General features: G+C 49.2%; 5 protein-coding genes across 11 annotated transcripts; 1 reads left to right on the top strand and 4 right to left on the bottom strand.

Annotated features, from left to right (window-relative positions):
* Positions 1-32,418: 32,418 nt before the first annotated feature.
* lsm6 (LSM6 homolog, U6 small nuclear RNA and mRNA degradation associated) lies at positions 32,419-33,658 on the bottom strand. Of its 2 annotated transcripts, none has more exons than XM_018735771.2 (4): positions 33,525-33,658; positions 33,114-33,256; positions 32,772-32,885; positions 32,419-32,646 (listed from the first exon to the last, which is right to left on the bottom strand). In XM_018735771.2, the coding sequence occupies exons 2-4, from the start codon at positions 33,205-33,207 to the stop codon at positions 32,612-32,614; spliced, it is 243 nt and encodes an 80-aa protein (XP_018591287.1). In that variant the 5' UTR covers positions 33,208-33,256; positions 33,525-33,658; the 3' UTR covers positions 32,419-32,611. The 2 variants fall into 2 exon arrangements, with proteins under 2 accessions (XP_018591287.1, XP_018591285.1); XM_018735769.2 differs by having other exon boundaries at positions 33,114-33,208; positions 33,525-33,651.
* Positions 33,659-47,092: 13,434 nt separating this feature from the next.
* On the top strand, positions 47,093-89,270 carry znf827 (zinc finger protein 827). Of its 4 annotated transcripts, XM_029259094.1 has the most exons (15): positions 47,093-47,413; positions 58,615-59,769; positions 62,422-62,594; positions 62,841-63,270; positions 69,571-69,813; positions 74,327-74,572; positions 75,966-76,020; positions 76,240-76,340; positions 78,561-78,698; positions 79,408-79,579; positions 80,288-80,454; positions 82,914-83,123; positions 83,275-83,452; positions 86,236-86,286; positions 86,555-86,752. In XM_029259094.1, exons 1-14 carry the CDS (start codon positions 47,371-47,373, stop codon positions 86,282-86,284), a joined length of 3,360 nt encoding a protein of 1,119 aa, XP_029114927.1. In that variant the 5' UTR covers positions 47,093-47,370; the 3' UTR covers positions 86,285-86,286; positions 86,555-86,752. The 4 variants fall into 4 exon arrangements, 3 of the variants coding, with proteins under 3 accessions (XP_029114927.1, XP_029114925.1, XP_029114926.1); XR_003798266.1 differs by lacking the exon at positions 86,236-86,286 and having other exon boundaries at positions 83,275-83,550; positions 86,555-86,630; XM_029259092.1 differs by lacking the exon at positions 86,236-86,286 and having other exon boundaries at positions 86,555-89,270.
* Positions 89,271-96,603: 7,333 nt separating this feature from the next.
* On the bottom strand, positions 96,604-101,171 carry mmaa (metabolism of cobalamin associated A). The gene is made up of 6 exons (XM_018735686.2): positions 100,225-101,171; positions 99,657-99,779; positions 99,330-99,500; positions 99,133-99,218; positions 98,507-98,656; positions 96,604-97,822 (listed from the first exon to the last, which is right to left on the bottom strand). The coding sequence occupies exons 1-6, from the start codon at positions 100,586-100,588 to the stop codon at positions 97,535-97,537; spliced, it is 1,182 nt and encodes a 393-aa protein (XP_018591202.2). The 5' UTR covers positions 100,589-101,171; the 3' UTR covers positions 96,604-97,534.
* Positions 101,172-102,134: 963 nt separating this feature from the next.
* On the bottom strand, positions 102,135-114,710 carry smad1 (SMAD family member 1). 3 transcript variants are annotated; one of them, XM_029258962.1, is made up of 8 exons: positions 114,589-114,710; positions 113,923-113,992; positions 108,580-109,155; positions 106,290-106,553; positions 106,059-106,175; positions 104,180-104,401; positions 103,596-103,852; positions 102,135-103,351 (listed from the first exon to the last, which is right to left on the bottom strand). In XM_029258962.1, exons 3-8 carry the CDS (start codon positions 108,977-108,979, stop codon positions 103,208-103,210), a joined length of 1,404 nt encoding a protein of 467 aa, XP_029114795.1. In that variant the 5' UTR covers positions 108,980-109,155; positions 113,923-113,992; positions 114,589-114,710; the 3' UTR covers positions 102,135-103,207. The 3 variants fall into 3 exon arrangements, with proteins under 3 accessions (XP_029114795.1, XP_018591513.1, XP_018591514.1); XM_018735997.2 differs by lacking the exon at positions 113,923-113,992; XM_018735998.2 differs by lacking the exons at positions 113,923-113,992; positions 114,589-114,710 and adding an exon at positions 109,241-109,319.
* Positions 114,711-123,261: 8,551 nt separating this feature from the next.
* On the bottom strand, positions 123,262-129,777 carry abce1 (ATP-binding cassette, sub-family E (OABP), member 1). Its single transcript, XM_018735608.2, has 18 exons — positions 129,571-129,777; positions 128,901-129,065; positions 128,678-128,763; positions 128,455-128,552; positions 127,547-127,664; positions 127,208-127,345; positions 126,990-127,059; positions 126,695-126,791; positions 126,456-126,545; positions 126,115-126,236; positions 125,528-125,749; positions 125,340-125,399; positions 125,106-125,164; positions 124,908-125,018; positions 124,595-124,737; positions 124,219-124,341; positions 123,721-123,832; positions 123,262-123,554 (listed from the first exon to the last, which is right to left on the bottom strand). Exons 2-18 carry the CDS (start codon positions 129,001-129,003, stop codon positions 123,507-123,509), a joined length of 1,800 nt encoding a protein of 599 aa, XP_018591124.1. The 5' UTR covers positions 129,004-129,065; positions 129,571-129,777; the 3' UTR covers positions 123,262-123,506.
* Between the last annotated feature and the right edge of the window lie 11,603 nt (positions 129,778-141,380).

The following is a 141,380-nucleotide window of genomic DNA, read 5'->3' as shown; positions in this document are numbered from 1 at the left end:
GTAACTCTAAGCGCGGTGTTGCCAACCTCTTCTTCCAGTGCTACAGGAGGAGATGATTCTCCTTTCCTTCCTACGTGCTCTTCATAGGTAACGTTCAGTGTGAGCGTCAGTCGATTTGCTCTCTAAAGCCTTCGTCTCATCCCTACCCACGACCGTCTCTGCACTCCAGCCGCACCGCTTCAGCGTTACTCGTATTGCGGTGACCGTGCGGCGAACACGGCCTATGACGCTCTCGCGATGGGGCCGCGGTGCGAATCCCGCGTCCGTCCCGCATCCGCTCGCCGCGTCCGCCCTTCCTGCTCCATCGCTTTCGCATTTTGGCCAACGGCCGTTCGCATCGGTCCCTCGTCTTAGTCACATTACGCTTTCCGGTCCTCGTGCTTTCCTCAATACTTCCCGAACGTGGAAAAAGGAAAGGTCCGTACGATGATTAAATAAAAATATGTGTCGAGCAACATTAGAGCAATATTCTCTTTAGTAGAGAGATGGTTATTTTATCTCCTTTGAGTTTTTTTTTTCACCGTACCTTTTGAAATCTCTCCCAAGGCCAAAAGACTGCTTTTACATATATTACCTTTTGATTAATAGTGCTATATTCATTATTCTGCCCTTGTCCTAATTAAAAAACACAAAGCTAATGATATACGGTAGTGATTATATTTGCCCAGTAGCCATTATACCACATCTGGTTTACTCTGCTCCTCAGTAAATACCTGCCTACGTACCTTCCGAGCGCAGAGTGCGGTGAGTTAGGCGTTACTGCTTTTTACTTCCACATAATGAGCACCAGGCTCTACCTTGGGGATGGATGGTGGGACGTTCGTGCTCCGTAGCCTTAGGGTTTCATACGTAGGAACCGGAGTTGTGTGTGTGTGTGTGATTCGGGTGCGGAGCGGTCTGGTTCGCCGGGTCTCTCGGTAACAGCGAACAGTGTATCGGTGCGTGTGCGGGGGGGTGCGGCTGGTTTCGTGCTCAAAAAAGGACCCGAAACAACACCCAACCGGCGTTACGCAGGGAGCACGAGGCCCGCGGGTCTGTTCTGCGGTTTGGCTGCCTGATCCCAAGCAGACGGCCTGAGAGACGTGTGCATTTCACCAAACATCTCCAGGGCAGGGAGACGTTAATGACGGACCGGGACAGGTAGAGGGGAGCTGACAGGTACAGAGGGGTTTCGTTACTGTGCCCCACCGTCCCTTTCACCGGCTTCTGCTTTTCCTTAAAACTCATTCTTTTAAATGACCAACGGGTCTGTTTCCTCAGCAACAGAACCGACTTCATCACTTTGCGTGTGCGTGCGAGAGGGCGCACGTAACATGGAGAGAGAAATCGAGAGGAAGGAGGAAAACACCTTTTCCGATCCTCGCTGCGAACACGTTGAGCGAATCATTTCGACTCTCTGTTTGTTCGACCGAAACCGCGAACCGTTGAATTTTCCCGTGGTCTTTGGGGTTAAACTTTCTCCTTCGGCAGTGGGAATATCGGACGCTTATTTGATGCCTTTTTTCGCGCGTATTGCAAAACTGAACCCGCGCTGAGCTAATCTGACGTCCAGCTTTCTTCCTCCAGGTGATGGAGGCCACATGACGCGGGAGGGGCGGCAACGCGAGCGAAGACTCCGCAGTCCATGGCGGTCTTCCCGGAGGTGCGGGGAGGCTCCTGGATCCCATGCGCCGAGGACCCTTCCGGAACCGCAAGGCAGGCGTGCGTCTTCCCGAAGCCTCCCAAGAGTGCCGGCTCGGAGCTCCCCGCGGTCCAGGATCGCGGGGGCGGAGTCACGCGCTCTATGTTGTCTGCCTCAACATCACGTTCGCAGACTCTGCCTACTTAACGTCGGGATCGGCGACATGACAGATAGAAGGAGCCGCGACTGCTGCGATTGACGCCTTCCCCATCCTTACGCCATGTCTTCTCCTTTCTGGACAGCTGATTGATTTTGACAGCCTATATTGGGTATTTCATATGAAAGAGAATTTTGTGATTAAATGTTAATGAGCTGGAATTTCTCTCAGTGCTTTTATTACAGGCCGCCAGTTTTGAACATTTTTCAAAGTAACACACCCAAATCCACTGTTTGCGATGAATTAATAATACAGGCTTGTCACTGAAGTATCATGCATTCTTTAATCAGCGCGGTTGAAACAGAAGCTTCTTGAAAGGTATTTTTTTCTGCGATCAGAACAATTATAGCTTATGGGGTACCCAAAAGAGGATCGTTGCGTTTATTTCTGACCCCCTGCCCTTTTTCTTCTTGGCTTCTTATTGATGGTACAATTAAATTGTAATCTGAGGATGAGAACCGCCGGTCGGGGTCACGTAGGGAACTTCGGCCAAAGGCTTTGCGAGCTACAAAAGAAGTGCATCGAGGCTTTGCTCCGTGCTCCGAGAGCTGTAACCTACTTGTAAAATAAATATTGGCAGCTCCTTACCCTTGTGTCACTGGAAGCCGGCTTGGAATTTGTTTCTCGCCCAAAGAAGTTGCGTTGCGAGTCATGCTTTGTTGACTTTTCCTTTCACGCATGACTTCTGGCTCGGGTGACCGGTTGTTCCGATGCCCCTGAGGAGAGGAGTGAAGACGGGGAGAGATTGGAATGTGGTGTCGGAATTGCGTGGCCATCAGCTTAAACTCAGCCCTCTTACAACATAAGCGAGTCTCCATCACCCCATGGGCAGCACTTCACTCCAGTGCGACTATGTTTGGAGGTACAGAACATGTATAGACTGGTAGTGGTCAGAGCTACTGGCTTTGGCCCAAAGGTCACAGGTTTAAATCCCACCTCCAGCTGTAGTACCCTTGAGCAAGGTACTTACCCTAAATTGCTCCAGCAAAATTACTCAAGTGTATAAAGATGGAGATAAAGTCTCAGCTAAATGTATGATACGAAGGGAGCAGATCATCATTTTGTTTCCGCAGAAGAAACGGGGTCCGCATGTGACGGCAACGTGATGCAGGAGCGGCCGTCTTCAGACATGCAGACCAAACGGAAGTTTCCAGGGACGCGAGGACCGGGACTCGAAGGGCGGTGTACCGCAAGGTACCAGCGGCATGTTCTCGACGTGTCGTTAAAAAAAAGACAGAGGGACATTGTTCTAACATATTTCTACCTTGGCTATGAGCGAACGAGAAGAAACCCATAACTTTGTTGAAGGGTCGGAATTTTGCCGAGAAGAATCTTTTAATTAGTTTTCATCAAATAAGTGATTCTTTTTCCAAAATATTGCCTGAAGGCAATTAAATGGGCAAGGTGTAACGTACCTGAGAATTAATAAATTAAGAGAAAATGTAACCTGGAGCAACGATACATTTATAAACCTGTTATTACTCTGACATAAATGTTCGGCCTTTAGTCTAAAAGAGCTCCCCATATTTTTAAGGTCTGTGTATATTATATTATATTATATTACATTATATTATATTACATTATAGTATATTATATTATATTATCAGTGAAGGAATACATGCATACATACCTACCTAAAATGTATGCAATCCAGTCATTTATCTCGTGTTAATCCCTTATGTGAATTATGTTAATTCCTTAAATATTTTATATTTATAAACATTTCATGAACTTTGTGGATACTGTTACATTACCATAGATACCTCAGAACCAAATTCATTAGATGACCTACTGATTATGACAATAATGTAGTTCATAAAATAAATAATGGATTCTTTGCAAGACCAGCTTTTGGGGCTGAGCGATGATCTCAGCATGTCCTGAGCGTGTTGTTCAGCCTGTTGTTCACCTGGTGCACGGATGAAGACATCTTCAGTCAGACCAGATGTACTCGCTGACTTTGGGGGCCTAATTATTTTTTTAACCTCAGGTTTCTGGAGTTGCACTTCTGCAGCGGGATCAGTTGGAATTGAAACTTTGAACGATACAATCTGTGCTAGATCCTGTTCGCTTTCCTCCCTGCTCCTGTCTGAAAGCTTGCAAATGCCTTTGTCTTCAGGTTAACAGAAAGACTAGATATAGGGCGGCTGAATTATTTAAGCTCCCACAACACATGCACTTTTGCTTTTCAAGCATGACTTATAATTTAATTAGAAACTTCTGGTGCATTGCTGCCTATTTAAATATTAAAATCTTCCGCTGATCACTTTCGATTAGCCACCCCTGTGAAATTCCTTAAGATGTCACCGGGTTTTTTTTTTTTTTTTTCCCTCCCTCTCAATCCATGCCCCTGAACTCGTGCTCAAAATTGTTTGTCGATGCGGAGCGTTCCCCGGTAATTACATTCATCCATTAGGATCAACGGAGGAGCCAAACTTCGGGGAGGTCTAATGGGGACGTCTGGGTGACGGCGAGCGCAAAGCATCTGGCGCGACGGCTGCCCGACCGGGGGCTGGATCACAATGCGTCCTCGTTTCGGCCGCCCGCTGGATGTTGTATCCAAATCGCTTCGGTCCTCCGGCTGCCGGAGCGAGGTGGGCTCTCCCAGGGGCCTGCCCGCCCACACTACCTCCACCGAATCCATTTCAAGTTTAGGGCACAACGACACCACAACACACTGGTCTCACTTGCTCGGGTTTTGTGACACGCCGACACGTCGTCGGTCTGGGAAGTGGGGAGGCACGAGGCGGCCGAGAGTGGATTTCGGAAGTTTCATTAAGAAACAAAATCGGGGGGGGGTTGCACTCTGTCATCCCACGTGCTACACTTTTGTGTGCGAATAGTTGTATTTGACATAAAAAAGGAATATTGGTAGCTCAAGTGGATGAGTTTGACGGTGAGGCGAACACATTTTTATTTTTCATTATTTCGTTATTGATAATAATACGATAACATAACAATATTGGTTAAGTGCCATCAACTCGGGTTCAAGTCATGGTGACTTGATGAATTAAAGATCTAAAAAGAAATCGGTTTTGTGCTAGTTTGGCGAGCTCTTCCACCGTCGACCCCATCGCTGCTGTCAACGTATCGAGCCGCCTCGTTGCGGGTCTTCCTCTTCTCCTTGTTCCTTCAATCTTTCCGGTCCTGACGTCCTTCTCTAATGATCGTTCTCTTCTAATCACATGGCCAAAGTATGATCGGCGCAATTTCGTTTTCCTAGCTTTGAGCGGCATGGTCACCTTTACCTCCTCTACGGTCAACTCGTTTCTTCCTCTAGTCATCCATGAAACCCACAGTATCCTTCTCCAACACCAAAGTTCGAACGAATCTATCTTCTTTCTGTCTTGTTTCCGCACCGTCCAGCTTTCGCACCCGTATTTTACTATTGGGAATGGAAGTGCCTGAACAAGCCTAACCTTGGTCTGGATCGTTATGTCAACAACAATATTATAATAGTTCATATATTGTAATGGTGCCATTTTCCAGTGTGTCATTTGGTGTCGTCTATGTTTCCTGGTTCTTTCCCCTACTCTACGCCGTGTTCACGTGTGCAAGTGAATAATCGGATCCTTTCCCGGGTAGCAGGTTGTTCGGCGCCGCTTGGTCGGCCGCGAGACATCACTACTTAATCACCAGTGGCAAAGATGTAATAGGGATCCCTCGCTATCCCATCACCATCTTGCGCCAGGGCTAATTAGACGCCAACATCTGCTTTAATCTTGCCCCACCCTGGAGTTATTCTTTGTCATATGAGCTCAGCCCTTCGCATTTAGAGTCCCGCGGACACTCTATCAGGTGGAGGACTGTGGAGGGACAGCGGGTCAGAGTGAGGTCTCACTCAGAGGGCTTCATTGGTGCCTCAGCAGCAACTGCAGACCCTCGGTGTCTCTCCGGCATCCAGGTGGGGTGAAACAGACTGTCGCAGAAGGCCTCGGCGAGCCCAGAAAGCTCAAACGCTCTTAAACACACCTCGAGAAGACGTCTCAGCATGGCACAAAGCAAGCTCTTGTGACATTTCGAGTCGTGTTTATGACATTCGCCGGGAGCGGCGTGAAGGGAGTTCGGCCGAAGTATCCTGTCAGTTTTTTTGGTAAATAAGGATGTTATTTGGAAGAACCCGTGGGAAGCGTTTTAACGTACACTGCCTTCATCGAGCAGGGTGGCGTGTGAGATGAGCGCCACTTGCTGTCGCTGAAAAGTGTCCAAATACAAAGCAGTCAAACTTCCATCCACCGAGATCAAAAATCATTAGTCTGGGGCCTGACTTTTGTAAAACTATTGTGCGGTGTTGGTTTAACTTGGGATGAAGAGAGCTGTTTATTTAATGAAGATGCGTACTGTCTACGGCATTCTGTTTGAGGAAGGGGTTTTGAGCTGGCGCCAATGAAGGATTAATACGGGCCTATTCATGTAAAATGCAAATACATCTACAAATTACATGATACATAACGGGCCCTTTCAACTGAAACAGCCCTTTTCTTCATCTGCTCCTTCTGCGTGCAGGATCGTGGGGGTGGGGCGTTCGCTTGAACCCGGGGAGAAGGCCTTGTTTGTCATAACACCATGTGAGTTGGGGGCCACAGCAGAGAGCCGCGCAACTCCTCTTCGGGGGGAGGGGGGGGGCATGTGTACCGCGGGTCCGGCCCCTTCTCGCTCAGCCCTTTTCATCTACACCCGCCCCGTCGCTATCAGGATCATTTGTTCTCATCAGACAAACCAAATGGGGAGACTGCCTCTCTGTGCAGAGAAGCATTAGCGTGCCAGCTGAAGCTCTTTGTAGCCATATGCTAATCTGCTTCGAGGAGAAAGGCAGGGATCAACACACTGCTTGTGTGTGTGTGTGTGTGTGTGTGTGTGTGTGTGTGTGTGTGTGTGTGTGTGTGGGACATTTTCTTCAAGGCATCGCTAGTCAGTAAATACAATTACAGGGAGTCCTTGACTGACACGGCTTCGTTCCAATGACCCCGTCACAAGTGCACTTCATCGTAACATGAAAATCCCTTTATCTTCTGGGATTGTTGTACTGTGTTCTACTCTGTTGTACTGTCGGGACAGCTGGTAGTCTAGTGGTTGGAGCTGCTGCCTTTCGACCTAGAGGTTGCATGTTTAAATCCTACCTCCAGCTGTAGTACCCTTGAGTAAGGTACTTAGCCTAAATTGCTCCGGTAAAATTACCCAGCTCTATAAACGGTAAATAATTGTAAATACCTTAACATTGTGAGTCGCTTGGGAGAAAAGTATCGGCTAGATGAGAATTGTATTATAGGATCTATACATGTGTAGTAACACATGAGTACTATGTATAAGAGGGCTTTCTTAATTTTTTTTACTAATTTCACACTTTATTCATGTTAAAATAATACAAATATAGAGCAATGATATATTTCACTGCTGTACTATCATTTTCACTTACACTTCTAAATCTCCTTTCTTCTGCTTTTTCTTTTCAACACTCACTAAAAGTACATTGAATGAAATTACAAAGTGGCTTACAAGTTTTGTAAAAAAAAAAAAAAGAGAAAAAGAAAATATTGCAACGGCTGCCAGACACTCAAACAGTAACTGAGATTCGAACGATAACCAGCTGATGCTGTTGCACCAACAGCAGATGGAGCGGCCGTCCTTAAACGTCATGAGCAAACGGCAGAACTTAAAAATAATGTCTGGGGCGGCTGTCAAGCCCCCTTGTCCAGCAGTGCGCCCTGATTTGGAAGTGTCTTCTCAGCCAGGAAAGTGCTGTTATTGCCCTTCCCGTTAGCACACCGTGTTCCGCCCAGCTCTTCATGTCACCTGCTTTCCCACGATTTCCTCCTCAGTGTAGAGATCTTCAGTCCTTTATATTGATGCCTGATGCCTTGTTCCAGAGAGAAGAGAGCTTTCGTACCGCCCGACTGGCACCTGTTTTGTCTCGTGCTGCCCGGAAGTCCTTCTGGTCACGTGACTCCATCTGCTGTTCTCCTGGTTTTTCTCAAAGCTCACCGAGCAGGTGAAGACACCACATTTCGAGAATTTAGCACGGCATTCCAACAAAACTGCTCTTTGTTATCCGTTCTCCAATGGGGTCGCAGCTGAAGGCATCGCCAAGAAGTTTTACCCAAGACGGAGTGTCGCTGACAACAGGTTTAGTTGGAGACCATCATTTGTGGTCTTCATTTGCCCAGTCTGACTGTAATTAATATTTGAAGAGACCTGACGAGAACTGAGGATAAGTTAAAAGGGATTAAACACATTTAAGAGCGAAAGCATGTCGGGATACTTGAGTGGACCATCAGATTTCCTTCACGATGAATACCAAGGCTGGCCCGGTAAATTATTAACTCCGTGTTACATTTGAAGAATGCCCACGAAGCGAGGGCATTTTAAGAAGATAATGTTTCACTATCAGACTATTTCATTCAGTCTTTATATAACACATCTGCACAAGCATGAAATTGGTTTCGTGGCTTAGAACGAAATGATGACCCCTTTTCGTCATCTATGGAAATCATGACAGTGACTGGACCAGTCATCTTCTCCCGACCGACCAATGGCTTTAAGGGGGTTGTGCATTTTTCATGTGACCGCGGAACACGAGTAGCCCGTCGGTCCCATTTAAGTGGCAGGATCGAGGGAGGTGCCTACTGAAATATTCATTGCATATCGCAACATTTGGCACTCATGTTAATTAAGATGGCGCACACATAGCAGACGAACTTGTGTTTTCAACCCATCAGGAAAACGAACAAAAGGAGCGGGAATCGGCCGTGATGCGTGCTTGGCAGCTGTAGGAAACAATAGTTCCGAATAAATTATAAACAGCCTCGGTAATTACCAAAGTCATCACACGTGAGATTAATAATGTATCGCCATCACCATCTATTTGTGCTTTAAGATAAGATAAGATAAGATAAGATACATTGTTGTCACTGTATACAATACAATGAAATTCCACATGGCAACCCTCAGAAAAACAGCAGAAGAAAGAATACTTGATACAAATTGACATTTCATACAATTTATTGTCTTCCAGTGTTGAATTTGTTGGTTTGTCTGTCTGTCTGTCTGAAAGTCTTGAAGAGAAGTTGGTTATATCCCTGGATTCTTTGAGATGCCCGAAGTGACCATTCGGAGCACTGAGAGAAAGTGGCCTATTAGGTATGTAGTCCTTATTTAATGCTGATTAACCTTTTTGTTAAAGTATCTGGAGCAAAGAGCCCATTAAATATTTACATATGCGCTAAGCAGCATTAAAACTGAAGACAGATGCAATTTTACTAACCTGTAAAAATATACTGTACAAACCCCACTTTGAAAACGCAAAAACCTTTTCTCAGCACATTAGCTTTTCCCAGCGCATACTAATTCATGGCATTTTTTAAGCAGCTGCATTTATTAACTTTATTTTTCGTATTTTCTTATCCATATAACGAGCAAATTTTGGTTAAGCCTAGGTGAAATCCTTGCAACAAGAGTTCTTTGCCAGAAGGAGAAAAATATGTTAAGTATAAAGTGACTTATCGTAATGTACGGTGATATTGTGGTTGGCTGCAAACATGGTAATTCTTTGAAAGTGCGAAGATCTTTCTGTTGTACCCACATTCGATAAGAAACTAAAAAAATAAGCATTGACACCAACGGAATGGTCGGTCTCCTTTCATGACATTAGGAGTTTCAGTTTGCATCTTCACTTTAAGGACTTTCAACTTGTTTGGAATTTATAACACGCTTTAAGTATGAATTTATAGGTCTGTTATTTCTTTCCGCAGTGAGCTATTGAATAAAAAAACAATATTGCTTCTGTATTTCACTGCTTTTGCTCTGCATTCTGTGCTCAGTGATACATTTGTGGTCCACTGCATGCAGCAGTAAAAATTCGTTTGTATGTTCAACACCAATTAAGCAGTTTCACTTTAATTTGAGCGTTCCGAATGATTTTTTTTTTTTTTTATTATTAGTACGTATTTACTTCATTTAGTGCTGTATTTATTTACGCTCGGGTATCCTGAGGGTCGTGAACTGCCAGACCAGTTTGGTTCTGGTGTCACGGCGCGCATTTTAGCGTCCTGCCGTTCGCGATCCGCCCCGGGAATCGTGGGCACGCAGTCAGGGGTTTAAATGTTAATAGTGCGATGCTGTAATTTCTGTGTAATCTCCGGTTGCGCGGCGTTTCCCTGCCTCATGCAGAACGCTCCCAAGCCCGCTGAACGGAAGGCCAACCTGCGTGGGGTTCGCTGCCGAGAAGGAGCCGCGCACATCGATGTTTGATTCGTCCAGCAAAAGAGGGGGGTGGGGGGCGCAGAGCCAACGCTGTCAGCAGCCCAACGGAGGCAGCGCCTGGCATCCACAATCTAGCTCGGGCCCATCACGAGAATTTAGAGGAAGCCAGGCTGATGACAAGTATTTCACTTAATTTCATCATGGCTCGCTAATGAGGACTGAGCGCACCGATCATGTTGGTGCTCCGCAGCTGGGTCTAGGGTTCCAGGGACTTTGGGGGGGGGGGTTTGGGGAGGGCGAGCGCTCTGGGGTTTGGAGCTTGTTTCCCTATCGCAACGCAGGCAGCTGACTCCACGTGCCCCTCTGATGGGACCGGAAGAGGTACCACGCTGAGCATTCTGCCCCCAGCCGTCGTTCACTTAGCAGGTGCTGGCCAGGGCTCCTGCTTTGCATGCTGGGTAAATCTAAAGCAATGTGAAGTATTGGTATCGGTGTTACCTCGCATGGTATCACTAAGAGTTCTAACAATATCATATGCACTTTTTATTACTCATTCATTCACTCCTAACCCTACAGACCTATAGATGTCACAACCACGCCCGCACCTCAACTGACAGCACCTTACAATCACCAAGCACCTGACTCTCCCTTTAAAAGACCCTCCTCAGCTCCCATACCTTTGCGGAATCTCGTCTGAGACAACCGTCCTATTGCGCCATGTCCTGTTCTCCTCCGTCTCTTGTTTCCTGTCTCCATTCTCCGGTTTTCGACCCTTCCCTTCGTCCCCTGACCGCGTCCTTGGACCCTCGCTCCCACTCCATCCGCCGATCGACCGACCCTTCGCCTGTCCCCGACAACGAGAATTCGCCTGACCCCTCAGTACCAGACAAACGATCCTGCGCTTGGGTCCAACTGTCCCGGATTCCTCAGTTCCGCATGAAAATAGAGGCTACATGTTTTTGCCTCGATTGCAGTACTCTGTGCAATCCTATTATATACCATCTTTCATTCTGTCAATTTGTAAATTGTATTTATTGTTATTGCAGGTTTCATTGCAGTAAGAACAAGGATTCGTAGCAAAGCACCTGGTATTATTTTCAAAAGATTCGTGTCCTTTTTCCCTCTCCGTGTCATTGCTTCGAGGAGTAGGATTTCCGTAATAATCTCCACCACCTTAGATCCGCAACGTTTGTTCCTGAAGATTTAGCTCAACTTGTAAAAGAGCGTCGGCAATAATTCGCATTAAAAATGTTATTGTGGATACTTTTGATTCACCCTCAAAATTATTGTAGTTATAATTTTTACCTAAAGACGTACAATACATTTAGCAAAATTAATGTTTTTCCATGGGTTCCTACTCGTTCGGTGACGGATCCTTCATCGATTTGGGTTGTTATGTCCCCATAACTTATACACTCTTTTGTCTCACCGAAACAATTTCACCACGTTTTTCCCCTGCCTGAAAGTTCCGCGTGACAAATAGGAGCGTCGTGAACCACACAGTGGCACACGGGACTCGCTAATATGTCTTTGCTCGCAAAGGCGAAGACCCATCACTTTGGCCCTGCCCTTTTGCACCAACCTAATAGTGGTCCTAATATGTTCTTAAGCAAAATTTGATTCATGGCCTTCATTAGTTCTGGTGCCAGTGTGCGTCTCCCTCTTTCACTGAGTTTTAATGACTGCCCGAAGACGAGGTGGCACCGTTGACCCTTCATCACAGGGCCAGTCATTGAGGACGACACTGAGCTATTGTCGGGGGCGGGGCAGGCAGCCAAGGGGCGCTGAGGTTCGGCCCAGCTGGCAACTCGTCATAATCCAACTCCCAAGAGTTTGTTAAGCCACGGACTTGGAGCCCCTGGGGGGCTGCAGGGCCGACAGGCAGCTAATTTAATAGACACCCCTCCCCATCCTCCTGTCCTCCCCCAGCCCTCATTAATATCCAACGAGCCCACATGGTAACAGACTCTCGACTCCTCCCTGGATCGGCTCATCCTGAGTAATGGCCTCCGTGCTCACGGGTAAATAAATCACAGCCCCTGGTCCGGAATTACATTTGTTTACAAGTGGCGTCGGCTTCCGAGAGTCATGGGACGAGGCGCGTAGCGTTGTGTCGCATCGCGTGTCGTTGTCTCCGAGGCGCAGCCCCTTCGATTGTTTAAATAATTGAGCGGGCGATGTGATCGCACTCAGTTCTGTGCTGCAGCACCAGCAGCCCCCTCTTCCCGCTGTCCTACAAGTCCAGGTGATGACCGCCACATGTTTCCCATCCACTGCAAGCCTTCCAAGCCACGGCCGGTGGTCGCCGTCCCAACCAGGGGCAGATTAGATGTAATCCCCTGCAATTTCAGTGCTGGTCTTAGCCCCCCCGAGCACAGCGATGGGTCCGGTCCTGAGCTTGACTTCCCATTTGCCAGGGATCGAAAGGTTAGGCTGAGACAACGAGGTGGTGCTGATGGGGAGCCGGGGGAGGACGGTGGTGTTATGAGAAGCAGTGCGAGCGCGTGCTAGCCTGGCGTCCCCCTTGACTCTGACCAGGACGGGCATTTCGGCAGGGAGAGGTACCTCGCTTTCCTGAGCGAATCCTCCATTTGCGGGACGGATCCCGTATCCCACAATTCCCAGGGCTCTATGTGTCCAGCAGAGGCCCTAAGGCAAATCCAAGGAAGCATTTTAGAGCGAGGTGCTTTACTCTAAATACCTCAATGAATATGTATCTATCTTGGGTGTAAGATGTGTAAATTGGCTTGAGTACATCATTCATAAATAAAAGCAGTATTTAGATTTGATTTCATTGTTTTTGTTTCAGAGGGGACTGCTGTCTCCTCCCTGCGGGGGACACATTAATGAAATAAACATCATAAGCAATGATATTCAGCCGCGATGGACAGGCATCCCGTTCAGGATGCACCCGACTAGCCAAGGGCCCTGTGCTCCCAGGATAGGCCCCACACCACCGTGAAGGTGACAAGCATTTAAATACGCTGAGCGAATGGTATTCAGTTGCTTATTGTATTTTAACTCTTACCTTTATTTATTTAGCTGACACCTGTCCCTAAAGCCACTTTAGATGTTAAGTCACGTACCATTACTTACCCATTTATGCAGCTGGGGAATTTTTGGTAGAGCAGTTCAGGCTACTTTGCTCAAGGCTACTAGACAGGGGGTGGGATTTGAACCGACAACCGTTAGATCCAAATGCAGCATCTCTAACAACTACGCCACCTGCTGGAGGTCACCTTTCGGCGCTGATCTGCAGCAGCTCCGCACTCCATTGTTTGCGAGCGTCCTCCAGAGCCGGGCAGTACGGCCGTTTCATGCGACTCCCCAGAGACGTTGCCTGCAGAAGGGGCCATCAGCGCGGTAATGAAAACTGCTTCACCTGGGGCTCCAGCGCACGACCGGGGGCCACGAGTGCGGCGGGGTTCATTTGTAAACGGGCGCCACCTTCGTGTCGCACGCCGACCTCTTTCCCCTGCCTTTAAAGCACGATCACCGTTGCACCCCGTACTCCTTCCTGACCGCAGAGCCACCGCCCCCGTGTCCCACGTACAAAGCGGCGGCACCTCCGGCCAGCGTTAATGAATTACTTCTACACAAGCGGCACCTATGTAAATGTTACTCCTCCAGATGTTGCCGCTGAAAAGATCTATGCCTTCTAGCCCCGAGTTCTGCAATTTAAATAACCATTTAGATAAACCTTTGTACCTTTTTGCCTACAGGGCCGTCAGGTTTGTACGTCGCTAAATCAATAAAGACCAGCGTTGCCCGCGTTAATGAATTTTAGCTGCGATTTTTAATGAAGCCCCAATTTGCATTTAAAAGCAACAAGGGATATGAGGAGGCTGTGCTCTGCCCATTTTTTATTTATTATTTACATTCGGAGGGGGAGCGGTTCGGTTTGCTGGAACTTTCGTCCGTCGCGCAGGACGCGGGAAGGTACGAGGCGGCGCCGGAGTGAAGGGATCGACGCCGAGGGAAGCCGCGCAACCCGGGAACCTCGGTCACCAGGCTGGAGGGAGGATCGGCGGTGGATGCCAGGCGGGGGTCGCTACTTGGGCTTCCTAAGAGCGCTGCCCTGTGCTGCTCGGTATGCGGCACAGGGCAGAGAGCGTACAAGACTCAGCTCGAGGCCTTCCAGGATGTAGAGTGTTGCAGTTTGCTGTCTGGCAGTGAAAATACAGCGAGTCCCTCCTGAGCCTAGCCTTTGCTGTATAGGGTATCGATCCACCATCAGTAATTGCTTGTCCAGCGCAGGGTCTTGTGGTCCAGAGTCTATCCTAGAAGCGTAGGGCACAAGAGGCCGGCAAGCCATCGGATGGCAGTCATACACACACCGCGGGAAACGTAGAATCACCGGTTCACCTGAAACACGGACGCGAGCGCAGACAACTCGCAAACTCCACAGAGACCCAGGGGGCTCGAACCCACTTCGGAACGGTGAAGCACCGGAGCTACTTGCTCCGTCGCTGTGTCTCGCTTAATTCATTTGTCGCATTAATACGGGAACGAGGAAACAGACCGACGTGGAAATTCTCGGATATGTTTTCTAGAATTCTGTGCCGTCTCGTGACTCTTTCTGCATGCTTGACTCCCTTCCCTGTGCATACGACGAATAACACTGAAACGCCGGAGACCCTCGCAAGGCCTCCTTTGCGCAATTTTCCGCTCTTTTGCTGGTATTTCAGGAAATGATTTTCTGGAGTAATGTTGGGGAGTTGAAGTGTTATTTCAAACATAAGCTGCTTTCGGCTGTAAAGGAGCAAGCAGGTTTCTTACAAACATAAGTCCGAAGACAACTGTTCAGGTTCCGCATAGTGTGTGAATGACAGAGAGAGTGTGTGTGTTCCACTGATGTATGGATGAGTGACCCAGTGTAAGTAGTGCATCTAGCAGTGTAAATCACCGCGGTGAATAAGGTGTGTGGGATCATAACATCACATAAAGTTCATTGGAAGTCGCTTTGGAGAAAAAAAAAAGCATCGGCACAGTAAATAAAAGTAAATGTAAGTAAAAACGGGGACGAAAACTAGACGTACGGCTGATTGCCGAGACTAAAAAGAGCAAAAAACTTAACCTCTCGCTGTTTCTCCCTAAAAGCTGACAGTCACGTGGCTCTGACTAATTACAGGTGAGCGGCGTGAGGCGAGGTGAGGCGCGTGTACCGCGGTGTAGCGCGGTGCAGCGCGGTGCAGCGCTGCGGTGGGATTTTAACAAGCATCCGCGTTCCCTACGAGCTGGAATTGTCAGCTGCAGGGGGAAGGCAGCGTAGCCTCCAGCAATACTAAACCGCACACCCGAGAAAAACACTTGTTTACTTTGTTTGAACTACAGAGCCTCGCCCCGGGGACACGGCTGACTTGAAGTTTCGCGTCATTCCTCCTCGATCCGCGCGACAAAGTGACGGATGAATAACGATGTCACTCTCTCGTTGTCACTTCTCAAATTATTCATCGGGTCCGCCGCACTTTTTTGAGCTCGCGGTAAATTGGAGGCGACACGCAAACTGCATTATCCGTTTTTATCAACGGGGCGCTCATCTGTCTTCAATTAGTGAGCAGCCGAGGGACCGAGGGTTTGGTGCCGCTGGAAGGCCGGAGACGACAGCCTCGCGTCGACCGACTTGGAGACGAGGAGACAAAGTTAGCCGGAGGAGGCCTGGCGGCGAAGGCCGGAGCAGAGAGACGGCAACCGCGTCCCTCCGTCGACGGACGTCCCGAAGTGCCCCGGCGCCGCACCGACGCACCGTCCTTCAGCTGCCACGGAAGTCATTCGGATCAGGACCGAGAGCAGATTTTAACTCCTACAATTAATTAAGGGCTTTCGGCACAAATCAGCCATGTTTTTTGTACTTTGATTTTTTTAAGCTTTTGAATTAAAACACAATTTTTGTGTTTTACCGTTTTCGTGGAAAAATATAAAATTTCATATACTTTCTATAAGACACACACACACACATTTTCTGAACCGCTTGTCCCATATGGGGTCACGGGGAACCGGAGCCTAACCCAGCAACACAGGGCGTAAGGCCGGAGGGGGAGGGGACACACCCAGGACGGGATGCCAGTCCGTCGCAAGGCACCCCAAGTGGGACTCGAACCCCAGATCCACCAGAGAGCAGAACCTGGTCCAACCCACTGCGCCACCGCGCCCCCACTTTCTATAATATAAAATATAATTTAATATACTTTATAAATTTTATCGTTTTTGAATATACAGCGCTTCGTTATTTATTAGCAGACAACTGATGTGAGAAATTAACTTTATTATAGTGAGCTGTGTACTTGAGAAGAGGTCTGAGTTAGAGCTCAGTCTTATCATTGCACCCTTCATTTGCATATTGCTCTGTGTGGGGTGCGACCATCTAGTTGGAACAGTTTTCCACCGTGTTCAGGACACAGCACCGGCCGTGGGAAGGTTGGTTAGGTTTCTCGCTGAAAAGCAACACATGATTTATTGATTGGTGTAAATACAAGCGCCATTTCCGCCGTAATCGTTCAGAGTCCTTTTTTGATCCCTTGGATTATTACAGTGCAATTAAGCAGATTAAGGGCTCTCCGGGTTTGCCAGGTAATACAGCGCAGCCTTATTATCACAGACACCTATGACACATGTGCACGGGTCCCACGCTCACTCAGTCACAGCGTGGCCTCTGATTCCAGCGTTGCATCGCATCCCACTTTACTCTTGCGGGGATGTCAGTGACTCGGTGTGCCTTCGTGTGTGTGTGTGTGTGTGTGTGTGTGTGTGTGTGTGTGTGTAATTCACACTTCCTAACTTGGCATTCAAAGCATTTTGCCTCCATCCAGACTGCTGCGGGGAATTTGCTGTGGGTTGGACCTGCTCCGTGTGCAGTTTTTCATGGCTTTCTTTCTTTCTTTCCTCCTCTTGCTCTCCACGCTAATGAACAATTCCTGGACGTTGCTCTCTTCTCCCTGCGTAGACTACTATTAAAATAGATGCGGCGATAGCGGTGCGGTATCTCCAGAGGAACCTCCGGGCCAGAGGTATCAATAGGTGCGTGTTCCCGGTGTAGAAGAGGACCGCAGAGCCCCAGAGGCGTCCCCACGTGAGGCTGTGAGTGCAAAAGACATGGAAAAACATGCTGTTTGCAGGTTTGTCAAAGTTGTAATCAAGTCTTCTGAGCGTGGTAACAAATATATACCCTGGCTCCTCGAATTACAAACATTTCAATTACACACTTTTAAAGATTCAGGCATTTTCCAAATTATTTATGTACTTTTAATTGTATCCGCTGTCTTCCCTCCCAGATGTTTCTGTTGTGGAGCAAAAGGAACCTGCCTTTCCACGTCCAGCCAGTAGTTGGCGCTAAAACGCACTAAACGCACTAAACGCACTAAAACACACTAACGCAGAAGAGGTACACGGGACCGCCTTCATTTAGCTCAGCTCCAAGTTTGCGGAGAAAAGGTGTTTTTCTTTTTATTCCTTTCAAGTAGTTTTCATTTTAATGTAGCCGGATGGCATGGCGGTGTGACGGGTTTGGCCAGTGCCCACTGTGTGGGGGGTGTGGGGTTCGAGCCCTGCTTGGAGTGCCTTTCAACAGACCGGCGTCCCCTCCCCCTTTGGCCTTGTGCCCTGCGTTACCGGGTAAGGCTCCGGCTCACCGCAACCCCTGCTTGGGACAAGTGGTTGTAGACATATTGTGTGTGTTTAATGTTATTTGGGGTTATTTCATGAAATGAAGTAAGTCTCACTGAGTATTTTTTTAACCCAAACAGCAAATAAATGAAGGGACATCTATATTGTTGAGCTTTCATTGTTTGTGTCTTAGTCATAAAAGTGACTTCAGAGTTACAAACAAATTGAGTTATGAACAGACTTCCGGTCCAGATTGTGTTCCTAAGCTGAGAAGGACACGTTCACTAACGTACGGCAGGTGAACGAACGAGGTGCGCGCACAGGTGTGAAAGGTGTATGAAAACAGCGTAGGTCTGAGAAGTCTCGAGAGCGAAAACGCGTGCTTGATTTACAAGAGCAGTTTTATAAAAGATGAGAGCACAACATGTCAGGATCGTTCGCCGAAGCGCAGACGAGGTGTTTACTTTACGGCTCCCAAAGTGCAGCTTTCTCGTGACGGAGGCTAAATTGTAAGTGTTCATGACTGCGATGCAAACAGGGCCAATATGAAAGGAGCGCAAAATGTGCGCGGGAGACTCGAGGTGTCGGTACGCGTCCGTTTCACCGCTCTCGCGCAGTCGGGCCACCGTGGGGGGAGGTTCAGCTGAGCTGAGCCGCACCGTTACGAGACGAGCGAAATATGAGGAGCGGATTAGAGCTGCGGGCACTGACAGGTTATGGGCCACCCCACGTACTCTACACGCGCTCCCTTTACGAAGGGCGAAACCGCAGCTCAAAGTAGCGTCGAGGTGGTCCGCCTCATGGTTTTGCGTTCCGGGCCCGGCACCGAGGGCACGGGCGGGGGCTCGGTGGAGAGGTGGACCGCCGTAGATCCCGCTCGCAGACGTCATTTGGAAGCGCTCCTCCTGCCGCACGCGGCGGCGTCACATCGTGCCGAGCGCTTCTTGACGAACGTGCCGAGGCGCCGCGGCCGGCCGCGCATCAAGAGACGTCCCCGGCGCTCCGGCACCGGGTAGCGGCGCGCGCCCGAAAAGCGCTCCTCGTCTGCTCTCGCCGCGTGCGTGTCGGCGGAGAGGCCTTTGCCAGAAATTGCTTTAGTCAGAGGGAGAAAACCCATTTACAATATGTGCTTTAGAACATCTCTCAGACAATGCATCGCAGATTAGAGGCATTTTTGATTAATCTTTCATAAACATTTTCTAGTGCCGTGGCTCCGGGTCCTTGCAGATGTGTGCACAGCGCCTGTTCAGATGTCATCTCGCCGAGTGGCGCCGGGTCCTCGCGAAGAAAATGACACGGATTCAGCCGAGTGGCGCATTAAAATTTATCGGCGAGTCGCATCGCTGCCATGATAGCGGCGCGAAACTTTCCTTTGAAATGCGCGTCACTTGTCCTCAGCTATTTTTCTCTGACACAGGAAATCTCTCGTCTGTCCTCATCAATTCTTCACCGCAATTTGACGTGTGTTTAATTCATCTGCATAACCTTTCTTTTCTTTAGTTTGAGCGCAGTTTTCCTTCCTCGGCTTGTCTTTCACATACAGTTTAAAATTAATGCCAGGGAAAAATATATAAATATATCGAAAGTTGGTGTGATGTTGCTGTACGTTATTCTCTTTGAACAGCGATTTTGTTCGAACTTTAAGCGCGCGCCCAAGTAAGGGGCGCCGAGGCCCGGCCACGCCGCCGGGTTCGAAAACACCGCCGGCTGTCACGTAACCGCGTCGCTCGCCGGGCCCTCCGTCTTCTCGGACCATCGCCACGTGCGGCAGCACGGTAAAGTACCGCAGTTGTCAAGTACCTGCGTTGGGGGAACCGGCAAACGGGGCATCCTCCTACGTTTACGCTGAATATATTCCCAATATCAGTTTTCACAGGCTGAGCTTTGAAATTAAAATAATAACATTTTAAAGCGTAGATTATTTCGCCTTGAATAAAGTCAGTGACGGGCAGTGCTGCCTGCGCAAACCCACTGTGTCGGTTTCCCCAATTTCCCCATTGTGTTTTTTACGCTACTGTAAAATTAAGAAAAGTGACGATCATTTGTAATTAATGTAATTAATGCATTGGAACATTTACACTGAAATTAATAACTCGTGAGCAAGTCTGCCATTTTTAACTCATTGGAGGTGTTGGCGTTTCAAGTGGGGGCTGCAGTTCATAAATTTCAACACAGATCTGCATATTTGTACCCCAGTTAACAGTTAACATGATGTTCTGTTACATTTTTGCTGCTGAGAATAATGTTTTCCTCAACATACATATAAAGTGTTTTGAACGACCAGTTAAGAGGATGTTTTCTAGGAGCCAAAACATACTTCTTCCCCCATAATAAAGAGAGAGAATTCTTATTTAATCATATGTACCCTAGTTTTTTTATGATTTTATCTTCAAACACTCAAACATTCTATTGTCCATTTTTCTGGAAAAAAAAAAAAAAATCGTGCCGGGAATGAATGCAAATATAGCATAAAAAATTAAATGTTGATCTTGTTCTATTTATATTCAAGGTACGCTTCAGCCCTTACAAGCTCTGCTGTCACAGTAAATGAGAAGAATCTGCCTGTTTACACAATATGGGCCTGTAAATGAGACCTGGTCCCAGCGGAGACCCCGTGTATAAATATAAATAATAAATAAATATTAGATAAATAATTCTTCTTGCTGAATTATTTATTCGTTTCAGAATTCACTTATGCAAAGGCCGATGAGCGGGAGCGAGGATAACGCCGCAGCGTAGGTGTCTGTGCTGCGGCCCGTTCGCTGGGACCGGGATGAGGGATCCGGGTCGGAGCGTCGGGGTCACGCGAGGTCGGATGGGCCCTCGGAAGCGGCCCCTGATCGGAGGGGGCCCCTCGTCGCACCGTGTGTTCGGGGGCGGAACGGGGGGTTGCGGCGACGCGGGACCCCGTGCGGGACCCGCGTAGGTTACGGCGTTCGAGCGGAAAGCCTCCCGCGGTCCCAGGACACTGGCTGACGGAGTGCCCCCCGACTCCGACTGCGCTTTGTGTTATTACGTTTGAAAAGCCATTCGGTGGCCTGCCTTTCCACGCAACTTCTTTAATGGGCTCCAACGTGCTGCGCGGAGGCCGCTTGCATGCGCTGAAGCCCGGGAATGCTGTATGGGCTGCCACGTGGCTCCCCGCCGGAAAAGTGCTGATTCTCACCTGTGAAATGGGAAGGCATTACGCACAGGGGCGCCGCACTCTAACGGCACGGGCCAGACTGTCTCTAATAACGTCATTTACAACTCAGTGCATCAAAGCAGGTTAATGTGTTTTTGCCTGGAGGGCTTCGGATACCTTAACAGAAAAAGCCTTTTTAGCCGGGCCTCCATTAAGCACGAGCACCACATCCTATTAGCAGGGGGTAGGGCTACTCTCTGGGCCGCAGGGAGGGGGGGATAAAGGATTGTAATTGTTCTTTATTAGCCGAAAAAAGGCCGCAGCCATGTTTTAAATGCTCCTGGGTGACGCCCGGGTCGGGAGGTCGGCGCATTACTAAAGGTCACGGTCGACAGCGCGGAGGTGGCCGCGTGCGGCGCTCGACCGCGGCGCTCACGGCCATTAACACGGTACGTCTCGCGACGCCCGCGTTCTCACTGGGTGCTGAGCAGTTAGACAGGCTGTGCTGAAATCGGTATCATTTATTATTATTGATTCGTTCCGATAACGCTTGTCTCCAAAGTGGCTCACGGTGGCGAGCGACTTACTGAGATTTAATCGTTCACAGAGCTGCGTGATTTTCACTGCAGCAGTTCAGGGTGAATACCTTGTTTAAGGGTATTGCAGCAGGAGGTGGGATTCGAACTCTAGTCCCCTGATTGCAGGGCGATGCCACTAACCACTGCGCCACCTGCTGCAGAAATCAGAAACCGCAGCGAGTGAAATTCCCATCAAGTGTGTGTAACCGGATGGGGGTGTAGTGGCACAGCGGGTTTGGCTGGACTCTTTGGTGGGTCTGGGGTTCGAGTCCCGCTTGGGGTGCCTCGTGACGGACTGGCATCCCGTCCTGGGCGTGTCCCTCCAGCCTCGTGCCATGTTGGCCGGTTAGGCTCCGGTTTGCCGCGACCCCGCTCAGGACTAGAGGTTTCGGGCTGCGTGTGTGCGTGTAACCGGTGCCGAGGACTAAACACCTGGCCTGCAGGTTTGGGGAGGAGGGGCTGTACTCCAAATTACAGGGCGGTTTCCTAGGGGTCTACCCCCAACTCTACTGTTATACCACTTCTCAGAGGTTTATTGCCAGAAGCGTGAGATGTGCGAGCGTAAGAAATCCGACTGAGAGTTGTGTGCGGAACAGATACGAAAGGTTCGCAGTTCGGTTCGGTTCCGTTCACACCGCCAGCCACCGTAAGCGGGGACTGCTCTCAGCCTCAGCCCGTCCCGCCGTGGCAGCGAAACGGCACACAGAGGAACACGGTGGGGACCGCATTGTCGCGCCTGTCAGACGTTCGCAGCGGCGTTCCCTGAAGACCGGAGCGTTCCGGAGGACGGGAAGGAAGGGACGCACGGAGGGTTTACCGCTGGGGTTCTCCATGGCTGACGTTGCAACATGACCAGCGGAGCAGCTCACCTGTTTCCAGCTCCTCTACCAAACACGCTTTTCCCAAGTGTCCCGAGAGAGAAAACCCTGCGCCGTCCCCAACGTCCTCCGCACAACCGCTTACTCATTCACAAAACCCCGCACGAGGACGCGGGCACGCGTGACACGGGCTCCCCGCAGCAGCAACGCCACTTTCCCCTCGTTTCCCTTCTCCCTTCTTTCAAAACTTCTTCTTTCCCTCTGTTTAAACGAGGTGTAAGCACTTTATTCCCGCCGGCAGCCGGACTTGCATCACTGGCTCTTTCAGCTCTTGCGTCGAACTCACACTTTGTGTTTGCACTTCAGCGTGTGTGTGTGTGTGTTTACGCCCCGTGCGCTTCAGAATTCCTTAGCGTGGAAAAGTCGTGAATCTTTCATACGTTTAATTTTGTGTTTAAAGGGTTCGTGGGCCTTCGACGCCGTCGCGCAGCACTTTAATTATTGCTGCTCGCAGCCCCGCACGGCACCGCTAATGGAAAAGAGTCCCTTTTTATTTATGCATTTCCCCAAATGAAGAATGTGGCACGCCGAGGTCCAATATGTGTTGGTCCCCTCGATGTTAATGTATTATTTTAGCCTCGAGTCGCGCACGATGTCGAGCTCTCCATAATGCATCAAACAGCCAGGTGCTTTCGAAAGCTACGGGCCTCTCTTTCTCGGCACCTTAAAAGTTGCTGAAAAGTGCGGCCAGATGCTCGAAAATTAATGCGCGTCACGTGGCAGATGTGTGGTTTTTGAAGCTCGGGACAAAAGCACGGTGATGAAGAGTGGCGTCTCGAACGATTTGCGTTACTTGATGTTGTACTGAACCTCCACGCAGCACTGATTTCCCGCTGCAAAAGCAACAGTAAAAGTGAAAATGCGTTCCTTTCCACTCATTTCCAAAGCACTGAATGTAATGTCCATAGTGTGGCTGGTAAGTAGCTTCTGGAGCCATATTTACATGTTTACCACCATATTTACCATGGGGTGGTCGCTGCTGCTCTCACCTGCTGTGCAAGCCTGACCCCCAGTGGACGAGTGCGGAACTGCACTGCGCTCCCTGCAGCTCTCAGGTCCCCAACTGCTCTGCTCTGCCTTGTTCCAAACTACAGGTATCACCTCTTTACGCCATGCTGGTTCCTAAGATTGCCCCACATATAGAAATATTTAGCGCTCTTTTTTCCCCACTTAATGCTCTTTCAAACTTGGAAATTTTCAAATGCAAATTTCGAAACTGCTGCAGAAACTTTTTGAAAGTAAACACCAACCAGCTGGCATTTTCACACTCACTGCGCCTGTCCATCTCTTCCAACAGGCAAACTGTTTTTTTCTCATTTTATTTTATTTATATGGCCATTCTGTTCCTACCCTGGGATGGCTCAGTGTCTCATCCAGCATGACCCCTGGCTAGCCAGTTCCCAGTGTTTCTGGAATAGTCTCCGGACCACTGCGACCCTGAGCTCGACAAGTGGTTGAGGTAAGTGGGTGAGCATCTATTGTAGCCTGAAGTTAAAGTAAAAGTCAGGTTATTTCTCAATATATTAAAGCTTTATCTGAGACCTCTACAGAACCTGACCAGTTAAATCAAGGGACGTCTCTGTTACTTTTGCCGAGTAGATAGTGAGCGAGTGAATCAGTGGTCCAATTATTCTTTTGCCACTATTTTTATTTCACTCACACACAAACGCACAGACTCTACAACTGCCGGAGCCTAACCTGGCAACACAGGGCGCAGGGTTGGAGGGGGAGGGGACACACCCAGGATGGGATGCCAGTCCATCACAAGGCACCCCAAGTGGGACTCTAACCCCAGACCTGCCACACAGTGGGCCCTGGCCAAACTCGCTGCGCCACCGCACCCCCCCTAATAATAATAATAATAATAATAATAATAATAATAATAATGTCGAAGAAATTATTTGCTGGAAAGGTTCTACATCTCTACTGTGCTTGGTACCTTTTCCCTGTAGGGGGTCAAGATGGCGTAACAGTTTCTGCAGTGCAAAGACCCTTTTTGGATGCTCTTTATGAAGCACTGCAGCTTCACTATCTTCCACCTGTGCGTAAAGGGCCGTCTCAGCGTCCGTGTGCGTTGGCCTCTGGATATGTGTGCGCTGAGCGCGCACCGGCTGTAAGAACACTGGTGTAGATGTTAACTCTTTCCCTCCGGCAAGCCACCCTCTCAGAGTCTCAGTTCCCGTCCTTGGCGCCCGTAACGCTGCATGTCGGCATTCGCTGAGGCTCTGTGGGGGAGGCTCCTGTCGCCGACCTTCGTGAGGGTCACACGTACCCGTCTCTCCCCTGGAGATGGGAGGCACCACTAGGGGGCGGCACCGAGGGCCTCGCGACAAGCGAGCGCCACCCGTCCTCGCCTTCCTGCTCCGCAGAGGACTCGCGGAGCACCGTCGGACCCCTGAAAGCAGGCCAGGCCGTCCGGGCAGCGCAGCGGAGAAATGCCCCCGGTACCCACGAGGGGGCGCCGGGACGAGCGTCATTCAGGAAGAGCGGCGCTGCCAAAGCGCTTGGCCTTGATCGCGCATCGAGAGAGGCATGATTTATTTTTGGAGCCTGAACTATATGGCAGATGTAAGATGAACTTAGGGGGCCAACTCCAGTGACACAAAAAGCATTGTCCTGATTTAACGGCCGCAAAGTTTCACTCTAAATTCCGAAAGCAAATGCCACTTAATCGGGGCGCGCTTCCTTTCAGCGCAGACGATTCAATTAATGTCAGGGAGATAAATTATGAAGATAGCTTGTTTCCCCGCGAAGCAGACACAACATATTCCATCACGCGTCGTGCGGCGACAGTAAAACTGTCAGTCGGTCGGGGGGGGAGCAGATAAATGGCGAGAGCCTCTTTTGATGAGTCATCATCGGCGAGGCCAGAAGGCGTTTTCGGTCGTGATTCACGGCTCTTATTTAGGCTCCCCGAGCGGCGCGGACGCGCTCTGCTGCCGACATCCACGCGGGAGCGGAAGGTGTGGGTAGGAAGAGGACAGCCTGTGGTGGCGCAGCCTCGGGAAAAGGAATGCGTGACACTCGTGTTCACTGGGAGCCCAAGGGGGCTGCGACCCGCTCAGTCGACCCCCAGATGCTGGGGTCCTTCAGGCCTCGCCCCATCTCTCCTACCCACGCTTCTTGAACTACTACCGTTCTCCATCAGACTTCTCCCACCCTCCATCCCCAAATAAAATTATGGAATATTATACACATGGTCTGAAACCACTTGTCCCAAGCGGGGTTGCGGGGAGCCGGAGCCTAACCCGGCAACATAGGGCGTAAGGCTGGAGGGGACACACCCAGGACGGGACGCCAGTCCATCACAAGGCACCCCAAGCGGGACTCGAACCCCAGACCCACTGGAGAGCAGGACCCGGTCCAACCCCCTGCGCTACTGCACTCCCCGATATGTAATATTATTATTTATTCATTTAGACAAAGCGTCTTCACAGTGTTAGGTTCGTACACTAAAGAGCTTATTGTGATCTATCTATTTATAGAGCAGGGTCATTTTTACAGGAGCGATCCAGGCTAAGGGCCTTGATCAAGAGAACTGTAGCAGGAGCAGGGATTTGAACCCAGATCCTTTGAGCGGCAACAGCTCTAGCTATTGCGCCACCTGCTGGCAAACTGTCTCCTCCTTCCTGAGCCCATTTTGTAGGTCCGTCGGTGTCGGTGCCCATCCCGCCCGCGGGCACCTGGGCCAAACGGTGGGGGCAGCTCTGAGAATTCTGGGGCACACAGGTGGAAAAAGGAGCGATTCCACACGCGAATCATTTTAATCATTTTAAACGCTTTGTCTCTTAAACGGATCTGTAGGCGACAGCTTTGATTTCTGCTGTCAGCCACTGCTGTTCCCTCCTGGGTCCATGTGCTGGGCTCACTGGAGACGCTGTGAGGAGTCAGCACCAGGATGATGTTTAGGCAAAACAAACCATATTTACTCTGTAAATATTACGCTGCAGCTGCATCACTGATTACAAGTGGACCATATCTATTTGGAAAAGTCTTTCATTGGAACGAAAAAAATAACGGTAATGAGTTTTTTTTGTTTCTTCGACGAGGACGCTCGATTCCATTCGAGCCGTTTCGTTAGCGAGTTTAAGCTGCATTTCCCACAAATAATTTATTTAAAATCATTGTCTCACCCAGGTCCCCGTAAATTTTTTATTTCGGCTCAGCTTCAAACGGCGGCGCTGTGCTGCAAAGGCCCCGGTTTGGGGTGTGGGAATTGCTGCCGGGCGAGGCTGACGGGGAGCGCTGCTCTCCAGACGCTGCGCGTTTTGTACATTATGGCACAGAAAACAAGCGAATCCAGGTCAATTAGGTGGGGGGGCGGAGCTCTATCACGCAGGGAGCCGTACCGAGGCGCGTGAGCGGAGGGCGTCCTGCCTTCGGGATCGTGGGCCACGGGGGGTGCGTAGGGCCAACGGGGCTGGATCCGGTGCGCGGCCCTCGATCCCCGGCGCGGCTCGCTGCGCCGTCCTCATTTGGCGTGAGGGTTCTGAAAGCGCCGGAACGAGGACCGCAGATATGGGTCCAGACCCTGGGAGCGCTTTCTTATCGACAACAACCGCAATAATGCGAGAAGGGCAGCGCTGTGACACAGCGGGTACTGCTGGTGCCTCACACATCCTGGGCTGTGGATTAGGATGTGGGTTCGAATCTGGCTCGGCGTGTGTAAAGTTTGCACGTTCTCCCGCGTCCGTGTGAGGTTCCCCTGGGTGCTCTGGTTTCCACCGATAGTTCAAAGACGTGTGTCGGACGGATGGGTGACTCCAAATTGCACTGTGTGTGTATGTGATTGCTCTGTGATGGGCTGGTGTCCCTTCTGGGGTGTCCCCTATGCTTCCAGGGTAGGTTCTATACCACCCCGTCCCTGCACTAAACAAGCTGTTATTTATGATGGATGGAAACGTGAGAAATAATCAGTTCCCACGTGAGTGGTCCGACCACCTTCTTCCTTGAAGAGTGAAGGTACGAGAGATGTCTTCACAGCGGAGCTCATGGACCGAATGGCCTTCCCTCGGTTTTTCATCATCGTGCCGCCGAGCAGGACGACAGCGGGTGAGGAGTCGGGACGCTGGTGAAGGCCGTCGCTGCTAGCGTTCCGCTGAGTGGACATGAGCGCGAGGGAGGAACACACTAGACCTGAGTGAGGCGCACAGTAAGAACTCTCAATGAGTGTACATTTCTAATAATGCAGGCTCTCCTCCTCCCCCTCCTCCTTTCATGTGATAATAATAATAATAATAATAATAATATGAGCACTTTGTAAAATGAAAAATGTGCTGGATATTTTTTAAGGACCTTAATTTTAAGTGCTTCCGTTTACGAGCGTACCCAACTGACATCCACATGGATTCTTCATCAAAGTTCAGCCCCTGTTTAGCGGACAGGCGCAGAGTCCACGGTTGTTGGTGACCGAGCGCGGTCCGGTCTCTGACCGCACCAACCCCTCCCCCACCTCCTGCCCTCTGCCCCCAATAGCTTCTTTGAGGAAGGTCAGGGGTTACATTCCTGGCCAGGGCTGACCGTACGTGTGGCTATTTTAAGAACTTCAGGACAGCTGACCGGCGACCCTTTAGGCCTGACAATCCTTGTGCGATGCAGACCCGCTGCCTCCTGTTAAACATCCCCGCCGGGACCTCATTTACAGCGTTTCAGGCACGGATGTCCATAAATGTTGACACTCGTCATCAAACCCGGAAGCCCTCGGGGGCCGAACGTTTATGCGCCGCACACACGGAGCCTCACGCGCTCGTAAGACACGAGTTACAAGTAGGGGTTTAAAATGGTCCTCTGCGTAACCCTCGGATGGGCTCATTACGAAGAGCTTCCTTCTCCACCGAGGACGAGTTCTATAGATATTCTGGGACGTTCGGAGCCGTCCGTCAGCATCGAGCCTTCCGTGCTCTTTGGGAGGAAAATGTGAAGTTCTTACTGATAAAACAGGAGAGAAAACGGGGAATTGGCGTCCGCCCACGGCCTGCTCCTTCGGCGGGGATGTGACCCCAGGTCACCTTTTCTCGAGTCGCAATAAACCCGGAGGAAGGAGAGCGAGCGAGCGAGCGAGCGAGGCCCAGGAGGCCACGTAGGCTTCCCGCAGACTCGCATCGCTCATTATCTGCATACGGAAGCGACGAGGCCATCGGCACAATGCCGGTCTTTGCAGGGCCCTCGAAGGCGCACGGCATGCTGGGAAGCCTTCCCTTCGCAGCAGAGCGAAAGCGTTCGGCGTGTTATTGTAATAGGACACGTCACGGAGCCGCGGCTCAGCCCCGGATTCCCCTCTCTGCTCACGCATCACGTTTTAAGGACTCCTCTGGGTACCGAGGCCCTTGCGGACTCCCTAGAAAGAAGCGAGAACCCCGCGAGACTTCGCACGACCATCTGTGGATTACGGGCTGCGCACTCAGGTGCCGCTGGTGTCCTTAAGGTTGAGATACGGGACGTCCTACAGCTTAAACTCATCCCAGACATTTATCAAGTCTGCATTTACACTTACTCATTTAACACAAATACACTTCCTTTATTGCCATATATTTTCAACAGTTTTGGAAAATATCCTTCAGTGCCATGACACGCAAGTGGAAGTTCCATTCTTCTTAGTCACACCCTTGCACTACGGGATGTTTTGCTAGAATATCAACTTATATAAACTTCATTAAGGGGACAGTTGGTAGCGTAGTAGTTAGCGCTGCTGACTTTGGAACCAAAAGGTCGAGGGTTTGATTCCCACCTCTGGCTATGTAGTACCCTTGAGCAAGGTACTTACCCTAAATTGCTCCAGTAAAATCACCCGCCTGTATAAATGGGTAAAGAACTGTTGGTAGACTAACATTGTAAGTCACATTGGAGAACAGCATCAGATGAATGAAAAAAGGAAGTAAGGCAGAAAGTGGTGCTTCATGTCAGCGGCAGACCGAACATGAACTGGTTCCTGTAACCATAGAAAAATGACTCTTCCAGCAGTGGCAGTTCTACAACCCAACAGCTGGTGGAGCTGCAAGCCTTTCCTGTTACAGTAAGCCTCATGAATGATTTCAAACATTTGGATTTTATCAAAATGCAGATAGAGCTGCTAAATAAAAAAAAGGATTGCGCCTAAAGGCCAGACACTTGGGTTCTTTCGCTGCATTCTACAGGAAGCTTCTAGAAAACACAAACCCGCACAGGAGTGGGATCAAAATCGATGGTTTGGCAGGCGCTATTCCTGCCCTGGTAAAGTCTACATTCGTTAAAAATATTTATTAGCCCCAAATAACTGCTGATATGGCATTTCCCCGAACATGAAGAAGGCTGCAGTTTAAATGGCACAGCTACGGTACCCCCCCAACCCCCCCCCCCAAGGAAGCGGCTCGGCCGACAGCGCTCAAGGGCTTGCGTTTCAGTCACTCGGACGTGAAGCCTTAACTTGACCACAGTGCGGCAAAACCAGCAGAGAGAACGTGCAGCGGCACCGACATGCTGCCAGCGAGTAAATATTTGCCTCCGCTAACCTCGCTGTAAACCTGCCGTAATGATTTCCTCTGCAAGCGTGGCGAACGCGGCCGCCCCCATTAGAGCAGGGCTCCTCGGAGCTTGATCAATAGCGCGTCCTTCGTCCTGGAGTTCGGCGTGACCTTGGAGCCTCCGGCTGCCGTGCAGGCCAGGGAGCCCGAGGAGGATGGAGGCGTCACAAATCTCCCTTTAAACCCACGCCGCACAGCAAGCAGCTCATTAAGGAGAACAAGACATTTATTTACCGCGCTCTCATCGCGGCCTGATTAACCACCTCTGTACTGCGATGATTTTGTAAACGACGACTCCAGCTGGGGCGCCACAGCAGCGCGGCGCTCTCCGGCCTCCCTCGTATCTGCTGGAGGGAGCGGTGACGGGGGGGAGTTGGGGGGGGGGGTCCTGAAGGACAGCGTTACCCTCCTCCATGCCTTCGCTTTCCTTACCTACATCGAAGACAAAGCGGCGTGTTCGAGCAGTGCGACTTCTCTCAAGATCACACTCGGCGGCATCGTGCGGAACAGAAAGGGAACACGCTGCTGGCAACTCGCGGTGGAGCAGATGTCAGCGTGTGCCCAAAGCAAGGCGGGATGGTTTCTCTCCCACAGCCCCCATTCACCACCGAATATCACATATCCAAGGCCAGAGGCACCTTAAGGGAGACCAATAAACAATTCATGTGCACATCTGAGAACTTAGCACAATTCAAAGGGCTACCGTGAACACGGTCAAAAATGAACGGTCACAGCGTTAACGCGCTGAGGCCAAGGCATCCGTGCACAACCCCTTTTCACTTGAGTCACGAGCCTGACACTTTCAGTCAGTGTTAAGCTACCTACAGTTATACAGCTGGGTAACTTTACCTGAGTAATTTAGGGTAGGTACCTTGCTTGTAAAACTTCTATTATTTACTTTATTATTTTAATAAATTCGGACTGCATTACAGTCGCACTCAATTTAAAATCATTGAAAAGTGTATGTCTCCTAAAACTCGTATTCGGCCCGATTTTGAGCTATTTGTCCCATTAAATATGTAACATTTGTCACAGCACTTTCGACTTTATTATTTCAAGTTGTATCTCTCTGGTAACACGATACCTTTTCTTACTTTTTCAAGGGAATCACCGGCAAGCATGAACACTGCAAGCAGTAAAGACCGTGGAAACAACTGGAATCAGGTGGTACCACACTTCTACTCTGTTGGCTGTACTTTTACTGCCACCTGTTATCTCAGGAGGTGAATGGAAGTTGTGTTCACCCTTCTACACACAAAAAATTCAGAAAACAGGTAAGTGAACAAAATGGTATTTTCTGGGACACTATGCACTGTACATCTTTGAAAAAATGTAACTTAATCATTCATAACTTCAATGAATAATGACTAAAAATACTTCTGAACTGCAAACTAAGTCATAAAGTATTTCTCAAATGCCTATTAGAAAGTAAAAATAGAAAACAGTCCCACATGGAGTTTTTAAATATTTTCTGGTCAAGTTTGTGAGCTTAATATGATACTTTAAAATTATCTTAAAAAAATAATGTATTCAACTGCAAGTAAAACTAAAACTTACTAGTCCTACATACTTTCATCATTCTTTGGTCATATAATAAGCTGCTAAAATTTCATTGGTTAGAAAGCAACTTGATTCTTGTCTGGATCGTCCAATAGCTTGAAACGGTGCAGAGCTCTTCTGATTGGTGTGGCTCAATGCTTGTTAGAGCTGTAGTGTAGTGGCCCTCCTCCTCCTCCTCTCACCACCTCCCTGTACAGTAGAACTAATGGAATGTACTGTATACAGATGTCATTTTGACAAATTCACTATGTGAAGAGCTAAAAATGTTAAAGCCTTGGCCCCTTTGTCACAAAAACAAGTCTTACATGGAAAAAGGATTCAAACAAACCAGACTTCTATAATCAAGAACCTTCATGGTTTTACATCTCATCATGATTGTGCAGCAGGCACGTTCAAGTTACAAATGCAAAAACCTACTCAAATTATGCAACAAGGGTATATGTCATTTTTTCTCCCCTTTCCATAGAGAGTTGAACATTTAAAACACTTATCAAAATGTTAGTATTTTTAAAACATTTAATATGATTCATTTACAAGATAATGGAAATAAAAACAGCTCTTTACATTTGTCTTTAGTGTAATGGTCATGGGGCAAAATGTGATAGTTACCGGCTACACTGATTGCATGTGGGTTCAACTCCTGTTCAATCTATGTGGAGACTGCATGTTCTCCCAGTGTGTTGGTGGGGTTTCCTCTGAGTGCTCTGCCCCCTCAAAACACACACACTCAAAAGTGGCGTTTCAGGGGAACTGGTAACCGAATTACCAAACACTCTGCAAGTAGTTGTGCACAATCATACTTGTCCTGCAATTTAAGTGGCATAATGGCAGGGAGTTTCTTGTATCTACCATTGTAAGTTGCCTTGGATGAAGGTGTCAAATACCTAGATCCCCAATATAACTATCAGATGTTAGCCATCTGCTAAATGAATAAATGTAACAAAGCAGATTGAAATGCCAGACTAGCAGGTGACTCAAAATGAGTCCTGTAATAATATGAAGGGGGGTTTATGTACTAGTGTGACAGTTCTTGATCACACAAAGATTAGACAGAACTGGGAGACATTCAAAGCAATTGTGTTAGATATAGAAGTGTTTAAGGCCTCCTAGTAAAGCTGTAAGGAGTGAAAGTCTGGACAATCTTTTTTTTTAAATGAAAAGGCAAGCCAGTAACTCAGAAGCATCCATGATATCAGGTATTACAGAACAAAAACTATTTATTGGATTATTCCAGTGAATACAAAATCAAAAATGTCTTCTGAAACTCACAACAGTCAACACTATAGAAAAAAATAAAAATAATCCACAGGTTCTAAAAAAAAGTTCAGCTTCATCACATCTTCCTTTTCTGGGTGCTTATGTACAACACTAGGGAAAAGGGAGGGAAAGGTTAGCACTCACTGAATTACACTTTAAAAACATTAAGAAGAAAGTTTTACTTTTTCTGGCTGCATGGTTCTAACATGTCTGCATTGTACAATTTCATCACCTACCATTGTTGCCCCGGAGGAAGGCATCCCCATACTTGTTCTTGAGCTGGCCGTTGACGTACTCCTCCGTCTGCTCCACGGCAATGTTCATGTAGCCGTCCAAGCAGGCCAGGACTCCTGTCAAAGACAAGCACAAAGTCGCCATGAGACCCTGAGGCTCCACCCAGAGGAGCTCAGGTCTTGGGCCCTAAATAAAATATGACTTACCACCACCAGTTAAAGAAAAAAAAAAAAAAAAAAAAAAAAAAAAAATAGAAAACGTACTATTCCAAACTAAAGATATTATCTGGCCATTCCCCCCACTCATGTTCCTGTAAAACCATTAACTTGTGAGAAGTTCCTCACCTCTGTAATCCACCCCCGAGTTCAGTTTCACCACCACTGGCCTCCCAATTATCTGCTTCAAGAAGTCACTCGGAGTTTGCTTTCGGAGACTCATTCTGTGCGATTGCAGCCGAAAACAGAAATTAAGCCAAGAAGATGCAGCACTGAAAAATATAAATGCAACTTAACGCGCACGGCATGCAGAGTATTTTTTTTCTACCCAAAAGATGAGCAAAAAAAAAAAAAAAAAAACCAAACAAACAACCCGGACCGCCTGAGCACTTAGGCTAGGCCTAGCTAATTGCTAAGTCCTGCGCCAGAGAACATCTTCGTGCAATCAGAACGATTTAAAATTAGGGTGGTAAAACTTAATGTCTACGTTTCATGCGGTACTTAAGTTATGATTTTAACTATGCGCACTGATTATCTTACCTTACAGTTGGTAACACCGCGCACTACCCTCCTTACAACCTAAAACGACGCGCTGTTAGAATCCCCGGTTTATATTGTTCTATTGCCTACGGTACGAACTGAGGGACAAACAGTACGACCAACAAATGACAGTTCAAACCAGAATGCAGAAAACGGAGTATGGAAAACACCAGTGGACAAACAGTGCGGGTGCCTGCGCACGACATTTTGATCCTGAATACGGAGAACGGAGTACGGCACGTACCGAGGGACAAGAGTCAGTACGCGTTGTCGATAAAAATATTGTCGCTAGTAATTGTTTATGCATGTTAATAAAAAGTGTAACCCTAAAATGTTTTAAATTGCTTACTTAGATACCATAAAGGTAAAAGTTTGTATATATGTGTACACACACACACAAATTGCTTAAAGAGTGATAAATAGGCTAAAAATAGTAAGTAAAAAAACAAATGGAAGAACTGCTTGCTTATGTTATAGATTCTAGGATAGAGCTAGTAGAAGGAATGTGAGTTTCTGCAGTGAAACTGAAATGACAAAGTTCTGTGAACTTGTGCAACTCAGTTTGCCAGTTTCAGCCTCCTAAACAAAACTTCACTGCCATACTCTGGGTCAGTATTTACCAGACAGAAGGAAACTAAGCTTCAAAGTGATCACACAAATTGTCTGCAATCAGTGCAAACTGCTGAATTTGTCATGACTAAAGCCTTATGTCAAGTTTTTTTATAAAAAAAAAAAAAAACCCCCCCCAACAGAAAAAGTCAAGATAATGACAACTGCGATCGATGAGGTGAATTCATCTGCAGTGCATGTTTAGTCACGCACTCCCATCAAAAATTTTCCATTTCTTTTTCTCCGTTTCTACTGGTCTGTGACTACTTTCTGCTCAACTTATCACCTGAAATAGTTCAACTATCATACCCTGACACCCACAGTCTGCCATATTAGTTTGAAATGATTCATCTCCTGAAGAATACCCTACCCAGCTCATAAACTATGACAGAAAGTAGTTATAAAAGCCTACATCTTCCTTTTTGCCAACAGAAAATTTGCATTGTTTGTCAGGTTGCTGACATATGTTCAGCTTAAATTTTTTTTTTGTTGTTTACCTTTGCTAAATACAGTCAAAAGGAACAAGTGAGGCATTTCAACAGAAACCAGACTACCTTGCTCTGATGTCTGCAAACGATCCCAGAAATAGCCAGAGGGTAAAGTTAGACAATACAGAAGTGAAATGAACTTCAGCAAAGAGGGGGACAATGGGTCAAGACAGAACGAAGAGGAAGTGGCGATTGTCTGCTACCCATCTCCGGGAGAAAAGCATATTTACCCAGGATGCCGAGTGGTTAGAGAGAGGCTCACCATCCAGACAATGCACTTGTTAGCAGGGCTTAGGGAGTCCTGCTGAGGCCAGAGGTTAATTTGTTATCTGCAGCAGGGTTAAATTAAGGTCATCGTTACAAGTCCTTAAGTTATAAACGGGAGTGATCATGAGTCATGCACACATAGGCCAGGGCTGATAAATATTCAATGAGTGTCTGTTTGCTCACCACTTCTGTTGTTGAGATGAATGATGGGGGGGGGGGGAAAGACTGGCTGCGCTGGGTTTAATCAAAAAGCACCCTGTTTCAACAAGGTGTGATTCTGAACCCACACAAAATATACACTGACCTTGGACTATTTTGATATATGGCACTAGAAATAAAAACTGAGGTGCAACATAGTAGTCCAGGCATGGTGGAGTCATTGGAAGGATGTCTGTTGGGTGGACAATCTAAATGAAACCTTTGTTGTTGATGTGGATCCCATTAGCTTATTGAGTTGTATTAAATCATATTAACCAACTGGGGGGCAGTGGACTGATTGTTTTGGTTGATACAGTTACTGAAAACCCAGTTCCTTTTTTAAAGCAAGGTCAGGCTAATGATTACTGGTATATATTGAGAGACTTTTTTTTTTTATTTCCTGCCATAATGCTGCAGCTGTCAACTGGTAGCTTGCATATTTGAGTTTGAATTGTGTGTGAAGGCTTGAAGATGGTGCTACAGGTGTATCAGGTGGTGAGTTCAGCCATCAAATTGTCCATGATGGCCAGGTGTTGTGTGTACTACGCAGAAGATCCACAGTTCATTGCTCAGCATTTGCTTCTACTGGTTGCAAGCCACACATTCAGCTTTTCAGCTTGTTAAGTGTGAGCGAACTAAACTACCACTGTGGAAAACACAACTTTACAGCCTTTACCACCATTGTGTCGGTTGCCGGTAGAAAAGGGGCAAATTGCTATTCCTTTTCATTCAATTCACCCACAAGCCAAACAAGTGTGACCCACTTGTTGGATCTACGGTTGGAACAGCTGTATTTTTAGGTTCTGGGTTCTTGCTGTCTGACAAAATGTTTGATACAGCCACATGGACTGCTGTGAAGGTAAGTCCAGCTGGTAAGACATAAAGAGAAACACAGGCAGTTTGGCTGAGTGTTTGCAGCACCCTGAATGAAAGGAAAGGACCAGACGCCAAAGCGTCCTGCCGACCTATTTGGCACGGCTGCCAGAGACAGGCAGCTCTGCTGGACTCAGCAGTGCAAACCCATTCCTGACCTTTGACATCCCGAGGGGTAGAAAAAGATAGAGCGAGTACGGCGTTGTGGGAGGAGTGGGTGGGGAGCCAGGGGCCAGTCCTCCGTGGACGCTGACAGGCCACGCGAAAGGGGCAGACGAGCAGAGTCTAGACGGTGCTGACCTCTGGAGGCAAGGCTTTTTCTTCAGGTCAAACTCTATATGGAGGGGATAATGGAAAACCTCGAGGGAGTGTTAAAATGAAAAACAGATTGCCTTCTGGCTCGTACTTTCCCCCCTAATCCCTGACTGTATACAAGTAATAGGTTGGAAGTGATCGGGACCGATGCCCGGATCAAAGGGAAAAAACACCTCTGAACCTCAAGGCTCTCTGACACTCAGATCCCGAGCCTGTGTTTTGCTGAGGAACCTTTTTTCAGATACCGGTTTATCCCCAGTTCAGAGAGACAACCCAGCCTGTCAATAGGTTTCTTCCCACACAAAGATGTATAAAAAAAAATGCCTTCGCTGAACTTATTAAACTTTATCTGGCCGTACTGGTCTCCCGCAGCAGGGCTATTTTCAGCCTGGTCTCACACAGTAGCCTATAGCTCAAGGAAACTGAATTTCAAAATGGTGGTTTTTAGTTTAAAAGCCTACAGTGAAATAGCTGAGGAAGACTGCCTTACCGCATGAGTAAACAGAATGTCAGAAGCAAGTTGCATAATTGTTGGTGCAATTATGAAATATGTACTATTAAAAATGAAATCATCTATTTGAAAAATCCATCGGGGGTAAAAAAAAAAAAAAGGGCAAAAAAAATTCTTGAAAGAAATTTGACATGTGCAAGGCATGCATACAGTATTTATTGGCCATAATTTGAACATTAACGTGTGGAGTTGTTAATCGAGAAGCAGCAGCCAAGACGCTCCATCCCAAGCAGAGCCTGCCTCCAGTCTCTTTTGTTTTATGTAAAAAAAAAAAAAAAAAAGGCAACACAACCCAACTTTGTGTTTTCTTAGACTGGAAGGTAAAGAATGTGCGTAACAATTTTTTTTTTGCTGCTCCCATAATCTCAGTACAAACAGCTCAGTTTCAACGGGTTGTGTGACACAGGTGCTGAAATTACATAGGGGATATGATCTAAAATGGCCGCCCTCCAATAAAAGGCTGTGTGAAATTACAGGGTTCCTCGTTCCGTTGGGTTTGTCTGCACCGTCCCAGCCGAAGTGCTAGGAGACCGACTTGTGCTTTGTTAGGCGAACAGGAGCACTCAAACGGGCCTATAAATATGCATTGCGACATTTCGAACAAAGCCTCTCATCTTGCTTTCATGATGAGCTCTGCCAGCCTCCTATAACATATTGCCATACTGTCACATCTTGTGCTTCGCACACAATGATGCTGCTCATCAACTTTGCGCATCGCTCGGAAAAAAGCAGGGGGTACATGCAGTTCGATTCCGTGCTCCGATACAAGCGCGTGTAAGAGAGCCATCACAGGAGGGTGACGCTGGCACGGCGGCATCCAAGTTGCGGCGCTTCTTTGCTTTACGGTGCGTAAACGTCCACGGGTTTCAGCGTCATAATGAGTTTTGTCTGACGTTCCAGGTGCAGAGATTCAACACTTAGTAGCAAAGCAGGAGCAGTCGTTGCCATTAGCATTAGTGAGGTCTACGGTGCATTTTAAAGAGTCCCAACCCGGGGGAGACAGCTGGCCACGCTGACATTTCTGCGTTCTCCATCGGCTCGCGGTTGCACTTCAAAACGCGGCGGACTTTTCTCTTACGGGGCGCTCTGGTCAGTCAGGAGCTGTGCCTCTCAAATCCCACACTGCGCGTCTTTATTGAGCCGCCCTCACCGCTCCAGGCCAGCAGTCAAATCCCACTTTCCTGGGTGTGTGACTTATTGCGTTTACAGTAAGGCTCCGCAAAGAGATGCAAATGCTGCAAACAACAAAGCAGTCTCAAAGCTTCCATATTAGCATGGGTCTCTCTTTGTGGTACTGAACAGTCAAATTTGGTGTATACTGAAAATGTTAATTATATGGATGGATGTCTGCAAAAATGATTCCGTCATGTAATAAAATATATTACATTAAACGCCCCTATCATTTTGCAAGAGTACATTGTTGCAAAAAATAAATCCCCTCGGCAGACCAGCGCGACAATAAATCTGCCTGGCTCCTTTTTCAATTTGTTTCAGTGTAATGTCAGTTGGCATGCACCCAGATACCAGCTCATACTCAGCCACTTCACATGAAGTTCCATTCCAAGGCTTCGAACTGGCATGGGAAGCTGTGGATTCTGCTAAAAATTCTACACCTTGCAGTTCTGTTGCATTGCAACGCTTTTGCAGACCAATTCTTTTAAACTCTAGTAAAGGACTGCATTCCTGATTCCTTTACATCTCTTTGCAAGCCATTTATTTTGACCCCTAATTAATTCTATGGCCCACAAAGACGGAGACAATTTACAGATGGTTTGAGAAAACATATGACATGCACCAGTGCTGGCTTTCTTCAAAGAAACATGCTAAATGTCTGAAAGGCCCCAGGGCTATCCAACATCAAGTCCATCATGATAGCCCAGTACAAGAATCAGGCTGCCTGGCACAGATTTGTCCAGGCAGAAGACAGTCCTTACAGTACCCTGAGTGGGAGGGAACAGGCATTGGTGTGAAGATGCCACACCGTTGAAACAGACTTCATTGCCGCTGCTGTCGTGGCTCGTTCTATTTAAAAGTTCAGACTGATTGGAACCATTTCTTTCCAAATGACTCATTAGTGAATCATTAATATGCCCACTGTTTAATATGCACTCCAACACTGCTTAGGGAGGTCTATGCAAATGATTAGCATGGCAAGTGTTTACAATAAATAAGCCTGTCGTCTTTTCTCTGGACTTCAGGACCAGCTCGGGACATTATGTTTTTGAAGATGATATTGCCTTGTATACATCAGAAGGCCTGCAGTACTGCTGCAGGTTTATTAACATAATATTTTAAAGCAACAGCTTCATGGCTTCATTGGTTCTGCTTGATGCTCAACATTACATAGTATAGTACTAGACATTAACAACACACTTTGTTTCATTGCTTTAAATAAGGTAAAATTACCTTATAAATTATACCTTTAAATTAAAATTTAAGTTAAGGAAATAAAACATACCTTTACTTAAACTTTTACCTTTAAGTCTTCCAAGAAAACTGCTAAATAGGTACAAAAAAATATTAATCCACTAAAGTCTTAATGAACATGTCAAAATAATCTGAAACATAGTGAAAGAATGTTTAAATTGTTTCAGGCTGATTAGCATTTGTTTGTCATGCCAGAGCTCCCAATTATTTATGCATGCCAAGACTGTTGCTTAGTTAGCCTACTTTATTACATCATGGTTTCAAGCGAATTAGGTCATAAATACATTTATGATGATGTCATTTTACAAGCATTAAAAATAATTTGTAACAGGCTCAAAGGTTTTCCAAATTACAAATAATACAAATTGGATTTTAATTCAAATTAATTAAGAAAAAGAATGATTATTTAATATTTACATGTGAAAAAAAATAATAAAGGGATGGTGTATGCTAATATTGCTATTATACCATGACATTATTGTAATATTATGATTCCAGAATATGAATGCACACCATATGTGTGTGCTAGGGTTTCCTAAAATGAAGTCAGTACTGAGATGAATGAATGGGTGATGTTTAAAACATTTCATCACGTAGAATATGAATGAACCCATCTTTGAATATGTTACAAGAGGATATATTTCATGAAGTCCTTACCATAAAGATTTTCTCATGTAGCGGATTGTCTCCTGGGCTCTTCTGATGGCTCTCAGAAAGGGATGATCAGTTGAGTGGGACAAACTGAGACCTGTCGAGACACTGAAGAAACAGCGTACAATAGGAAGCTAAAATAACACATGTACCTCTAAGATCACAGCGGATATAAATGCTTCCCTACAATTCCCTTAGGGAAGGAGCTTCCTCTGAAGGTATGCCTATTTTGGCATAAATTTCCTAATAAATGATCAGTGATATGGTGGAATTTTAATGGCAAAGTCTAAGACAGTAAATCTAGTCTGCAGCATCTCAAAAATTAAAATTTGAGATTTGTTAAAATATACGGTATATGTTTTTTGATTTCCTTAAAGACTACAGGAACCAATGTTTGGAAATTAGAAACACTACAATTAGATGGTTGTGTCACAGAGCACATCAATGTTTAATACGTATGTTTGTCACAACCACACAAACAATTACTCGTTTGGAGCTGATAAGTGAAATTCGGCAGAGGCTGCGGAACATTTTGGAGGGAAAACTTGTGTTTTTACACAGTGCTGGGAACAACTGCAAAATGATCTTCCAGAAGATGCTGCAAGGGACAAGTTTTGGCAGGTTTTAATATTTTAATTTGTTACATTACAGCAGGACGATGCAGATAACCTTTCTAGCGGCCGGACAAACTGCTGAAAATGAGTGAGATTACATGACCAGCACACAATGACAGAACAACCCAAGTATGGGCCACAGGGTGGTTATCTGATAGTAACTTAGCAACAGAAACCTGACCTGGCATTGACCTCGACCCGATAAAGTCCACACCTGAAGGTTTACCCATTGGACGGCTGGGCTGGGAAAGGTCACAATGGGAGGGAAGGGGAAACGAAACGGCCATGCAAAACATTCAATAGCTAAATACATGTTCAAATAATGTCAGCTTTATGAAACGGTGAGAATTTCCTACATGTGTCGAGGCTGTTCTCACTTTACAGTGTTGTTGGGAGACACTTCCGCTTATGCGCAGAGATTCCTCTGTGCTTCACCATAAAGGGATGGCATTTAACAGGGGCCACGCGTTGACCCCTTGACCCTTTCTCTATTTCGGGGTTTTGTCAGCCTGTACTCCTCACCCTCAGTTAGGCTTCTTCGCAGCCAGGACCACAGCGAACGGACCCACCTCCTTCCACCACAGGCGAGTGACGTCGACTCCAGTCGGCCTGCTTATTACCTGTCGCCTCACCTCTCTGGCAGGCCGTCCAGCTACTTGGCAAAGGTGCCCCTCGCGCCTCATTGTATCCTGTCAGGTCAGCAATCGCTCTGCTGTTTGCTGCCAAGGTCTCGGCTGCCCTCGCTGCCTTTGTGTGCATGCAAAGATTGTGGGTGCGAGGGAGCGGGGGACGGGGGACGGATCGCTTCCATTTAACTCTATTTTTCATCTACCGAAGCGGAAATTGTTATTGATATGTGAACGTCACCCGTGCAACATCCAGGCGGTTGTAAGCAGGTACTGCAAGGTTAATGCACTGAGCAAAACACATGCAGTACACAGATTTAAACGCTTATTAGGGAGTATGTAATAGACTCCTTTCTCAGGCTGCAACAAGCCTGTCGCTTTGCGAAACGCTTTAGGGCCACGGGGGGTGTTAAATATGGTAAAGTAATCAAATAATTTAAGCAATTAAAGTACTTCATTACTAACTACTTGATGAGGCGGAACAAACGGCTAAGCACAATGCATCCCTCATTAAATTAAGCCTGACCCTCTTCATTTAAAAGGCAAATTAAGGCCGAAAAGAAAGAAGAGGAGGAAAAATAGAGGCAAAAGTTTAGAAGAGCAAAAACAAAGCAGAGAAAGAACAAGGCAACACCCGCTCCCATCTGTAAGTTTGCAGATTTGATACCCAAGTCAGCACATTTATATAAGATGGTGCCATAATGTGTCCTGAAACATTAATCATATTAGCTAATTTAATTCCACTTCTTTAGATCTACTTGGCATGTCCACGTTGTGGCCCAGTGTGGAGCTCATTTCAATATCTGATTCACTGTAGCATCGGGATTCGAGACATGCGCCGTGCCCCTTTTTTCCTGCAACTGCCGCATCCTCCACCCTGCCACTTTAACAGTACTCGTGGTACCCCAGCAGAGACCGCTCCTGCCAGGGGGTTGTTTGATTGCGCTGTTAGACTAAGAAGTTCGTCATTGCCGCGAGGTGATTCTTCTGGCAGGCCTTTAACGAGCAGGAAGATGGATGACATGTATTCCCCATTTTATCAGCCGCTCTTCCTGATGGCCTCCATTGTCTATGGAAGACGTAGGTGTTTTTAGCCGTGGACGCTGATGAGGACTTTATGTTAATTGCACGTTGAAAAGGACGCGGACACAAAGGGGACCCCGTTTTATCTGACCACAACAATTTCCCATACAACTGCGGGACAGACGCGCGCATCCAGCGATCGGTGTGTACCGAGGCTGCCTTGAAACGGCACAGTGGTCCTTCAAAGGATTAATGTCACCATCCATCAAATGAAGCCGAGCCAGATATGTTGCAAGAAAAAATAAAAACAAAGATGAAAAGCATAATTAAAGGTGACTGCTGGTTTGGTATGTTTAGTATGACTGTATACAAATTAATGGAGCACCATGGTAATACAGGTCACTGCTCTCCTGGGTGTGCGGGATAACCCAGTGACTCCTCATCTCTGTAAAAGGACATCTCAAATTCACATTAAAAATACTGTTTTTATTTTCAATTTAACTTGTATTGCCAAAGCTGTTGTAGGCACATGCAAAATGAAGCAGATCGTTATAAAAAGAGAGAAATCCATCTCTTTGACTGAGCCGAGTGCCATCGGTGGTTCTCTAGAAATTGTAAACATTGCAAGCAGCGTAATGGGTGTCCCCAGTCCCCCTCCACACCACAGGACCAATGAGGAAATCATGAATACAGTGGAGGATGGCACCTGTCTCTGTTTGGGGGGGGCAGGTGGTACCCTGGTTTGGGGTGCCACGATATGTTTGCTGGGTTAATCCTATAACAAGGCTCCTGCAAACGCAGGGACCAATGTTTCTGATCAGGCGTAAGCAATCATCAGCGAAACACCCCGACAAGACATGCACAAGGCCAAACTAGACAAGGCAAGAGTGTCAGGCTACACTGTGGGGAATACCTGCGTTTGCATTCGCTGCTCTGCCATCTGCTGAGACACCTGAATTTTATATAGCAAGCTTGTCGGTGTGACTCGGTCAGGATGCTTTTTAATAAGTAGTAGTACTGCCAAAAGTTTTTAAAAAAAAAAAAAAACACTTTTTGAGGGAGCTCAGTGGCAGGTTCCATGAGATACCTAAGGGACACGTGAGAAAACATCTTTATTTTTTCCATAATATAATGTCTGAGGATTTTACTGGGTGTATAGTCAAATAAGTACACATTATGTCATATTGCCCTGCTCTGAGGATTACCATTTATAGTTGATATACAAAGGGCTCTTGTGCATAATTCCACAGCTGAAATTGAAATAAAATTTAACAAGCTAACGCTACACTAATAACTGAAAATATGCTTCCAAATTTTGCCATTCCATAGGTGTATTATTTCTATCTTAATTTCTATTTGCAGAATTCATATTACAGTTAATGTCTGAGAGGTCAGTATATTAATGCATGTTAAAGACTCCTCTGCTCTAGGTATAGTAAAATGATTATTTACTGTATCAGTCAATGTCCAAGGCTTTTTAGTTATGGAGATATTTGCAACAAAAGTGACGTGAAATAGTACAGTCGGAAGACACACTGTTGTTTTCACTGGCAGGGACAGCTGTGCTCAGTTGTCAGTAGGAAATCACATCAGGCCACTCACGCCTGACTGATGACCTTTAGGGTGCAACTGTTTGCGAGGTCACAGTCCTGTTGCCATGACGACTATCAGACAATCGTCCTGTTGCAAACATTACCTCAGCTCCGTGGTATCCCTGAGGGGGGGAGGGAGACGGGGGTCACAGGACAAACCTTGGCTTTCCCTTAGTGACAGAAACACTGAACCATCAAGTGAAAATGTCAACACATCCCTGTTCCAGAAAAATCAGTATGGAGTCAAGATGCCCTGTTAAAACAAGGCTCTAGATATCAGAGGTATTGTGGGAAAGTTATATAGTTTGCCCTGGAAAAATGTACATGAGCACTATGACAGTAATCTATGTATTCACCTTATACAAGACTTCTTTTTTAATAGATGCAACTATAGAGAGTTCAGATCATTAAAATACTATATGAAATACAAATAAACACTTCTGTCGTTCACCTAGTTCTGAGAGAAGTGGAAAAAAAATTAACTGGAGTTATTTAAATCTGCAGCAGAATAATTAACATTGTTTCAAATAAGCGACTGCAGTATCTATTTCTGAAATGCTATAATTGCCCCCCCCCCCCCCCGCACCCAGGTGGCCCACCAGCACAGTGTTTAAATGGCAGAGGACCCACGTTGGTGGGAGGCGCAATGCGAGCTAAATGAGAGCAGACACAGCGATTAGGGAGAATTCCCCCTTGAGCGCAGAGAACACCTGGACCAGGATGCAGGTGGAGGGAGATGGGGGGACGGGGGACTCTATTCGTACCCGTGCAGACTCCCTGCACATGGGCAAGGACAGCATCGTTGATGGACACAAAGCCCACTTCAAAGCTCAGCTGAGACAAAACAGTTTAAGTGAAACCTGCGATTTGTCAGGCAGAGATGCAAAAGGTTATGTATTCCCGTGTAATGAAAATATGCATATTAATGTTAGTCCATATTAATTAAATTTATATATGAGGTATTTATGATTCTGTTGTATGGCTGGGATTTCATACTGAGCTCTTTCCTCATTTCTGGCGTGGCAAAGGCACCAAACACCGCCCCAAACTCTGATTCACAATAAATCGAGTCGGACTGTATCCAGGGACACAGACACCTTAGACCATGGTGCTCTCAGTGACCTGCTGGCTTCAGTACTTTACTTCTAGCCAACTTTAATTTGTTCTCAAAAATTACTTTTGTTCTGTTACAAGATAGACACTTGAGTGTAGAGAAATGCTGTAAGCCGCATTTGCAAGTGAAAGCAAGCTAAACACAGGTGTAAATCATGTAATCAGGGCTTTGTACAGCACTCTCCGTATTCATGAAGTCTAGTGTGACCAGTGATCCTACACCTTACCAATAACCTTACTGGTTTCCAATGATACTAAATATTTCCAGTTATCTTACAGGCTTCTAATGACCCCACAGGATTCCTGTGACCCTACAGGTTTCTAATGACCCTACAGAATTCCCATAACCCCACAGGTGTCTAACGACCCTACAAGATTCCAGTGACCCTGCAGGTTTCTAATAACTCAATAGGATTCCGATGACCCTACAGGTTTCTAATGACCTCCACAGGATTCCTGTAACCCTACAGGTTTTTAATGACCTTACAGGATTCCGATGACCCTACAGGTTTCTAATGACCTCCACAGGATTCCTGTAACCCTACAGGTTTTTAATGACCTTACAGGATTCCGATGACCCTGCAGGTTTCTAATGACCTTACAGGATTCCGATGACCCTGCAGGTTTCTAATGACCTCCACAGGATTCCTGTAACCCTACAGGTTTTTAATGACCCTACAGGATTCCGGTGACCCTGCAGGTTTCTAATAACTTAATAGGATTCCAATGACCCTTCAGGTTCCACCTCACTCTACAGGTTTCTAATGACCCTACAGGATTCTGGTGACTCCACATGATTCCAGTGAACCTACAGGTTTCTAATAACTCAATAGGATTCCGATGACGCTAAAGGTTTCCAATGACTCACAGAATTCCGGTGACCAGCCAGGTGCCACCTCACCCTAAAGGTTTCCGGTGACCCTACAAAATTCCTGTGACCCCACAGGATTCTGGTTACCCTAAAGGATTCCGATGACCCTACAGGTTTCTAATAACTCAATAGGATTCCGATGACCCTACAGGTTTCTAATGACCCTTCAGGTTCCACCTCACCCTGAATTTTTCTGATGACCCCACAGGATTCTGGTGACCTCACATGATTCCGATGACCCTACAGGTTTCTAATAACTCAATAGGATTCCGATGATGCTAAAGGTTTCTAACAACTCTACATGATTTCATTGAGCCTTCAGGTTCCTCCTCAGCCTAAAGATTTCTGATGACTCTACAGGTTTCTAATCTTTAATAGGATTCCGATGACCCTACAGGTTTCTAATGACCCCTACAGGATTCCTGCGACCTTAGAGGTTTCCAGTGAACCTACAGGATTTCGGTGACACTGCAGGTTTCTAATGACCCTACAGGAATCCAGTGACCCTACATGTTATCACTGCAGACGCAGTGCTTGTATGTAGTCCAGCACGAAAACACTATGTCCAGACTCTCTCACGCCGAAAGGGATGCTAATCAGCTTGTCTTGTATTCTAATTAGGAAAATACAAACTCCGTGTCAGTCACCTGTGGTCAGCGGAGAGCACTAATTAGGGCATCCGCTAATTGCTGCCATAACGAGCTGCTTGCGCGCCGCTCTCAGTCCGCACACAAGAACGCTTCATTAACATGAGGTGTGCACAAATAAATAAATAAAATTATTTATAGAAAAAAACTTATCCAAAGCCAAACAGTGTGAGGCACTGCCACAGAAGAGAATGCATACATGACCAAAATGAAGTGCTTATTATTATTGTTATTATTGTTGTTGTTATTGGTTCACTATAAGCTGACAAGTAAAACCATTAATTTCATATTTCCAAAAAGTGTATTTCACTTAAACATAACATTAATTTAAAATGGATTATTACCATGTTATTACCATTACACATATATTCAATTGTCTGTAATAATCATGAGTGTGGAAAAAAAATTAATAGTTCACACCAAATGGGAAAAGTAAAAAATATGGGTAAAATATAGCACATGTAAAAAAAAAAAAAAAAAAAAAAAAAAAAAAATACAGCATATTTATGTTTAAAAAAAAAAAAAAGTATGCAATCATATATAATCATGATTAAGGAATCATTTCTAAATAATACATAAAATATATACGAATTCAATTAATATATTTCCTAACTAAAGAGAAATGTATTACATTGTATAAGTGCTGTGGATTGAGTACATGGTGCCTCTTGGTCTTTGCCGTGGCTGTGCTGGCTGAGCCCCTCTGTGTGTGTGTGTGTGTGTGAGAGAGAGAGTGTGTGTGTGTGTGTGAGTGTGAGAGAGAGAGTGAGTGTGTGTGTGCCCTTTGATCCCTGCATTAGTGTTAGTTAGGGGCTCGGAGACACACACTTACACAGAGAGCAGCCATAGTCAAGACACGGGAACAACAACGCGAGCAGCAGCAACGGCGGCGGCGCCTGCCTCCGTCCGTGTCTCGTGCGCGGACAGCCAGGTGCACGCGAGCGCTGCCATTTCCATGGAGAGAAGCCCCGTTTCTCCTTGTCGCTGAGCGCGGAGGAGAATGTGAGGAGAGAGGGGCAAAATGCCCCGGAGGAAGCAGGAGCAGCCCAAGCGCCTGCCTTCGCGTAAGTGCATCTCTGACTCTCTCAGCCTTTGCGGACTCTCTTCCTTTTATTTTAACGGCGCCTGCCTGTGTGTGTCGTTTGTGCGCGCGTGTCGCGCAGCGCTGCGGGGTTAACGAGGTGAGACAAAGGCACCGCCGTGTGTTATTTCTCGTTCTCTCAGTGTGAGTGTGTGTGTGTGTGTGTGTGTCTGTATGTATGTATGTGTGTCTGCGCGCGCGCGCGTGTGTGTGTGTGTGTGTGTGTGTGCGCGCGAGCGAGTGTGTGTGTGTGTGTGTGTAAAGGTCTGTGGTAGGCAGCCATGTTGGCGATGCGGGGCGAGCGCGCAGCCAGATGACCGAACGAGCTCCCGATCCTCCTAAAGGTTGCGGGGCGGCTGCGGCGCGCGCGACTCCCGCAGAAGGGCTTCGCGTTCAGGCGGGGAAGGCGAGCGAGGCGGCGCGTCCGTGCGCGGCTCCGCGGCCAGGACCCGAGGAGGTGGCCGCGGTGGAGCGAGGGGGTCAGTCGGATCAGAGGAGGCAGGAGAGACTCGGGCTCCGGGCGACGCGACCCGACCCGCCGCGCGCTCACTTCTGTCCGCGCGAGGGGGGAAAAAATGACAAACTTTCCGTCTCGCGCTCCGGGTCTTGTGCATTTCTGCATTCGGGAGCCGCACGAGTTTTGGTTGTTTTATTTATTTATTTTTTAAAGGGGGGGGGTATTTTCTTGCTCCCCTCCCAGTTCAAGAGGGCGCGTGTGCGCGGGCAGCCCTCCCCCTCCCTCGTGCCGAAGCCGTGTTCGGTCACCTGAAGTTCAGGGGCTTTTTTTTTTTTCTCCCCCCTCCTTCCCTTCGCAGCCGTACACTGCAGACGGACTGCGATCGATACCCCGGGTTCGAGGGCGGGACGCCGCGCCTTGACCGGCCAGCCGCGGGCGGGCGGGCGCGCGCCCGCCCGCGAGAACGGGGCCGAGCGAAATCGATCAGCCTCATCGGGTCTTCATCAATCGGCTTCTCGCGCTTTTCCCGCGAGCCCCGCGGAGCTGCGATGTTTGGGCTGTGCTTTTTTTTTTTTTTTTTTTTCCTCCTCCATCAGTGCAACATAAAGGGCTGCAGTTACAGCCGGTGGCCACTAGAGGACCCCCCAGTAGGACGGACACACATCCATCAAAAGAGCGCTGTGGAGCGGTACAGCGCGCCTTGCTCAGAAAATAAATTAATAAATACATAAAGGACACAGTGTGATAACCACCAACACGAGGGTCATACGTGAAAGATGCACTCTGTAATGGGACTTTGTGTGTGTGTCTGTGTGTGTGCGTGCTAGCGAGCTCAGTCAGTGACTCCATCCCTGGAAAAACTAGTGACAGGCAGGTATATGAAAAGTCCGTGAATTACCCTGATCAGTGGTTACGCAGCTGCTCAGAAAAGTAAGTGCAATGTGCACGTTAAATATGTCCACTTCCTTCAGGCTGTTCTTGCTTCTTTTTCACGTGAACACGCGTCGGGTCCCAAGGGCTGTCCGGGCCTGTAAGCATCTCGGGTGCAAATCTCCGCTCGGGCTCGGGAGGACCGTATCGCAGCGAAGGATTCTTGACGCACAGGACCCTGTTTCCGGACATATCGCAGCTGAGCTTTAGCGGTCGGATGGAAAATCGTGCAGTTTTCCCACATGTAACATTGCTGCACATGTCCTAATATATAAAATGACATTTAAAAAACTTCCCCTGCTTACTATGTGTGCCTATACATGTTTCGGTGATTAAGAACCGTAACTTTTAAAAGTTGGGAGGATGCTGCATCGGGCTCTTCTGATCAGATCCATGTGGTGGACAGCTCACTTGTGGTGAATACCGGTGTGTTGTGTGAAGAACTGTTTCTTGTCTGTTGGACACTGCTGTTCACGGATGGTGAAGAGCACTGAATCATAATGTCTTTCTGTGGTCACGCGTCATGCGTGGATTGCGTCGCCGAATATAAACCACCCTCGTTGCGTACCGGGATTGTCGGATGAGTCTTCTGGTTTACATTTATTCATTTATCTGACACTTTTCTCCAAAGCGACTTCCAACGAACTCTGTGTAGTGTTACCAGCCCACACACCTTATTCACCGCGGTGACTTACACTGCTAGATACGCTACTTTCAATGGGTCACTCATCCATACATCAGTGGAACACACACACTCTCTCTGTCACTCTCACACTATGGGTGAACCTGAACAGCATGTCTTTGGACTGTGGGAGGAAACCAGAGCACCCAGAAGAAACCCACTTAGACACGGGGAGAACATGCAAACTCCACACAGACTGAGCAGGGATTGAACCCACGTCCTCTCGCACCACCCAGGTGCTGTGAGACAGCAGTACTACTCGCTGTGCCGCCTGGTCGCAACACAGATTCGCGTGCAGGAAAAATGACGTCGCTTATGGTTGTGTTGAATAATGGTTTTGGTGTAAATGTATTTCGGAGGGGCCCTCGCCGCGGAGCACAGCGGTACGATGATGTCACTTGGCCTGGCTGTTAGCGGTCCGCATCCTTTGCCAATAAATGGTCTTTGTGAAGCGTGCTGGAGAAACTCGCCATCTGAAGCGGCTGGCCTGCAAAGCGCCCGGGGCGTCGAAACCTTGCCTTTCAGATCGGCGTCGTCTTGAGCTGCGCCGTCGTGGCGGCCCACAATTCCAGGCTGAGCGCTCGCGATGAGCCGTAAGTGAACAAGTCGCTGGAGATGGATACGCAGATTCACCTGTCCATTTGCTCGGGCGCTTATCTAAACGTGGCTCTTCAAGGCTTAACATAAACCGCTGCAAGGACCAATCATAGGTAACACGCTCAATATATATGATGGAAAGATGCAATGGCTCACAAGTAGGATGTCATCAGCTTGACCGCATTTCAGAAAGTGCTGCAACATTTTTTTTTTTTTTGGCCATTTTCCCATGTGCCTCTGGGGTCAGAGATCAGCCGAGGTCAAGGTCTCTCTGCATTCTTGTGAGTCTGCTGCTCAGATTGTCGAGATAATAGGCTGTCAGCGTTGAGAACCGGCATTCTGGGCTCTAAACCTTTGAAAATAAGACGTGTCCGGAGATGTGTGGTTAAGAGCTGTGAGCCGCGCGCTTTTAAAGCGGACTCGCCCTGAAAACCAGCCGCGGTGGGTGTGAAATGTCAGCTGTCGGCTGGTTACCACGGTAGGTTCCCTACCAGTGGACCGGCCATTTTCGGCTGGTTTTTATCCCCCAGTTTGGCGGAGGGGGAAAAACAGGAAAAGTAGGAATCGTGTCAGAGGTTAGCAAGGAGCCATAGTATGGAACTTCCCCCTCGCGCACAGCCCCCCGGGCGCCTCTGTCTGCTCACCGGCGGGTTGCTGGCCCCCGTCCCTCCTTAGCGATTATACTGACATTCCGTGGTCAAGGGCTTGGAAACCTTGGACTGAGGAAAAAGGAAATCGAGACTCTTCTGTCTCGGTCTTTGGCATCCGATTTTTGTGCGAAATTTCTGCCAAGGTGCGGGCGGCTCAGGCCCCGTGCGTCGCCTGCCGGCCTGAGCAGGAGCCGCTAATGATAGCCAGGTTTTCGCTTAAAAAGAAATCAAAGGGCATTGGCACGCCAGCGGATGCGTACGGCACCATGGAGGTCCGCGTGGCTGAGTCCTACGGACAGCTCGTTGGACATTTAGCTTCAGGAGGACTGCGGGTGGGATCCCCCATTGAGCCATCAAAGACTACAGGGTCACGTGACATCAAATCGCTTGTTGGGTTCAGCTGAAAGATGGACTCCGCTCTTTTTTTTTGTCCACATCAGCTGTTGACTGAGATGTATCGCTGGACATGTTTAACCTTATGCGTCTTCAACTGTTCTCCTGGATCATCTCATCTTCTGTGTGCAAGTCACCAGTTGGGTCTCACTCGTCTGGTGGGAGAACCTCTTCGAATGCATTCTGCGGCCCTTTGGAATGGCTTCCACGGCTTCCCGATCGGCGGCCCAGGTGGACCCGGCAGCCGCGAACAAGTCGGAAGCACCCATCTCTCGATGACCTACCTGCACGTGGAGCAGCTTCTCGCTGGGTGTGAATGAGGAATTTGGGGCTCTTCGCTGCCGGGCTGCACTGGGGACGTCCCCCTGGCGCAGTCGGTGCACAGCGGCCGTAAGGCGTGCTGCGATTTATCGTTTCGGCCCATGGTTTGGTCTCCCGAAGACAACCGGGCAGGGAGGCTGATGAAACTGGTGATAATTAAGATGTACCAGAATCAGTTGGGGTTTTTTTGGGCGGGCGACTTTATCCAGCAGCGACTCTGCACTTGAGTGTGAATGAAGCTGCTTCCTGAAAATGAGCAGAACGCAGCCGGATTCATAGAAAAGCAAACAAATCGGAGTTAACAAGCAAAGGGTTTGGAGTGGCGGTCGACTGCGAGATCAGATTTGTCACGGGGCTCGAGGAGAGCTGCGACACACCAGTTATCTGCACGCTTAGTGTCCTTTCTGGTCGAGCCTTTTTTTTTTTTTTCTTTTCTTTTCTTTTTATTAAACAAGCCGAACCCTGAGATCCACGATGAACACGTGGTGAATACCTCAGGACTGTGACCGTTTTCAAGGGGACCGCCAGAGAGCCGAGCCTCGAGCGCAAAGATCCCACGCGCTACTTTCGGTAAAAGAAAGCGGTCTCTTTGAAAGGCATCGTCAGCCCATGCAAGAGGTCGTTTATGACACCAACATCCATACAAGCCCTGACACGAATTTCCATGACACAAGAAACGTTACTCTATTTACACATGCAAATGACTTTGTGCACTTTTGAGAATTAAGACACTCTTGTCGCTTTTTAATTTTTTTTCCCCCCTTGGTCATTATTAAACAATGGAAGTAGTGTCCTGTTTGATCTTCAGTACATTTTGCCACAGGCATGGTGCCGCCTGGCCGTGGGGCCGATTCTATACTCTACTGGTCTTCAGATTTTGTGGAAAATTAGGCCAAGATCAGAGATTGTGTTTTTTTTTTTTTTTTTTGGATCTGGTTATGAGCCATGTTGGAATGTGGCTCCAGTGCTGCCTGTGGCCTTCTGGGTGTTGGTGTGAGTAGAGAAGCAGTGATTACGGGCAAGTTCTTCCCAAAAAGCTGGAAGGAGATCAGCACTGAAGGTTTCGGGGGGGGGGGGACTCTGTGTGGGACAAGATCTTGTTCAGGCAGGGGAAACATTTTCTTCTGATGGAGGTAACACCTAAGGCATTGGCCCATAATTACTCCAGTGCACCCCCTGGTGGATGGGCAGAAACAGGTGTACTTACGCTTCCTCTTGAAGGCTTCTGACTGGCGCTAATCCCCATGAAGCCCAGTTCTGGGTCGCCCATCACGCCCTCTTCTCTGCCACTTCCTGCTCCATGTCAGGCTCTTCTTCATCCTTCCGAGGGACACCAAGCTGGAGGAGGGCAGTTGTTTCAATGCCCCTTCATATGCGTGCGCGCACACGTAGAAACGCACACCCTCCCATCCACCCTTGTGTTTGCTCACGCCAGCGTTGTCATTGAAAGATCTGACCTCCCATCATGCTGGAGATGGTTGTCATAGAAATAGTTCTGCTCCTGCAGAATTGACCTCATTGTCTTATTGTTTGAGTCGCTGCTTTGAATCCACTGGCTTTGCATGATAGGAAGCCTGGTGGCGGGACAGATAGGCAAAGCGCGAGCGTGAGCCGGATGTGCGCGTCTCTTGGTTTGGTCTTGGTTTGCGTCGAGCACGAGCCGGCGGACCGCCGTTTGCCGCTCTTACCCACCGAGAGCTAGGCGGGCGCCGCTGCAGCAGGGACCGCTGGGAGGACGGAACAATGCAGCGGCCCTGATGGCCACCCTGTCCTCTGCTCAGCATGGAGGCGGGGAGCACAGTCAGCTCCCAGCCCCCGTTGCCCTCTCTGCATGCAGATGAGGCTGCCCCCCCCACTCCCCCAGTGCTCCGTGATTTCAATGGCCGACAGGTTGCTCCCTCAACCGGCGCTCTCTCCCATTCGGGCAGCGATCGCAACCAATCGTGATGCTTGTCTGGAGCCTGAGTGACAGGTCCAGACCCAGCCAGGCGTAGCTGCCCGCGGGCCATCCTGCCGGAGAGCTGTCGCACCGGGGCTCCTGCGGGGGGGGGGAGGAGAGAGAAAGAGAGAGAGAGAGCAGTCTTCCTCAGGTGACTGAGCACTGCTATCTGGCCGTGCTCAATCCTGGCTGTGTCCCCGCTGGAGTAGATCGGTGAGCCCTTCCCCCAGCCCGCATTGTATCCCTGCTGTACTGGAAGCGGTGCTTTGCCAGAGGCACACCCCACAACCCCCCCTGCCCGTGGAGACCGACCCCACAGCACCGTGGTTAGTGCCATTTTGGACACCCGCTTTCCACTGCTGTGTGGGATCTGTTATGGAGGCGGTGCCAGAGCAGACGTGGCCCCGAGCCCCGCCCCCCTCGCCTCGGACCGGAATGCTCCCCCTTTTCGCGGTGTGGAATGTCAGACGACAGCAAGCCCCACGTGTCGGTGTTGCGAGCGGGGGCTCCCGTTGAACACTGCCTTTATTTACGTCCTGCTGTCTTTTTTATGAACAGTTAAGGACACGTCACTTCCAGCGGGTCTCTTTGAAATTCGGTCTTTAAAGCACTCTAGAGGTAAATAAATCATTCTCCTTATTCATAAACCAGTAATTACCCACTCTTTTCTTTTTTGCCAGTTGAACTCTCAAGGATATGACTTTGCTACATAAATACCCTTAGGCCTTTAAACGTACCTGTATTTAGGAAATCGCTGCCGCTAATGTATTTTCACGGCAATTACAAAACTTCCTTCTGATGTAGCTGAGATTGCAGCAACTATTTACAGTTGCAAAATATCAGTAATTGCATGTGTACTTACACAATGTTACAATCGAAACACATCGTCCTACTTAAGCATTTTTTCCTACGGCTTTGATGACGCATCTGAGGTTTTGTGTGTGTGTGTGTGTGTGTGTGTGTGTGTTTTTTAAAACTAGAATAGAAAAAAAAAACGGAATGGAAAATGAACTGGAGAGCAAAGGGCGCCACATCTGCAGAGAGGAATGCGAGAGGTCCGGGGTGAACCGTCTCCTTTTTCCTCCAAGAACACTTCTCCTTCCTGTTTCACCCCTGGCGCTCTGCCCAGAGTGCCCACCAACGCTTAAAATACACAGATGGCCCCTGCGCGCTGCATTACACTACTACACAGACTCCTTTTTTTTAATATATATATATATATTATATGGCGAGAAAGCATTTGTCTTGGGTTCTCAGGTTCTGTAGGGGAATTAGTGGATTTCACATGTTTTATACGTCAACTCCTAGGCAGCTCTGGTTAGTAGCCCCAGGTTCGACACCTATAAAGAGCAGCCTCACCGAGGTCATTTTAATTTGTGTCGTAGCGGCGTAGGGTGCTGTATGGCTTTCTAATTTGATTTAGCCTACTCTGTATTTGCCTTCCATTCATCTGTATAAAATATTATGCATTGATAGGTGGGAGGGCATGTTAATTTTTCAGTGTACGTGTAAAGGGTGCCGGTGCTGGATTGCGTCGTCTCTGCACATGGCCTCTGCCATGACGTCCTGCCGCAGGGCTCATCTCAGCTGGGAGGCACCATTGAGCCCTGCGGTAAACGAGTTTGTGGTGCCGCTGCGGATCCAGCCATTGATCTCACAGGGGCATTCAGACCTGGAACGGAGCGGCATATCGACGGCGCCCGTAATGTTGAGATTGAGGTGAAATAATAAACGTGTGCCACGAAGCCCAAGTTGGGCTTCTGGTAGAATGTGGAAAGTGAGACGGTGGTGGAAGGCGGGACGGGGCCGGGCGTGTGGCATCGCGAGGCTTCGTGCTGAATGACAGCGCCCCCTGCAGGCCAGTGACCCTTTATCGCCTGCTTACCTTTGCTGTTACCTGCCCTTTGTGGATCAGCAGGGGGTAGTGTGTCTCGGGGTACCAGCGGCCCCTGAGCGCCGTTGTTGCTTCATCCCTGCAGCCGGTATACTTTTCGGTGACGGATGAAATGAGTGCCGGTCCAGCTTGCGTCGTGTTCTTCACGTGACGTCACAAGTGCGCAGGAATCTCCAAAGCAGCCAAGAGTACTGCTGTCCAAAATAAAAATGGGGATGTACTTCTCCCCCTCCCTGTTTGTTTTGTGTTTAGCTGATGCCTTTCTCCAAGGTGACCTGCAATGCCACACACACACCACCTCAGGGTACCTGCAGTGATCTACACATCCACATAACCTTTATTCATTTAGCTGACACTTCTAAAGTCACTTACAATGTTAAGGCGCTTACAGTGATTTACCCATTTATACAGCTGGGTAATTTTGCTGGTGCAATTTATGGTGAGTACATTCCTCAGGGTACTACAGCTAGTCAGGCATCGAACCTGCGACCTTTGGGTCTAAAGGCAGCAGCCAGAACCACTACGCTACCATCTGTGCCGCGTGGCTGAATGCTGTAAGACACGCTCACACATACCAACATTAAGGGCAATTTAGTCACCAATTCACCTGCAACACAGGTGGACTGTGGGAGGAATCCCACGTGAACGCTCGTGGAGACTGAGCCAGATTCGAACCCCTTCCAAACCCATATCACGGGAGCTCTGATGCACCGGCACTCCTGGCTGTGCCACCTGTTGAAAATGCCTGTAAATTCTTGTTTTCCCTTTCTCTTTTTTTTTTTTTTTAAAACTTAGTACTGAATGAACTGCTTCTTTCTTGGTAAATTAAATTAGTTTAATACTAATTATTGCATTGTGTTTACGGAGATGTCAAACAGAGGTTCGTATTCATACATAAACCTGGGATGTTCTTCTTTTAATCATGTCCTCGGTTTCCATGCAATTAAAAGGAGCAGATCTGATAGGTCTAGTCTATATTTGGTTGTCAGAACTGAGTCAAATCAACAAACACTTTATTCATGGTAATGTATTTTTACTAAATTAGCCAAACCACCTCAGTCATTAACCACATGATGCAAATTAGCGCCTGTTCATACAGTCGTGGCTCTTTTAAAGTATCATGTTTGTTTGTGGTATTTTGTGTTTAATTCCGATGTCCCTTTCCCACCTTTGTTTGACCGGGAGGGGGATGTGCGCCCCGTGGAAGTCCCATACTGAAGTACTCCGCTGTAGGGCACTGCGCTGTCGTGGTGTGACCGCACTGTCCCTGTACTTAGGTGCTCGGTGGCGTTCGTACCGTGTTAGTCGGCTCAAACTGTAGCCTCAACATGGGTTCGCCGGCACCCGGTTTACAGCACTTGCTTGTTTTGTTGCTGGGTTCCCTTGTGGGGTCAAATGTAAACCCCCAAAGACATGCTGTTCAGGTTCCTCCATAGTGTGTGTGTGTGTGTGTGTGTGTGTGTGTGTGTGTGTGTGTTCCACTGATGTATGGATGAGTGACCCGGTGTAAGTAGTGTATCTAGCAGTGTAAGTCACCGCGGTGAATAAGGTGTGTGGGCTCATAACACTACATAGAGATAGAGTTCATTGGAAGTCGCTTTGGAGAAAAGCGTCTTCTAAATGAGTAAATGTAAACATGGGGTTGTCACAGTAGCCGTGGTCTGAGAGGGGCAGGATCTTTCTTACAGTACACTTAGGGCTTACGTTTGTTATTTTGTTTCCGGCAAGTCACATATTTGTAATATGACAGAAGTAGGTACACAGGCCTCTGTGGAGAGGTGGAAAAGGAAGCTTCTTGATGTCTGTCTGTGTTTAGGGAGAGGAGGTACCTTACTCATTGCGTGTACATCAGCGGTCATCATCGCGGTCCTTGTGACCATGTATCCTGTGGCCTGACTGAAGTAGTTAGCTCACCTGTTCACCCAGTTAGTTGACACGGTTGGGAGCTCTGTGGGAGTGGCGCTCTTCTCCAGGTGTTCTGTGGATGGCTGCGTGTCCAAACAGCGGATGCGCCCCGTCTTCTGGCCCTCGGCCGGTCCCCCGGAGTCCGCCGTTGAACCGGAATCGGCTTCTGTAATAAACTTTACGGCTCCAGGGTACCGGACTCCATAACGTCTTTGCGAGCGACCAAGAGCGTAGCAGGAGCTTACTTGAGGTGTCCTCTACGCATCCTGGCCTGCAGCCATGACCTCGGACATGCCTTTCTGCCCACATACCAGCCTCTGTTCCGCTAACTATTTGAGAGATGTCAAGGTTTAGCGTTCCTCCCGCAGACTCGCGTCCTGCAGCAGACTGACTATCGCTCAGAGGTCACTAAGCCAAAGCCCTCGACCCACCGGGAAACCCGTTCACCGTTTTCTCGCAACCCGCCGCCTCTCCTTGGACTCGGTCGATAAGTGGAAGGTAGTTAAGGCACTGAGTGAATTAGCAGCTCCATTTGTAGATGGAAAGGTGGATTCTGCACTGTGTGGGAAGGCGGTTTGTTCTGTAGGAGCTCAAATGTTCAGGAACTGTGCTGGGGTCATGTCGAGCCTCCGCGTAGGAAACGCGGGTGTGTGGCAGGTCAGGGGTGCCACGATGGGCGCTGACGCCAAGCTCTGGTGATTCCTGGTGTTCACGGGGATAGGAGTCGCCCGGAATTCACCCCTTTGTGAACTGTGTGCGCGTGTCTGTTACACCGATGAGAAGAATGAATAAAAATTAGGTTACATCTGAATTTTAACCTTCCTTTCTTTCGTTCCTGGCATGTGTGTTTTGTTTTTTTTCCCCCTGCAGATTTTCTTTATTTATTAAAATACATCACATGTGGATATAGACAAACAAGCACGCTGCTCTGCCACGGAGGTGTGCTGTTTATTCCCATTAAGATTTCTCAGGAATTTTCCCCTTTCTTTTGTTCCTCCTTGTCTGGCAAGCTGTAATGTTTTGCTTATGAATATTGATACATGAAGTGTATATTAATGACCCTCTGTGACCTTAACCCTATCCTTATTGGCTGCCGAGTGCTATCTGCAGCCTCATGAATATTAATCCGGTTCTGTAACCTCCATTACCCTAATCTTTCCCGTCTAGCCTCCCAGAAGGGCCCGTCACCATGGAAACCCCTTTACTAAACTCTTTTAGACCCTGGGAGAAATACGGTTAAAAGAGGACCGAAAACCAAGTAGCCGTGCCTTGCTAGGGGATTAGATACAGTATTCCGTGTACAAGATAACGCTGCGAATGTCACACTGCATGGTATCTGCAGTCGAGGCTGCGTGGTTGGAAATGAGGTATTTTTCATTCACCATGCTCTATTTCTCTGTTCTCTGTGCGTCTCAGATGTGGACAGCGTCGAGGACGATGCGGCTGAGAGGGGCCCCGTGGAAGAGGACGGCTGGTTCGGGAACGCCTCAGACACGCCCTCCGAGTCCTCCTACGGGGACCTGCAGGATGACCTCCGTGCGACCCCCGACAGACCCCGGCCGGAGCAGGACGCTTCCGCCGAGAGTTCGCTGGGCTGCCCGACGCCCGTGCCCCTTCTGGGGCTGGAGGGGGACGCGCTGCGCCCGGGGCCTTTCTCTGCCCAGGACTCGCTCTCCTCAGTGGTGTCCTCGCTTTATGGGGAAGCCTCCCGTGCCCTGGGCAAACCCCTGAGCAGCAATCTGCGGCGCCTCCTTGAGGCAGGAGAGCTCACCTTCCGGGAAAGGGCAGGGGAGTCTCCGCCCACATTGGGCTTGGGCCTGCTGCCGACTTCCCATCATGCTCAGCAGCTGAGCGCTCTTGCTCGGAAGCTAGCCAACAGCAACAATAACAATGGCAGCAGCTCGGCCACTGCATCACCGGCCTCGGTGCCGCCTCCTCCGGCTGCCATCAAGCAGGAGCCGTGCGATGGGGGCAGTGGTTTCGTGTGGGCCGGAGCGGGAGACGTGTGGCCCCCCTCAGGCTGCTCGGCACCCAGCAGCAGCCTGTCCCCGGACTCGGCCATACAGAAACTGAAGGCAGCCGCCAACGCCGTGCTGCAGGACAAGAGTGCCGTGGCATCCTCCTCCTCCTCATCCTCATCCTCTTGCTCTTCCTCCTGCTCCTCCTCGATGCCTGCTGCTGCTGGGGGGCGCTCCGAGGAAGCGGTACGCTTCGACGCCTTCAGCTCTCCCTTCAACCCCCAGTCGGCCAGCTCCACACTGGCGGCACTCTCCAAGAAAGTGAGCGAGAGGGGGCTCTCGGGGGGCCAGGTGGACCCCCAGGGCCCTGGCGGCCCCTTCCTCTCACTGGTCTCCATGACCTCCTCCGCCGCGCTGCTCAAAGAGGTGGCGGCTCGGGCTGCCGGGAACCTCCTGGCTGACAAGAATGAGACGCCGCTGGTGCCAGGACCCAGTGAGGATGTGAAGCCCCTGCTGGAGCACACCCAGAAGCCCCCCACATGCAGTCAGACTGCAGACCTCCATCTGCCCTCCACCCCGAAGGGACGGGCTAAAGTCAACCACAGCCAAGGAGGTAGTGTTCGATGCGGAGGGCGTGCCTGCGGTCGGCCCGCGCTCCTCTTGCGTTCCGCTGAAAGTGTCAGTTTGGATGATTGTTGTTCCTTTGAGACCATCACACACTCCGGTCTGCCTGTCTTTATCTGAGGGTTATGTCACGGTACAAACCGAGCACGCTGGTGAAGCATCGTTTTCACATCTCGCAACAGGAGGGTTGTGCATTTCAAACAGATTTCTTTATTAGTTTTCCTATAAAACATTGAACACGCAACACGCAGCCAGGCTGCCTTGTGACACTTAGGGCAGCATGACAGCATCTCCGCATTAATAGGTTATCGCCGAGTTTCTCACATTCAACTTCTCTCCCAACTCAGTTGCCATTTCTTATGTTTTTTTTTTTTTTTTTTTTGTTTCCTGATCTCCACCCGTAGCCACCCACCCCCGTAATGGGAATAAGATGTTTCACTTCATAATCCGGCAGTTGAAGTTCAAATCTATTTTAGATATAAATCCTCTTAAGATGTGGAACTCTGGACTGATAGCCTCCCCTCGATCCAGGCTGTGTTAAACCCCCGACAGAGGAGCTGAAATTAAAAACAGGATTTAGTCCCTTTTGCCTAACTTGCGGCCCTCCTGTTCTTGTGGTGCAAGCGAGTCACGTGACCGCGGAGGACTCTATATTGCTGTAACGCGAACGACGCACGGCCGAGGGGTCGAGGAGGGCCGTAGCCTCTGCGGCCGCTCTGCCGCGTACCTCCCGCCAAGACCCCAGCCGCGCTTTCCCAGAAAAACTTGTCTTGCTCACATGAGCTGCCTGCCAAATCCAGGCTGTCAGCGCAGCGATGTCAGCGCCGCTCCGAAAACAGGCCACCGGGTCTCCCGCCCCCTCGTCGCATCGCGGGCCAGGCCTAGCGGTCGGAGGAGCGTGGTAAAACCAGGCCGACACGATCGCGGCGCTCGACTCCTGTTCCTGCAGCCACAGTGTGTGGCTCGCTCGCTCCTGCTCGAATCCTCATTGTGAAACCTCACCCCTTATAAAGCACTTAAGTGTTCCATGTTGTCGAAATAAAATGGCGTCTCGCTTGCAGTCATTTTCGTACATTAGCTGTGGTTTTGTTTCTACGAACCAGTTGTTAAAGCGTTCTAGCAGTTTGAAACTTTTTTTTGGCCACCGATGTTACCAAAATGCAGCCAATAACATGGCGTTATGCCAGTTTGTGTAATGGAAATGTTCCAGTGGCGTTGGTGCATTAAAATACTGTGACCATCACGTACAAAAGAACTCGGAGCACGCCCGGTATTAGAACTTAATTGCAATAGCAACCGAAGACGGTATGTTGCGTTAAGTGATAACAGCACATGAAAAAGTAGAACATGTAGTTTGTGACGCTTAAGATACAGTGGGAGAGGGTTAGAATGTACAGTTATGGAGACTCAGAGTTTGAATTTTCAGTATGAGATCACATCGTCCCGACGTCACTCGCAAAGTATGCATTCTGTAACTTGTATTCCTCCTTTTATTGCCGCCTCATGTACATTGCATAATTGAAATGCATGCGGTCAAAACTGACTAATGTTGGCACACAAATTTACATTATATCTATTAATTTAGCTGACACTTTCATCTAAAGTGATTTAGTGTTGATACACTTAAAAAATATTTACCTATTTATACAGCCGGGTTGTTTTTATTATATCAATTCAGGGTCGGTGCCTTGTTCTAGGTTACTACAACAGGAGGTGAAATTCGAACCCGGGTTCTTCAAGTGTGAAGGACTGAGGACTGAGAGAGGACACCAAAGCTGGTGACCTTTGTGGCTTGAGGGATTTCGAATCCACTAGAGGCACATGCAGCACTGGGGTGTCAGTCATCATTGCGTGTGCTGTTAATGCTCATCACCACACATTGCTGGGTATCAGTCATCCGTCTGTGTCGCCGGCTCTCTTCTGGTGTGTGTCGGAAGGGGGGTGTTGGCAGTCGTCAGCTGGCGGAGGCGGGACTGCAGATTGCGTTTTATTGTTGCAATTAGGCAGTCTCCGGATTTCACAGCCTGGGTCATTGAACGGCTCGACACGGTAATTTCACCAATCGCTGATTGCCAGATGTTTGTCCGCGAACGAGATTCGAATTGCGATGAGGTTCTCCACGTGTCGCAATCACGCCGCTTTCGAAAGGGGCCAATTTGACGCAAAGTGGATGGGCATGTATGAGGCCAACAAATAATCGTGGTAATAACAAAATCCTGTAGCTTCGCTTACTTTGTCGAAAGCGGGTCGTGATCTTTGTTGTCTTTGTAATAAACCATCACATAATGATAATGCGAGCCATAGATGCGGTAATTGCGCAGGAAGCTGGCGACGGGCAAGCGCACCCCAGTCTCACTACGTGGAAAGGCAGGTCGTGTGATCCTCTATGCTTTACACGATCTCTTCAAATTTCACCCGTACATGAACACAGCAAAACTGGATTATTATTCTATTGTTTATTAATGTAGCAGACATTTACACCCAGGGCAACTTGTGCCGCTTGCAGTTCACCCCTTTATATAGTGAGGCAGATGCTGGCTAATGTGGTGAAGTACCTTGCTGTTGAGGTGCAGCATCCAAGTCCTGCTTGGGACCTGTGTGTGAGAGTCCTCATGCTTCCATACTCCCTGCCCCCTTCCAGGCTCACCGGAGGATGTGGGGAAGCCCTTTCAATGCCCCGTGTGCGGCTTGGTAATCAAGAGGAAGAGCTACTGGAAGCGGCACATGGTGATTCACACGGGCCTCAAGAGCCACCAGTGTCCTCTCTGCCCCTTCCGCTGCGCCCGCAAAGACAATCTCAAGTCCCACATGAAGGTGAGCGGGAGCCTAGCCCACCCCAGCCCCCTTGCCAACATGTCCGGCTTGAGGCAGACCCTGTCCTGTTCCCCCACACGCACAGGATGAACCCACTGGAGTTGTTCAGATTATTAAGGACACTCGCTGCATGGGGTTCAGGTGAAGTACACCAGGAGTTCCTGTCAGGATTAGAACCTGCATGATCTAGTTCCTTAACCACAGCGCTGCATGCTGACCTCAGGCCCCGGCTCTTCCGCTTCCCAGGTCCACCAGCACCAGGACCGAGGAGAGACCTTCCAGTGTGAGCTGTGCCCCTTTACCTCCTCCCGCCACTTCAGTCTCAAACTGCACATGCGCTGCCACCAGCACTTCCCTCGTGCTGAGGCCCGAGTTAAGGAGGAAGCCGCCACTGACACGGAAGGCGAGAGCTCGCCCCCGGCAGCCGGCGGTCCCGAGGGTCCCGCGACCGGGACGGGGTCTCCGTCGCAACCCTCCCCCACCGAGGCACCCGGCCACCCCCTCGTCAAGGAAGAGCCGCAAGAGCGGGATGTTTCGGCACCGTCGCACTTCGGCCTCTGCAGCCCATCGGACCCCCCCAGAGTCAAAGGCAGCCCCCCAGGCCCCACAGCAGCCTCGCTCTTCAGCCCCGACATCACCACCAAGGCAGCCACAGACCTCCTCATGAAGATCTCAGGTATGGGATCTCCCTTTTCCCCCATGCATTCATACCTCAAAACACTCTACAGGTGGTCCTTGAGTTACATCATATGCGACTTGCAAAAGCTGTCCCATTAACCTTATTGTGTTATATTTTTTCGAGATCCCATGTTTGGCCGTAACACCTGATGACAACAGCTCTCCTGCTGTACGATACCATTGGCTGATTATTGTTTTGGTGTCGAGCAGTCCCTGTGTTTTGTTTACAAAACTTTTCGTTTGCGATTTCCTTCGTTTTTTTTTTTTTTTTTTTTTTTTTTTTTAAATGGCTTACAAGCAACAACTTGAAACTTGAAACAAAAACCTGAGTGTTCCGACGGTACTGAAGAGAAAAAGCCAAAGACAATATATTTAGAAATGGGACTGAATGTAACGGTGCAACATGAAGGCATACTATTGTAAAGTAGTATTATTTTGACAGGAAGAATATAGGAAATCAATCGGGGAAAAAGTATGTCAAAGCCCATTTATATAGTGCAACATTCATGCATGTTAATTGTTTACATATCCTTATGGTTCATATAAAATGAGGGGATTTTTGACGGGATTGTTGGAATGGAACGTCATGAATTGAAGACCACCTGAATTATCATCTCGGTCAGGGTCGTCATTTTCACATCATTCAGTGTCACGCAGAGAGGGGAGGAAAATATAGAGTAGTAAATTCCAGAAAACATTCATTTCAACATGGAGGAAAGTGTTCTTTTCTTTTGTGATCCAACAGGATCTTCTGTAGTCATTCTGGGCCCCCTGCTGAGCGTCGATGCTCTTTTTACAGGTTCCAGTGAACACTGGGTGGTCTCACCCGTTTGGGGATGAATTGCTGCCTATCTGGACTTTGGGAAATCTTGTCTTTGTGTGTTGTGGTGTCACCCGGCAGCACGTCATGTGAGTGCTGTGAACAGAGTAAGCGGGTTGTGGTGTGACGTTCCCCCCCCTCACAGCTCTGGATAATTACACCTCAGTCTCTCATGAGTGAAAGGAGAGGAAAGAAATGGAGATTGTTGGAGTAATTAAAAATTCATGCATTATTCATAATTAAAAATGAATCTCTGACTTGGAGTGATGAGTGGCCCTCCCCCCCACACCCCTTACTGACCTGCCGGGTGTCTGAGAAGCCCCGCCTCCCTGCCCGCCGTGCCAGGTTGGTGGATGAGGGACGGGAGCTGATCTTGCAAGAATGAGCATTGAACAACCAAACCTAATGTCTAGTGTTTGGAATTAAAACATTAAGCTTATTAACTAAAACCTGTTGCCGTTAAACGCGTATCAGTCAACGCTTTGTTTATGTATTGTTTTAGATGATAGGGGTTTTTTTTTTTTTTTTTGCCACGCGAAAGCAGCAGAGCGATAACAAATGTGATAACTGCTGCACGCGACATTTGCGATTGTAGCACGCTGATTACGGACCTTTTTACTGCTCATGTCACCAAGTCGGCGCTATTATCTCTAGAGGAAATATGTGCCGCGGTGGCTGTGCCGTCGGAGATGGCAGGAGATCAGCGGGCGGACTGACAGCACGGATGGCACAGATGGAGAAGACGCAGCGAGGCAGACGAAGGGAAGGTGCTGGTTGTGGTCTCTTATGTAACGTTTCCTGTCGCTGAGCACGAGGACACAGGCACAGGTGTAATGGTGTGAAGTGCAAATCGGCCAAATCCAGTGTGGACCTTAATCATACTAACAGATGGTTCTGTCCTTTCTGTATTGTTCGCATTTTTCACTTCATTCGGCACCATTTGTAAAAGTAGTCATCTCCAGCTTTCATGATGTGCTGCTCCACCTTCCCAGAGGGCAATTTGCGGTTGACTGTCAGAATGAAGATGGTCCGACATAGAAAAATCCAGAACGGGAGCTCGGTCGAAATGGAAGCCAAATGAGGAGAAGAAACTGAGGATTGATAGAAAGTCCACGGTAACCAAGGAAAAAAGTTCAGTTGTGACAGTACCTCCAGGAGTCATGGGTCAAAGGTGTACTTGATACACGTGCCAAAAATCACAAAAGCAAGCTTGCAATAATATCAGCGAGGGGGTTCGAAAACATGGGCCGCTTTTGGCCGAGTCCAGCTGGAGAAAGGGAGAGGTTCACGTAAGAGGATTAGTAGAAGGTGTTCCGGTACAAAGAAGATTAGCAGGAAATTTGGGGAGGTCATCCTGCCTTTACCATCACCTGACAGTTAATGGCAACAGGTTTGTGAGAAGATGCTTCTCTCCGCTCGTTGGGTGAAGGAGGGTCAGCCCAGAACCACTTTGGAAGTTGTCATCAGCCACGTGATCAAGGGCCGTGAAGCAAAGTGGACGTTCTTGAAATGTCACTCGAGTCAAAGACTTGCCCGAGATTTCGTCGCACCGCTGTAGAGCCTCGACTTCAGCAGAAGACTGAGAAGAGTTAGTCACTTTGCTGTGAGACAAACGGGACGGGAAAGTGGTCATTTGTGTGGAATGGCTGGTGGTTTGATTCTATTTTACAATATTTTATAAGGTAAAACTGACAGAACCTCTACCATTTAAACATGGTCAACCTGGAAAAAAAAAAAAAGATGCTTAGTTCTGACGGCAAATGAACTTGCCGCACGTGTCACTAGTCACCTGAAACCTTGGTCCATCAGTCTGATGTGACTTATATGATGGTCAACTTTACAGTGATTTACCCATGTACACAGCTGGGAATTCCTACTGTACCGACAGTGTACACACTGTGATGTAGGGTACTGCTGCAGGAGTAGAATCCAAACTAGGAACCTTCAAACACCCGTTAGTGTCACATTGCACTCTCCCAAGTGTGTGGAGAGAGGCCACGGCGGACGGAGTGTGGCTCAAACTGTCGTGGAAAGGAGAGGGAAGGACCGTGACATCTGTGGCCTCCCAGAGTGTGTCACCCGCTGCAGAAAAGCTGGAGCTAATTTCAGAACCTGTGTGGTTCCATCCCCTTCTCACACCTTCGGAGATGTCGGAGCGCCGAAGGTTTGTGGCTCCGTCTCTACGGGGACGAGTCCCTGAGACTATCCAGACCACAGATAGTCATCGATGGAGCCCCCGCGCTCAGCAGCGCTGCCGGTTGTCCACGGGATGCTCGCACTGCCGGCGGAGTGAAATCACCGCCCAACAACTGGAAGGGCAACACGCGTAGCTGCTCGAGGAACTCATTCCCGGCGACATCCATGGCTTCCCCAACGACCTGAATTGTGACCAAGTCGTCCCTGAAGACTTCCTTTGAAATATGCAAATATATCCTTTTTAAAGTGCGTCTTAGTGAAGCTGATCTGGTTCATCCGCTTTATTGTAAAAGGAAAAGTCTCATTCGGATTTTTTTTTTGTTCCAAAATGAAAATCTGAAAAATGTTTTTACAGGATGCTGATGAATTTATTTATAACCGTATCCTTGAAAGATGCCTTGGATAGAGGTATCGGCCTAATAAATAAGTGATATGCTCTATACATACATATGTGTGAGTGTGGCATTCGATTTTGAAGATGGTGGAGGGTGAGGTGGGGTTTTCTCAAGCCCTGGGTTCCAGGTGCTCAAAGCAGGGTGTCTATCAGGGTAAACTGCTGTGGTGCCGCAGCCAGAAGGCACACCGGTGCAACAGAGAGCGCGGGGGCGGGGGGGGGGACGGGTCAATGGGACCCTCCTTCCCAAGCCGCGGTCCAGGTCAGCGCCTGTGCAGACGGAGCTGGGCGAGTGTCGCATCACGGCCGGCTCCTGCTGTTGTTAGTGGGCAGATCCATTACCGCAGTCCCACCGGGGAGGTGCAAGGGGAGAGAGATGGGGGGGGTTTTTTCCTCTCGCACTGAAAATCCCCAGGCAAAACACACTGAACTTTCCCTGACCTCTGACATAATAGGAACAGCATTTTTTTAAACTCTCTCTCTCTGCCTGCTTCCCTGCCCCCCCCCCACCCCACCTTCCTCTGGGGGGTTAAACCAATCCCCTTTGATTTTCAGCTGCACTCACAACGCGAGCCGCCGTTCGGGGTGATCCTCCGTTTTGATTTTCAGATAAAAGCCAGCGAGCACTTTGAAATGTCCACCACGTCGCCCATAGCACTCGCTGCCCGTCACTCCTGGGATAATGGTGCTCCTTCACATGGGGGTTTACGCCATGGTAACATAGTCCTAATAAAGCTGATGTCAGGTGACCCCAGGAATAATGAACATGTGACCATGTTTGACACAGGGAGTTGTCTGCATACCGAACTGTCCATTTGTCAGCGTGACCTGTAAGTCCGGGCAACCTGTCGTTGATAGAGAGGGTTTGGGACCGAGCTGTTTGGAGAAGGGGCGGGGTCTCCGATGCTCGGTCCTGCATCTTGGCCAATGAGAGCTCAGCCTGTTGTCATGACTTCGGAGCAGCTTGGTGTCACCGGTGCCAATCCATTGCCTGTGGGATGACGTGGTGGGGCAGAGGTGTGGATTGGAGTGGGGTCTTCTGGCAGCAGGTTTGCTGGGGCAGGGCAAGGTGGAGCAGGACGGTACCCACACTCAAGGAGTGACCTCATCCGTACCTAGCATCTCCAAGTCTGGCTGAGACTCATGTTACCACGCCAGCAAGGAAGTGTACTGCACCTGTGAAATCGCTCTGTAGCTGCTGCTGGAGTCCACTTATTTTTGGGCACATTTAGGTTTTGTGTTGAGTTTCACCAAAAAAAAAAAAAAAAAAGAGGAAACAATTCCCATTCCAGACGGCAGAGCCTGATAAATAATGCAGCGCCTTCATAAGGTGGATTCACATGGAAATTGGCTCTGTTTAAAGCAGGCAGCCAAAGGTCGCAGAGGTGGAGTGACCTTGCGTGCGTGGGATCTCGGGGCGCCGTCGCGCTGCCGCGCCGCCCGAGAAGAGGCGAGTGTAGTGCGGCGCGGAGTGTGCCGTCCCCGTCAGATCCAACATGGCAGAACACGCTTCTAATTAGAGGACGTCCTTCCAGGTGATGACCGCGGTATACCAAGCGTGCCCGCTGACATCGGACTGTGTGACATTTCCAGCTGGTGTGGCGGGTGACCCCCGCCCCGCCCGCCGGCTTGCATCAAGGTCATCCCAGCGTCTCTCTGAGGCCAGGAGTCTGCAGTCTGGCGCTGATGGCCACCCCCTGCACCCCTAGCCCAGCTCGCTGGCCACCCAACCCCCCTCTGCCTTCGTTGGGCCCGCTGCACACGGCCATTATTGTTAATTAGAGCCACGAGCAGCGTAGAGCGAGGACATGGGAGCGTACTGGACGGTGATGGAAGGACAGACTGAGGGTCCATCAGCGTGGGTTCAGTGACCCGTTCTGTCCCACAAAACTGCAGGACACACATTTCAAAGCGCCTCCTTCTTGTCGGACAGCCCGTGTCCCTCATTTGTCATTCAAAGCAAATGCACAGGATCTGAACAGTTTACCCAGAAGTGATAGTTAGAATGCCCTGCTGTATTAATGAGTGAATTTTTGTAAAGTTGTATGTCTAACACTGTAAGCCAGCTTGGACACAGGCGTCGGCTAAATGAAAGCAATAAGCACTTGCTACACAAACGCTGGTACACTTTGACCGTTTCATTTATCTTGCTGTGTGTCATATTCATGGTTCCCCGAAGGTGTTGCTGTTCTCACTGCTGCTGTTCGTGTTCATTTAGAGCGGGGGGGGGCAGGGCTGCTGTTTCTGTGCTCTTCGGCCGCAGCCGGATCTTTCGGCTTGTACACTTATTAATTCTTCATCAGAGCGATCTGTTTTACCGCGTCTTTTCAGGAACATGAGCCTTCGCTTCCACACCGAAGTCTTCCTGCCTTCGCTCAGGCCGCTTTCCAGCTTCAGCGGGTTCGTGTGCCAGCCGTATGATGTAGGAGAAACCTTCTCTGTGTTATTTTAAACACAGACCTCCCCGTCCCACACTGCAGGCGTATCGAATGTCCAGGATGCGGTTAGGGATGTGTCCGCACACTCCTGGGCAATCGGACGCAGCGCCGTTGCCCCTCCACCCCCCATGGCGTTTGCCCAGGGCAGGTGGTCGACACGCAAAGCCCCGCAGCCTTGGAGAAGGCACTGCGCATGCTTGGTCCGGATGTCCGGCCATCTGTGCAGGCTGGGGGGTCCGCAAGTGGGGGGTCCATATGAACGGGGGTCTTTGTAAAGGGGGGTGGCCAAGTCATGGAGTGGGAAATTGGTTGTTGACAGGAGTCCAGAGCGATGGACAGGCACGCAGGAAGGTGGGTGAGGTAGCCCTCCCTCTGCATTTAGCGCTGTTGTAGCGTAGTGTCTTAAAGATAAACCTAACCCTCCCCACTTCCCCCCTTCCCGCCCTCCAGCGGCAAACCAAAAGGAGGCCCTGAAGACCCAGCTCTCGGTGAAGGAGGAGCCCCAGGGAGAGGAGGCACGCAGCCCCCGGCTCCCGCACGCTCAGCCGGGGTACATGTTCTGCCAGGAGGGGCCCGGTGCGGTGGCAGAGCGCGTCCTCAAGCCGCGGGACGAGAGCCCCCTGGCCAAGAGCAGCCTGCTGAGCCAAGACATCAACATCAAGGTGGCATCTGAGCTGCTCATGAAGCTATCGGGTAGGACTGCTGCCCTGTGACGTGCGTGTGCATGTGTGTGTGCGTGCGCGCATGTGTTTGAGCACCAGAGTTCGGTAGGCTCGAACAGTTTATATGTTTGAATACAAAGTCAAGTGTGCCATCTCCAAGTGTGTCATCAGCAACTCGCACAGTGAGTAAGGGCACATTTACTTTTGTATTGCACGCATTTACAGTATAGCGGATTTTTTGTGTTTTTGAACTCTGGAAGTTACGTTTTCCATATCCGATTCATAGGCTCACTGGTTGTTTTCTGTGGCTGTGAGATTTCCACGCAGATTTGCAGGGCTTCGGAGAAAACCCACACTGGACAGGAGCTCACGGGTGGAACACAAATCTCACGCGCACACACACACACTCACACTGCCTCCAGCTCCAGTGTGTGACAGACACCTCACACCAGCTGTCCTGTTGCAGCTCTTCAGCGCTGCGGCTGAGTCATACTCCATGTGACCGGCGCTTTTCACACGTGTGCTGTTTGACTCCCCCGGGTGCCATCGGTGGTGGGTCGGGGTGAACGCTGGCGTTCGGCCGCTCTGTGGTCCACTGCAGCGTGAGGGGTCTCTTTGCCTTCAGGACCTCGGCATCTCCGCTCCAGAGCCCTTGGCCTGGTGGCTTGGCCTGTCATCCTGTCTGTGGAAAGAAGGGCTCGAGCTGCAAGGCTGAGGGACACACGGTGGAGTGGCAGTAAAGCTCTATCTCCTTCACTCAAGTGTGGCATTCCTGAGTGCGGTCCCTATGGAAACGGTCCCATTCTAGAATGTGGACAGAATGTCCTAAAAAGCCTTTTTTGATATGCGATGGTTCGCAGCTCTTTGTTCAGAAAGAAATACGCAAGTGGTGGATTTCAGCGTAACATCGTTTGTGAATACCACGGTTCCCGCACATTAGTCCCTGGAATATACAACTGTCCGTTATCAGTAACTGTTTGTACAATGTAGGGTCACAGTGGTGAAGAGCCTATTCCAGAAAAAAAAAGTGTGACAGGGTACCCCCAGGATGGGATGCCAGTCCTCTACAGGGCAATATCACACACTCTTTCTCTCTCTCTCACACACACACACACACACACACACACACACACACACACACACACACACACACAGAGTACAGGACATTTAGCATCACCACGCCACCAAACACATCTTTGGACTGTGGTTGGAAACCAGAGCATCTGGAAGAAACCCATGCAAACATGGGGAGAACACACTGAGCCACATTCAAACCCACAGCCCTGGAGCTGTGAGGCCCTGGTGCTGCCCATCACTGTGGTGAAGGGTCTTAAGAAATACCAGCCGCTGTCGGCATCACGACACACATGAAGAAACTCAGTAGAAGTGACCACAGTAATGTGTTGCGTCGTTCCTCCAACTAGGTCACTTTTAATGAGTTGCACCTACAGCACAGTAACTTCCACACATCTGTTATTCCACACTTTTACTATCCAGGGGCTAATTAAGGCACCGTAAACAATCCTCCTGTTCTGCGCGTGCTTCCCATTGCCAGATGGGCTTGGGTGGGAAGCACACGAGTGGGTGTGGCAGCGCCACGAGGCTTACGATGTACACCCCAGGAGGCTGATAGCAGTGTATGAGGCGGCGACTGCACGGGACGCTTTGCATCTCCCCCAGAGAGCGGCGATGCAGTCCCTCCGGAGCGCCCTTCAGCCTGGCCCCCATAATTGAGCCGAACCAATTAAAGGTCCGCTCGACGGCCTGGCTTTGATTAAAGAAGCCAGTTAGCAGCCCGGGGCTCAACAGCCACCCGCCGTCCACCCTCGGGCTTGAGAACCGGTCGGCTCGTGGCGCTTTAACCCCTAGAAAAAACCGAAACCTGAAAACACACCGCGGGGTCGTGACCTGGGATGTCGGGCTCCGGCTCACCTTGTCTGTTTTGAATTTGGCAAATAAAAACACAAATGGTTTTTGCGGAAGCGGTTATGCAGGGAATTTCGTACCCCGGCGACCCCTCGTTGACCCTACCTTTACACTGTCATAACACGGTCCCTGACTGGAATAGAAAAGGACTTTTTCTATTGTTCTGAAGGAAATAAACTTGAATGTGAAGTTATTCTATTTTTTTTTTTTTTTTTTTTTTTAAAAAGACACCCAGTGAAGAAGTGTGCGCTCCTTAATTAGCTTGAAGGGCATCACCTGTGGGCTTTTTTTTTTGTTTTTTTTTTTTTTTTTTTTGCTATGTTAATACACACTGAGGTCAGGAGCTTGTGTAGCACGGCGGTGGAACGAGCGGTGTCACGTGTTGCCGTCCGTTGATGCGGGCCGTCCTACTCTGCCTGGTGTACGCTCGCTTTCCACAGAAATCGCCACGGTTGTTCTTTCCGTCTGCTAAGCCCAGGAATGACATTTCCAGGAATATTCCTCGTGTGCTCAGACCACAGAGATGTGCCCGGAGAGGGAGATGAAGCCCTTGGCTCAATGAACGCATCACCTGGGTGCCAACGGGGGCCTTTGAGCCGCTCACCTGCGTTCGCACGGGCAGAGTCCCCTGGAGGGTTCTGTACTCTGTCCGAAAGGGCTGCCTGTCAGCGCCCAGTAAAATACACACACGCAACATTTTCGATGAATTTAGGAGAAGTCATTGCTGTTTTTGGTGCCGTGGCGATGGGGGGTGTCCTCGGTGGTGACACCCTCGGTCCGTCTCTGAAGACGCGAGTCCGGAAAGACGGCACGTCATCCCACGGACAGAGTCGCGGAGGAATGCCGCTAGGCCCGTTCTGAGTGGGATGAGGTCTAAAAATACAGGCGTGGTGTTCTTCAGCATCCCAGGTGGCTGCTGTCAGTTTGTGGACAGGTTTACACACAAAAAGAGACACGCTGCTCACCTCCTTACTCCATCATTATCTGTTACAGCAGTTGGGTCCGAGCTCACTCGCTCTCCCCCTCCCCCTTCTGCTCCCTCCCTCTTTCTCAAACCCCAGAGGGATCCAGGCTTTTGGTGTCAGACTTGCGCTCAGCTCGGTCAGTGCGATGGAAGCGCAAGCTTCATTATGCCTTTGAATTATTGACGGCCGGTGCCGGAGACGTGCCGTGGGAGGAAGGCGGCTCTTCCGCTGTCCTTGCCGGGTCGACACGGCCTGCGCTCGAGCCCCCACCCATCCCTTTGAAGCGGTTGAACTTTTCACCCCTGTCGAAGTGGGTCATCCCTTTCCCGTCCGGCTTGGGGGAGGTGCTCGGAATGACAAGGCCCCCCCCAACACCCCCCCTTGCTTCGGGGCTGCCTCTCTGCCTCCCCGACATTCACCTCTCCTCCGCTCCTCATCGGGTGCCCCCGCACCACTCGGCTTGCAAGAGGGTCTGCCCACGGCTGTGATCGACGAAGAGCGCCCCCTGCGTTACCACCTATTATGATTGCTTTTAATTTCCGGAGGTGGTTAAATGATAAGTGGGAGACGAAAGCAGGTGCATCATTGACGCATGACTTCTTACAGGGCCCCAAAGACGGCGGCGTGGTGCTCCGCGTGCCGTGACACGCAACTGGCACGGTCTGGCCGTATGCTGCGTCTGTGTGAGGACTGCAGCGCTGGCACAGCCTAGGCAGGCGTGCTATGGTGTCCCCTCTCCGACCCCGGTCTCCCTGGTGTTCCCGACCCGCTCTGGCCGCTGGCGCCTTATTAAGGGATTAGCAGCTGGCTAGCTGTCAGCATCCTCAGGCCGGCCCACCCAGACCCGGCACCTGGACCCCCCCCAGGCAATGCGGCAGCGGTCGTGTCCCCTCTGTGCCCTGCCCCCACCACGCCTCCTATGTGACCCTTCTGTGTCCCTGCCCCTGATCTGCCCCCGCCGTGCCCCCTCTCGCCTGGCAAAACAAATCCATCAACCGCCGCCGCCACTGCCCACAATGTCGGGGAAAGACCAGGCGGGTGCAGCTCGCAAAGCGTGCGCCGCCGAACCCGTTTGTCCACATCTGTTACAGCTGAAAATGTGAGGCTGTCTGCCGCAAAAGCTATTTTTAGTCCACTTCTCTGGCCGACCTCCTGAACTCGGCCTGATAAGAGGACAGTCTGAAGGTTTTACTCTGTTGCAGGGCTGCACTGAGGAATGCTTTTTTTTTTTTTTTTTTTTTTTTTTTTGGGAAAAACTGCAAAGAGATGAGCTTTTTGTTTCTGAGCACAACATACCTGTGATGTAGTGTATTTCTGTTGTTTGCATATTTAATAAAGCATCAATGTGCCCCACTGCCTATAGATCTTCATAGTGGAAAGTTCCAGTCTCCTTATTGACGAGGAGTTCTGCCTTTTTACGTCCACGACGGCTCCTCCTCTGGGAGGGTCTCCCTATTCATGCCGTGTGCCGTTTTCGAGAAGATGCAACTGTAACTGTTGGGTTACACGTACGCAACAGTTAAACCCGCATCATGTCACCTGCGCGCGCACCTCTGCCCCCAGGTCACAGCCATTGAGCCCCATCAGCTTCCCCTGCGATTTCAGCCAGTAGGGGTCTCTCTGCAGCTCACTGCTTTCCTCCGTTTTTGGCAGAGAACAGCAAGGAGGCAAGCTTGCGCCAGGTGACCGTGAAGGCCGAGCCCATGGAGGTGGACCCCCCGGAGGAGCCCTCTCTGCCCCCTGTCCCCCCACGCCTCCTGGGCTTCAGCGCGCTGCCGGGCTGTGAGGCGAGCGAGCCGTTGTCAAGCCTGCCGGAACCCCTGGTAAACCCACAAAAAGCTCTCTTCTCCCAGGACATATCGGTCAAGATGGCCTCCGAGCTCCTGTACAAGCTGTCAGGTAGGATGTCGCGATGGGAATTACCCAGCAGCCCAGTAGGTGTATGATATACACTGGCGCCTCCTTTTACAAACGCAGTTGGGTCCGGAAATCTGCTTATAATAAGTCATAAGTCAGTTTTGATCATAATCGGTAAGGTTTAATACAGGTGTCCCTCAATTTATTTATGTGATAGGTTCTGTAAAAATAATGGATATAGTCAGATTACACAAAATATAACTGAGCTGTGAAAACTGTGGAAGCGAGTTGAATTAAAGTGGATCCTCCTTAGGGTGTTCTCTAGTGACACCTATTGGCTGGCGACGTCACAGCAGGGTGCATTCTCCCCTTTGCAGACATTAATTTTAGGAAATACAATTAATTAGCGAAGAAAATGCAATTAATTAATTGAATAAGTAGAGTGGATGTTAACTGTACAATGTTTTTATCTTTTGATAATAACAAAATATTTTTATCTGAAGAAAATGAAAATTTGACAAGCCAATTTAATGTGTTATAAGACATAGGCATGTGTCACTGAAATAAGTGTGTTGAGTGGTCGTGATGATGTATTTAACCCCAACAAAACAAGCTCATAGCTGAGCTCAAATAACCTTCTTCTAGTAAATTTTTATGATTTTATCATTCTTATAGTGGTTTACCAGAGAGACTTGAACCAAGAAAGTAGCTCAAGGAAAACAGAGAAATATTCTTAGAAAACACTTCACATACATAAAGAGACCCCATGAAGCTTAAAGTGATTCTCAGCACGAGGAGAAGGTAAATGGAAGTGTAATTTATGCACGGTGTCAGACAGTGAAAAGGGCAGCGAGGGTGCTGTACCCAAGCTGGTGTTCGTGTCCCACTCCACATGTAGCAAGCAGCTGAAGTGTTGAAGGCTGCTTAATCCCCTCCCCCGCCCTCCACGGCCTGCCACCTCGTCGTCGTCTCTCGGCCAACTCTCCAAACACCCCCTCGGCCGCCCACTCCTTCGCCTCCCTCATGGGATCGTCATGGCAACGCAGGGAGACCCCTCTCCCGGCTTGGCATCGGATGGAGCCGTGTCAAGGGCGAGGCGGGGTGCGGAGGAGAGGGCGGGCTGTGCTGCCTGGGGGTTGGGGTGGGGGGGTGGTCCTCAATTCAAAATGGAGGCTAGATAGTGGACCTGGAGATGGGGGGGGGGGGGGGCTGTGGTCTCCTGCACCCTGGTCAAAACCACACACTCTTCACTACCTGGCTCAAGATGAACCCCAGTGGTAATATTTGTTCAAACGCAGTTTCAGAAATGGTAATTTGCCGGTATAGCAATTTATTTTTGTCCGTGAAACACTTTCTTTTTAAAGGACAGATGTTTTCATCTGTCACGCATAGTATCTGAAAAGAGTCCTTTTTTTTTTTTTCTCTTGTCTTTCAGAAAAAGTAAACAAAGCCAACGACCACAAGGATGGCAATATGCTGGGAATGAACAGGTAAGAGTGACACTGAGATTTCAGCCAAGGTCATTTGCTGTTCCCACTCGCAGAAAATACAAAATATCAAACCCTTTATGCTCTAATGAGAACCACGCAGCAGACACCGTTGGAAAAGTATAGTAACACTTTTCTGAAACGCGGTTTGCTTTTCGCCCGTTTTGCGGGAGTGCTGCTGTGGCTCATGGAGCTGAACTCTGTCGTTGTTGCCGAATGCAGCCCTTACCTCGATGACCGCTTCAGACAATCACCCTTCGGTTCCGGCCCAAAGGAGCCAGCGTCTAGCGAAGCCAGTTCGTCGGGGCGGGTGCTGCCGCTCGGTAAGTCCCTCCCACCCCCTCCTCTCCCACGGTTAGTTCTCGCCGGGCCTGTGGCTCCAGTATAAAACCGCTGAACCCTCCACTGCTTTGCCCCTGGATGTGGGAACGGGTGCGAGGCAGAGGGTAATTAGAGAGAGGCAGCCCTGCTGTCCCCGAGTTAATGAAAAAAATGATTGCGTTTTATGTGTCATGGGGGTCCTCATAGTTAATTTGCCAAACGTAGCCCCCCAACCCTGGCCGCTGCACACACTGTACACCCTGAGCCTCGGCATCCCAGTCTCTCTGTACACTGCCCCCCTGCCTGAGACAACCCTTGTGTGACCGGCTGGCCCCGCGGGGACATAAACCGCAACGCAGCCAAAGAGGAGACTTTATGATGGAAGACGTTTATTTATTCATTCAGCTCATGCTTTTCTGCAAAGCGACTGACAGCGATTTACCCATTTATACAAAAGGGTATTTTTACTGCAGGCTAAGTACCTTGCTCGAGGGTAATACAGCAGGAGGTGGCGGTCAAACCTGGGTCCTTCAGGTGCCGAGGCAGCAGCCCTAACCACTGTACCACCTGCTACCTTCAGACCGTGGTTCTCTTTCACAACAATCTTCCTCCAGTATCGAACCAAACATCCGCTCAACAGAGCTGTGTGTTTGTACCTCAGAGAGCAAAGGTGTGCATGTGAAAATCATTCTGACCCTTCTGGCTCCTCCTCTTGCTCCTCCTTTTGCTCCTCCCCTTGCCTCAAGTCACATTTATAATGCACTGTGGAAGATGGCGCTCTCCAGCTTCAATAAGGCCAATTAAACCATTACCTCCTCCAAGGCCTGCCCCGGCCCTTTAGCACCTCAATTAAAAACCTGTCATCGCTGGAGCCGAGACCCAGGGCCTGGGAGGCAGGCAGGCCTCGACCCCTGGCCCCACGCCTCGCTCATGCATGCTAATGCTAATGCTAATGTAGCACGTCAGCCCGTCACCTCGCTGCACCTCACGGCTGCAGAGGGAGGGCAGCCAGCGCACATAAAAGCGGATGTGAGCAGTAGTTCCTGAGGGGTGTGGCTCCTGGCAGTCAGGGGCTCGCACGCTAAGCTTGTGGGTAGGGCTGGGCTCCACACGAGGCCCAGCCCAACCCTAACTCCGGATCAGCAGAGCACCAGCAGTCCACGGTTCTGCGTCATCCTTAGAAAAGGGTACGAGTCACTGGAGCGGTTAGTGAGGCCGGTGACTCACAGGGATGAGCGGCTTTCAGGCGACACCAGACTCACCCTTGGTTTCCTCGTCTCCGCCACGCTGCTGCAGCAAGGATGTGAAGCGCTCTCGGGTTCGACTGAACCGACTGCATCTCGGCGCTCCGCTGAATGATAGATTACTCAGATGAGTGCAGTCCCTCTTCTGCTGAGTTCGGGAGGAGCTCAGTATTCGGTGTCGTCTCCAGAAAGTGCCCTCGGGTGCAGGGCGGCAGTCTCTGCTCAGCATGCACCACACACGGGAGCAGTTCGGGATCCCAACCACAAAGCACTGGATCTGAGAGGAGACCGAAAGCCCAGAAATGAGACCTTTCGGTCCCTCGTCCTCGACTGCACATCTGCTCTCCTGCAGAGCCCTTTAAGGGGTCTGCAGCTCGCCGAGAGGAGCCGCCTCCTTACCGCTCTGATGTGGCCTTTTTCCCGCGGAAAGCCCACACTCAAAGGAGCAGCAGCAGTTGGTGCGCCGCTGCCAGAGCGCCTCCCGACCCCGCTCTTTAATTATGTATTTTTAAATGCACAGAAGGCCGAGAGACCCTCACACTTCCTTGACGCTCTCAGCAAATGCCCAGAACGCTTTGCCGTCCCGTGTATATTCATTCCCCGCTTATTTATTTAGGTGTTTACAAATAAGAAATGGGTGTTTTGATTTCATGGTTCCATCCAGCATTTTGCATGCAGGGAGCGAAGAGATCATTCCAGATTTGCATAATAGCCAAGTCCAGCCCATATATAGTCGAGGGCCAATGGCGTGCCGCTATTCTGAGTGTATTCCTCTATGAAATGCAACGCGGAACACGAGCGAGTGCGTTTGACGTGTTTATTCCACTGGGAGGGCGGCTTTGAACGTCCATTGGGAGCCGGCGGAGCCCTGCCATGACACACTGACTCAGTGACTCCCCCATCTGGCTGTATTTTTTTGTGTGGGAGGATGAGACACAGTCTGAGATGTGGATGAATGACACTGTCTCTCTTTTCCAGACTGGGAGAAGGCAGGCGTGGACCCAGGAAACGGGAGACCACAGTGGAGGCTCAGCGAGCAGCTCTACCCCTGCCCTGTATGTGGAAAGGTGTTCGGCCGGCAGCAGACCCTCTCGCGTCACCTGTCCCTACACACCGGTGAGAGTTGAGTCCCCGCTCATCCTTCAGCACCCAGCCAAGCAGGAGTCCTGCTCTGACCGTTTGACCCCTCTGCACCAGTACATAAGTCCATTCCTCCCATTCCCCCTCTCTGCTGTGCATCATGGACTGGCATGGTTAAGCATGGCACAGAACCACACTGATGCTTAATGCACACATGGTAAAAGCGTGCCGTTCGAGGGCTGCGTTTAATGCTCCGCGCTTGTAAACAAGGGCCACCGGACTGGATTACCCCCTCGCTTTACACAGATTATGTCTCCGATTAGTCTCAGTGGGAAAAATGCCCATCTAATTATTTGGCCATAAGGCCGGCGGGCTCTCCAAGGCTTTCCCCGAGAGCAGGGAGCGCGACCAAAGCTACTGCACAGGCCTGGTCCGAGGCCGCGGTCGGATGGGCCTCCTGGCAGCTGATCACTTGGCCCCTCCACAGAGAACAGAAGCGGAGGCATATGCCTCCATGTCCTGTCTCTTTTCTGCTGTCCAAGGCTACATGAAGGGCCCCGGGAAGTCGGCTCGCCTGAGCACAGCGTCCCGAACCCTGGTCCCCTCATGCTGTCCTGCTTCCTTTCCTTTATGTTGTTGTTGTAGTTTTGGTCCCTTCTCCTGTCATCGTCACTGGCTTTTGCTTGTGTCTTTTTGGGAGGAGCTTGCTGTTTGGTCCCTACTGACTGCTCTCTGGCCCTTGCAGAGGAGAGGAAGTACAAGTGCCACCTGTGTCCCTATGCGGCCAAGTGCCGCGCCAACCTGAACCAGCACCTCACCATCCATTCCGTCAAGCTGGTGAGCACCGACGCCGAGCACATCGTCACTGCTGTCACCACGGAGAGTGCTGAGCGCAAGAACTGCCCCTACTACTACAGGTGTGTGTCCAGGGCTATTTACTGTGCTATATTCTCGCTCGCTCATGCACGCACGCACACACTCTCTCTCTCATTCATTATCAATAACCACTTGTCCAGTGCAGGGTCCTCTTGATCCAAAACCTGCCCTGGAAGTATAGGGTATGAGGCAGGATATATCCTGGAAGGGGCACCAGTCCATCACAGAGCAGTGACGCACACTCATTCGCTCACACATGCACACGCTAAAGGAAACACATCTTTGGGCTCGGGGGTGGAAACCAGAGCATGTGGAGGAAACCTGTGCAAACACGGGGAGAACTTTCCAACTCCACAGAGACTGCAGTGAATTCAAACCCAGTGGTACCCGCTGTGGTACCCGCTGTGGCACCCCGCCACCCCACACTCAGATACACTGGACTCTTTCTGTTGCTTGCACAAAAGTACTCCAGCAGTACCACACTGTTACATTATCAGATCTGTGTTACACCAGTGACACTATTGCCCTCAATTAGCCATCCTTTAAAGCGTAAGCGGACATCGTTCTGAGAGCAGGAAGCCAGACAGCCGACTGCAGGCGAAGCCCAGGGTTGGCGCTGTCAGGAAAGCACTCACCAGCTGAACGCACCGACAGCAGTGCGAAACCACTGACTCCTCTCAATGCTGGCAGAGCTTTTCCCACTCCGGCAGTGCGACCGTGTGACCCGTGTCTCCCTCCGCCAACCTCAGCTGTCACGTGTGCGGCTTCCACACGGAGCTCAACGCCCACTTCGTAAGCCACATGTCCCTGCACGTGGACCGCGAGCAGTGGATGTACGCGCTGTGCTGCAGTGTGTGCGACTACACCTGTAGCGAGGAGGCCGACATGAAGGCGCACGTCAGCGCGGACCATGCAGGTGAGGAGACGAGGGTGGCCCCGGGGACCTCGGTGATCAGTGTGTAGGAACGCTGCGTGTGCGCGTTTGAGAATAGAAAACAAGGTAGGTAGATCAGGGTCCAGCGCATGCCCACCTTCATCATCGTCATCATCGTGGAGCCGCCAAGGGCTGCCCGTCCACATTACGAATAACACTGAAATGAAAGACTAGCAGGAGAGGTGAAGAAATGTGCTTTGTTTTACAGCTTGCTATATATTGTCTTGGCAGGAGAACAGGCCCTTCCGCAGCACTGAATTATTTATGTTTGTCTTAAAAATGGTTTTGTTTCATAATGGGCAATGCGGGGTCCAGGGGTGGGTGGGCCGCCTGATTTGTATCGGGCCGCCGGTGTTATCAGGCCCTGCACAAATCAATGGGCTGGGTCCTCCCTGGCTGAGCAGCTCGCGCAGCGCAGAGCACGCCCCCTACAGGGAGTCCAGGCCCTTTGGCACATCTTGTCTGCTGCAAGATCCCCGTTTTGAATTTGTACCTGTGGTTTCCCACTTCAGCAAGCAGCCGTGAGAGTGGCAGGTGACACACTGGCACTCGTGCTTGGCTGTCCCTCGCCACGCCTGCTCGCACATGCCACATGTGTCCACTAGGGGCGCTGTGCGCAGAATGGCAGGTCCTGGAGTCAACAACCAGACTCGAGTTTAAGGTCCCGGCAGTGAAGCCTTGACTCCCCCAAGTCGTTACTACACTTGCACTGAGATTCCAGCAGTGGAAATGGTTGCAGGCGGAATATTTTAGGTATAGAAGTTGGTCTTCTGAGCACATGAAGAGTATGATGGTGGCAGCTCCTTGGTGGTGGTGTGGACACTGTGGACAGTAACTGTCCTCTTTACATTTATTCATTTGGCAGACGCTTTTCTCCAAAGCGATGTACATCTCAGAGAACATACGCTTTGTACGTTACATTAGGCGAAAGAGAGACATGGTTGCAGTCATATGATTAAGTAAACCTAGTTTTTCTTTCCACTTTATGCACCAATGTTCATCGCATGAGTAGGTGCATAAAATTTAGATCAGACAATTCCTGATCACCTTCATACATTTTTTTTTTTTTTTTTTTTTTATATAAAGGTACACAAACATTTCCATACAATACAGGAGTAGTGGGTGTGTAAAGGCTCATCTAGGCATGATCATGAAGTTATGGTGCATGAACATTTACACCAAAAATGAGCTGGAGAGATCTTTGGCGAAGTGAGTCTGGAAGAGGTGAGTTGTTCTTTAATCTATGTGGTTCAGCAGCTGCCGTGTGGTGAGAGGGTTAGAGGTCACATTTAGTTGCTATCATTCATCCATCTGCACAACAGAGCGCTGTAACACACACACACACACACACACCATAAGTTTGGAGTCACCGGTTCACCTGAAACGTGTTTTTCGACTGTGGGAAGAACAGGGAGTGCCTGATGGAAACCTATGAAAACAGGTAAAGAACTAGGGGTAGTGCAGTGGTTAGAACTGCTTCCTTTGGACTCAAAGGTTGCAGGTTCGAATCCCATTTCCAGCTGTAGTACCCTTGAGCAAGGTACTTAACTTAAATTACCCAGCTGTACAGATGGGTAAATGATTCTACATTTACCTTAAGATTGCAAGTGGCTTTGGAGAAAAGCATAAGATAAGTGAATAAATGAAAACTCCACACATACTGAGAGGGGATTAAACACACATCTGTACATGCTGGTTGTCTCACAGTCCAGGTGTGGGGAGACTACCAAAGTTATCTGCTGCGTCACCATGCCGCTCCACACCGGTGTCTTACAGCACCTGAATGGTGCAGTTAGATGCGAATGTCTCTAAATTGCCCATATAGAGTATATGTGTGTGTTACGCTGGTTTAGTGTATAGATGTTTCCAGGTCACAGTTGTTTTAGCATCGTTTTTCAAAGCGTGTCCATTGATGAATTTGACGTTTCGACTTTTTTCTGTTGATGTCCTGTCGCTGTCGCTCGGAGCCGGACACCGAGCAGGGACGGATTACTTGCAACCATTCAGTAACTCTGCCAGAGTGACTTGCACTGTTGCATTCGTGTCGTGCAGCTGGATTTTACCCGAACCGCACTCAGGCTGAGGGCCTCTCGACGGGATGTGACCACACACCCTTAACCCTGTGCCCCGCCACCAAAGGGTGGTGTGTGGGTGGGTGGGCCAACCTGTGCGGAGTGAGTGCGAGCGCGGGGGTGGGAGGGGGCACCGGCCAGGGTCTGCTTTGTGTGCGTGTCATCTTCCACACCTCTCCAGTCCTAAAGAGGGCTCCTTGACACGGGACAAGTGCAGGCAGTCGATCACTAAAAGACCAGTTAGCTGCCACCTGCTGGCTGAGCTCTCATGACTATTATTTCATTTTGCTTTTTCTCCATGCTTCTCATCACGCTGTGTGCCTGTATAGCTGGGCCTTGACTCCTCTGACCCCTCCCTGTCCTCCCCAGGCCTCAATCCCAGGAGCCCCTTGAGCGAGACCAAGAGCACGTCCTCCTCGCTCTCGGCCCTGAGCGACTCCCTCAACGGTTCAGAGTGCGGTGAAGCCGCCCACAGCAGCGAGGAACTAAAGAGCCTCCTGGCCCCGCCCTCATCAGCCGGCAGCCAGTCCAGCTCAGGCAGCCTTTCTGGGTCGGGAGCTGAGGACAAGCCGGAGAAAGGTACGCCGTCCGGCGCCAGGGGAAATGCGTCTGTGGACCGCTGCAGAAGGTGGTCAGCCTGCAGACTGTGGTGTGTGTGAGGGAGGGAGGGAGGGAAAGGCTCCTGGTCCCAAAGTCATCTCTGTAACCTCCACTTCTCCGTCCGACGCAGGTTTCGAATGCGTGTTCTGCAACTTTGTCTGCAAGACGCGGACGATGTACGAGCGGCACCTGCAGATCCACCTGATCACACGTATGTTCGAGTGCGACATCTGCCACAAGTTCATGAAGACGCCCGAGCAGCTGCTGGAGCACAAGAAATGCCACGCCGTCCCCAGCGGAGGGCTCAAGTAAGGAAAGCAAGTACAGGAGCATCCTCCATCCCACCTACCCTCCTGCCCCTGGCCCCTGGCCCTCATACCATGGCCTACCTCGCCTTTACTATGAGGTGGGCATAGGCTGCTGTCTCTCAGGTCCTTCTGCTTCATCCTTAGCTTAAAGTGAGGTGGAAATGTTACAAAGCTGATAATTATTGTTAAATATCAGTTGAAAAGGGGAGGCGTAATCCTGGTTTTGGTGGTCTACCCCACACGCACACGCACACATATTTTCACGCCTCTTTAAACTGCGAACAGCTTCGATACCCTGAGAAAAGGCTAAATCTGGTCAGTTATGGAGACAATTAGTTTAATCGAGTGCTTAATTGATTATGCAGAATGAAGACCCGCATACAGAGACCCGCCGGGACCAAAGACCACCGGTTACGATCACCACGTCCACGTGGTCAGGGTTCAGCAGCTTCTGAGCTCAGGAGTCACACGCTGACTGTCTCTCAGCCCTTTTTGTAACTGGCTCCCATAGAATGAAAAATTGCTTTAGAGCTTGTGAAAATGTTCAACTTTTTCTGTACGACGTGATTCTTATTCAGTTCGGCGCCCTTTTTTGGTTGTTATGCTCATTCCACTTCCACGACAGGTATTTTGTCCGCTGCCTTCGATGTCTTTCTCTCTGAAAAGTGTGCCGATACTATGGCTCTTCCATGATCAAATCGACTATTGTATGTACTTCCTACTCCCTGTCACACGGACAGCCTGTCACAATCTTTGATTAAGGCAAACATATCACAACTGAGATACCAGATTCATCAGCATTATTATTACCAATAATAATAATAATAATAATGATAATACACTTAGCTGACACTTTTCTCCAAAGGGACTTGAAATGTTAAAACTTGTGATTATTTACCCATTGATACAGCTGATTAATTTTTACTGGACTAATTCAGGGTAAGGGGGGACGCGGTGGCGCAGTGGGTTGAACCAGGTCCTGCTCTCCAGTGGGTCTGGGTTTCAAGTCCCGCTTGGGGTGCCTTGCGGCGGACTGGCGTCCCGTCCTGGGTGTGTCCCCTCCCCCTCCAGCCTTACGTCCTGTGTTGCCAGGTTAGGCTCTGGTCCCTGCGACTCCATATGGGACAAGCGGTTCAGACCGTGTGTGCGTGTGTGTTGTGTTGTGTGAATTCAGGGTAAGTACCCTGATGTCCTCACAATGAGTATTCGTCAAAGGGGGTGATTTGACTGAATAACCCTGTTTCGTAATGGATGGGTATATTTACGTAAGTGGTCGGTTGGCTCTCGTGGTGTGTGAGGTGTAAATTGGGTAAAATGGAAATACACCATGGACTCAAGGGTGCTGTGATGGCTAATGTCTGTAGCTGCTGACCCCTGACCTCTGTGAAGGTACCGTTCGCTGTGATCATGTGAGCGATAGCAGTGAAAGCAAGAAAGAGTGTCTCTGTCCGTCGCCCACACTGCGCACATGTCAGTGTAAAATAGTACCACCCGATCCTGAAGTGCCCTCATCACATTCTGTGCCTCCTTAGCCTCGGTGTGGAATGATGCTTTTTCTGTGTGTCTGTGTGTCCTGTCTTAGTACTGGCAGCTACTGGGCACGTGTGAATATAGTCATAACCAGTGAGAAATAGATATGGGGTACCCAGGAGGGTGACTCCGGGGAAAAGCAGTGGTGGAACTTGCTTTGAGGGCCGAGTCTGCAACACGCCTTGTTAACATGTCGTCGGCAGCTCCGTGCAGAGGGGGGTGGTTGTAGCACGTCACCCAGACGTGAAACGCGTTGAGGAGCGGGTCTCTTGCACATTACAAGGACCCCCCTTCGGGATCCGCGCTCCTAGCCGTCACCATGGCCAAGCGTCCCGTCCACGAGGCAGTCCGAGTGCCAGTCTAGAGCTGCCAACCCATCGCGGCAAAGTCGTACCCGTGTCAAGGAGAAGATGTGATCTGGCAGGCCCGTTCTGCCGGTGCCCTGAGGGGGAGGCCGTGGAGCCGCGCCAGGCTCGGACAAGCTGCCCGCACCCGCTCCTCTCCTCGCGGCCCACGGAGCTTCCAGATTGTCGCAAGACAAGCGCCCTCGTGGGTCGAGCGATTTCCTGACCGTTTTGCACAGAACTACGTGATGCGGTCAGCAAGTTCTAAGATTGGCCACCATGTGATTCTGCTGTGGCTGTGACATACGGCGGCCGGTCTCGGAACTTACCGACTGCACCTTGCACTTTTAAATGAGCTCATATTTACTGTAGAAAGCGGAAGCCGCCTGCCACTCCGCGACCCCCGGACAGATGAATATTGGCATTGTGGGCGGTTTCGTGACCAGCAGTATGTTGTAAAGGGATTAAGAAATTAGACTTGTGACCCACGGGCGTGTAGACCGACGCCCACTGCCAGCGCGAAGAGCGACACGTCGCACTCATCGTCCAGCAGGTCCAGGGCTAAACATGCAGAATAAAATCATATCATGCCAATATTACAATTATGACTGACAAGTAGGAATTTTTGAAGTCCCGTCAAATAACAGTTTACAGCATTTTACTGCATGCTGCGTAAAAAGTGTAGAGGTGGTTTTTCAGACCAGCGTCGGTTTGCTGAGGTGTGCAGTGCCCTGGTGTGTGCGGCGCGGTGCGGTGCGGCACGGCGCGGATCTAGCGGCCGGCTCCCAGCCGAGCCATCAGGGCTCCTTCCTCCTGGCCCCTGTTGCGTTCGGCAGAAATACAGAGGAGAGGGGAGAGGGGGGCGAAGGTGCTTTGCCACCGGATCTCTGAGGTGATTCTGTTCTGCAGGGTTTGCGAAGCGCTTTGGGCTCCTGAGCAGATGAAAGGTGCTATTTAAATGTAAGTGCCATTCATTTATTCATTTACGTACATGTGACCCCCCCCCCCCCCCCTGTTGAAACCCACCTGCGGCTGCAGGAGACTGTCGGCTCGCCTCTCAGGGTCTCAGTGCCAGCTCTTCCCTGCACCTCCCCCTTCTAGTAGGGTGTGTTTTGATTCGGTGTGTGTCAGTTGTCCGCACCTCCTTCGGCACTCACCCCTGGGGCTCTCTGTGTCTGTGCAACCCCCCCACCCCCACCCCCACCCCAATCCCAATCCCTTCCCCCAGGTGCCCTTTCTGCATCTACTCCACCAGCCGGCCGGCCGCCATGGAGTGCCACCTGAAGACGCACTACAAGATGGAGTACAAGTGCCGCATCTGCCAGGCGGTAAAGGGCAGCCAGGCCGAGCTGGAGGCGCACGTGCGCGAGCATCGCCTCGGCAACCACTACAAGTGCGAGCAGTGCGGCTACCTGTCCAAAACGGCCAACAAGCTCATCGAGCACGTGCGCGTGCACACGGGCGAGCGCCCCTTCCACTGCGACCGGTGCGCCTACAGCTGCAAGCGCAAGGACAACTTGAACCTGCACAAGAAGCTGAAGCACGCCCCCCGGCAGACGTTCCGCTGCTCCGAGTGCGCCTTCGCCACCACGCACCCCTTCGTCTTCAGCCGCCACGTCAAGAAGCACCAGGGCGGGGAGGGGCCGGCCGGCGAGGAGTCCCCCCGCTCCACCCGAAGCCCCTCGCTCAGCATGGCCGCCTCGCATGCACTCCAGTCGGTGGCGCTGTCCATCACGGGGAAGCAGCAGCAGCAACAGCAGCAGCAGCAGCAGCCACCACAGGGGGGCGCGCCGACCCCGCGCTACCTCTCTGCCAACGGCGCCTCCTTCTCCTCGCGCTACGACAAATACAGGAACTGCGACCTGGCGCACCTCATCCCCCTCACCACTCTCTACACTTCTAGCCAGTTCGGGAGGGCGGGTGCCTTCCGCTTCCCTTCGCCATCCTTCTCGGACCCGAGGCCTGCCTCCTCCTGCTCGCCGGCCTCGCCCCCTCTCTCGCCCACATCGCTCAAACACTCCTTCTTGGCCTACCTGGGACTGACGGAAAGGGCCAAGACCGTGTGACCCGCCCCCTTCTCCGCCCAGACTGTGCGGCCCTCCCTCCCTCCCTGTGCCTCCTGCCTTCCGTCCCGCATCAAGCCCCTCGACCCCTTTTCTCGTCCCCTGGACAGCGGAAAGATCAAAGAGCCGCGAAGCGTTGGATCTTCCCCATCGAGATAGCGTAACAAGCTGGATAGAAAAGTAGCTGTGGTAGGAAAAAAAAAAAAACAGAATTTATTACAAAAAAACTGTATGTGCTTAATGCATTTATATCAAAGATGCTTTTATTATACGTTATATCCGTTTTAATTATTTTGTTTTTGCTTGAACATATCATTCGATAAGAGAGAAAATAACAAAGTGCTACTTTTTTGTGTACTCGTCTTTTGCGAAGCATTAGAACGCATGCTTGCGTACGTGTTCCCATAGTTTTGGTGTCATTATGGGCTTAATATGAAGTATCCCAAGGGTATCGGCGATGGTGCGGAGACCAGCCGATGAAACGGAACTGTTCCCAAAGCAAGGCTTCGATCCCGGCACTTATTCATACTGTACATAGTTTTGTAGCTTTTCCCCTGTGGCTTTTCTTTGTCCTTTTTTTATATACAACAGTCACACCATTAGTCTCTACCGTTCGTTAGTGGTCCTCGGGCACATCGTTGCCGTCCGAGGGGAGGCAACCGCCTCCGGTCCGGTGGAGTGGACCGCGTCACGGTGCGCTCCGCTGTACAGCCGCTCCGGGATGGTGTGGGACCGCCAGAGCAACGGGGGGGGGCCGCGTCAGGCCCCGGTGGACTGTGGCGGGCCGCGCTCGACCAGACCCGGGACCTCGTTCTGCATCGCGCACCTACTTTTCCAAGGTGACCCATGTTGTCGAGGTGACGGGCGGCGGGCGAGTCTTGCAGCGCCGTCACGCTGGCCGTGCCGATTCACTGGTGCTTTTTGGGGCTTTTTGTAATTTTGTGTAATAATTGTTCCAAAATGATGACTTGAATGAATGTATCGCTTTTTATCGTAACCGTGGAAGTGACGCAGAGGTAGATGTGAAGAGTTCTGTTCAGATTTGGGAAGAAAAATGCTAGTATATTGGTGGCCTTTTGTGTTTGTGATTGCTTTTTTAATTAGCTTTATTATTAACTTTAGGTTTTTTTTTTTTTTTTATGAGCCTTTTCGATTTGATTTCAGAGTTCAGATGATGAGTTTCAGTTGCTACAAACCTTGAAACACCTCGTAAAGAGCCTTGTGGTGTGTTGACGTGACACACGCTTTGCCCTCTGTACTCCTTTCAGAGTCTTTAGCGCACTTCTTATAAACCTGTTTCAGATAAAAAAGCACTTAATTCAGAGGCTCTTTTTGCCTGTTGGGTAGTCTTACAAAACACGCCATTTCCTATGTTTACTGGTCAAAGCTGAATGGAGATGCCTGTCCGTTGGACTTGTAGCGGCGCCGTGACCCCCTGCGGCTCGCAGGACCCATATATGAATTATGTACGTGAAATGCTTGGTATTATGGGAAAAGAATTTTTTCGGAATCATCCTGGGCAGAAAAAATAAAAAAATAATAAGAAAAGCCCAGGCTAAATTGTAAAAAGCCAGCTTTGCACAGGGCTTTAGTTTTGCACTTTCTAATGGCCTGTTTACCTGTAGCGAAAGAAACAAGCAAACAGGATCTGATATAATCAGCGTGAGAGGATTGAGGATGAGGAACCCAAATTGGATTTTTGAGACGGACTGTAACCCGCTCCCACAGCCTTTAAAGCCAAAACGATGCGAGTGGAAAAGGGACAATTCTCACTTTTTGCTTTATTTCTCTTGATGTTTTTAGTTATTTAGTGAAATGCTCTCTGATGCTGGTGGTGGCTGGGTGGGGTGGGGTGGGGTGGGGTGGGGTGGGGGTGGTGATGTAAAGACCACGTGGAAGATGAAGCGGGAAACAGGCTGTGGTGTCGCAACCCGAACACACGACGCGCGGTGCTGGAAGAGACCCCCCCCCTCCTCCCCCTCCTCCTCCTCCTCCCCCTCCTCCTCCTCCTCCCCCTCCTCCCCACGAGCTCAGGTTGCCCTCCACACTCCAGTGCCCCTTGGTGGGGGGTCAGCGCTCGAGACTCCGATGAGTCGGAGCGGCACGTGCTGCCGGTGCGTCCGCCTTCGCACCGTGTAGCGCGCGCGCGTGGGGTCCTATTTGTCGGAGTTCGGCGTGTGACGCAGCGACGGGATTCCGCCCATCCTGCAGTATTTCGAAGCACTTAATCCAGCTATTATTTGCCTAAATGTAATCAGCACAGTAATTTAAATTTATTGCGTGACTACCTTTAGCACTGCGGCAGATGCATGGTGTTGTAAGCTCTTAGCACTTACGTTCTTAAAACTTTTCCTGAGGCAAGTTTTTTGCTTTTTTTTTATTACTATTATTATTATTTTGCTTTTATAATATCGGCCTGCACTCTTTTGGTTAAGTTTATGTGTAGTTTTTTTTTTTTTTGTATTTTGCTACGCTTACGGGGCTCCCGCATTTCCCTTCCTTAGTTATACTCTTGGCACTAAGTGAAAATGGTTTGTGCTGTAAAAAGAAGCTTTTTTTTTATTACTTAATCATTAACGCTGTACAGGGTTGTGACAACAACTGATTATTAGATCATTTGTACCTTTTTTTTGTATTTGTTTTTTCTTGGTTTGCCTTTTTTTGTTCTGATCGTCGGTTCTCAGTGTAACAGAGTTTCGGAATTAAAGCTTACATCAGATACGAGCGAATTCTCATGTCTTCATTGCGCGCACGTGCGAAGCGCGGGAGCGAGAGCGAGGGCGAGGGCGCGCGCCGACGAGGCCTTCGGAGGCTCCGTCCCGGAAAGCGGAAGTCTGCTGTGCCTCAAAGGGCAGCGGAGGCCTTAACTTCCTGCACGGTTTCTCGTGTAACAAAGTTGTCTTTATTATTATTATCTTAAATTTAACAAGAAGAAGAAGACGAGAACGAGAGGAGAGCACGGAATGCCGCGCGAATCGAATAGCATGGCCCATGGCTGCTGCGGACCCGGACTCCAGTCCAGGTTGACTTGAACTTTACTCGACGGAAGGAGAGCGGCCGGCGGCCTTAAGTTCCGCTAATGGAAAGAGATGAAGCAGAGATGAAGTGCTGCCGCCCATTAAGGGATTCATTCATCACGCTTCGCCTGGAGCCGCGCAGCATCCCGCGCACACCGGACGCCTCCGAGTCGAGTGTGACGAGCGCGCGGGATCCGCAGGTAAGCTGCAGCGCCTTAGTTTCCGTGTCGCGCGCGTGCCGTCTGGGGGGTGACTGCGGTCACGGGGCCGTGCGCGTTCACAGCTCAGTGACAGGGGGTCCAGCGGACGGACCGGGCTGCAGTTTCTGAAATCCCGTGACTGACTGACGGACGGACGGACGGATGGGTTTTATGGAGCGGAGCCAGACGTTACTTTAACTGCTGAGTGCGGTAGTAATGGTGTGATTTACTCGTCCTGTTTGACAAGCTGCTGTCTGTGTGAAGTTATGTGGCTAATGGGTCTTGTGGTGGGTGACAGCACACATTTTACCCAACTTCATCACCATAAATTAACGCAACTGCCTGGAACTGGGATGGCGGAAATGTGCTTCCTTTTACACAGATGACATTGGTGGCGGGTTGTGTCCCGGGGGACCCCTTATACTGGGGCGCTTTGAAAGAATTTGATTTAAATTCCACCTTAGAACTGTTTTACAGTATATTACAATAAATGTTGTCGCACCGCTAGTTGAAAAAGCGCCTACGCTTTGATCTTAGGCAAAAGGCCGAGAAGTGGAGGAGATTCAAACGCCAGGTCAAGGTCAAGCACCTTAACCTCTGGGTCATACAGCTGCTAGCACCGAAATTTGTTTGTAAAAAATAAGACCAGGATAAGAGTATGAGGATTACTCGCATAGGCCCGACACCCTATCACACAACTGTGAGCCTTCTTGCTCCCCACCACGGTTGTTGGTCCACACACAGATTTCCCAGAATCCCACACTAGGGACCGGCACAGCATAAACAGATCAGCCGATGAACGCACACCCTTACAAACATACACAGCTGTTGTTCAGGTGTCGCTCAACATCCATCATCCATCTGGAGGTGGGTTCCCAGCTCTCTCTGTGCTCCTCAGTTTGGGTCCCTTTTTGGGCTCTTCTCACTCTGTGGCTCTGGGGGCTGTGATGATGTTGGCCATTGTGCGTAAGAGGTGCATGCTGGGAAAAATGGGACACGTGCAGTGTTCTCTCTGTTATGTTGCTTTATTATGTTTGCTAAGGGCTGGGAGAGGAAAGGCACGGGTTCGAGGGCCCGTTCAGGCCGTCGTGTCTGAAGATGCCAGCAGATTCACCTTTGTGCTAATGAGTCTCTTCCAGAGTATTTAAAATCAGCTTAATTAACCCTGAAGCGATGCGCCAGGGAGTGTGTCGACACCGCCGAGCTCCCAAACGGACCAGGCGTTGATTGGAAAGCGCCCTTCCAGGTTGTGCTGGGCTGGGGGTGGGGGCTGTGTGACCGGGGTTCTTGAGCCGCACTAGTGCAGCACACCTACTTTACTACAGTTCTGCACAGCGTTTTACACATTATCCACAGTGATGCAAGTGACAGAGGAAGTGAAGAGTTACTTTTGTTAAGCGCTTCACATGTCAAGAGGATGCTGGACTTTACACACTAGCAAGCATTGGGCCATTTGTGTGTAAAGTCCGTGTGTGTGTGTGTGTGTGTGTGTGTGTGTGTGTGTGGCTGTGATCACTCACAGATTCTCTCCCCGTAGCCACACATGAGGTGCTGAAATACCACTGCTCCATTCATTGAGAAAAAGAGGTACTTTTTAAAAAAAAAAATAAAACAAACCATATTTATACTCCCACTGTTTTTTTCTCAGTAGGGTAACTGAGAAATGATGTAACAGGTCATGCTACAGCTCACAGGTCCAGCTGTTTGACCCTTGAGAAAGGTACTATGATGTGAGATGCTTTAGTAAAAGTACCCTGCTTCCTAAATTGGGATGATTGTAGAATTGTGATCCACACACACACATTTTGGATTAAATCTGTCTGTAAAACAGATTATTGTCCTGTTTTAACTCCCCTCATAATCAGCAAGTGTGTATGAAATTGTCTGAAATGGAACTATTTTAACTGGAAGTCTGCTGCCCTTACTGTGTGTGTGTGTGTGTGTGTGTGTGTGTGTTTCTCGTCCTTTCCCTCTGATTCGTACCGTGTGCACTCCAGTGACCTCCGACATCACCTCATGAAGCTGGGCCATCGGCGATCAATAGCGAGTTAGCTTCTTTGTCTGCGGGTCCGCCTCGCTCCTGGGCTTATTACAGCGCCTTCGAGTCACGGGGGAAGTGTGTGCGGATCTGTGTGTGCAGCTCTGCCTGTTTGCCAAACGTGTAATTCCACGCTGACCCTCGCGTGACCCTGCTGGCCAGGAAAGCTGCTTAGAGGAGCGACTGCGGCGGCCCGACGCTTCCTCCCCGACCCGACACGCCAACCCCCCTGGCCGGTCGGTCGGTCGGTCGGTCGATATTTCCCAGGCTCCCTCTCTTCGGGCCTGCTCTCGCTGCATTTGCATGTGAAGGTGGACGAACGGCCCTCTCCGGAGGAACGCGGCACAACGCAGAAAAGAAAAAGCGGTTGAAGGAAAACCTTTGTGGTCAAAAGGGACCGGGACCGCGCTGGGAGCCTCACACCGTGACCGTTTCATTTTCGGTGTAATAACATCTTTAATTGTACTGTTGCTGTCAAAATTGAGACTTTATATCGTTTAACTCCTTTCATAATTTAATGAAAAGCAAGGATTTGTCGGAGGGCTTGGGGGAGCAGAGTCCCACCCTTATTAAAAATGCAGCGGGCATCAGTGGGGCGGCATCTGAGTAGGATGAATTTCCCATCAGCCTTTGCAGGCAAAGGGCACTTGACCCAGGAGCGAGCATCAGACGCCCCCCCCCCCATCTCCTCACATACTGCAATCAAAATGTTCAGCTTGTCCAAGAGCACGGCGAGTGTGTCGGGAGCGATTCCTCTTTTCATTGTTCATCCCTCTATTGTCAAACAAATTACTGGAAAGCGCGACGGCAAACAATAAAGTGGGCATTGAAAGTCTTTTGTCGTCAGGCTACAAGGTTACCATGGCACCAAACAGCGTGGACCAATCGTGGGGAGCAGGATCTCCGCGCCTCCGACTTCATCAGTTAAAGGAACAATGGCAGAAAATAGCAGCGCGCCGCTGCAGCCCAGGGCTGAGCAGGATACCGTGTTTACCGCACACGCATTAAATGAGCAACGCGGTGCCCTATTAACACGCAATGCAACAACAAGTTGTTAGTAAAAGGGCTATAATTTGACTGGCTAATTGCGGTAATTTGTGCGTGTTTGTGTGCGTTTGCTAGAAGCAACAGAAAATAATGTGTCTAATTTGAGAGCGGCAGTGAAAGTGGTTTCCCTTTAAATGGTGAAGGTTTGGGATCATCGAATGTACAATACTGTACCCCGGTAACCATTTACTGCCGTTTTAGCAAAACATCCACGCCACATTAATGCTTTAGGAATGAACTCCTCCAGCAGACGGCCCTCGTGGCTCTGTGTTGTACCACAGCACTGGTGTAAATTTAACATCAGTTTATCTGGGGTCCTTTGGTTCTGACTGTGTGGGTTGAATGCTGGTCCATAATGTTGGTCCCTTAAGAAGCCCGAGGTTAAGATGTCTCAACGACCACTAATTGAGACCAACTGTGTGTCTGACTGCCTGAATGTGCTGGCAAAAAAAACATTAATTTCCAAGAGAAAGGAAACATTAGAGAGTAATTTGAAATATGCACATATTTACCGCATGTTTCCTGATGACGGCTTGACCCATTTCACTGCTTACTATTGAAAAAGTAAATAATATTTCCGATGGGGGTTCAAATCTGGCTCACTTTCTGTGGACTTGTGTATCCCTGTGTTCGAGTGGGTTTCTTCCAGGTGCTCTTGTTTCTGCTCACAGTCCAAAGACGTGTTTCAGGTGAACTGGTGCCAGTAAATTGTCCTTTGTGTGTGTGTGTGTGTGTGTGTGTATGAGATTGCTCTACCATGGATTATTGTCCTGTCCAGGCCTTACCGTGCCTCACCCCCCAGTGTGCCATGTAAAGCACACTGGATACCATGGTAATACTGGACGCAGTGTGTTGTGAGCGGGTAGGGGGAGTGTGTCGGTGCTGAGCTGTCTAAGGTTCCTGAAGGGCTCACAGAAGCAGATCGGGGCCGTAGTGAGGAGCGCAGGTCTGCCCAGCCTCGATGGAGCTGTCGTTCTTGACTTTGTCCGGTCTGGACTTGCACCGTGTCGCAAAGGCATCTTCATCTCGAGCCGAGTGGAACGCAGCGGAACGCGGAAGGACTGCGAGAAACGAGATGTGTTGGCCGTCGCTTCCTTGTCGTTCGTTCCCGGCACCGGCGCGGCGTTGCGTAATCGCCATCTGCCTCTTCCACCTATTGCCGACACGGCTGGCGGTTTGCGAGGATACAGCTGCTCTCACCTGAATTTCACGGCGAACCATCATATTCACCGCTTGTTCACGTTTGGGTGTCGGTGCGTTTTTACGTGCCCTTTATCTGCAGCGGGAGTCACCCGCAGGATCTGCCCTCGTCTGTCTCCCTGTCCCCGGTCCACTGCTGCACCTCCGCCCGTTTCCCCATGCGGATGACTGACCGGTCAGTAGGAGATGCTCCTGATTGTGGGATATTGAAACCCTGCCTCTCACGCTAGGATGCTGCCTGGTAGCGCCTCCCCTACAATCCCACTGAGGTGAGCAAGTGTTATACTGCTCTGCGTGGGGGTGGGGGGGAGTCTCTTGTGCTCTGTCCAGTGTAGGTATCATTCATTTCCACTCTCTCTCTCTCAGCCCTTGTGGCACTGCTGGGGGGGCTGGAGCTCATGCCCATCTGCTATCCCACATGTGCTCCCACTCTGCCCGGTGGGGGCAAGTGGCAGGAAGAGGCAGGGCTCCCAGCATCAATGCCCCATAGCACACGGCAGACTTTAAAGTGGAGCGTGTGGTGCGATTCCCCCACAGACTGGTGTGGTAAAACCACATTAAGACCTGGTTCCTACTGTCCCTCCAGAGGCTGCGGCACAGTGCAGCGAGTCGATGGCAAAGGTGACGCTGTGGACTACGTTGCCTAAGGTTCACTTTCATTCGGAGGGTTTAAAGTGGCGCTGTTAGAAGGTTCTAGAAAGGCCTTTAAAATGCAGATGGAAAAGGACCTTGGACCTTCACTTCTGGTCTACAAAAGCTGAACTGAGAGGCGTACAGATCACAGAAAATCATTTTCATTCCCTCTTTTTCACTCTTTATTTCTTACCCATGATGCTCATGGCACCGTCAGAGCGTGCTGAGCCCTAGGCCCCTCCCTCAGAGACTATGCGTAGGAGGAGATAATGGGCAGCGGCACAAGGGCAGGTCACCGTTCTGAATAACCAGGGTGGCTGAAGCCCCCCGGCAACCCCATCGATCTCCTTTTCAAGCAGGTACACGGTCATGGCGGGAGGAGGGGGGGGGTGTAGACGCAGCGCTCCTTTTGCAGAGCACGCGGGGTTCGATCGCTGACTGCCCTCCCCCAAGTTAATGTGGTCACGAATGAAATATTTTGCGGCCCGCAAAGCATCGCTGCGGCGCTGAACAGCCTTGGACGAACCCTCCCCGAGCCTGGCTGCGCTCGGACGGGCCGGCCTTCAAAGGAACGACCTGCGCGAGCGCCCCCCCCCCGTGCGTGTCACCCGAGGAACAGCTCGCATGCCAGCTAGGTGGGCGGCGTGCGGTGGCAGCGGCACTCGCTGGGGCTCGGGCCTCTCGATATCATCGTCCAGTCATTACCTGGAATAATTATTCGCACAAATCCATTACTGCAGGTCAGTGCGGTTCGTGCCGCCACAATAAGCTCCAATTATTGCGGTGGGTCGGTGCTGCTCGCGCCGCTGGGCGGCTTCTTCGTGTGGACAGGCCAGCAAATCACGGCTGACAAACACAGCCTGCTGGCAGAGCATGAACTTCCCGCAGTGTTTATTAAAGGGCACAACCAGGGACCGCCGGGGGTCCGCGCCCAGCGCTCCGCTCGTTCCGCCGTTCTCTGTTCCATCGTCCCAGCCGCCAGTAACCATGTGTCTGGGGGGCGTCCGTTTTCAGCCCCGAGACCCCATGGCTCAGGTGGGATGATGCACCCCCCCCCCCCCCCCCCCCCCCCCCCCGCATGTATTTCTCAATCCAGACGCTGTTGGAAATGTGTTCCAGATCCACACGTCTCTGAGATCAGCAGCATGGCGGCGGTCCAAGTTCCTCGGCCGCAACGTTCCCACACCTCCAGCCCGCGCCACCGTGGTGTCTCGGCGGGGGCCCCGGGGGGCCTTGGCTGGAATGCAGAAGCTGTTACGCGTGGACCTTGTTCCAAGGCCTTTTCCTTGACTCGGCTGAAGGTTTCAGGTAATGATGAATCACTTGGAGATGTGGGACCACCGTCCATCAAAGGGACCACAGATTTATTTGTTAGAAAACAGTTGGCTACGGGGGATGCCGCTCCGCTGCCTTTTTTTTCCCCCCAGCCGAGCTCTTAATTAACCTATTTGCTGCGAGTGAACTGTTTAATTAATCACAAAACCCAAAATCACATTAAATTAGGTGAGGAAATGCTGTAATTTTTAACTGTGTCAAACTGACTGCGCTAAGCACCTCTGTGTTAATATTTTTTTTTTAGCCTACATGAATAAGTGTTCATTATTTCAATTAATCAGTGATTACTTAGTCATTTTTATCCCTTCAACAATTAAGTCAGCTAGAGCTTAAATAATTGATTAGTGTGAACTTCAAAACTAATTTTCTGCGTTTTTTTTCCCCCCCACTCAAGATTCCCAAAAGAAGAGACTGTGTGACGCAGCCCGACAGCCGCCTTGCAACAACATAAAGAGAATTAACATGACAAAAAGCAACTTTTGAGTCAAATGCACAATGCGAAGCGTGTGACTGAAAGATCAGCTCGGTCAAACCAAACGGGTTGGAGGGTCAGAGCTCAGCGGGAGAAGAGCAGCCCTGAGCGCCGACGCCGAGTGGGACGCATGTGCTGCAGCCTCTGGGTCTGCGCCCTTTCCTGGTCCAGCATCCATTTGGTGGGGGGCGGGTGCGTCACAGTCACTTAGCCGCACAGAAAGCCTTGAGCAGCAGGTCGGCCGCCAGGCCGGGGGAGAGGTCCCCGGCTGCCACACGGCACTCCAGGCCGGGTAGCGCCTCCCCCACGGCGGGGTGCTCCTGGAAGTGGTGCAGGGCCATTTCCCGGATCGCGTTCCACATCCAGGCGGTGCGCTGCGCCCTCCGCTTCGCCTGCAGGTCCCCGCTGCGCAGAGCCGCGTCGCGGAACACCTGCATCGCCGCCCAGAGCTCCGCCACGCCTTCTCCCGTCCGCGACGATACCCGCATCACCTGGGGGGACGGCCAGAGGACCGGTCATCGCACTCGATACCAGAAGCCATTCTGAGGACCGGCGTGGTAAACGTTTCCTCACACAGGGGAGTACGGCTCCAGTCCTGTGACGTATGGAGGAACGCGTGAGCCGATGCCTGGCCGACATCCGAAATACCAAGTAAGGCGACGCGCTGCCCTGTTAACCGCTCCAGCACTGCGGTTAAGAGCGGAGGCTGAGAAAATCCCGGCCCTTTCCCACGAGCGAACGAACGAACCCGGGTCTCTCTGGTCCCTCACAGCAACCGCAGCGACCGCTACACTTTGTCAAATGCAATGTGGCTTTTCTCAAGCGCTTGTTTTAGAAACGTTTCTACCATCTGGCCCGAGGTCATTACAAGCTGTTTTTACCCTCTTCTGGACACTTCACAGGGGTCACTGTGTGCAAGAGGCTCTCGCACAACCAGCAGAAGGAGAGCCAGCGAGCGAGCGAGAGAGACCCTCCATAAATAACATTTGGTCCATCTGCAAGCTGTTAACATTGTCACACTAGCCTTAAACCAAAGGATGACATTAACTGTACAAGTAGATTCTCATGAATTTTTTAAAAAGCTATTCAGATATGACCACAGTATAACATGCGATGAACTTCAAAGAGCCGTAACACTAAAGAAAAATAAAAATGGGAGCTGAATGAACTCATGCCTTTGGGTTCCACGTCTTGGACCTTCGCCGGAGCAGCTTCAAAGCGCTGGTGTACTCTGTCTGCATCCTGCGCGCCGGAACCAGCAGCTCTCCGTCTGCCTTGGTCACCACCACCATGTCCGCCCTTTCAATGATACCCCTCTTTATTCCCTAAATAAAGAAAGAAATACAGGTGATGAGTGTCGCTCAGTCCAGTGTTTGAGCAGAGCTGCTGAGGTCTAAACCACTCGTGTTCACTAATTTAACATGAAGTTATGAACAGCCTCAGTCAGTGTGTGTTTGTAAATATATTCATTCAGGTGACATGTTCCTCCTTAGAAACGTACACTCTACCTACAATTATTTACCCCTTTACAGAGCTGGGTAATTTTACTGGAGCAATCTGGGGTAAGGACCTTGCTCAAGAGTACTAAAGCAGGAGCTGAGATTAAAACTTGTGAGGCCAAAGCCAGTAGGTCTAAACAATGCACTCTTTATTACTAAACAGATCTCCAGTTTCCCAATGTTTACAAATAAAAAGCACATATTATGCTGTACTGTGATTAAATAATTACAAAGTAAGTCACCTGCCACTGAAATAAGTGGAACTCAGAGCTGGGGGTAACAGACAGGTAACAGATACTGACCTGTAGCTCGTCGCCCCCTGCTGGCGGAATGAGCAACACAAACATGTCCACCATGTCAGCCACGGCGAACTCCGACTGGCCCACACCTGACGGGAAGTGCCAGGTGGTTAAAGATCCTGTGTTCTGTTCCTCCTGAGCTCCCCTCTGTGGCGCTAAGCCTCGCTGTAAAAGTACACCGCCGTGCAACCGACGCTTACCTACGGTTTCGACTAAAACGGTGTCATAGCCGGCCCCTTCGCACAGCACTATGGCCTCGTTGGTGGTCCTGGTAACCCCACCCAGCGTGCCCGAAGTCGGGGATGGCCGAATGAAGGCATTCATGTCCCTCGAGAGCTCTGTCATGCGCGTTTTGTCACCCATCAGGGAGCCTGGAAGGGAAAGAAAGTAATAAAAATCAGTGACTCCAAGGCCGCCCCTGTGGGGTTACCAACTCGGGATGAAAAACGACCGAGGAAACACCACACACATGGGTTCGGCGCCTCCGTCACCACGCAGAAGCCTGGAGCCAGAGGAGCTAACCTCACCGCCAGTAGTGCAGGACGAGGGATCCACTGCCAGCACAGACACTTTGTGGCCACTTCCTGTCAGCATCTTCCCAAAAACCTCGATGAAGGACGACTTTCCAGCACCCGGCGGACCTGACAGACCTGTCGGAGACAAATAAAACACATTGGAGCACAACATGTGAGCGCGACACTCTATATTGTGTTTTCCTCTGCTCAGGAAAAAAAAATAACCAATTAGCTGTACAGTATACTTATTTAGGGCCTGCTCATCATCAGGTTTACATTTCCAGCTACGAAGGCCAAATGACGTGAACTTCCCTGATGTTCAGCAGAAAAGCACAAGAACCCCATGTGTCCCTTAGTTTTACCACGAAATGGGTATTTAATGACAATCGGTCTTTCTCACGGGACATAACAGGTGTATAATGCCCAATTCCATATGTTGGTAGAGAAACGGGAAGAGTGACCGTCGGCACAGGGTTCACATACCTTCGAGCAGCACCGTATATAAAATGTACACTACGGTAGCCACTCTGAATAAGTCCACGGGCTAATTAGAGACCCTGAAGCGAAACGCCCCACTGACCTATTCGGAAGGCCAGCGGTTTTCCGCCATTGAGCTCCTCCCGCTGCTTCCCGTAGGAGAGCACTTGCTGGAGCAGCACCTGGGCCAACTCCTTCTTACGGGGGTGCTGCGTCTCCACCAAAGTGATGGACTCGGCCAGACAGGCCCTCCGACCCCCGACGAGACCCCGGTAGAGCCGCGCCAGGACCCTCCTCTCGTGCTCCGTCAGCTCCTCGGCGCGCCGGTGGTGGAAGGCCGCCTCCGGGCAGCAGCTCCCGCGGGGACGGGCGGTCCGAAGGCGGTTCGCGGTCCAGCTCCTGGAGCTCGCGGTCCGAAGCGAGGGCGGCGCGCCGGATGGGCGCAGCAGGCACGCGAGGCCCATCATCGTCGTCCCCGCCGGTGCCGTGGCGGAGAAGGCGGTCTGCGGAAAACACGCGGCGCTGTCGCACGCGCCACGGCGCGAGACCGCGCGGCCCGTGACGTCACCGGGACCCCCACTGCGCGGTCAACTCTGAGGTGACATCACTTCGAGGACAGTGCTGTCATTTGTACCTTCAGTTCACCCAGACACCCAACGCCGTGACTGACGGGGCACCACCAGGCTTATCATGTAACGTTTATTAAACGGTTTAACGCTTGCTTACACACACTTAAGAGAACACAAAAGCAGTGAAAAGGTAAGGTGCAGGACTGCGCGTCACTCACTCCGCGTGCACAGTCTGACTGAGTGACTGACTGACTGGTGTGGAGCACGAGAACGAACTGCAGTGCTACTAGCTATCCGGTACAAACGTGTCACAGGTAACGTTACCGCGTTTCCTACTGGCACGTCACGGTATGAATCCAAGTCATCACCTGTATCAATCTGTCATTTTCTTCGCGCTTCTGCTGCGCCGTTTCTATTGAAAAAGCACAAAACGAAACCGCACAGCAGGCAGCAAGCAAGCTTGAACTCTCGCCTACGAGCTTTGGCACTTCACGCCAGACTTCCGGTGACGTCATCAACGCTTCGCTCTTCCACAGCCGTGCGCGGACGTTCGCTAAGCAAGGTCTCCCGCTTCACTTCCTGCTTCCGGAAACATCGCGATCCCTTTTCCGGTTTAAATCCGGCAGTGTGGAACGCTGCCGTTTCGGTGTTTGTGGGTCGCGTTGTTTCAGTTTGTTGGTATGTAAACAGACACCTTTTGTCCGCATTTAATATGCATTTCATGTGATCATTAGTACGCATTTAGTACACGTCACCGTGCGTGTTCAGTTTTTAATGCACACTACTAACTTAGAACTAGAACAACACTGACTGACTAAAAATTTCTATAATCAAACTATGTCATTGTAGCTATAGGTGTACAGTTGATTTATTGTGTCGCTTAACTAACGTGCATAGCCGTGATTTTAGGGCCGTTAATCCAACCTTCTCACTGATGAGACGAGAGGACGGTGGCATCGCCGAAACCACTAGGTGGCGCTCCCGCACCCGCACCAAACGTTTACTGTCTATTCCTCCTGGACAGCCAATGTCAGCATCAGAGCCTCCTTTACACTCAAGAGTCTTCAAAAGTAATTGTATTTTTTGCTTTATACTTGTAATATTTTATAATCAAAATGTAGAATAGTGGTGTCTGTTCAGACTTTTGAGGAATGAAACTGGAAAATAACGCTCTGGAAAGCTTCTAATTGTGGGTGCTGTGATGAAAGGCACAGTTTCATCTTTAAAGCATTAAACTACTTATAAGCATTTCAGTATAATAAAAATATGCAACAATTGGTAGTCAAACAATTTTATTGAGAGTTACAGTAGAGACTTGATATTCATTGAATAAAACTGCTTTATGGGGAATACTACTCAGCAAAAACAGCAAGTTAAAGAAATAAACATGGGAAGGCTATCATTTGAAAAGTGCAGGTACAACAAACAAAACATTTTAAAAATAAAAATGTAGAAAATGTCTGGATAGCTCATGGGTTTTTCTAAGCATAAAACATTTAAAGTAAGAAATTTAATTTTTGGATTCAATATAAAAAAAAATATTTATACGGCCAACACTTGCTTAGCCTACTCAGCAATAAAACAGCATTCTTTCCGCTACCTAAAAGGACAAAACGGTGAGAACCGTATTTTAGCTTTACAGGCGTGTACGGGTCGCGCCGAGTCAGTGAACCCGGGAGAAGCTGCAGGGTGAAATGCAGAGACAATCGTGATCTGTACCGCGTGCAGCCAGGGCTGAACTTGAACAGAGCTGTGCTCCTCTTTGCCGCACCGTGTTGTCCACCGTCCCTGTGAAACCCTGCCACGCTGCTCTAACCCAACTATACATACAAGGAGACTACAGATTGAGAACGTGTGAAACACTCATTTCGGTTCAAAGGAACACCACTGTAACACGAGCAGGCCACCATTCAGCACTACTATTGTCCAGCGCTGGTGAGACCAGCCCCTCACATACACTTTCCTCATATTGACTCCTCCCACAGCAGGTTCAGTAGGGCAAATAAACCAGAATTCTGAATAGAGTCTGTATTTCCAATCTGTGCAAAATTTTCCCCCAACACTAATGAATTAGTGGCCTACAGACATTTGTGACTGACATCAGTATCTCAACAGAGCAATGAGATAATAGTAAAAATTCCAGTAAAACAACCTTTCTTCACTTCTTTATGCCTTTTTTTTTTTTTTACCTTGACGCCTGCTCTGTAAAGATGTCTTTGTAAAAACTGAAGGAAGGTGGCAGGCTTCCGAAGGAAAAGTACTGTCACGTAAACTCATAAGAGAGGATGAAAACTACTGACCGAGGAGAGATACCTGCGATGAGTATGATGGTATGATTATTATAGTTGGTCACAAAGATCAAGTATGTTCCAGATGCCCACACAGTTACCCTGCCATTCTGCAGTGTGCCTGATTCAGACAGCCTTCAAGTAAAATACAAACCCCCACCCAGCATCAGCTGAAGCCCATTACTGGTTTTCACCCGAGAGTCTGAGACAGGCACAGAAGCAGTTCTGCCTAAGATACAGAAGAGACTGGGTTCTGAGGAGAACCCATCTGAGTGAGGACTTTGTCCAGCCATTGCAGGGGGCCATGCAGGTGGATCTCAATCCAGCAGGGGGTGCTTGTCACATCCTGTCGATGGTATTCGGCCCCCCATCCCTGGCACACAACAACAAATCAACCACACTGTTAGCAACTTACCACTGAATTTGCATACGTACATATACACACACACACACACACACACACACACACACACACACACACAGATATTTACAGTAGCACACTGTATACCTCTGTGATTCAACCTTTACAATAACAGCTCGGAAATATGCATTGTTTGCAATATTCCGGTAGGCGATTTTAATTTATTTCCATTTGCATCTGCCTCTTGTGTGAGTACCTTGACAAAGCTCATACGGATGGTGCACATTTTGGTGAGCTCATAGACAGCCTCAAAGCCATGGTTGACGGACTGAGCGAGGAGCTCTGCGAACTCTTGGTTGTTGAAGATCTTGAGGCTGCATCCGCTGGGGATCTTGCAGACGGTGGTGGGGTGGAAGCCGTGGTGGTAGTTGCAGTTGCGGCTCTGGACGAAGATGCTGCTGTCACTCAGGCACTCTGCGTACACCTCGCCACCCACATAGTACAAGTGGACTCCTGTGGATGGGTGAAGGACTGCTACAGGTCACTACTGGACACTGGAAATGGAAACCCAAGCCAGGCTGAACATGTATGTGTTTAAGCACCTTTCACTGAATTTTAACCTCTAACATTTCTTTTAAGAACAGTGTTTTGGTTGTTTTCTAGTTTTGTTCATTTCATCCAAACATCCATTTATATATTTCTGCATCTGGATATTTTACTAAAGCATGTCAGCTTAATCACCTTCCTCAGCAGTACAACAGCAGAATCCTTCTTGGCATTTCAGCTTCCTACCTTTGTGTTCTTAACCGCAACGCTACTTTCTACAGAGCCCAAACCCACCTTTTCCGATGTGCCTCCTGGTGTTCTCAATGGTTGAGTTGCGGTTCACGTTGGACAGCAGGCCGAGGCAGAAGCGGTTACGGTTGTTGGAAGGATCAGTGAAGCCGTCGACCAGCACACTGGTGGAGGACGCCTGGAAAGCCTCTCCCACACGGTTGTTGAGCTCATAGTAGACGATGGAGCACCAGTGTTTGGGCTCCTCATAGGCCACTGGCTGCACATCTGCACAAGAAACACACATTTATTACCAAACTCAAAAGTAAGCTAAATGTAGTGTAACCCCTTCACACTAAAATGCTTCAATATTTTTTCCTTAACACTTTGCTTCTGACATGTTCAACTTTGGCATACTATGGTAAATTCTGTCACTCAATAACGCAGCCTGTGTCACTTTAAAGAGCGCAATCGTTTTGTCTTCTCGTATGTAGTTGGCCTTCAGCATAACTTTATCAGAAAAAAACACATTCTGTGAAAGTACATACATTTTGTATGTGGATGTACAAGAGAGGTGGTGGTCTGCGGTATTTATAGAGTGAACCGTAGGCCATGAAGGCCGTTGCGCTGCCCTTTGTTATCTGAGCGAGGCTATGCCAGCTGGCTGCCCGTGGGAATAAATTGTGTTTATCTTGTGCATATTTCTCCCCAACTTCCTTTGCAGTGTGGCAGAGCGGGCAGGTGTGTTTTGTCTACGCGTTCCCAGAATCCTCTGACAATGGAAACCACGACATTACACAGGATGCAGCTTGTGGCGTCTTAACTGCCAACGCTACCTCCAGCAAATATGTCAGCACTGGGCCCCAGTTCCTCTCCACCTCAGGGCCACAGCATTGTTATCCCCTTTTAGTGGATGTGTAACAATAAATAACGGGGCTTTGCAGAATAATGGCAAAAACAAATACTGTTTCATACACATCCACACTGTTTTCATTTCCGCTGCAGGGAGGGATTCAAAACATCGCCCAGCACAATGTAAAATAAATTACACAAGCAATGCAGCTAGATCGCTGTATGCAATGTGTGAAGGAGCTGTGGCTGTGTTAACGCACAGTGGGGATGATATTTGGATGGAGATAAAGGTATACAAGATGGCAACTGAACTAGCTCTGATTCTCAGCACCCCACCTCAAGCAGAGACTGTAAAATGAGTACATTTTCACTACATAAAAACTGAATGTAATTAGTGTGTCCCATCATTACAAGCCTTCTGTAATTACCACCGGCAGCGATGACATCAACAAGGGGTTTTTAAGAGCGCTCGTTAAAAAAAAAAAAGCTACTGGGAAACTGGTGGTAATTTACGGAGTGTTTCTGCTATCCTGTGTTCTCTGTGGATTCTCACACACACTACATTTTGAATATCATTATTTGCATATTTATTCTTTTGCCCTTTGTTCAATTTTCTGAAACTATTATGAAAACTATATTGAAATAAAATTGTTCAATAAATATTATGATATATTTGAAAAAACTATACACAGCCACTCATGTAATGTATACTGGTTTATATGGTGATATGTGACAAATTGACCATACTCCAAATCACGTGTCTACATCTGGATCTTTCCTTCTGCTGGTGTAAGGTGCTTTTCTATTATTTCCTGAGATGTATGTCATTTCGGAGAAAAGCGTCTATTAAATTCTTTCTGTTGATGTTATGCACTTGTGTTTTTCTGCAAGATATGTGTCTCTTTCGAGAAAAGCATCTGCTAAAAAAATAAATATAATGTAAATTAATACATGTAAACGTATATGGGTCAGTATTTCTTTGGGGTCCCTCTTGAACAAGCTTGAGGAGCATGGACAAGGTTGTTTCAAGTCAAAAGGTGATGTCTTAGGGCTAGGAGGTTCAGACACAACCTGAGCCTGTTTCCATGGTTACCTGGCCTGTTGTTGATATCCAGCGTCAGAGACGGGGGCATCATGTTAGTTTCCATGGGCTGGGGGCAGTCCTGAGTCACCGGATCCTCCGGGGGCATGTATGCAGGCGGGGGTGTTTCTGTGGGGAGTTTTATATAAATCTATTAAAGAGACTCCTACCATCCAGGCCAACCGTTTTTTTTTTTTTTTCCCCCCTTCAGACTGTCCCCCACACACTCCTTCATTCTCTCACCTGGCAGCTGAAAGGGGCTTCCTGGATCGGAGCTGGAGGGTGACCCGGGAAAGGTAGTGCTGCTACCGCTGCCAGGAGAGCTGGGGTAGCTGTTGCTGGGTGACTGGGGGAAATGCAGGGTAGCAGCTTGGGGGAAGGAGTCTGGGAAGGTGGCATTGTGGGGCATGTGGGGTTCAGGCTGGTGCAGGGGGCTGCGAAACCGTGGGAGCATACTGTGCTTGGCATTGAACTCACTGTTTCTGGGCACCAGTACCGGTGGCAACACTGTGGTGGCAGAAAGAGAAACAAAGTCAGAGTTAGAACAGGCAGAGGAAGACAGGCCTAGGGCAAACATAGCTTAACTCTGGGTTCAGTTTGATCATTCCGCCCGGTCACACTCACATTTCAAGTCTGCAGACACGTGCCCCAACCACAGAGGCCAGGACTGGGTGACCTGGGGCTGTGTCAGTAAGACTGCCTTCTGTGTCCAGCTGCCTCAAGGCCAGGAATGCTCGACCGTTTCATTGACGAACCATACCGATGAGTTTTTATTAGAAAACAAGAGCTCTCATAACTTAAAAAATAGATGTTTTGCTGACTACAGCTTGCTATACATTTTTGGAATGACAGCTCCCAGTCTGTTATTTCAGAGCATTGGGCCCCTGTGTCAGATATTCGGCACTAAAACAACATCCCTGACGTGAGCTCTCCTGAGGAATTTATAACTCATGTAATCGCTTGATGCTAAGTACAACCAGATCTATTCAGGAAAAACCACAGTGACAAGAAAGATTCTTTCTTAAAGCACAGCCAATGACAAACGTCACCTCAGTAAAAATGGGCAGCACCAGGTCAGCAACAGGCAATGCAAACTATTCTTCATTTTTCAGATACACACTTATGCGCTCTGTACCGTGCCTCCATTTGACTTTTTACTCAAAGGACTTTACAGCTGCACCACACCTAAGAAGGCCTGAAGACTTAAGCTAGTCCTTACTTCCCACCTCCTTATTTCTATTCCGTGTTTACTGAAATGATTCTGTAAAAGCTTGACTGAGAGCTCGACCGAAAGGGTGTGTTTGGGTGACCGACTGCTGACACCCATCCCGTAGGACACAGAGGGCCATCGCCCACTGAACCACCAAGGTCAGCAGGAAGGCGTGGACCGATCGCTGGCCCCACCTCCTCGGCCCCCTGCCCCTCCGGACTACACCAAAACAAAGCCGGAGGCGCACAGCCACAGCTTCCTCCCATTGTGCCAGGCCACCAGCTTCCCACCGCGCTTCTTCCTCACAGTATCCGAGCGGGCGGGGCCACACAGTGCTCCTTCTCTTTGATTGGAATTTCCTGCTCTCCCCTCCTGGACCCCAACCCCTGCAGCACCACCATCCTATGGACAGCTGTTTCTGTCTCATCAGCTGACCCTCATCTTCTGCTTAGCAGACAGAAAAAGAGTAGTTTGATGCCCACTGTCCCCCTCACAGAGAAAAGCAGTATCAGCATTTTACATACAAAGCAAAAATTTCATGGCTGTATCAATAAAGACAATGCAGCCCACACGCAAAAAAAAAACTGTCATGAATCTGCATGTCTTTTGTTAAGCATCTGGAATCAGACACACACTTGGCTGACAGAAGGAAAATATGAAAGGCACAGAGAGAAAAAAAACAGAAGTGAGGTGAACATCTGCAGAACTCATGGGAAGAGGAAATCCATCAGGAGGACACTGATAAACATATGGTCTGATGACTGAGGTTTCCAAAAGGGCTACGCTGCTATTTTTTACAGCAGGTTTGAGAATCACGAAGTATGAAGGAACACGGTGCTCTTTTTCCAGACTTTTCTGTTGTACTCAAGAACAATACCACAGATTGGCATGCACTGCATCCCCCCCCCCCCCCCCCCACTTTCAACTGCACATCTAGTGCACAGTCACAGTGGTCTTGAGCCTATCCTGGAGGCAGAAAGTGTGAGGCAGGGTACACCCCAGAAGGGATGCAAGTCCAATGCAGGATAATCACACACACCCCCATTCACTCACACATGTACACACTATGGGCAATTTTGACTTTATTAATTTTCTATAACTTTTCTTGTATGAAACACTAAGGAGGTTCTTAAACTGGTCAGGAAAGAATATTCAAAAGCTTATTCAGGGCAACCGGCTATATTATTGATATTACTAAAAACTTGTCAAATTCTTACAATGACATAATACACCTACTTGAAATTACCTTCACCCAGAAATGTTCTGTCCGATATGTGCGAAGGACAGAGCGTGACTGATCGGCTGAGTGCCGTGGCTGCTCACCTGGGCTGTCTACCCTCTTGTAGTGATAGGGGTTGATGCAGACATCCTTCTGTTTGGATCCGAAGGGGAATTCGCAGCAGTCCAGGGCCTTGAGTTCATGGTGGGACTGCAGGTCAGGCCACCTCCACACCCGGCAATAGATGACATGGGGAAGTCCCTTGCGGTGGGACACCTGGAGTCGACCATCCAGAGAGCGCGGGATCGTTACGCAGTTGCTGGGCTGCCCAGGGCAGCTGAGTGCCCGTTCCAGCTCCTCCATGGCACCCTTTTTCTTCTTCAGCTTCTTTACGAGGGCATCAACTGCTTTCTCAGCCCACTTCTCCTCCTCGTCTCCCTGCTTCCAGCCCAGCAGCCTCTTCACTGCTGGGCTGGTGAAGGAGAACAGGCTGGTCACATTCATGACAGCCCACTGTCTGCACCCCCAATCACTGCCCCAGAGTTGCTCAGCGGAGAAACTGCAAGCCAGCCTCCTCTAAAGCGGAGTCTCCTCTGTCCTCCCAGATGGAAGAAGACACTCGGGTACGTCTGTAATTGTCCTTAAACTTCGAGGCAGGTCACAGTATCCACTCAGCACACCTGAAAGAGAGGCATGGTTGTGAGACATGACAAGCAAAGCATTATGCAGTACTCTTATTTTATTTATGTTACTAAAAACACAAACAGGCAACTCTTGAAAACTCCCAGCTGTCTGGTTCAGAAGTGACGACCCTGAGTAACAGACCAGCCATCCCACACAGGCTGAAGCTCAGCCCAGGGAACAAATGTTAAAGTTGGCAGAACATCCTGGACTCAACGGGTGATGATGTCATTTTATTATTGTTTCTCAGAATCACTGGCTCTTTGGTGACAATGGGCACCTCATGCGCCATCCACCTGATTTGCAACCGTTATCTACCGCTACCCTCTTTGCATCCCTCTGAACTTTGCATTTCAGGGAGAGTTCAACAGAACCTCTGAAAAATTTCAGAAGGACCTTTCACCACTGTGGTTCTTTTGGGTGTAAAAAAAAAAAAAAAAAAAATCTTCTGCATAATTTCTATGAGAAAGCCATGTCATTCTGAAGGCTGTATCTAGTTATCTGGTGATTTTTTTCAAGCACTCATTTCTATAAGCCACAGCATTCTACAACACAAAGCGGTAAAACTCGTATACTAGATCCGGGGGCCGCCATGTCCACTATCTCACATCCACAACCATGAAGTGGAACAACAGGAGTCCATTTAATCAAAAAACAAACTGATATCATCTTTAGCTACACGCCTCCCCACATGCAGGTTCTTTCACACACTGGACAAAAAAAAAAAAAAAAAAAAAAATTAATAAATAATCACAAGCTTGTCTTTTTTTAAGCCTGTGAGTCACCGAGAAGCATCTTTGACAGTAAACTCAGTGGTGGATTAAATTTCCTCTTACGAGAAACAAACATCATCAAGCTTGGTTCTTCCACAGGGGCACTGCTGGCTCTCACACACACTGCACATTATTTTTAGGTTGATACATGAAGGTAGCAATTTTTAAAGATGTTACGAGAGGAAGCAGAGCACAAGGCACCGCTAATAGATACCGGGGCCTTCCCTGAAAACAGGTGCTGTTTACAATAACTTGAAGGGGTTACACAGGTGGGGACTGATAGGAAAGCTGAAAGTTCCTCCTATATTTAGCCCCTGTACTCCATTCCCACTTTGATGACAAATTTAAAGGGAACACATCTTTTTTTGTCATCGGGGGATGTTCAAATCATTGGACAGCAATAAAGGAAACATCTTTGAGGGTGGACATCCTCTACGCAGCCACTGTATGCTTCCACACCACTGGTCAATTGTTTTCCCACCTGTGTAGGGATAAGAACAACGGACTCGTCTCCTTCTCCATGGCCAAATGACATTACTTCCTTGCCCCAAGTGCAGCACAGGAAAAATCAGTTGTGCTGGGAGTGCCTGACCGCTTGTTCCCGCAGGAGCAGTGCATCTACAGAGGACTTAACCTTGCTCTTACACCTCAGACACACAGACATCCATGGGGGGGGGAGAGGAGGTTGAAAGAGCACAGAGGAGTAAAATGAGGTCACTGTGTTCTAACCAGCCACCCCTACTGATGGGAATCTATATTTCCTGAGAGGTTACAGTTCTTGGGTTTGTGTCCTAGTCTATATACATGTCTATACAGCTGAGAGGAAATGTACTCTGTTGATAAAGTCACCAATAAAGAATACATGAGCATTCTGTCATTGTAACAATGGAGCGATGCTAATTTTGGAAATATTGAAAATTAAGTCACACCATGCCAACATTCCAATTAAATTCAAAAATTCACCTCTTTGGACCTCAACTGAAATGGAAGAAAATACCAGTCAGCAGCCAACTGGGCCTCCAGTGTCCGAAAGCATGCACACAGAAAGCGTGCTGGAGGTGGACCAGACTGCGAGAGGCACCGTGAGACCCTTGTCAATGTGAGTGCGCGCAAACGCCGCTCACTACCGGATCTGCTCGCCATCCAGTGCACGCAAACACTCTGCTTTGATGAGCACTGACAGCCTGCAAGCTCGATGCCAGCTGCAAAGGGGGGGAAAAAAAAAAAAAAACAATCAGATCTCCAGCCGTTGCACATGGAATGGGAGTACAAATTCCCACATGTGGTTCACACCACTGTCGCATCTCCAGGCCTCTGCACCATATGCTCCTTAGATCTAAGTCATCTTACATAAGTGATAGAGATGTGGTTCTATTGACTTTCAAGACAATGCTAGTTTGGGGCTGTCAGTGACTCAGACAAAATAAACGGCGCCATGCCTCCCCCGCATCCCCTCATGTGGAGCAGGACAGGCATCAACATGGCACTCAGTTCCCTGAGAGCAGAGACCCGCTCACCCTCACATGTCACCTGAGCGCAACTGGGAGTTCAGCACATGATCTGCACTGAGCTGAAACAAACAAGCCACCAATGTGCAGTACTCTTCTGTGTCTACCTTTGAGATACGCCATACACCAGCAGCAGGCTTGTGCAAACAAGCATGGGCGGAGAGATCGAAGAGGGCTGGAACCCCGATCACCTTTCTTTTGATCCCAGTCGCAGTGACACAACCTGTTTTCACAGATTACAGACACTTGACACCTGGTCACCACTGCACATTAAATACAGCTTGACAGGGTTCAGCGGGCAACCAGTATTGACTGGCTGCTTGATATTCCAAAGTTAAAATTACACTTTCAAAGATCTTTGGTAAAAGAAATTGATTAGATTCCAAGAGAATTACCAAATACATTCTACGATATGGCCTTTTGAGTTAATGTTAATCTACAGTTGACTAGAAAAATCACATAGTAACCAAACCAAACAAAAACCACACACAAAAAAAGGCCATCAAAACACGTGATCCAGAATTACCCAAGAGTGGACTGGATTCAGAAAGATGGACCACATTAATGTAATAAGGAGAACACGACCCAACAGAACGTTTCTCCCTAAAGTGAGCCAGGGAGGGGGTGTTCTCCTTCTGTTGGGGGCCACAATAACCGGTCTGTGATATCCAGACCCTGTGGTGTACATGAGCCACGCCCAAATGAAACGGGTTAATGGTCCACGATCACTCGCTTCCCTGCGAGCCGATCCCCCCGCGGCAGGCCCCGTCGTATCATTTTGCGCTGCTCCAGCGCCGTTAATCAATTTAGGGCTCCTGTAGGATGTGGAGGAGGTAACAATGCTTTCTGCGCAATCCCCTCGGGGCACTCGGCATTATAAAGAACGTACATTATTTATCAAGGCCTCGGATGGGCAGCTTCCATTAGCCTCCACTCAGAGGAGCCCTGCTCCTTGTAAAAGGAGGAGAGGCCGTGATACTGTTGAAAACACAGGGCTGCCCTGTGTTGCACTGCTGCTGCAAACATGAAGCGGCTCGAGTGCCAAGCGAAGCACCATCCCAGTACAAACAATAGCTACTGGCAACGGCCGGCCATGCCCCCTGGCCATCCAGCCAAGACCAATTTAGGGACTTCTCGGCGAATTCGCGCACCATGATGCATCGGCTGATGGCTGCGCCTTATCTAAAAATGGGAAAAGTTGCACGCGCCTCTGCCCCTGACCAGAATAGCGCTGAAACTGTAGCATAGGCCACAGACACACAGTATTTCCAGTGTCATTGTTGGAGGAGAGACAGAAATAAACACAGATAGGCATGCGTTTATACCCTCAGACAGGGAATCCGCATCAAACCGGAGGGTGGATGAGCCCTCGGTCACTCGTTGTGCTGAACTGCCACTGCAGCCGACTCTCAGCTCCCAGTTTCTTTTAAGTGACAGAAGTGGGGAGGACTGGGGGTCACCGATGGGTTCCACAGGGCCGCCTTCCGCAGGATACACCGCGGCCTCGGTACAGAACCGAGGCAAACGCTGACTGGACCACCAACCCGGGACCAGCAAATTCAGAAAAACAAACAAACAACAAAAAAGAAAAACACACACGCCAGTGCCTATTTTCCACTACAAACCAAGATTTTGCTCATCCTTCACAAGTTCTTTACTTGGAAAAAGTACCTTTTCTGAGTATCTGATTAACATGTATTAATATAGAAAGGCCAACATCTTAGGTTTCCACAAAACATCGAAATACTGTGTTTTTTATGTTGTAAAGTAAGTACAGACCTGTCTTGGTAATATTTACAATCTCAGAAAAAGGCATCGAAACATCTGTCAGCACATTCTCACTGCAAGTATCACTATGAAAAAAATCTGTTTATTCATGCTAGAAGCAGCAGCAAAAGACAATCATTATGGTTCATGCTTCTAGTACGTTTGTACAGAAATTCACTACTCAGAGGGAATAAATAAGGTTGCTATATACTATATAAATAAACCCGTGTTCTTTCGGCGTGTAGAATATATAGAATAACTAATGCTCCGTGCACAGATCAATAAAATCTGGCGATCCTCTACTGAATGCCAACAATAATCATGATACAGTTTGAGCAAAAAGGACAACAAAACATTTATGAGATTTGTAAAGAAAAGGGCGGAGAGGAAAAAAAAAAGTATGAAATCCACCACAAGGCAAGGACGAACTCCTGTCCTTTGAGTAATCTAATATGCCGTCCTCGGTGGTATCAGGAGATCTGTCCCTCGCTACTGTGGATCCGCGAGCCGCTATATCCCTGAAGCCACGAAGAAGTACTGCACAAAGACCCGAGCTGGCTGGGTGTGCAGTACACATGTGCTACCTGTGACTCGCCCAGACCTGGTCCAACAGCAGCAGCACTCAAGTTCACACGGATCCTACAACGGACCCATTTCGACCGAGCTCATCTTAACATCCCAGCTGAACACGGACGGGTCTGCTCAGTCATCCACACACCTCAGTGACAGATGTGCAGACCTCACGGTTCCAGTTATTGAAAGGCAGACCTCCGCTGGGGCGCAACAACCTGTCAGGTGTTGGAGGCACAAACAACAAGTATTAGCCACAGTCAGTGGAGTTAACTCGAAAATTGGAGGGCACGATCCCCCACCCCCACTGCAATACTGTGTAATGCTCACAATGGCTCACTGCACATCATTTAACACGTAATGAATGTGTAACACACAGGTCACCATGTTACTGCCATGTAACACTAGACTACATTCTGCAGGCACACGACACAGACACAAAGACCAAACACAAAATAACAAGAATTTCTTGAAGAAACTCAACCGTCTCACCTACGCGAAGTGTTGTTGTCTCGAGCACAATTAATTAAGTCACAAAACCATCCTTGCAAGCACGTAAAGTTTACACAACAACAATTATGAAGTGAAAATTATGTGGACTGTGAGAACTGAGGTGGAGTCGGTCGGTACCGTACAGTGAGTACTTAGACTAAGTAAGAGGCACTGACTGTAACAGTGCGAACAAACACACAGCAGCGCCGAAGACCCGCCTGCCGAAAAGTCACACGAAAGCAAAAAGTTTAAAACAGGGAGGGTAACAGGGCTGGGAAACTCGAACGAAGTGTAGAAAGCTGCGGCTTCGAGTCCGACTCACTGCGGCTGTTCAAGCAGACAAGTCCGAGCTTCCCCCCCCCTCAGCCGCGGGAAGCGCACTTGGCCGCGCGAGCTCCCGCTGCCTCTGCCGCCGCAGCTCGCGCCCGCTTTGGTGTCCGCCGCCTGGCGTCAGCTAGTCGCGAGCCGCCGCACCCTGCGCGCGCCTCCTGCGTATCACGCCGCGGAGCCGCGCGAGAGCGACAGAAAGTGAGAGAGAGAGATTGAGGGACAGTTTCTTTTCTATCTATCTATCTATCTATCTATCTATCTATCTATCTATCTATTTTTTATTTTTCATAACGAAATGTTCTTCAAAAAATGGTTCTCCCAATGCTTTACCAGTAGAAGTGTATTAGAAGTGTATACAATTTGTCGTGCCAATAAAGCGCACTACATTGAAATTGCATGAAATTGCAATTGGGGGGGGATCGGGACGTCGGACGCGTCCAGCGCGAGATGCGCGGTGGAGCGGATTATGTAAGAATGCAAGAATGTCAAATTGCGGTGTTTTGCAGGCGGTCGGTGCTCTGCTGCCTCACATAACGCAAGTTCATCCTACAAAATCTTTTCTGTGTAACAAACTAATGTCACGCCTTGGTACAACAGTAGGACTCGTCCTGCCATGCAGTTACAGTAACTGTGCTGAAGAGGGAAGGAGAGCCGGTCACAAGCGCACTGTGCAGTGCTGTTCACTATGGGGGAACCTGAAGAGCATGTCTTTGGAGTGTGGGAGGGAACCAGAGCACCCAGAGAAACCCCCACAGACACGGGGAGAACATGCAAACTCCACACAGACTGAGTGGGGTTCGAACCCACGTCCTCTCGCACCACCCAGGCGCTGCGAGACGATTCCTCGCTTCAATAGAATAGAAACGCTCTCCTGATGGAGACTACACACACACACACACACACACACACACACACACACTTTCAGAACCGCTTGTCCCATACGGGGTCACGGGGAACCGGAGCCTAACCCGGCAACTCAGGGCGTAAGGCTGGAGGGGGAGGGGACACACCCAAGACGGGACGCCAGTCCGCCGCAAGGCACCCCAAGCGGGACTCGAACCGCAGACCCACCGGAGAGCAGGACTACGGTCCAACCCACTGCGCCACCGCGCCCCCTCTGATGGAGACTATATTCTATTAAGTTTATTTAGAACGTATGGTCTTCTTCCATAAAGTACTGAAAATCATTAGTAATTTCACCCATAAAATGCCCCTCATGAATGTACGTACGTTAATACCTTTTTTTGAGTGACTTGTTTATTTTAGTGTTTATTAAAATGTTATTTCTGAGTAATGAATCAACTCGCAGCAGTTTGAAAAGTGAGAATATCTGAAAACCGCAGTTTGAGCCGCTCTGGTTGCTCGTTGAATGTCACAATGAATACCGGCAATTAATCTGAAGTGATTCGTGAATATTTCACAACAATACTTGTGTGGGAAGTGTAGGTCAGGGGAAGTCAATAAAAGGAATGAAAAACTTGTCACAAATTTGAGGCAGAACAAATAATTTACACTTTTGTAATTATTTGAAAGATAATAAGGGCTCTCCCCTGCCTGCGTGTTTCCCCTGTCTTGGCCGTTGGAACGCTCAATTTTTTATAAGGAAAAAGAATGTACATTTTGTTTTCAAAATATACAATCAATAAACGTAGAAACACTAGTATGAATTCCAGTGTTCGTCGGTGTAAGTCTTGTGCATGAAATGCATGAAGCTCGATGATGCAAAAATGGGCACAGAATATAATTACAAAATGATTCAACTCAAAGCATCCCTTTAGGACACTTCTCCCCCGATCTCCTATGTGCCCCACAAACGGAGATTAAATTAAAAAAAAAAAAAAAAAAAAAAAACTATATGCAGCTGCTTATGTACTGTGGTTTACACCATGGCATGGGCAAAGTGACTGAATCACATCTACATCTCTTCGTATGTTGGTGTGATGCTCTTCTGCATTGATTTCCGAGATGTACGTCGCTTTGGAGAAGAGCGTCTGCTAAATGGATAACTGTAAATGTAGAATAAAAAACTGAAAATCTTCTGCAGGGACTAGATTGTCCTCCAATCCTGCTTCCCGGCGGAAGGACACCCTTCGAAGCGGGAAGCTCCCTGCGCAGGTTACGTCACGCGGCTGGCGACAGAATGTCTGAGCGGAGCGGAGAGCGGGCTGCACGTGAGCGCGAGGTCTGGAGAAGCGGCGCGAGCGGGCAGCGTGACGGGGAGGCGCGGTGCTGCTGCGCACCACGAATTAATGAAGATCAGTTAATTAAGGCCTGAAAAGTCTCCGCAAGCAGGCCGTTATTAGTCAAAGAACTGCTCAAAACTTTTTTAACAGTCATCAGATTTTTAATGAGTTTTACGATTATGTAAATCTCGGTCAATAACAACTATAATAATAACAATACATTTTCTTTTAATCCTATTATTATTATTATTTGTTTAGCTGACGGGGGGGCGGTGGCGCGGTGGCGCGGTGGTTGGACCAGGCCCTGGTCTCCGGTGGGTCTGGGGTTCGAATCCCGCTTGGGGTGCCTTGCGACGTGGCGTCCCGTCCTGGGTGTATCCCCTCCCCCTCCAGCCTTATGCCCTGTGTTACCGGGTAGGCTCCGGTTCCCCGCGACCCCGAATGGGACAAGCAGTTCTGAAAATGTGTGTGTTTAGCTGACACTTTTCTCCGAAATTTTGTTTACTAACTGCTTACAGTAATTTCCCCATTTATACAGCAGGGTAATATTTACTAAATCAATTCAAGGTAAGTGATTTGGTCAAGAGTACTACAAGAGGAGGTAGAATTTGTCTCACAGTGCCTGGGTGGTGCGAGAGGACATGGGTTCAATCCCCGCTCAGTCTGTGTGGAGTTTGCATGTTCTCCCCGTGTCTGCGTGGATTTCCTTGGGGTGCTCTGGTTTCCTCCCATAGTCCAAAAATATACTGTTCAGCTTCCCCATAGTGTGTGAGTGACAGAAAGAGTGTGTGTGTTCCACTGATGTATGGATGAGCGACCCAGTGTAAGTAGTGTATCTAGCAGTGTAAGTCACCGTGGTGAATAATGTGTGTGGGCTGATAACACTACATAGAGTTCATTGGAAGTCGCTTTGGAGAAAAGCATCTGCTAAGTAAATCTGAACCTTTATGCTTGGATTGGAAGCTCACAGTTCTAACTACTACACCTGCTGCCCCATAAGAGGTAAAGGAGAGGTAAAATATAAAAAATGCATTTCCTTACCAAAGATGCCTGTTTAAGGCACAGAATAATAAAAGAAAAACATTGGTTGCATACTTTGCATCTATACACAGAGACACACACACACATATATTAGGTACTATTGTGGTTACATGTTATTGTTTCTTGTGGAACATGGGAGCTTACAAATGTGGATATGTAATCACTTTATAATCAGGGTCATTAACAAAGGAAATTATTATGGAGAGAATTTTCATTTTTATTTAGTTCATTCCTTTGACCGAGGTCCTAAATTACAAATTCTGTGTGTTTGCTCTGATCCTTTGTGGTGACTCTTTAAATAAAGTGTAAAGATGCCCGGGATTAAATTGACACAGAATGAATGACAGTGATGTGACATCAGGTTATGGGGTTAATGTCGTCATATACAGGGCCGGACTTGAAGAAGGGTGTAGATCAGATTTGACATGAACACGTGTGGTGGTGGGGGCGCAGACCCTCAGCACAACTGTTAAAGAGTCACGAAACGCCTTGCAACTGGTGCTGCTCCCTGTGTAAATGAGACACTTTACTCTAAATATACATTAATGAAATAAGCATTTATGGGACCATATTCAGTGCTGGTGGTTGATTTTAAAAGAAACATGATGATTGTACAACTACGGAGGAGTAAACGAGGCAATATTTTTACCCTGGTGTTCAGACTAAGTTTTGTGGAACTCTACTGAGGAGCATTGCTCATTTCTGGTGTCCTCAACATCTGACAAGCTCTCGCTCCCAAGCTGAGGTTGGACTTTGAATACGTGCAACGGAGAGGTTCGAAGGTCTCCAGCTGAATGTACGGTCCAGTATGTACAGTAGGTGTAGGGACCACCGAAGCCCGGACCCCCGCAGTCACTCAGATTGACGAAGATGCACGACTCTGCTCCGCTGGCTCCGCGTAGAAAGACTTGGTTCTTGGGGTTACTGGGTTCTGGATTAATGAACAGCAGATAAGAATCGGGCCACAACAGCACAGGCACTACGTCGAGAAAATGCAAATACATAGAGATACGCTCTACAGTGGCGGGGAGGAAGGTTACAGTGCTTAGCGGGGGAAGTTCCAAAAGCGTTTCTACACACACAGGGATTAATCCAAATTACCGTACAGGTCAGATGTTGACTTTTCCAATGGACATAAATTAGGAAGTGGAGTCAACTGCATGTTTGAGATGGAGCTTCCGGTGCGGACATAGCATTATAAAACGTAAGGTTGTCAACCTCCGTTACATAACTGTCAAAAACGGGTCACAGATTGTGGTTTAACTGGAATAATGTAGTGAATGAGGGAATGAACACCATTCCGAGGGGCTTGCATAAGGACAGCTGGTAGGGTAGTGGTTAGAACTACTGCCTTTGGCTCCAAAGGTCGCAGGTTCAATCTCTAGCTGTAGTACCCTTGAGCAAGGTACTGATCCTGAATTGCTCCAGTAAAATTACCAAGCTGTATAAATGGGTAAATTGCTCTAGGTTCCTTCAGAGAAAGGTGTCAGATAAATATATTTCATTAGATTGAGTGTTGAGGGGGTGTGCAGTGGGTTGGACCGGGTCCTGCTCTCCAGTGGGTCTGGGATTCAAGTCCCGCTTGGGATGCCTTGCGTCGGACCGGCGTCCCGTCCTGGGTGTGTCTCCTCCCCCTCCGGCCTTATGCCCTGGGTTGGGCTCCTGCGACCCTGTATGGGACAAGTGGTTCAGACAATGTGTGTGTGATGTTTCGTTTAAAGGAGCTACGAGAACATAATTAGCCTTTTTTTAAAAAAATATTTTACTGGAAGTTAACAGAGCTGAAAAAGCAAATGTGTGAAGGTGTCAGGATGTAGCCTTACGTTTAAAGCGCAGCTGTGATGTATCGGGGAACACCCTGTGAAGATGCACTCGGGCGACGTAGGTTCCGTGAATGAGCTTCGAGTTTTGCCCCCTGGATCCTTCGGCTCGTGTACAAAAGACAAGCGAAGGTCACGTTGCCCCGTCTCCCAGGGTGCATCGCAAGAACAGGCACCGGTGCTGCCTGGAGAGATGAGCTCCAGCGGGTGCCTCTTTCTTCGTCCCAGAAAGCCTTTTCTGTACCGTAGTGCTGGGCTATTGCTGAACACGGTGCTTGTTGGAGTCGCGCTAAATATGAACAATTATCTCCTCCCAGTTAACTATGTCTGAAATTCAGCTGTTGCCTGAAGGGAGGCAGGAGGGCGAATGCACGGCCGACGCAGCTGCTGAGGTCACATGGCGATGGGAAGAATAGCGAGCACACGGCATTGCCCCCCCCACCCCATCTCATGCATAGGGGCCCTAAGAAATGACCGTGTGTCTCAGGACTTTCACAAACCACAGCACTTTAATTTAGGAAGCAGCGTCTCCAATGAAACATCTCTGCTGGAATAAATAAACCGATACGCATCTTTTGCCCATTTTCATCACCCACATGTCCAGTTAGGGTTGTAGTGGTTCGGAGCCCATCCTGGAAACACAGGGTGCGAGGCAGGGTATGCTCTGGATGGGATGTCAGTCCACCACAGGGCAATCATTTAGTATGATATACTGACGTGTTTCCCTCTTGTTTTACACGGATTTTACAGGTGATATACAAGAGGGCTGTCCAACATGTGGCCAGTTTCATGTAATCATCCCATAACAACATTTGTAAAATTAATATATGCAGTACCTTCCATAATTCAGATGAGCTTTATTGGGGCAGCCAGTAGCGTAGTGGATGGCGCTACTGCCTTCGGACCGAAAGATCCGCAGGTTTGATCCCCACCTTCGGCTGTAGTACCCTTGATCAAAGTACTTACCCTAAAAATTGCTCTAGTAAAAATTACCCCACTGCGTAAATTGGTAAATAATTGTAAGATGCTTTGGAGAAAAGTGTCAGCTAAATGATTAAATGTATTGAACTATATGGTAATACAGTTGTGCACCTAAATGAACTGCAGTAAAATACATAATAATCTTTCAGTTTTGACATTAAAGATTCTGTATGTCGCTTACGATTAAGGTCAAAAAGGTCGGACACCATAAAATGCAACACAGGAGTGTCACGGGTTACTACTGACAAACGAACATATAGCCACGAACACTCGTGTTATAAAGAGAGAGCACTTGCTCAAAACAAATATTGATATCAGAAATTTATTCTGACGGGAATGCTTCCCAGGTCGACACTTGTATCGAGTTCCACGGTAAATGCAGCAGATGACCCCCCCCACTCCCCGGCACACGAGGGTTATGACATCATTCCTCGGGAGGGCTGTACATGTGGGAACGAGCGCTGTAAACGATCGGAGCCATTGCGTCACCCTTTCCTGTATTGTGCGCTAAACACAGCTTAGGGCAAAAATAGATGCGTTTCCAAACAAACCCGGTGACGGTGCTGTCTGTGTGTGAATGAGCATCGGGACGGAAATAGACCCCCAACATATTTCCTGTGAACAAAACGGAGCGAGATGACAGCTTGGCTTATATATGGACGAAAAGAAACAATACAGCCGAAGGGTCTCCGGTGTCATGTGTGTCATGTGAATTATGATGCATGTGTTCAAGAATATTCAAGACTTCCCTCAGCGTAGATCTTACTGCATACACTGCAGATCAAGTTAAAATACACATGCGGTCTTTAACTTATGAACATAACTGGCACCGCAAGTCTGCGAGTAACTCAGTATGTGGAAATCCAACATTTGCATTGCAAACAAGAAAATCTTACTATTATTATAACAATAATAATAATGACCTGCCAGAGTCTAGATTTTCAAGGCTTTCAAACCTTAGAGTTTCAATGATTTAAGTTCCTTGTAAGATATTTTCCCATCACCCGCTCATCCTCCTCAAGGCTGCTGTGATCCAGAGGCCACCCTCACATTTGTAAGCCATAAGGCAGGGAACACTGGACGGGTTGCCTGTCCAGCACATGACTTTTATTTATAGTCTCATTAAATTGAACCAGCATGCAATATTTGTCAGCACGTGGCCGCTTTCAGATCGATACAGTTGCTCCTCAACCTTCGAGCCTCACCGATTTGAAAAGTTGGCAAGTCGAATGTGACGGGGGATGGGTGAGGGTGTGGGACGTCCAGCGAGGGGATCTGTTTTGGAGAAGCACACCAGAGATGCATCCCCTCACAAGCCAAACAGATAAATGAGCCAAAAGGGGGGGGTTCAGCTGCAATAAGCAACTCAGCTCACTGTCTTGCCCCTTGAGCAGATTGCAGACAGTAGACCTACAGTCCCAGGGGCCCCAGCTACAAAAAACAGGGCCCCTCCCCAACAGCGCCTCCCAGTGGTGAGCGCTGGGCTCATAGGCATGCAAGACTCCACCGGAGTGTGTTCGTTTTTGGTTTTGGGCATTTAAATTCCCCTGGTAGGAGTGTTTACAACATGTTGTAACTCAGAAAGCCCAATAGGGAGCCCTGGTGGAGAACCAGACCAGGGTGTTGGTGTTCACCCGCAGAGCCACTTTTTTAAAAATAACTTTTTACCCCACACATCAAACCAAATTCACCAATCCTCAATGCAAGCATAGCAACAAGAATTAAAAGCATAAGGCAGAAACTCTGAGTCAGAGGCGTTACACGGAGGTGGAGGATGACGGGAGAGGCGGCGCTTCACTGACAGCTCAACACCGGCACACGTAGAAGGCAGAGGTTCATCCACAGCTTTCCTACCTTCTGCGCTCTCGAGAAACTTACTATTTGTGATTATTAGCTACCTATGGGGCACCATGTGAAGCTTTGGCTATTGTAATACGGCAGGGAGCCACTGTACGATCAAGGAAAGTGAAATAATACACACACCTCACATTAGTCTCAGGTTAGGTTTCTGTGAAAATAAAAAAAAAGGTGTTAGTCAAGATAGGTTCCAGACCCCTGTGACCCTGACCAGGAAAGGCAGTTAATGAAAATGCATGGTGAGTAAGGTGTTACACTAACGCTTGGGAAAGTTGAAGGAAAAGGATGTAACCATCAGAGTGACTAAACGCCCCCCTTTCGACACAAAAGGACAGAAGTGGAGGAGAGAAGCTTCTGGACCCCATATTTAAGCAGCGGCCCAGAGTGGACACAGACTCCATGGCACTTAGCGATAGCTTGAATGGCTAGGAGTGACTTGACATTAAATATGCATTTGCTTGAAACGTACCTTTAAGCTTATGAACATAAAAGATTTAATCCCCACTTTGGATGCCAGCTGTAGATGAAACGTTTGAAATCCTTTATATTATTCTTTGTACGTAAATATGCAAAGCATGTGTGCTCAGATGTTCATTGGTTGTTGGTGTTATCCAACCTAAGCAATATTTTAAAGTTCCTATGATAAAATGTGCTTTGGACATTTGTCTTGAAGCATTTTATTCTCAGCTGTTCTTGCAAGGAGTTGAATAACTTACCATCTAAGTTCACATAACACTTTATCCCACACATACAATCAAAAAAAAAAAAAAAAAAGTCACCATGGTTGAGAAACAGCATATTTATTTTTTAAGTTGCTGCCTTAAAATAAACGGTGAGTCAGTTGTATCTCATTTCCAGTCCATCTGGTCAGGAAGGTGTGACCAGCAGTTCTCATACGACCCAGAACCAACAGCAGGGGCACAAAGGTGCCTATGAGCATCTCAGCACCTGCGTTGGTCCTGCAGTCACCTTTCTTAGTGTGCGGCAGGTAAGACGACCTGACACTTTTGGACACTTCAGCACTGACCCTAATCATCCAGAAAGAAATAGTTGCCACTCCTCTTCTGTTCCACGTCCTGAAGCACAAAAGAGTTTGGCGAAAGTTAGTTATTGTACCGCCCATTTATCGCTTTAATGTACCACTACATATTTTTATTGAGCCAATTCTGGCACCTTCCCTCAAGGTATGACAGCACTGCGTCTTTATGGACCTGAAGTCGCAAAGGTTTCTTTTTTGCTCACCTTAATGGAATTCAGTTTGTTGATTCTTGGTCGGAAGTTGTTAGGGTCTCTCCTGAACGTGATCTCAAGTTGCGACAAGAACTTGTTCATCCCGGCAAGCAGCGTCTGTGGCCTGGAAAAGAGGACCGTGTTAATGTGCGCACCATTGACCCACCATCCGTGAACACTGCAGCGATGAGCGGCTCCCCGGTACTCAGCACACCCTCAGAGACATCAATGACAACTAGCCATTAAACACCACTGCTTCCACACACAGCTTTCCAGTCACTGGTGAGACATACACCCCTTCCTTCTGTGTTTATGATGACAAAGACTGTATACACACACATTCCATAAATGATAAATGACAAATTTTGTTTCACTTCAACACAAAGTTAGAAACCGACGAGTAGAACAATGTTCTAACCCCATGTAATACACACAAAAACAGCCCATATGTGCCGTTACTGCTATTACTGGTACAATTGATCAGCTGTAAAGCAGCAGTGATTAACTCACGTGTTGGCTGTTGTGCTCTTTGATGGGATACCGTCAAACACAATGACACGATCTGCCAGGTAGGTGGCCATGATGAAATCGTGCTCGACGACAAAGGCGGTCTTCTTGGCGTGGAGGATGAATCTGGATCATCACATTACACACCATTATATCAGACCAAGACAAGCGGCACAGACAGCAGCCCTCTAAGAACCTGCAAGGTGCAGGAGAACCTGCTTCTGATGTCTGTCAAGGTTACATTTTCTGTTCTATTTACCAAACTAATACAGAGAAAAAGGCGCATAAAAATAGAAAAATATTAAAAACAAGGCCAGGGCAAAGCAACAGGTGACTGAAAGGAGTCCCAGCTGAGCCTGCAGCAGCGGTGTGGCTGTACCGTTTGATGACCCTGGCGGCCATGAGACGCTGTTCAGAGTCCAGATAGGCGGACGGCTCATCGATCAGATACACGTCGGCAGGCTTCCCCAGGCAAAGGGCCAGGGCAACACGCTGCAGCTCACCCCCAGAAAGGTTCTGGACCTATTGGAGCCAGGCCATAGTGGAGAGATTATGGAACCACACGCACCTGCTCATTATCTCACATGATGCTAAGACTACGTCCACAGCATACAGTAACTGCTCATATACTGCTGTCAAAAGCCTCGTTGTGCCCCAGCAGGGGGCGAGACCATGATGGCCTACACACTTACATCCTGATCGATGATGCTGTCGATCTGCAAGGGCTTCATGACATCCGTGATGAACTGAGGGTGTGTGTAAGCATCCCGGATTTTCTCATGGAGTAACGCACGCACACTCCCCTAAGGATGACCGGGGGGGTGGTCAGCTTTCAAAGGAATGGTCAACAGAAACAGCAGCCAAATGGGAACACAAGACATGGCACCTACCTTGAACTTAGGACTGATCTTCTGTGGTTTGTAGCTGACATTCAGGATAGGCACCTCCCCTAAGAAAGATGTTTTGTACAGAATTGAAACACACATGCACACTGCAAGTATTAAAAAGTACCTACATCTGAGGGGAATATTCACCCGCTTGGTGATTAGAGGGGAAAAAAAAAAAAAGTCTAAGACAGTACACATACTAATGTCAGCAGAAAGTACGAATAACAGCCTGATTACCGCCTTCATCTGGCTTAAGACGACCCGCCAGCATTCTGATGAACGTTGTTTTGCCAGTTCCTGAAAAACCAATTGTTTTAAATTCAGTATTTACTCCATGTTCCTCCTCGCAGGACGAGGTCACATTTTAAAGCTACATCATAAATTCAGAGCAACAGCACAGCCACCCCACCAGCACTACCACTCACCGTTCTCCCCCAGCATGACCATGATCTCAGAGTCCGTGAACTCGCCCTCCACGATGTCCAGCGAGAAGTCGCCCATGGATTTCTTCATGTTGGGGTACTGGTAACGGCAGAGCTTCTTCACCTCCTCCTCGGTGGCCGTCTCGGCCACCTTGAAGACGAGGGAGGCCTCCCGGAACCGCAGGTTCTCCGTGGGCACGTAGCCGTCCAGAAAGATATTGATTCCTACAGCACAGAACATCACGTCTACAGAACCAATTTTACTTAAAATATAAGCTTACATTTATGTTCAAAACATTCAAGACGGAAGACAAGAGAGTACATTGTTATTCTTACAGCTCAGCTGCTTTGTCAATGTTTTTACCTACAGGAACTGTCAGTTTTTAAATTATTTACACAGCTGTGTAATTTTTGCTGATTTGGGACCTTTTCGCGAGGGTACTACAGGAGGGACCTTGGGAAGCACCAATGTCCAAACCTTCAGGCTACAGGGGTGAGGCCTTTACCATGATCCTACTTGCTGGCCTTATTGTTATAAAAGCCACATGTGCTCTTTCTCCTGCAGCTGCAGAAGAGCACCGAAGCAGTACCTTCTCGAACGCTGAAAGGCATCGTGACGACGCCGTACGCACTGGGGACCCCGTACAGACAGCAGATAAAGTCCGACAGGTAGTCCAGCACACTCAGGTCATGTTCCACAACAATGATGTACCTGGAGGGGAACGAAAGTAAACAGCCCATCATAACAGTTTAATGAGAAGCCCTGCGTTTACTGGATTTCAACATTTCCAGTCAGCGGTGTCTGGAGTTAGCGTGTCCTCCCCGTGTCTGGGTGGGTTTCCTTCCAGAATCCTAAGACACGTTCCAGGAGAACTGGGGACTCTTAACGATAATAATCACAATCACAACAACATCATCTCTGCCCACGTACCTGTCAGGGGTAATAAGGGACCGGATGGTGATGGCAGCTTTGAGGCGCTGCTTCACATCCAAGTAACTGGACGGCTCATCAAACATGAAGCTGGAAGGAGAGCACACCAGAATACGGTTTAGAAGGGGAGGGGCACACGCCCAGACAGACAGCCAGCCACGTCATCAGCCAGGCGAAACATGGAATGGAAACAGAGGGATGCCAAAACAGGCTCCTCGGGCTGGGAGGAGAAGACTCACATGTCTGCCTTCTGGATGCAAACGACAGCGCAGGCGAAGCGCTGCAGCTCGCCTCCCGAGAGGTCCTCCACATTCCTATCCCTGAGATGGGTGAGATCTGCAGCAGGCAACACACCCACATCAGCGTGCACCTCCACGTTCATCAGTTACACCTTGTCATCACGTTATTCATTCTTTTAATCTTTTCCACGTAAAACCTTAAAATCTTGCAAACAGTTGAAACATGCCTGGGACTAGTGCTTGATCACATGTAGGTATTTGTTTTGAATTTGTAAAAACAGAAGTGGAAGCGTACCAAGCTGTTCACAAACTATGTCTTCAGTCTTGGTGTCGTCTTTTCTGCTCAGGATTGATCCCACGCTTCCCTGGTGACACAGGAGCAGGGTTGTTTTCGTTTTCCAAAACATGCAGTTCACAGCAACTTCACTCCCACACCCCTCAGTCCTAGAACAAATCGTGGTCCAAACACGATCAAGGCGGGAGCACTACTCTTTCCCGGACACAGCCGCTCACCTTGACCGTTTTGGGAATCTGGTCCACGTACTGAGGCTTGACGATGGCTTTCAGGTCATCCTCAAGGATCTTAGTGAAGTAATTTTGCAGCTCAGACCCTCGGAAATAGGCGAGAATCTCCTGCCAATCAGGGGGAGCCTGCCCATAGGAAAAAAATTGTTTTACCACCATAGATGAAGCGCTCAGACTCGGCTCTGGAAGAACGTCAGTAGATTATATGCTAATCTTTATTTCTGATACACAATTACATTTTAAACAATTCCGGAAATGGTGTTTTACCCGTAAAAATCAATAGCACTGCACAACCTATCTCTCTGTGAAACAACGATCAATACTCACATCATACTTTCCCAAATTTGGCTTCTGCTTTCCCGCCAGGATCTTCAATGCGGTCGATTTTCCGATACCGTTTGTGCCAACCAACCCGAGGACCTCCCCGGGCCTTGGAATGGGCAACCTTAAACAGGAGGCAAATGCTATGCTTCACCACAAGTGAGAGATCCCATTAAGTGATAACCCTTATTTATCAGACTCTTTGGCTTCACAATAATTTAACTTTAATTCTGAATTATTACTGTACCAGTTCAAGGTAAGTACTGTGAATCAAGACTACTACAGCAGAAGGAGGATTCAAAGCAAGACCTGGAGATTGCAGGGTGACAACCTTAACCGCTCCGTTATCTGTTGGTCTCGGAAACACACAAGTCTATAGTGTCTTCAAAGGGCATTTTCTATAGAAGATTAATCTCCCTCGACTCGGGGGGACCAGGGTATTTTTCCAGGAAGCTGTCCAAGCCCACCCCACGCAGATGCGGCGTATTTCAGAACCACGGGTGCATTACAACGCAGCATCATATCGTGGAAAGTTTATATCTCATTTACACTTACATTCATTCATTTAGTTGATGCTTTTCTCCAGAGCAACTTGCAATGTTATTACAATTATTTACCCATTTATACAGCTGGATAATTTCACTGGCGCAATTCAGGGCGAGACTCGAACCTGCGACCTTGGGGTCCAAAAGTGAGATATTCTAACCACCACACTAGCAACTGTCCCTAGTCTGAGAGATACGCTAAAGAAAAGTGCCCTTGAGAGTGGGGAAACGGGAACGATCGGTTTCGGGGGGCTGAGGGGACCCGTCGGTTTGCTTTGGCTCCACATGGTGTTAAACGTCATCATATGACGTACAGCAAACGGAAAACATCCAGTCGAACGGCGACTGGCGACCATACAGCGAACCCACCTGTGCAGTTTGAAGGAGTTGGCGCAATATCTGTGCGTCGTCTCTTTTTCGAGGTTGCTCGGCAGGTTGACAATCGACAGCGCGCCAAACGGGCATTTCTGGGGGGTGGGAAAAACACGTAGTGATGGAACAGAAAAACTGCGTGCTCTGCCAGTGGTGTCAGATGTGCCACCGAGACACACACACACACACACACACACACACAAAACGGCGCAGGACTCACCTTGATGCAGATGCCACATCCGATGCAGAGGGATTCGGAGATCCACACGATCTTGCTCTGTGACGTCACCTCTATGCACAGCTTCCCTGGCGATCGCAAGGAGGAAAGGAAGGAGACGAGGGCTTCAGCGGGACGACTCGACTGTGCGCGGCGCCGAACAGCTGGCGCGAACGCGAGCACGAGCAGGAGCTCGAGACCGGCGCCGCGAGCGCTCTAGACTTACCCATGCGCACCACGGGGCAGCTCTTCTTGCACTCCTGACGGCACTTCTTGGGCTTGCACTTGTCATGGTTCACGATGGCGATGCGGGTCGGTTTCTCGGACATCTTTGCAGAGCTCGTCGTGGGTCAGTGCCACGGATGGAGGGCCGCAACCGGCTGTGGTGAGCCTGGAGAGGGAGGGAGCGGGATCGATCGATCGATCGGTGAGGAACGGCGAGCGAGCGAGTGGGGGAGGGGTGGTGGACTGGAGAAGAAGAGCTGAACCGCAGTCAATCAGTCAGTCCGCCCTGCCCGCGAAAAAACAGCGACCGCGTGACGCGTCGTCGCATCGGCGTCACGATTTTTTGAACGCAGAGACAGTGAGTGATACCGCAGCCTGCGCAGGGCCGATTTTATGGCGCCTGTCCTGTGTTCGCAGGCCTGAGTTCTCCCCCTCATTATCGGAGAGAAGGATCAACCCAAGACCCCCGCCCCCAGTTCCCCTGTGAGGGTGCGAGGTGAGTGACGTGCCCACCCCGGCCGAGGCAGCAGAGCGGAACACCGCTTTGCTTACTGTCCATTAGCTCCGCATAAATGCTAACACCGCTAGCCGCGCATCCATCGATGCTATCGTCATCGTGACCGCTTCAAGACACCGCCGCCGGCCCATCGTCCCAACGCCCTCCTACTCACCGCTGTCAGCCTCCCGCCGATTCGCAGGCGTCTGACGGCTCTTCTACGCCGTCTTGTACTGCTTTTCAGAGTTTTAGACGGGCTACTGCAGCGTGCTGCGCTCCCGTCTCCGACAACGTGTTCTTTCTGTGCGGAGAAAGCCGGGGAGCAAAGATGGCGGTGTAGCACGTCCACCCTCTCGCGACCCAAGCGCCGCTCCCGCCACGTCATCAAAAGGCGACGGAGATCCGAGCGCCGGGTGGCTCTTGGAGGAAAGTGACACGCAGTTCCAGCTGGAGAGTGATTGTGTGTGGCGTACAAGACAAGTCGCGCTAAAAACGCGTACAATTAGTACATTATACGGTCACTGACATTTGTAGTAATTATGGCTCATTTAATAAGAGGGGGTACATCTTTTAACTTGTTTCTTCACTTTAAATGGGTTTACTAATATTAAGATACTGTACACTCACGGAGCAGTTAGGAACACTATAATACTGGGTAGGGCCTCCTTTGGTTCTTAAAACAACTTCAATTCTTTGTGACGTCGATTCCACAAGACTTTGGAAACATTCCTTTGATATTGTGTCTGTCTCTGATGTCTGTGCTGTGGAAGTTTCTGTCACCAAGACAAATTCCTTGTATGTGTGAACATACTTGGCAATAAAGCTCATTCTGATTCTCATCCATGCTGACATGATTGCATCACGCAGTTTCTGCAGATTTGTCAGCTGGATATTTTATGCTGCGAATCTCCCGTGGTACCACATCCCAAGTGATCTGTTGGTTTCAGATCCCACGAGTGGGAAGGGAACTGAACTCATCGTCATGCTCGTGAAACCACTTTGAGACAACTTTTGCTTTGTCATATGGTGCATTATCATGCTGGAAGTATCCATTAGAAGAAGAGTAAATTGTGGCCATAAAGGGATGCGCATGGTCATGCAACAATACTCAGATAGGCTGTGGCATTCAAGCGATGACTGATGGGTGTTTTACAGGCCTAAGGTGTGCCAAGAAAATATTCCCCGCACCATTACACCACCACCACCAGCCTGGATTGTTGAATCCATGGACCCAGCCTGCCTTGTGCCATGTTGCTGATGCCAAATTCTGACCCTACCATCTGTGTGCCTCAGCAGAAACCAAGACAAGGCTATATTTTTCCAGTTATCAGCTGTCCAGTTTTGGTGAGGTTGTGCCCATTGCAGCCTCAGCTGTCTGTTCTTGGCTGACAGGAGTGGAACCCCATGTGGTCTTCTGCTGTTGAAACCTATCCACCTCAAGGTCTGAGGTATTGTGCATTCTGAGATGCTTTTGTGCTCACCCTGCATATAAAGAGTGGTTAACTGAGCTATTATAGCTTTTTTTTCTGTGCTCAAAAAAAGTCTGGCCATTCTCCTCTGGCTTCTCTCATCAACAAGGGGTTTCTGTCCACACAACTGCTGCTCACTGGATGTTTTTTGCTTTTCACACTATTCTGATTAAACCCTACAGACTGTTGTGCACAAGATCAGCAGTCACTCACCTGTTACACTATACAGTTATACTTAAACCAGCCCATCTAACACCAACAATCATGCCACGGTCAAAAATCACTGAGATCAGCCCCCCCTTGATAGGAAGACTAAGTGAAGCTCCTAGCCTTTGCTGCATGATTTTATGCATTGCACTGCTATCACATGATTGGCTGATTAGGTAATTGCATAAATAAGCAGGGGTACAGGTGTTCCTAATAAAGTGCTCCATGAGTGCATTTCACTGACTTGGGGTGATGTGTGAGAATTTCTGGTTTGAGTCCCAGTCCAGTGTTCTGCTCATGGAGATATTATAGCTTATTTATAACTGACCTGTCTTGCACTTGACCTTGGTGTTACAGTATATGCTATTTTTATTTCTTTTGTTTTGCCAGAAATAGCAAGAGCTAAATAAATTATGAAAGTGTTTTCTTAGTCTGTTTGCATTGACTTAATGGAGTTTGCAGACTCTATGTAAATGTATCAATTGGCACTGGACCCCCAGAGGTCCACAGAGGTTTATTTTTCTCCTTTGTGTTTTGGTTGGAAGTTTTTTTTTCTTTCTTTCTTTCTTTCTTTCCTCATTACTTTAGAGCTTTGTTAGCTAGTATAGTTCTTACAGTTATTGTGTGTGTGTGTGTGTGTGTGTGTGTGTGTGTGTGTGTGTGTGTGTGTGTGTGTGTGTGTGTGTGTACACACAGACACTGGCCAAAACCGCTTGTCTCGAGAGGGGTTGTGGCAAATTGGAGTCTAACCTGGCAGCACAAGGCTGGGGGGGGAGGGGACACACCCAGGACGGGATGCCAGTCCATCGCAAGGCACCCCAAGCGGGACTTGAAACCCAGACCTGTCGCGACACCGCGCCCCCTTGTGTGTGTATATATAGCTAATGGCTGATCTATAAACTTACTTTATATCTGCTGTATCTCTTTCTGCTGTGTCTCTTGGTCTGTTTTTTCAGTGCTCTGTGAGCTGTGTGAGAAGAATACTCTGTGAGAGTTAATTGAATATAAAATAACTACATTAGAGACAATTGAAAGATGTATTAATATGTAGGTAGGCTGGACTCTAAATAGTTTGTACTCGTTTTGTAACCTTTTAAAGGTCTTCTGAGAAACTGTGTGCTGAAACCTGAGAGCCATGAACTAATCATGACCAGGTCACAGGAGCACAACAGCATTTTACTGCGCTGACGGAGCGATCCTCATTCAGCCGTTCCACGGGAGCCCCCGGAATCCGTGAATACAGACAAAAGACACCAACACAAAAGACATCACTCTACTAGGACTCAAACAACTTATGAAACACGTCCTGAGCAATATGAAACATTGAAATATTTAAATTACTGGACTGATCACAGGACTATATAGTTCAGTCGGTTTTTAAAGGAATGTCGAGAGCAGCCTACTAGCAGGTAGTATAGGACACTGACAGAAGTTCAGTACCTAAATAAACCCACGGATGGTTCAGCAGAAAATTGTTTTTTTTGAGTTCATAAATGAAGGGGGTGCGGTGGCGCAGTGGGTTGGACCGCAGTCCTGCTGTCCGGTGGGTCTGGGGTTCGAGTCCCACTTGGGGTGCCTTGCGGTGGACTGGCGTCCCGTCCTGGGTGTGTCCCCTTTCCCCTCTGGCCTTCCGCCCTGTGTTGCCGGGTAGGCTCCGGTTCCCCGTGACCCCGTAAGGGACAAGCGGTTCTGAAAATGTGTGTGTGTGTGTGTGTGTGTGTGTGTGTGTGTGTGTGTGTGAGTTCATAAATGGTTCGCTTTCATTACAGATCACCAGCAGCTTTCTCACCAGCGGCTGGTTCTGCCACGGTGTCACGCTGGCATCGGCGACGGGACTCAAAACTGACCTGTTTCGGACAAACGTCCAGATGACGGGGAGTTCAAATAAAGTTTAAGCTGCGCTCCTCCCATATGATGGTTTGTAAGAACCTTCTCGTGGACAAGCCTAATCCTCCGCAGTCTAAATCCCGCATGCTGGGCCTCTGTCTCACCAGTCAGTGCTCTGAAGACCACTGGGGTCAGCATGAGTAAGCTGGATGTAAACTTCAGAGGTGAGACATACCAGAGAAAAAGAATCACGGGCAAAGGTGTAGAAAAAGAAGCTCAGAAGAAAACGCTCAAGCCAGGCTGCACTGCGTCTCTTTGAAATGTCCTCCGCTTGTCCACTAGAGGTTAGCATTGCATCACATTCCATCACACTGCATGTGGCCAAAGGGCTACTTGATTTTTTTTTTTCCCCTGATTAAAATGTGTGCGAGTCCCCCAGTGCGAAATGGAAATGTCAACAGTACTTTTGGAAAGTATTTCCAGAATACATTTATGTTTCACAAGGGCACCGTGGCTTCGTAGCAAAGATGGAGGAGTCCGAAACAGGCCTCGGAAAGCGGTCTTTATCTGAACCGACCAGCACCTGTACAACAAAGGTTTGCTTTAACCATCTTTAAAGTTTACGGTTAACTGGATGTAAAATATGAAATAAAACAAACTGTGTTTCGGTCTCTGGTGCCAGTTTTAAACAGAGTGTCGTGTCAAGTGAAGCTGTTTTGAGTCCAACTATATGCTGGCAGGGGGTGCAGCGGGTTTGGATGGGTCCTGCTCTCCGGCGGGTCTGGGGTTCGAGTCCCGCTTGGGGTGCCTTGCGATGGACTGGTGTCCCGTCCTGGGTGTGTCCCCTCCCCCTCTGGCCTTGCGCCCTCTGTTGCCGGGTTAGGCTCTGGCTTGCCAGAGCTTCAGCCAGTGTGTGTGTGTGTGTGTGTGTGTGTGTGTGTGTTGGCGCTTTAAATGCCTTGCATTTCATGCTTGAGATTAAAATAAGTTTTTGGGTTAGGGTGTTATTCTCTGTTTCTGTTAATGTTTTTAAAAAGCAGTTTTTAGGAACAAACTCATCAGGGGCACAGGTGTTAAATGTCCTGTTGGCACTTTGGGTGTGTAAATGGGTCCCAGAGCGAGACCGAGTGACAATGTTGTTCATTTCTAACACATCCTGCAAGTTCCCACCGTGCACATTTCTGACTTTCCGTGAAACAGGGCTGTTGTCATAGCTGCGATGAAATTCATGTGATGTTCTCTGTTTTCCTGTAACACATTACACGCACGTTTCCAAAAAAAAAAAAAAAAGCAGAACTTGACCGCGGTTCGATTAATAAAAACAGATCTTGTCGAAACATCGTGACAACATTAGCCGCTCGGAGATCTAATTTAAGCAAACGGGGACAAATATTAGACTTCTGTTTATGCTCCTTTCAATATTGCAAACAATTTGATGAAAACAATGCAGATGAAGACTCCACGTTGTTTACGAGACTGGTGTTTTCGTGCATGCGATCGGGTTTTGCAGGACAGGACGGAAGATGCCACGAATTACCACAGTAGAAAAAGTAATGTCTTATCAGTACAGAGTACTTCTTCATTTGTAGTATCTTTGACGGCACGAAATTCGAGTTTTTGGCATCGGAAGCGGTTTTACATGCAGCTGATTGCCAGTACTCTATTTTTACAGAGTCTTCCTGAGCCGGGGAGTGCATGCGAAACTCTAGGCTGGGGCATTTCTTGTGCTGCACACTTAATTTCTCTGTTTCCCCTTACAGCTGTTGTTTGTGTTATAGGTTTGCAATGCTGTGTTGCAACATTTCTTTTTAAATGGCTAATGAAGCTGGAACTTTTCTCACAGCGGCCTAAGTGGAAAAGCCCAGCTGTTGGTCCCGCGCCCCGCCAGGCCCCGCCAGGCCCCGGCCGACGAGGCCTGGCACCTGGCCACGCTTGTCGAGTGACAGGATCGGGCAGGCGGCCGGCGGCAGGCGTCCGGCGGCGCTGAAACGCTCCCCAGGGTTCGATGCCAGCGGAGGCCGCCGCCCGGTGCGTGCCGCCCTGTCCCGAAGGCACCTGAGCTGGCAGAGCGGGGCAAACGCGGGGGGCCACCAGGGGCAGGAGGGCAGCTCCACAACGCGCTCACTGTTCCAGCGTGAAGGCGGCCGCTAATTAAAAGTGCGCCCATCTCCGTTGCTGCCAGCAGCACCCCCGCCCTACCCCCTGCAGGGCCCTCCAGCAGGCCCCGCAGCTGCCTCCTGAGCACATTTCAAACCCTGAGTTATTGACCGGCCCTTTTTGTGCGCAAAATTTACTGCTTTTGCCCCTTTCCCCATCTTCGCGTAATTGATTCCTTCTCTGCCGAGTCTTTTTTGCACTCCTCTCCTCTGCTCTCCTCTCCTTTTCTTTTCCTCCCCGCTCAGCTATTCAGAGCAGCTCCGCAAACGAGACTCGAGCTCAGAGCGGAACCTCCTCCGCCACGGACGCCAACGGCGACCGAGTCGTAACGGAGCTTTCGAAGCCCCGTACGCCGCGTCCCCGCTGCTCCCGGGGACCGTGCGAGCAGTCACAAAGCGCACGTCCGGGCGCTCGGGGCTCCGTACGGTTGCGTGGCGGGGCCCATTCGATGAGCCATGCTTTTCAAAGGAGGAGGAGGGAGCCGCCGCTCTCATCCGTCCCCTAATTGCCGGACAAAAGAATAATGGATTGTTTTGTGCTCCGAGAAGAAACGCTCTTGGAGCCTCTTGCTCGGGCTCCGGGACCGGCGCTCCGAAGCGGCATTCCATTATAGATTTACTCGCGACTCCTTCCTGCTCGGACAGGATAATCCGCACGCGCCCCGCGCCACATTCCGCTCGGACCTCGGTTAAACCGCGAGGGCCGCTTTTTCTTTTTCTTTTTTTGCTGAGCGCTAGAAAAGGCCACTAATTCCACACAAATACAGTTCAAAGCAGTAATTCTGACCCGCCTGTTTCGTGAGCGGTGCCGTCAAGGGCCCGGCAGAAGAGCGGCTGCCGCGGAGACCGAAGCAAAACATCTTCCTTAAAATACTCGAGGTGTTTCGGCAGCACGTCTCCCTCCGAGGCTCCGCGATCTTCATTTCACAGCTGTTTGGGAACGCCGAAGCCCAGAATATGAGCCGATTTTTTTTTTTTGGGGCAAATCTGCAACAAGGCCTCACATCTTGGGGATGGGAAAACGTTAAAAAAGAAAAAAAAGAAAAAAACACCCAGCAGTATAAATTAGTAAACGGTTCTAATGAGTTTGAGGGCAGGTGGCAGTTAAATGAATAAGTAACCATGAAATGGATTTAAAGAGGACCGCAGACAAGCGCTGGCCCTGCTGCCTGGGGGCCATCGAGTCGCGCAACGCTTCGCCGTCGGCTTCCGAGGGGACGCGATCTGGAGCGAAGTCGTATTTGTATTTTCGCTGCTAATTAGTATGTTTATATCTATGGTATTTCTTATTATACTGTAATCTCTCCTGCCTTTTACTGTGTTTGTTATTTCCTTGTTTAGCCTAGGCTAGGTAGCTCTGTGTTCTTTCTGTAGCACCACGCACGTCCCGGAGGATCGTTGTTTTGCTTCGCTAAACCGCAGCAGCCGTACAACGCGGTCGAAACGACAATAAAGACACTTCTTTGACTATTTTCCCGTCGCGATCACACAGACAGGCTTTTGCCCCGAGAATTATGACGCCGATCCGAGGGGAAGAAGAAAGAAAGGATGGTTTATTTCACCGTAAGTGAAAAGGACAGTACGGGGAGCACGGGCTTTAGCGGTTTTACAGTTCAGTGCCTCGTTTGAGGGCCGTCTTTTCAGCAACGTGGGTGGCAGGTTCGCGCCAGCGTCTCCCGGCGTATTGTAGTTGGCGCTTCGCGCTCGCCGGAGTCACCGCTCAGCTGCTCGCAAAATGTTAATATTGTTTTATAGTGAAAGCCGAGCTCTGCGCTGAATTCCCAAATAGGCGCGGAGAGGTTGTAATTGCAGACTTCCAAATTAGATTTACATATTTATTGTTTTCCCAGCGAGCGCGGGGCCGCGAGAACGGGTCGCGCGCGCCCAGCAAACGGAGCGCAATAAAGCAAACGAGCCGCACGCTGGAGAAACTTTCCACTTTGACTTCGTCGTCATTTTCTGTTTTGCCTCCGTCGTGCCCTTTATTTGCAGGACAGCCTTGGCATTAAATCTTATTATTTTTTCGTAAATAAACCCGTTTCTGGTAAGAATTACACACAACTTAGTGTGAGGTCCCTTTTTATAAAGGGGTCTGGAACCTTTTATCTGAAATGTTTTCTATTTGTGCTATTGTAAGAAACTTTTGACTGCCTTGAAAGAAAGAAACCAGGTTTCTCCCGTTTCTGGGGGTGAATTTGAGATTTTTTGAGGCATTGTGGTGAGAGTTATTTGAAAAGGCTGCATTTTTTCCCCTGATTTCTTCGCCCTTTGTTCTCCGCTGTGCTGTAAGTAGTTCCAGGTTTGCCCTGTTTTTGTGGCTCCGGCTGTGTGTGCGTGTGCGTGTGCGAGGGCGGCGCGGGGCTCTCTGACACCTGCTGTGGGGATGAATGGGGTCAGCGGCGGGCCCGCTGCAGCTGCTGGTTCCCACTGAGGCCACACCCCCCACCCCCAGCCCCAGCCCCAGCCCACCCCCCGCAGCCCCGACCCGGGCTCCGCTGTGGTCCTGCTCCCAACCGGACGTTTGTCTTACGGGATACGCCGAAGCTGCCGTGGCGGCGGAGGGGCTGAATCACCACGTCCTGCTGGAGACACTTTGATTGAAGGAGGCCCGCGATGGAGCCCGCCTGCCCCGAGCGAGCCTCTCGCGCCCCGTGGCTACCGACCCGAGCGCCTCGCGAAGCCTGGTGTCCGCAGCCCCGTGCGTCCCTCGCAGTTCACGTGGATGTTCTGCGCGGTCCACGGGCTGCAGCTCCATGCACGTTCAGGGCCTACTGTCTCACGCTGAAATAACCCATCATGACCCTTTGGTGGATCCGTAATCTGCACTCACCCCATAACAATTCCATCACATATTTCACTCCGGCCGAGGCCCTAAATGCGGCAAATTACAGAACGAGAGTTAAGCGTCTGTATTTCTGGCTATTGCTGGAGTTTTACATTTTATCCCAAAACCCACAAAATAGGTGAGGATGGCAGAGGAGGCAGGAGACAATGTCCTCCCTTCTGTATCCACCAGAGGTCAGCATTTTATTAATAAGTATTGCATGTTTGTGACACATGAACGCAACTGGCGTCGGACACAAATGAAGGCCTTTTGGGTTCAGGGAAATTCGACGTTCTCCGATTCTCCTCAGTATTTATCTCTTAACGCTACTAAAATCTGCTTCACAAATTCAACACTTAAAAGAATGATGATGTAACAGGTGGAGAAAATGTCCCGGTGGATCCCACACACACACACACCCTGAAGCCGATTGTCCCAAGCGGGGTTGGGGCGAGCCAGAGCCTAACCCGGCAAGGCTAGAGGGGGAGGGGACACATGCAGGACGGGCTGCCAGTCCGTCACAAGGCACGCCAAGTGGGACTCGACCCCCAGACCCACCGGAACGCAGCCACAGGCCAAACCTGCTGTGCCACCACACCCACCCGAATCACAGCAGTCATGAGTAAAAAATGTTGACCTATAGGATCACTTTACAGACTACATGTCTTAGGCTCTGTGATGCTAAGGGGTCAGAGGTTCATTCACAGGGTTGCTGGCAGAAGGAAACAGGACGCGCCCCAGTCACCGATGTTTGTGGCGTCATTTTGGGCACGAGATGTGAAAACGGCACCATGTGGAGACAGTGGAAAATCCCTGCGAGGTGTCTGGTAAATGACAGGCTGGGTGACATCAAACCGCTCTAATGGCACTTAGCGGCACTTTTAGTCTCTGTTGAGCAACTCGGGTAAAGTCATTAACCAGGGCAATAATAGGCCAAGACAGCAAAGCGGTACGTTGCACAGTCGCGGCATTGTCCTCATTATGACAACACGTGTTGGACTATCGGCAAGAGCCTAAAAGGGAGCTAAAGCTGTAACTGTTTTTAAAAAGTATTTAACGGTAATATTTTTGCCCTTTTGGCAGATTCACGAGGTTAGGGTAGAACTGAAGCCTTTAACAGATGCAGCGCAACCCTGTAAACACACATAGCTGCAACATCAATAAACATAGTTATATACATCTGCTGGAGGGTCAGGGCAGGATTACACTAGCTGTGGAGCACAGCCTGTGCTGTTTCTCCTCCATGGCCAATAGGTGGAGCTGTCACAAGCGCACACTCCACCCATATTTACATTTATTTATTTAGCAGACGCTTTTCTCCAAAGCGACTTACAATGGATGTAGCGTTACTAGCCCACACACCTTATTCACCGTGGTGACTTACACTGCTAGATACACTACGTACAATGGGCCACACATCCATACATCAGTGGAACACACTCTCTCTGGCACTCACACACTATGGGTGAACCTGAACAGCATGTTTTTGGACTGTGGGAGGAAACCAGAGCGCCCAGAAGAAACCCACACTGACACAGAAAGAACATGCAAACTCCACACAGACTGAGCGGGGATTAAACCCACGTCCTTCCGCACCACCCGGGCACTGTGAGACAGCAGCACTACTCGCTGTGCCACCGTGCCGCCTACCGTTCACCCATGACACTGAATGGAAGGCGCACAAAGAGTGAGAGTCAATGCGGCCTGCAGAAGGTCCACAGAGATGGGCTTTCTGAGACAGATGGAAACGGCAATTTGGTTAACGCTCAGTGTTGCCCCCCGAACAGCTGGACTTCTCCTGCAGACGAGACTCCGCTGGACAGGATGCAGAGCCGCATCAGTATTGTCCATCTGTCCATTCATCCAAAATAACTGAATCCATCGGACAAGCGCCGAGTTTTGGTTAATGGATGGATGGAAAACACGAGGGAATCTCTTTGTCCAGGATTATTAAAAAAAACACCTTGTGATGAATGTGGGATAGGCAGTTGGCTCCTCATCTATACTTTCTACCCTGAGTTATTAAAGGAATTTAAAAAGAAAACGTTCCAGCTAAGAAGGTAAAATAAATACACGGTCGCTTCACATTTTGCATCACACCTATTTTATCACTTGCAGCTCTCACCTGTGTTTGCAGCGACACGCAGGAGAGCGCGGACTCCGACCCGTTTGTGATTTATTCTCTTCTCCGACACCTCAAACCGAGAAGTACATACAGCCAAAGAAGAAAAAATGTCGTGCATGCAGGACACCAGCAATGGGCATCGGCTAAAACAACCATCGTCCTCAGACAAATGTCCTGAAAGCTCAATTTGTCTATTTGCTTGTCACAATAATTCGGTTTAAAAAAGCATGCAGAGAGAGTAATGATTTTCCACAAGTACGCTGTCATTCGAAATAAGCACCGCCGTCCGGTAAAGGACTAATAACGGTAGAGCACTTCAGAGTTTACATTTCCAAGTCCTTGAAAGGCTTTACTTCAAGTCAATGAAAGAGATTACAGGAGACCTCAGAACAAATTTAGATAAAACCCGAGTCAAACCTCTTTAGATTCCTGTGGCTTCTTTTACTCATTTTGATTTAGTTAATTAGTATGTCGAATATGTACATAATAGTGGCAAAGGAAGTTCCTTCATTTTCATCATCTTACTTGTGGGATGTAAGGGGTTTTGTTCAGGGTAATGAAAGGGCTTTATGGATCACTGTTCAAATCCTAGAAGCCATCCAGCAAGAAGAAGTGTAACACAGCACTAGTGTACTATTAGTTCTGGGTAGTTCTGGGACATAGCAAATATTAACATCATGTACCTTCAAGACGCACGTCCTGAAAAAACACAGGAATCACATCTTCAGCCGCGTCTGTGTAGCATCGGATATTTATCGAAGGACCAGAGACTCCATGGTCACCGGGCAGCAATGCTCCTGCAGAGATAGGAACTAAAAACCTACTGAACTCTCTCTCTCTCTCTCGCTCGGCCCTTACGGTCATGCTGATCAGTGTGACAGAATGGGAGAGTTTCCGGTCATTACCAGTTACGGCTGGAGCAGTTGAGAACTGTTTTAAGACGAGCGTGTAGGGCTGTGTTGCTTCCCGTTGCCGTGGCGGCCGGCCACAGAGCGCTTGGAGCGAGGGGGAACTGACTGAGGTGTGCTAAAAGCGACCAACAGCCAGGAGTAGTTACAGACTGCCTACGCCAAGGCACGGCAAATTGTGGGGTTTATCGCCTTACGAACTGAGGACAGGGACCCTCACGGTGCTGGCTGAAGGCTACTATAAAACGTCCCTCACGGGATCCCGCCTGCGGCCAACTGAATGTTATAAAAAGTGGAAAAAACAACAGTCGTCACGACAGTGTTTTGAAATTGCCATGATTAAATGGGTGCTGTTTTCTCTGCCACCCACTTGGACAGCGCCGGGCCGGTACTCTCGCCTGCCAGAAAGAAGAATGTTTGTTACCATGGACACCGGCGGGCGGGAGCTGCCGGGCGGAGCGTGGCGACG

This window comes from Scleropages formosus, chromosome 16 (assembly GCF_900964775.1).
Source record: "Scleropages formosus chromosome 16, fSclFor1.1, whole genome shotgun sequence".
NCBI classification, from domain to species: domain Eukaryota; kingdom Metazoa; phylum Chordata; class Actinopteri; order Osteoglossiformes; family Osteoglossidae; genus Scleropages; species Scleropages formosus.
This window is presented reverse-complemented; position numbering and strand designations above follow the sequence as displayed.

What these genes read in the sequence shown, in the direction of transcription:
- lsm6 (XM_018735771.2), bottom strand. Translation starts at nt 33,207, where the DNA reads ATGAGTCTCCGAAAGCAAACTCCGAGTGACTTCTTGAAGCAGATAATT. An exon ending in CTCGGGGGTGGATTACAGAG is followed by an intron (nt 32,886 to 33,113) that starts GTGAGGAACTTC and finishes TGTCTTTGACAG; the next exon opens with GAGTCCTGGCCTGCTTGGAC. An exon ending in CTTCCTCCGGGGCAACAATG is followed by an intron (nt 32,647 to 32,771) that starts GTAGGTGATGAA and finishes CCTTTTCCCTAG; the next exon opens with TGTTGTACATAAGCACCCAG.
- abce1 (XM_018735608.2), bottom strand. Translation starts at nt 129,003, where the DNA reads ATGTCCGAGAAACCGACCCGCATCGCCATCGTGAACCATGACAAGTGC. An exon ending in TCTTAAGCCAGATGAAGGCG is followed by an intron (nt 125,165 to 125,339) that starts GTAATCAGGCTG and finishes CATCTTTCTTAG; the next exon opens with GGGAGGTGCCTATCCTGAAT. An exon ending in AGATCAGTCCTAAGTTCAAG is followed by an intron (nt 125,019 to 125,105) that starts GTAGGTGCCATG and finishes GGTCATCCTTAG; the next exon opens with GGGAGTGTGCGTGCGTTACT.
- smad1 (XM_029258962.1), bottom strand. Translation starts at nt 108,979, where the DNA reads ATGAATGTGACCAGCCTGTTCTCCTTCACCAGCCCAGCAGTGAAGAGG. An exon ending in AAGCCCCTTTCAGCTGCCAG is followed by an intron (nt 106,176 to 106,289) that starts GTGAGAGAATGA and finishes AACTCCCCACAG; the next exon opens with AAACACCCCCGCCTGCATAC. An exon ending in GGATATCAACAACAGGCCAG is followed by an intron (nt 104,402 to 106,058) that starts GTAACCATGGAA and finishes TTTCTTGTGCAG; the next exon opens with ATGTGCAGCCAGTGGCCTAT.
- znf827 (XM_029259092.1), top strand. Translation starts at nt 47,371, where the DNA reads ATGCCCCGGAGGAAGCAGGAGCAGCCCAAGCGCCTGCCTTCGC. An exon ending in AGTCAACCACAGCCAAGGAG is followed by an intron (nt 59,770 to 62,421) that starts GTAGTGTTCGAT and finishes GCCCCCTTCCAG; the next exon opens with GCTCACCGGAGGATGTGGGG. An exon ending in TCACCTGTCCCTACACACCG is followed by an intron (nt 78,699 to 79,407) that starts GTGAGAGTTGAG and finishes TGGCCCTTGCAG; the next exon opens with AGGAGAGGAAGTACAAGTGC.
- mmaa (XM_018735686.2), bottom strand. Translation starts at nt 100,588, where the DNA reads ATGATGGGCCTCGCGTGCCTGCTGCGCCCATCCGGCGCGCCGCCCTCG. An exon ending in ACCGCTGGCCTTCCGAATAG is followed by an intron (nt 99,780 to 100,224) that starts GTCAGTGGGGCG and finishes TGTCTCCGACAG; the next exon opens with GTCTGTCAGGTCCGCCGGGT. An exon ending in CAGGGGGCGACGAGCTACAG is followed by an intron (nt 98,657 to 99,132) that starts GTCAGTATCTGT and finishes TTCTTTATTTAG; the next exon opens with GGAATAAAGAGGGGTATCAT.